General features: G+C 41.1%; 1 protein-coding gene across 1 annotated transcript; it reads left to right on the top strand.

Annotated features, from left to right (window-relative positions):
- The first annotated feature begins 13,406 nt into the window (after positions 1 to 13,406).
- On the top strand, positions 13,407 to 113,869 carry MCUB (mitochondrial calcium uniporter dominant negative subunit beta). Its single transcript, XM_032633416.1, is given in 9 exon segments — positions 13,407 to 13,587; positions 93,012 to 93,087; positions 93,606 to 93,776; positions 98,431 to 98,535; positions 109,335 to 109,495; positions 111,359 to 111,562; positions 112,167 to 112,283; positions 113,653 to 113,690; positions 113,692 to 113,869. Coding segments are annotated over 9 exon segments (1,002 nt in total). The 5' UTR covers positions 13,407 to 13,491; the 3' UTR covers positions 113,726 to 113,869.
- The last annotated feature ends 1,053 nt before the right edge of the window (positions 113,870 to 114,922 follow it).

The following is a 114,922-nucleotide window of genomic DNA, read 5'->3' as shown; positions in this document are numbered from 1 at the left end:
GGGTATGGATACCAGAGGGAATGAGCTGGAAGGATAAGAAGTGGTGGTCAGGATATGGGATGCTTGGAATTGAGATTTGAGGGAAGTTTAATCTGGATGTCTACAAATGAGGAGCAGAGGGATGCCCACCTCGGGTTTGAGATCAGAAACAGCCACCTTGCAAGGCTTTGTCCTCTGAAGACGGCCAGACTTCAGTTAGAGAATGTGAAGACTGACATCAGCAAGAACATCGGCCTGAGGGGATCGATCCTTGTGGGGAGTATACAGGTAACCATCCTCGTCACCTCCTGGGCAGCAAGTCTCTGGCCATTTGTTTTGTGAGGCGGGAAGTTGACGAGAGGAAGGGGCATGCTTACCAGGAGTTCTCTGAGCCCCTTTTCAACTAATTGAAACTGTCATTAAAGTCGGCAGTTTAAGAGTATCCCAGGTGATGTGAAAATCTCCTAATCCCTTACTAGAACCATTGTTTAATAGGAACATACAATTTGGTTTATAGTTTACATACTGCTCTTAAAGAATATATCCATAGCACAAATCAAGAGCATTGATGGAAAAAGAATTCTATTTTTTATTTATACATTAATGTATATTTGTGTGCTAAAACCTGTTTGAAAGCCATTTATAGCTTGAATCTGTTGTAGTCAACCCACGAGGCTATGAAATGCACATATTAGCAAAGTGTTGTTAAGAAAACTATGAGTCCTCTATTCAAAAGTAACTTTTGAAGACACTAAAAATACTTTTAAAGGCCAAAAGACGATGAAAACTAACGAAGCTGAAAACAACACTGAAGATATTATTTAGGTGGAATTGCTAATCACTGAAAGAAGACAGTTTAAGATTTAAAAAAAACAAAACCTTATTCTTTGGCACATGAAACAGAGACCTCCTGAAAAATAAAAATGGTAGGTAGATATTTTATGAATCACTCATCTTTTTTTTTTTTTTTTGCGGTACGCGGGCCTCTCACCGCTGCGGCCTCTCCCGTTGTGGAGCACAGGCTCCGGACGTGCAGGCTCAGCGGCCATGGCTCACGGGCCAGCCGCTCCACGGCATGTGGGATCTTCCCGGGCCGGGGCACGAACCCGTGTCCCCTGCATCGGCAGACGGACTCTCAACCACTGCGCCTCCAGGGAAGCCCAAATCACTCATCTTTTATCTCTAAACTCAGAGATGGAATCTGCATCAACCAAAAACTTGGGTATCCTCTTCCTCCTGCCTTCTTGTAATACCTATGAGCAGCAGAGAAGTTAGCCTCGATTAGGAGACACAGAGGCTGTTAACGCATTGCCTTCTCATGGGTCATGAGCTGATCCAAAAATGAAAGCCCTTTCTTTAGTTCCCATTAGTAAACGATGCACAGTTTTGTAGATTTTCATGTCAATTTGGGGGCCAAAAAGCATTGCTTACCAGTAACCCACTAAATGAGTTGTTACAGATTGCTAAATTGGTAGTCACAAATGAAAATCACTGTTTTAGTAAAGATTACTTGACACTCTACTTCTGTTCTCCTAAGAAACCTGGTTCCTGTGCAAGTTTGTAATTTTGCAAAAACTCCCTGAAGTGCGTGTATACAGATAATTCGGTTGCCACCTCCTCGGGAGCTTCTTGGGTGAAATCTGAAACATGCCTCCACATATGCAGAGGGTAGGGAGAGGCCGAAGAAAGAGGCAGCCACGCCAGATTGGTAGGTGGAAGTTTTAATAAGCAAGGGAACTTACTTACAAGGCTTGTCTCGGGCGGCCACAAAACCAGTAGGACTTCACACCTACCTGCCAGAATCTTAAAAGTTTATATAGAGACCTTAACTGGCTTCAGTCACGTACACAGTCCAGGGAGCCTCAACACTGTATTTGTGTTTCAAGACTGGATCCTTGGAGCAGCTGCTGGGAGCAGGGAAAGCAAGCAGAATACAGCATCCAAGGCTAGGGGAGCAGGTGGGGAGCCTCCAGGTGCCAGGGTCAACTGGCAGTCACGTCTTTTTGATGGCCTCCTCCAGCGACAGGTGCTATGCCACAGACAGTCTGTCAGACAACGGACAGAAACTACCCTACAGCTGGTGATCAGTCAGTTTTTATGAGTGCATCATCACTGCTCAGACATGTTCATGGTTTTAGTCAAGTGACTATTCTTGTTTTTCAGGTACCTATTATTTTCGCTCAATAGCCAATTAATTTGTTGATAATTTGATTAGGGTGTAGTGATGTATATGCTTATTTTTACACTATAATTGTCTAAAACTAGATTCTGAAATATACTTTTTGGTAGACGTAAAATGATTATACTCTCATCGTTAAAACAGAAATATGTATAACCTACCCTTCTACCTTGCTTATACACTCACTTTCTAAAAATATATATATTATTTATTTATTTGGCTGCACCCAGTCTTAGTTGCAGCACGTGGGCTCCTTAGTTGTGGCATGCAAACTCTTAGTTGTGGCATGCATGTGGGATCTAGTTACCCGACAAGGGATCGTACCTGGGCCCCTTGCACTGGGAGCGTGGCGTCTTATCCACTGCACCACCAGGAAGCCCCTCTTCCTTGCTTGTAACACTTTATTGATGATGTGGCTGGTACATGTGTGCTAGTTTAAGTAATTTGTAAATATAATTATTAGGTTCTTTTAAAGTTAATAGGCTATGGCTTTATAATATTAAATCATGGTTAAACCTATTCTCTTTAGAAATAAATAAAAAGCAATTTGTATATGTTTCTCTCAATTCTTTATTACATTGAAATTTGCTTTAGGTCAGGGATTTTACCTTGAGTCTTTTTAGTACTTCTTGTCTCCCAACTCACATATCCCCAAGCTCCTGTCCTTGTATAGCTACGTAATAGAAACACGTTAAGTTAATTTAGTGGAAAACTTATTAGCCTTTCTTACAATGGAGTCATTTCAGAATGACCCTTGGGAAAGCTGTAAAACACTGTACTAGTTTGGAAAGCCTGTCCCATATTTAATGACGTTTTTATGGAATTTTTTCTATATTCCAATTTCTTTCAAATCCTGCTCTTTTGGGACTTAATGTTTTATGACTTGCATAGTAACAATAGGAAAGACCTATTAATATGTGCGTCCTATTGAAACCTGAGTGATTTTACTAGAATGAAGGATACTGTGCCTCTAGACTAACTCTTATTATCAGAAACTGATAGGTAATTATTTGCAGAGTCAAGAATAACAGGGAGACGGAGAGATGAAGGAATAAGATGTTTAAGCAAGAAAGGTCAAAGCTTAAAGCTGAGTTGTTTTTTTTTTTTTTTTTTTTTTTGCGGTACGCGGGCCTCTCACTGTTGTGGCCTCTCCCGTTGCGCAGCACAGGCTCCGGACGCGCAGGCTCAGCGGCCATGGCTCACGGGCCCAGCCGCTCCGCGGCATGTGGGATCTTCTCGGACCGGGGCATGAACCCGTGTCCCCTGCATCGGCAGGCGGACTCTCAACCACTGCACCACCAGGGAAGCCCAAAGCTGAGTTATTTAATTAGGACCCTGAGTACTGTGTCCCCAAGCAAATAAGGGGTCTGAAAAGGTGTTTTTCCCCAAAATCTAGTGAACCTAAGTTGTCTTCATAGAACTTACCACAATCTTTTGAGTGATAGTTTAGGAAGGAATGGGAACCAAAGTGGGATAGAGAATGGGTAGGAACCAGAAGGGTAACTGAAAGTAAAAGAAGATTGATTGTACATCACTATAGGGGCTGCCCTTCTCCATGTCCAGGCTTTGCATGTCCTTCTCCCCTTACTTGGAAACCCGTTCGATCCCTTCCTGGCTTCACTGACTGAACCCCACTCATCCTTAGAACTCAGCCTAAAGATCACCTCTTTCTGGCAGCCTTTCCTGACCACTCCCCCTCCTGTGTGTTTCCATAACACCTTCCACTTTTCTCTGCCATAGCCCTTGTCAGCATTATCATTGACGTTCTCCTTTAACACAGGAACTATGTTCTCTCTTAAACTAAGGCAAGTGCCTCCCACACCCATGCCTGGCACATAATAGACATTCAGCAAATGTTTGTTGATTCAGTTTTAAATGATTCTAAGTTAGAGATAAAATGAGTTGAAGATCTGGAAACAGAAGTAAAGAAACAGTCTCTTTTGGATGAAAGAAGAAACATACTATACCATGCTGGATGGAAATTGAAAGAAAACCAGATGGATGCAATGGGAATAGTGCCAGAAGGTGGATATAAACCCCATGAAAATTCAGGAGTGTAACCACCTCTCAGGTTTCTGGAGCTTCAGGCGTCTGGAGCATGTTGCAAGATAGCCTCCAAAATGAAAGACAAGTCACTCCCCCCAGGTCACCTTCCACAACACCTCGTACAATGCTTGGTGACTTTTTGGGGTCTTAGAAGCTACATATGCCCCATTTCACTGTGCCACTCTGACCCATTTACCAAGTGACTGGTAAGGCTGCCGATTTGCAGTGCAGTCAGAGCAAGAGAAGGTTCTACATCGAGGAAGGCTGTGGTGCAAACCGCTCTGCCCCTAGGGCTCTTTTGACCCAGCAAGTCTAACTGCAGTGTCTGTGGCAAATGCGAATGCCATGCGGGGCTCAACTGGAAATTACAGACCTCTCTAGGGTTCGGGAGCACAGCCATATCTTCTGCAAAAAAAACCTTTTATCTCTTTGAGAACAGCTCCTAGCCTGCTACTGAGCTGTGCACTGCAAGACGTTGGATGCCCGAAGCGAGTAATAAGATTGCACATGCCCAGAAGCAGTCTGTCACTAAATGTGAACAGGATGTAAGGTACCAGCCTCAGCTGTCCTGAAGCAAGCTGCATGAACAGGTGGCTCGGATTCTTACGGCCACTCCTGCTGCTTGGCCACCTTCCCTCAGTTCACATCCATGGCCTCATGGGCTATTTTCCTCTGATCAGTTAAAGAAGGAAGAAAAAGCAGCCTCCTTTTAAGACAAAATTATGGCACCAACTGGACTGCTGTAGGACTAGTCTAGTGGTGAAGGGAAGTCTTTGTGGGCAGAACTTCAAGCCATACGTTTGTCTAGACAATGAGACGCCCAAGAGATATAGGCCTACACAGCTTCATAGGCAAGTAGCTAACGGCTAGTTAAATGACCAGGGACTTGGAAGGAACAGGATTGGAAACTGGTGACAAAGATTTAGAGAACAGGTATTTGAATGGATTTCACAGGGTGACGCTGTGAAGATATTTGTATTCCATGTGAACGTACACCACAGGGCATCTGCAGTGGAAATTGTCCACCTGATTCAGGTGAGCCATCTGTGAACGTCAGCCTCTTTCCTTAGTCACCCCAGTATTTGCTCAATGGCCTGTGTACAGATTTGCTTTACTTGCGAGGATAGAAGCTACGCTTGGGCTAAATACTATGGGCATCCCCTCGCCAAGGCTGAAATGGCTGCACTGCTGTATTCCTAACCTGTCCTCAGCTGAGACCTACTTTGGTTTCTCAATATGACATTATTCCTTGGGGAAACAAGGCACCACATGATAGCAGGTTAATTACATTGGACCCTTCGCCATGGAGCAGTTTGTCCTCAGTGGAATAGACACACAGTCTGGGTATGGATTTTCCTACCCTGCCTGTAGCATTTCTGCCAACACCACCATCTATGGGCTTACAGAATTACCATGGGATTTCCACAATGTTTCTGATCAAGTAACTCATTTCACGGCAAAAGAAGTGTGGCAGTGGGAATTCACTGGTCTTACCACGACCTGTCACCCCCAAAAGCAGCTGGCCTGATAGAAAGGTGAAGACACAGAGTGACTTTTGATGTACTGTCCTACAGGATGCAACATATGCTTTGATTCCGAAACCAGCATTTTTCTCCCATAGCCAGGCCTGAAAATCAAGACGGGATCAGCATTCCATCTTAACCTATTCACAGAATTTTAGGGTCTTACTCCCCAAAGGAGCAAGCTTCCACCGAGGGACACAATATCATTCCTACTGAATTGGAAGTTATGACTACCAGCTGACTGCTTGGGGCTCCTTATGCCAATAAGTCAGAAAGGGATTTATCCTGATTGTGAATAGGAATTAATTTGCTGCCATATAATGGGGTAGGGAGGACTATATCTGGAACCTATAGAAATTTCCAGACTGCCTCTTAATACTTCTACATTCAAAATTAATGGAACACTGGGAATTCCCTGGTGGTCCAGTGGTTAGGAGTCCATGCTTCCACTGCAGGGGGCACGGGTTCGATCCCTGCTTGGGGAACTAAGATCCCACAAGCCGCACCGTGTGGCCATAAATAAATAAATAAATAAAACAAGAAAAGAATGTCAGCTTAAAAAAAAAATTAACAAAATACTACAGTAACCCAGTAAAAGAAGGGGTCACTGATGACATGACTCAAACTCTTCAAAAAATGAAGATTTCTGTCTCCCACTAGGTAAAGAATGCCAACCAACAGCCTGTACCGTGCTAAATAGAAAATGGTAAACGATCTGAGAGGTGCAATGTGAACAAATTTGAGAGGGAAAAGGAAGAACTCGATTCTAGCCCTGTATCTGTCATGTCATATTAGACCACCTCCAGTAGAAAGAAGTGTTTGAGAGCCAAACAGAACACAATTTGAGCTCTAGTCCCTCTGCTAGCTGTGTGACCTGGGCCAAGTCCCTAAACTCTTCTGAGCCTTAACAGTCCCACTAGAGATGATCATTTTTTTTTTAATTTTTAAAAAATATTTATTTATTTAGGCTGTGCTGGGTCTTCGTTGTGGTGCATGGGTTTAGTTGTGGTATGTGGGATCTTAGTTCCCTGACCAGGGATTGAACCTGAGCCCCCGGCATTGGGAGCTTGGAGTCTTAACCACTGGACTACCAGGGAAGTCCCTAGAGATGATAATTCTGTGGTAAGAGTCTTGTGAGACTTATATGGAACAAATGTGTAAAGTTGTACATTAACAACTGACATACAGTAAGTACTCAGTAAATGTAGGTCAACGTCTTGGCAGAATCACAGCCCAGCAGTAATAGAAGCAATGCTCTGCCCATGTTGAGCCTGCTCTCTGCCCTCGTATCACCAGTGTCGGTTTGCCTCGTACCTACCAGTTTCTACCTTCACTGAAATTCTTCCCTGCTTGAGACGAAGGACCAAAAGTTTTAGTGCTGGCTACTGCCACCTTAACTCCCTTTTTCCTAGGATTCATTTGTTAACCACACTTATATTTGCTTCAGCCCACCCAGTACTGCTGGATATACAGAAGCAAGCGGTCTTTTTCCATTACATCCATCTACCACCAGACTTCAAAATGTGATGCTCACCAGAGAGCCAAAATTGTTATGCTAAGTTTTCTTTGATATCAAGTTTTAACTTTCTACCTGATAATCTCTTTATTAGGAGAGACTTATGAATTCTTATGCCTCTGGGCCTTTGAACATGCCGGAGCCTCTGCTAGAAACACATCCTCACCTCTTCATTTGACTAGCTGCCATTCCTCCTCCCGTTATTCATGGGCACTGATGTCAGCCTGACCCTCACCCCGAGCCTACCTGGACCTCCCCGCTAATTGGGACCTTGGGCCCTGGTCTTTTTCCATTTATTCCACTTTAATTTCTTGTTCTGTTAACTTCCCCACTATGTTCCACGTGGGCAAGAAACTCATCTTTTTCATTCATCACTCTATCGTCAGAGCCTTGAACAATATCTGACACACCCTTGTGCACGTATAACCAGAAGTATGTGTGATTTTGTTCTTCTTAACGTGGTTGAAGTTTTAAACTTACAAGTCCTGTTTTATTTTTCATCCTTTCATTCATTCATGAAATATTTAAGAACCTACTTTGTGACAGGCTCTGTTAGGTGATGAGTTTAGAGCAGTGAACAAAACAGACAAGGTCCCTTCCATCATGGAGCTTGCATTCTAGTTGGGGGAGACAGATAAAAAATAAATATAGGTGATGATGAAATGCTAAGAAGAAAAATAAAGCAGAGTGAGGGCTACAGACAATGAGTAGGAGGTAGTGTGGCCAGACTTATCTTTTAGGGCCTCGTGGGCTATGGTGAAGCCTTTGGGTTTCATTCTCAAAGGTGTAATGCCTTCAAAGGGCTTTGAACAGAGGGGTGATGTGAACAGGAGACGGCCAGACAGCCTACTGTAGGAGGCGGAAGAGAACAATTCATGAATAAAGCAGCCCCCAGCATAGTTCAGATGGGACGTGTTTGGATTAAGAGAATGTGAAATTTAGGAATTGACTCTGGCAGCTTGGATCAATTTTTACTTGATCATTCTTTTATGACCCTACTGGTTCCATTTGCTAACACTTCATTTAAGATCTGTTTTATTTACTTTATAAGTAAGATTGGTCTGTGACCTGCTTTTATCGTGTTTACTTGTTTCATTTTGATATCAGCATTATGCTAGTTTTGTTAAATGAATTGGATAGCTTCCCATCTGTTTTGATGCTTTTAACAATTCATATCAGTTAGCTAAAGTTTAGGTATATAAGATAGGTATTATCTATTTTGGAAGTTTTGGTTGAACTGGCCCAGTAAGCTCTGGGCTTGGGACGTTTTTCCAGGTAGATCATTAAACACTGTTTCAATCTATGACTACTGGTCTCTTCAGGTTCTCTTTGTTGAGTCAAGTTTGGTTTGTATAGTTTTAAATTGATTGATATAAGCAATTCCTGGGGGTTAGTTTTTCTATCCTTTCTGTTATGTATATGTATTCCTTCTTTTTTCTTCATCATTCTTGTGTCAGGTTTGTCAGTCTTGGTGCCTTTAAAAAAAAAAAAAACAACTTTTGGTTTTATTGACTCACTATTTTGGGGAGACGTTGCTTTAGAAAAAAGGGTAGAGGAAGTCTGATTCATTTTCTGCTTTTACCACTATCATTTTCTTCCCACTACATCCTTTAGGCTTAGTTTTGCTATTTTTATAGCTTCTTAGATTGTAAGCGTAGTTTACTTTCAGACTTTCTTGTTTTCTAATAAATGCATTTAAGTCCATACATTTTCCCGAGTAGTGAACGTTTTGATATTAAGTGCTCTCATTGCTATACAGTTTTAAAATAGTTCTCAAATTCCACTTATTTCCTACTTAATCCATGAATATTTTTAATAAGTGTGTTATTCAAATTCCAATGGTAGTGATGCTTTACCTTCTAATTTCATGAATAAACTTATATGTTAGGAAGTTAAAAAAATATTTTTGAGATTTCCTCTGAGGCCTGACATACGGTCATTATATTATGAATCTTCCCTACAGAGTTTGAAAATAATATGTATTTCCATTTGGGTACTAAGTTCTTTATGACTCTGTTAAAAATGAAAGCCTAGGAATATTCTTCTCTAGTTACCTCTAGAATTCAATCAGCGTAGGGACCTCCAAGTAGGATACTCGAGGGGACCCCTCAGCCAGTCCACCTCTGCAATCCAGTGCTACTGGCATCTGCGGAGGATATATGAGAAGTTGCTGGATTCAGATGATTTTACAAGTAAGACCAGGTGACATAAATATAAAACTTTTTTCGTAAATAAACTTTCCTTCTACCTTGACTGAATCTAGCCCCGTTGCCAATGGTAGGCAAGTGATACCAATGGTAGATAATCCAGTATCATTACTGGTCAGCCTATCTGTGAAAAACTGCGTTCTCAAATGATAGTTTGAGGACATAAGTGAATAACGTCTGCAAAGGCCAGTTGTATGAAAGTCAATGGGGAAATTTGGGGACCACCTTTATTAGAAGTCAAAGCACAAATCTGGATATTCATGTCCTCATTAAGGATCTGATGCCAGGCTAAAACTAGGGTGAGGCAACTGAGGTACTTGTCTTGGGCACCAAATTTAAAGGGGCACCAAAAAACTCAGTCATTGAGATAATATTTAAATGTAATATTTTTAAAAATCGAAATTAATGCAAAAAATTTATGATGAACAGAGTATCAACATTGAAAATAAAGAAAGGATTTGACCCTGCAATTGATTCACCTCCCTTCACCGCACCCTAATCCCAGCTGTGGCTATGGGAAGGTCAGGTGGTTAAGCGATGTCAGAAGAGACAGGCAATGTAAGGTCAAGGTTATCTTGGGGTCTTGGAGTTGAAAAATCTTGGCATCATAGTTATACAATTCCAGGCTTGAGTTCTGACTATATGACCTTAGATAAGTTACTTACTTAACCTACTAGTTTCTTCATCTGGGATAGGGAGTTAATAACAGTAATTTGTAAGGTTTTGTTTTTTTTTTTAGATGTTGGCGGTAAGAGTTTATTAATTTATTTATTTTTGCTGTGTTGGGTCTTCGTTTCTGTGCGAGGGCTTTCTCTGCTTGTGGCAAGCGGGGGCCACTCTTCATCGCAGTGCACAGGCCTCTCACTATCGCGGCCTCTCTTGTTGCGGAGCACACGCTCCAGACGCGCAGGCTCAGTACTTGTGGCTCACGGGCCTAGTTGCTCCATGGCATGTGGGATCCTCCCAGACCAGGGCTCGAACCCGTGTCCCCTGCATTAGCAGGCAGATTCTCAACCACTGCGCCACCATGGAAGCCCCTGTAAGGTTTTTATAATAACTAAACAAAGTGCTTATGCCTGACCCCCAGAGGCAGATCCAAGTTTCGTGGAGCCTGAGGTTATATATAATTTGGGAGACCGCCGCTCCGCTGTATGTGGGATCTTCCCAGACTGGGGCACGAACCTGCGTCCCCGGCATCGGCAGGCGGACTCTCAACCACTGCGCCACCAGGGAAGCCCACATTGGTTGTTTTAAAGGCCCTTCCTGTACCTGTTTTCCATCTCTTGTGAAACAGGAAGCAGGATCTGTTTTCCATCTCTTGTGAAACAGAGATCTCTGATCCTTGTCCTCCAGCCCTGGCAGGGCTCTTTCTTCTCTGCATATTGTTATCCTTCCCATCTGGAGCCACAGCTCCCGGACTTTTCTTTGGTCGCATTGGTTTTGAGTTGTTCTTGCAATATCTCTTCCTGTCTATTGGCATAGTTTCATCTATTCATTGTTGACGGAGTCTCTAATTTAAAACAGGTCTTGTGCCAGGCACTCTGACAGAGCACCTGCCCCTGCATTTATAATTGAGCTGGAGAGCCAGATATGAATGTAAATAAAAAGTGTGATAAGTTCTACAAAATAGGCAGGCACTAAGTTGTTACGGAATGGTTTGGAGTAATAGTAATAGCATGTATTGATGACTTAGGTGTCAGCGAATTTGATTTAGCTTAAGCTTTCAGGGGTCTTCACTTGTACAAAACCCCAAAAACCCTGTTGGAAAAAGAGTATTAGAGTGATATAGCAGCAGATTCTGTGCTCAAAATGGACATTTTCTCCTCCTCTTCTCCATTTCTCTCCAAATAAAACTTCTTTCTTCGACCCCCTCCCAGCTCTATTGAGGTATAATTAACTGACAAATAAAAAGTGTATATATTGAAATGTACAATGCGATGGTTTGACATATGTATACATCGTGAATGAACACAATCAAGTTGATAAACACATCTATCACCTCATAGAGTTACCTTTTTTTTTTTCGGTGTGGTTAGTCCAGTTAAGATCTACTCTCTTGGCAAATTTCAAGTGTATAATACAGTACTATTAACTATAGCCACCATGCTGTACATTAGGCTGTTAGAACTGATTCATCTTATAACTGAAAGTTTGTACTTTTTGACCAGCATCTCCCCATTTTCCCCACCTTCCTGCCCCTGGAAACCACTGTTCTACTCTCTGGTTCTATGGATTTGACTTTTTTAGCACCCACATATAAGAGAGATCATATAGTATTTCTCTTTCTGACTTATTTCACTTAGCATAATGTCCTTCAGGTTTATCTATATCGTCAAAATGGCAGGATTTCCTTCTATTTTATCGGTGAATAATATCCCATTATATATAAAAACAACATCTATATATCATTTTCTTTGTCCATTCATCCTTTGATGGACACTTGGGTTGTTTCCATATTATGGCTACAGGAGAAAAGGGAACTCTTGTACACTGTTGGTGGGAATGTAAATTGGTGCAGCCATTATGGAAAGCAGTATAATGGTTGCTCAAAAAATTAAAAGAGAACTACCATATAGATCCGGCAATCCTACTACTAGATATGTATCCAAAAGAAATGAAATAAGTATCTCAAAAAGATACCTGCATCCCCATGTTTATTGCAGCTTTATTCACGGTAGACAAATCTCTTTCATTTGGAGCACTAGCAGATAGAAGGAAAGGACTCGGGTAAGGTAAATTACTTCCCATGTGGACTTAATGTTTAATGCGTCACTATCTGTGCAGAGCAACGGTATTTTGAAACACAGATGCTCATTAACACATATGAATCAGCCTTAAGTGGTGACAGAGGTTTTGCTATCATAGAAACTTACATCTTTTTTTCAATAAAGAAAGGAGATCGTCATCAGGTGAGATTTGCCACTTGTTGCACTGTTTGCTAGCTTTGACTCATTAACTCAAGCCTCTTGCAGATTTAGCAAATAACAATATGGGATGCCCAGCTAAATTTAATTACAGATAATAAATAATTTAGTATAAGTATATCCCAAATATTTCATAGAAAAGTATAAGTGTGACCCATGCAATATTTGGGACATACTTATGCTAAAAAATATTATTTTTTGTTTATATGAAAATCAAATTTAACTGGGCATTCTGTATTTTATCTAGCAACTCTGTTGTAAGTAAGCTATTTGAAAGTTGGACTAGGTTGCTCTTAAATGGTTTGTGTTTGTTTTCACAAACAAAAAGTCTCCAAGACAAAACATTAGATTTCCCAGCTGTTGAGAAGACAGTTCCTGTTCCTTAGCTCCTTTAGTTAAAAACGTGCTGCAAAGGAGAAGCCAATTCGACTGTGGGAGAGATCGTCCCAAAGAGCTCTGGGTGGGTCACCGCAAACGTCTGGCAGAAGTAGGTCTGGGGTGACCGTCACAGCGCTCAACAATGAGCAGCGCAGCCCGCAGCCCGCACTGAGCCAACTGAGAGGTGGCGCCTTGGTGGACCTGCTTCCCTCCCTCCTTTCCTCTCAGTCCAGGAGGGAAACTTTCAGAGAGACCCTGCCTCTCTCCAGATGGCCACTCAGGCCCGCGCCTCCCTGCTGGCGGGGTGGAAGGCAGCAGACGGCCCCAAGGGCACTGAGTACCCAGAATTACGAGTTTTGAAATCAACAGCCCGCAAGGTGCGAGGGGCCCGCTCGCTCTCGTTCATTTCAGAAGGGGCTTCCGCTGGAAGAAGCGAGGCCGTCCCAGCGTCCGCGCTGCCCCTGGAAACCCGAGATGCGAAGGGCGGTTCCCCCGCGCTCTCTTTCTCTCCCCCTTCCGTTTTAAAATTTTGGTCGGAGGAAAGAAAACAGTCTGGCGCCCAGTTGCGTGCGAAGACGAGGAGAGAAGAGTGACACACCCTCCCTTTAGCCCGCCCCGCGCTGCGCTGCGCTGGGAGGCGGGGGCCAGGCGAGGCTGCGCTCACCGGGAACGCCCTCTCCCAGTCGTCCCGCTCGGAGGATGGCCCGCTGACTGGGGTGGGAGCGCCGCGCCGGGCGGAATGATGCTTCGGAGGGGCCCCTGGCCCTGGCGCGCGCGTCTGCTGCAGACCCCAGGAACCCATGGCCGAACGCATCCGCGACCACCGATGCCCCAGGTTAAGCCCGAGCCCGGCGGTGGGGGGAAGCTGGGGGGAGGCGGCTGGAAAAGTTTGCGTGGGGCAACTTCCGCGGGAGCGAAAGCCCGGCGGCCGGGACGTTCACTGCGTTTTGCTGGCTCCCCGGTTTCGCGCGCGGGAGGACCCCGACAGGTGGTCGCCCGGGCCGCGGAAGTGGGCCCCGGGGTCCAAAGTCGGGGTCACCCCCAGGGGCCGAGGGAAGGAAAGGCCAGGAAGGAAAGGACGTGCGTCGGCGCATCACCTCGGTTAAGTTGGGGTGCGGGGACCATGGGGCTGCGGCCCGGGGAGCAGCACAGTTACCCCGGCAGGCAGTTTCTCCGCGTCCAAACTACGGTCTTCTGTAAGTTTTCAGAGCCGTTTTGCTGTCGGCTCGATCGTCGGTGCCGAAATGGCCGAAAAGGGCTAAGAAAACGGTAGCGCGAGCAGAGTGAGTGCCCCGAGTGTGCACTGTCGTAGGAGGGTGGAATTTCCATCCTGAAAACCGCGAGCACCTCCCTTTCAAAGAGGGAAGAAAAATTCGCGTTTTGTTCCGAGACTTGAGAGTCGGGGGAATCATAAGTGTGTGTTGGTGAGTAACGGTTGGCCTGACACAGTTGTATTGTGGTCTGTGTAGAGCCGTCGCTTGGGAGGAGGGAGGAGGGAGGAGAGTGGATGTTCACTAAAAAAGACACAGGAAGACGGGGGAAAGTACTGATTGTAACTGGAATTGTGATGGAGCCTGACAGGCGCCCAGGAGCCCTAACTCTGAGCCTGATGAGGAAAGACAGCCTTTAAATGAGAGCCTTCCAGGTGTGCGCGGTTGCGGAGAGCGTGGTTTGCGTTTTAGTTCCCAGCACCGCCTCCCCACCCTCATAAATCATTTTCAGATTGTTAACCGGGAAAAGATTTATTTTTTCTTCCAGTTGTGCACTTTGCAAGAAAAGCAGAAAGTAAGCGATGTCATTCAGTATCTTGTCACTTTCACGTCCTGTTAATTTTTCTCTTTTTTTCCCACTCCAGCTCTCTCAGGGCTTCAGAGTTTGGAATGGTGGAAGAAATGTTTAAGTGCATTTTTAAAATGCCTTCCCTGAATGTTAGAAACGGAATGAGGAAGGGCATTTTGTTCCTTATAACTAGGACAGGGGCAAATTTCTTAAAATGTAAAAGGGTAGACTTAATAGACTAATGGAAGAGAGAGGCTTTTTTCATTTTGTGAAATTTGTGTTTTTATTATAAATGTTGCACTTTACAGTCAAAGATATACTAAACAGTAAGACAACCCAATACAAGGAACCCCCTTCACTGTACACCATATAAACTTAAATGATTGATTCACTTTTCTGTTAAACCTATTTAACATTTTGAGTAGAATGTTTATGGATCCTAAGACTGGCTGCTCTTTCGCAGATTATCAACTCTAAACTCTTCATGTTTCCCACCTGATGCTATCCAGGGTAGTGCCATTGCATGCCCCAGCAGGAATTGGATACTCTTTTAAAAGAGGTCGAAAGTGATACAGTGGAGCTTATTAGGCTTAATCATAGGGGAATCATCTTAAGAAGCCTTATGTTTGACTGTTTCTAATCTGAAGATTTTTGTTTTAGGTCTTGACTGTCCATGCTATTAAGTCAATTTGCTGAACCTTAGAAATAGAAATGTTTCCATCATTTCACTTGTCTGATTAAAGACCCCCAAAGAATAAAGAGAAGCTTTGAGTGTGCTTCTTTATATGCTGTTTGAAATTGTACCATAAAGAAACTGACAGAAATATCCTGGCTGCCTAGGAGTTTTAGCTAGGGCTACTAAACCATTTTCTGCAAGTCAAATTAACTGGTTGTAGGGACATCTTTCATTCTAAGGTCTCACTGTTTTGTGATTGCTCCATTTGATATGAAAAGTCCTGTGGCTAAAGACAGGTGTTATTTCCATACATTTTTGCTGTAAACATTCAGATCCCTAGAGCCTCTGAAAGCAGCAGGAAAAAAAGAAGTGATACATGTGACCTGACAGCTCATAAAATCCTAGCTTGAAAGGACTTGTCATTAATAGTATCTCAAGTAAGCATTCCCAGTTATATTTGGCCTCTTCTGAAAGGAGTGTGCCTTAGAGGAGCATTTAGTGATTTTGAAAAATAGACAGTTTTTATGCTTCACATGGTAGGTGAGTAATCACCAGTGATTTTTTGGGTAGAAAAAAAGTTTGTCAACATGAGTATGTTTAGTATAGCAGAATTGCTTTTTAAAAAAATTTTTTATTTATTATTTTTGGCTGTGTTGGGTCTTCGTTTCTGTGCGAGGGCTTTCTCTAGTTGCGGCGAGCGGGGGCCACTCTTCATCGCGGTGCATGGGCCTCTCACTGTCGCGGCCTCTCTTGTTTCGGAGCACAGACTCCAGACGCGCAGGCTCAGTAGTTGTGGCTCATGGGTCCAGTTGCTCCGCGGCATGTGGGATCTTCCCAGACCAGGGCTCGAACCCGTGTCCCCTGCATCGGCAGGTGGAGTCCCAACCACTGCGCCACCAGGGAAGCCCAGAATTGCTTTTTAAAGGACATAAGTCTGAAGCATAAGTCTTAGTCTGAAGCATAAGAGAGCCAGAGCATGCCATATTACCTTCGGCCAAGGCATGGCCTGTTGTCCACGGTTACGTTCCAGTCACAGCATCTCTGCTTCTTTGCAGCGCTGTGGCTGAGTGGTTGTCCCAGCAATCCACAGCTCCTGCTGGCCTGTCTTGTTCTCCAGGACACAGCTTTGAGTGATCATGGTGCCTGATAAATTATCACTAAACAGAAAGCTCTTGCCTGATTGTGCCTTCCTTAATTTGGTTCTTCTGCTACTTAGTTGGAGAGACTCCCTGATGTGATTTCAAGCCGCCAGTGCAGTATTTGGGTCCCTACATTGGCTAGGTTTAAAATTTTTATAAAATCAGGTGTACTTTGCAGAGAAGTTTAAGTATTGAGTGTGCTTTTTTTTTTTAACTCATAGAAACAAAGCATATACATGTTATAATGCCACCACCAAATGTTAATTTAGAAGTTGTTTTCGTTGTTTTCATCTTTTGAATTTAATAAACATGTCATCCTCGTTTGACACGTTCCTATGATTCTACCTCATGTGTTTGTAACTGGCGCGTTGTGTACTATAATCCTCGTTTCAGAGCTCTCTCCTGAGGACAGTGGTTGATTTGTATGTTGGTGATTATACTTACATTGTAGAAAAGACATGGATGCTTTGGTCTCAAAGTAGTTTAAGACCGGTTTGTCTATTAAATGTTAAACATTACTACCTTCCCGGCACTTAGGTATTAGGGCTGGGTTTTTCATTTGCTTATTTTTGGTTTACTTTACTGTTTATCGCAATTTACCAGTATTCTGTTTTACAGCAAGCTCTAAGCTGGGAAATCATTTTGTGGCTTGGCAGATAAATATTTGTTGAATGAGGTCCCTATGAAACTACGGTAGAAAACCAGAGGCTCAATTTGGTTAATCTAATAGCTTTATAAAACCAGATGTATTTACTTCATAGAATAGAAATGAGCAGCTAATTCAGTTGGTATTAGGCAACTGGGACATCTGAGGGCTAACCCGGCCCTGCTACCACTTAGCTCCTGAACTTAGCCAAGTCATTCAGTCTACTTTGAGCCTGTTTTACTCCCTTTTCAAAACAAGGTTTGTCTAAGTGGTCTCAAAAGCCCTTTCCATCTCTAAAATTGCCATTTTGTTATTTTACCGTGTCAGAATGTTTGTCTTAATGGTTGAAAATCCTCTTTTATGATCTTAGGCAGCCAGTAAAGTGGCAGTTTTAACTAATGATTGTAATAACTTTCCCCTTTAAAAAGAAATTGGAATTTGACATGGGGTGAGCATGGCATGATAGTATTCTCTTAGGAATTAAGAATTGTCTTGCTCTAATACTTAATTCTGTCATTCCATTGATTTCAACTGTGACTTGTTGCTTATTCAAGAGAATCTAGCATTAGAACCCTAAAGCCATTATAGAGTAGACATCTTGGCCTAACGTACAGGCTATAAACCAATAGATAATAAAATAGCATTATCTTAGCTATATTCTAGAAGTATCTAATTTTTGATCCCATTTAACTTACCACAGTATTAATTTTCCTGGTTTTTAAAACAAATACCAGCTCTGTTCTCTGAGCTAGGTATTCAGACTGCGTGGTATGGGATCCCTCACCCAAATGTTTTACTAAACTTTCCTCATTGGCATACCTTTTAAGAAACAGGCCTACGAAACCTGGTAGTCAGTTAAGTGGTACTCTTTACGAGGACCCATGAAAGAAACTGCTGTCTAGTCTTAGTCTTAGAATTGGGTTTCTCCTGAACTGATTTGGGGTTTATTATGGAGTGAGGTATACAGCCATGGGTGTTCTCTCTACGCACTGGCTGCCAGAAAGCTTACGGTCAGATTTTCAACCCACCTTCTAACAAATGTTTGAGACCTTGTGACATGCCTTTTATGTATTTACCATACTTATGGTTTCATCCTCTCTGCCTTCATTTTTCCCTCCATTCATATCCTCACTCATTTTTCTGTGATCTCTTTTAATGGGAAAAAAGTGGTGCATGAATAAGATTTTATTAGATTTCAAAAGTCAGCTCTTTGGTGTTTGAACAAATATGTTCTACGTAGTTAATGGCAGAAGCCTGCTTGGTGCTTCACTCACAGAAAGTGTTCCACACCTACTGACTGCACTGAACTGAGTTGCTCCAAGAATCTACTTTTGATGCTATGGTTCTCCTTTTGTTTCAATTGAGATTTAATTGACAAATACTGTTGTCTCTTAAAGGTGGTGGTTACTCTCCCCTCACCTTTTTTCTTCTTACCACCCTCACCTGTTCTAAATCTTCCTATTTCCTTGCCACCTCCACTTTCCTCACCTGGGTAAAAATCGAGTTTGGGTCAACTACTAAGTCCTGTTAAATCTCTTAATTCTGAGTTTCCTATGTAAATTAACTCATAAATGATGTCATTTGATTTTACATCATTTTAACCTTAGTTTGCGGGAACGGAGAGCATGCAGTCCAGGCTTTTGTTTGGCAGCTCTTTTGAGGATAATTGGAGCTCAGTGTAGGATTCACAATACTGGTGAGAAATGATACGTGAAATCTGCGCTATCAACAAAGTCCATTGAAGAGAAGATCTCTGATTTGAGGGCCAGAAATAGGGAGCAGTGAAAAGAGAGGCGAGAGATGGAGCTAGAGTTGAAATTGTTATAGCCTGTGAGCAGAAACAAGAAGTAACATAAAACATTGAACCTCATATTAAGAAACTGACAGGTACACAGGTTTTATTGTGGCAGACCTAAGGGAGGAAAAAGTCTTCAAGATTGACAAGGGTCACACCATGAATTTGGGTTCTGTCTGCGGGTCTTATGGTATTTACCAGGTTGAGTAGGCGGTTTGGTTTATAAAAGTGCTGTGGACACAGGTGGTAATCCTAAAATATTTAACTCCACTGGGAACTCTCAATTATTTTGTCGTAGGAGTGTTTTTATAATGAATGCATTGCTCAAATCTCATTTCTGGGACCAAAAGATGGATTTGCTTATTTTCAACCTCTTAGGCATAACAATAAATAATAAATGCCCTGAACCTGTTTGGAGGAAAGAAGTTATCATTCTTCTTGATGAATTCTTGTTGTTTTTCTGACCATGTGTGTTGGTGTGTGTGTGTGTGTTCACGTGTGGCTGTCTCTTTTGTTAAATATTCTGTTTTGGTAGATGAGTTTCCCTAGTAGGGGAGTGGGCTGTTTGAAGAGGGGATTTTAAAAGCTGTTGATGAATAACTGCTTTTTCCGCCAGTCATGCAACTGGAATACAAGTGTGCATTTTTTTTAGAGAGACTGACAGTAATGTGGCCATAAACCTGAAAAAACATTTTTTTTAGAAAATGTGTGCAAACAGATCAGCATAGCATTGGCTGTCGAAGCCCTTGCTAGAGGATATATGTTGTGACATTTTATAGTCCGATAACTCATTTCTGCAACTCTGCTTTGGGAATGTTTCAGATAACGCATCGTGAAGCAATTTTTGTTTTTCAGGAGAAAGTATGGTTTCTTTTGACCTTGTAAATACGCTTTTGTGGGTTATTAGCCAAACCAAGGTAAGCCAACTGTAAAACATAAGCAACAGTTGATCCAGAAATCGTGTGGCTTCATCCCTCCAGTCCCACCTGCTACCCCATGCCCTGTGAGGCCTACATCTGGCCACGATGGACTAATACCTCTCCTTGTGGCTTGTCCCTGGTGGCCTTTGTGATGTTCCCTGGGCAGCGTTGCCCCCGCCCCCATCACCCTCCCTCTTCACCTTCCTGAATTCTCATCCCCCAAGGCTGAGTTCCAATACCTACCCACCCCCACCTCACCCCAGTTTTTATGTGGTTTCTGCAGGTGTCTGCCGGCAGAATTAATTTTCACTCCCACGGTAACTGCAGTACTTCATCTTACCCCGTATTGTAGTTAGTTGGGTTCATATGATTTTCCCACCTGGATTCTCTCAGCCCTTTGGTTTTTTGTTTTTTAATTTTTATTTTATATTGGCGTATAGTTGATTAACAATGTTGTGTTAGTCTCAGGTGTACAGCAAAGTGATTCAGTTATGCATATACATGTATCTATTCTTTTTCAAATTCTTTTCCCATTTAGGTTATTACAGAATATTGAGCAGAGTTCCCTGTGCTCTACAGTAGGTCCTTGTTGGTTATCTATTTTAACTATAGCAGTGTACACATGTCAATCCCAGATTTCTCCTTATCTCTGATGGCTTCTGCCCCGTCACAGTAGGTGCATAATGAATGCTTGTTGGGTAGAGGAATGAAGGGATAGATGATAAAGAACTCAATATCATATAGACTCCTTAAGGGTGTATTCTCTTCAGGTCTGAACTTCTCAATTTCCTCTTCCCCACTGACTCTAGCCGGGGGGGGGGGGGGGGGCACCTAAATCATTATTATCCACCTTTTGTGATATGAGGCTTGAATATTGAAGATTTTTTAAAGTTAATCAAAGTAATCTTTGTATGTGTTGTATTTTCTAGTGAAAGAAAGCAGCCTTCAATTATATTTGGTTAATTGTTTTGTTGTAGATATGCTTTCACATCAGGGTTTTTAAAGGACATAATCAACATAGTTTAGTGAAACATAAATTCTGTAAGGACAACCTGGCGTGTAAGTGTTTTCTTGGCTGTTCTGAAAGTGTGGTGGTGATTTAGGATGATTGTTTATATGTGGGGAAGGCAGCGCTTTTCTCCACTGAGGACTTTCCTAAATGGGATTCTCAGAGTGTTAGATCATTGGTACTAAAAGCTCAGTCATGAAAACTTAAATAATTTAGAATGGTAATTTAATTTAATTTATTTATTTATGGCTGCATTGGGTCTTTGTCGCTGCGAGCAGGCCTTCTCCAGTTGCAGCGAGCGGGGGCTACTCTTCGTTGCAGTGCATGGGCTTCTCACTGCGGTGGCTTCTCTTGTTGTGGAGCACGGGCTCTAGGCGCGCGGGCTTCAGTAGTTGTGGCCCGTGAGCTCAGTAGTTGTGGCTCGCGGACGCCAGAGCACAGGCTCAGCAGTTGTAGTGCACGAGCTAGAATGGTAATTTTAAAATCAATTATAAAAATTTTTATTTGTAAGATACAATTTTATATTTTCCTGGGCAAAATATAAAATTAACCTTTTGGAAACCGCCCCCCCCCAAAAAAAAAGGAATATAATTTTTGACATTAAGAAACATGCAGACCTTTACCTATTACAAGGCCCCCGTTACCACTGCAGAAGCGGGGCATATTCCTCTAGAGCATGGAATTGCCATGAGTAAGATTATCATCCATTGGCCTTCCAGAACTTGGTGGCTGGTTAAGGGAGTGCCTTCAGGGTACATAGCAGAATATGTTGAATACTGTTGAATGTTCAAATATTGGATCGGTAAACCTGTATAGTGGTTGCCATTCATCTCTTTTGCTGTACAGCCTAGAATCTGAGGTCTTTGAATAGGGACTTTTGATAAATCCCGAATATTCATGCTACTGTCCCAGCATTTCTAGACTTTGGGGACAGAGGGGGTAAACAGGATGGCAGTGGAGCTTCCAGCTGCTACCTGAGCTTGTGCTGCTGCCACCCTCACGAGCTCTAAGAGCTGGTTCTGGCTTGAGTCCTCAGAATGTTTTAGCTGAAAGTTTGGCTTCTATTTCCCCCATCCTGGTGTTAGGTTCGTCTACTCTGAGATGTAGGTGCCACTTCTTATGCTCTTGGTCTTTCAGAGCCAAGCCCTGGTCTGTCGCATTTTAATTGCTCATGTTTCCCGTGTGTCTAAAGTGGGTTTCGACTCTTATCTCAGCCCTGAGATCTCAGTGGAGGAGTTGTGGTGCTTCATGCTAGATCTGAAAGCTTGCAGAGAAGATCCTTAAAAGTTATGGGGAAGACGAGACACGTGAAAGAGATACATACGTGTTCATTCACCGGCTGGCTCATGAGAGTCAAACATCAGAGACAAATACTAAAAGAATTCAGAGAAGAAACATCATTAGAAATTGAAGAGATGAAAAGAGGTAGGATTTCGACTAAGCTCTGAGAGCAGGGTAAGGAAGGGTTTAGCAGACATATTTGGAGTAGGAAGAATGGGCATAAGCACAGAGGGTGGAATCGGAAAGGAGTTGGGGGTCTAGTAAGCACCCTGATGGGGCAGCAGGAAGTATTCTCTGGGAAGTATGGTCCTTGATTTGACTTGTATTAGAGCTTTAGACACCATATTCAAACCTTATAGGAATTATGTTTATTAAATTAAACTCTGTATCACAAACTGATATCCTGTAGGACATTGATTCCTAGGATGTTAATAGATGTTTCAGAAAAGCAAATTCCCTCTTCTTATAAGTTTGAAGAATTCTGGGTTAAGCCATACCAAGTTAGATGTGTTCCTTCACTACGTACCTTTGCTAATGGGCATTGGGACGATCTGGGAGCAGGAAGGAGGTTGATCACAGATCTCTGTTACTCCACAGCATTCCTAGTAACTTCTCCCAGGAGAGTGGTCTACAGGATACAGTTTGGAGAGCACTGCATTAAAAAATTAGATTGGGGATGGATTATGTTGAAAAACACAAGCGATCCTCTTACTTCCGAGCCTATTTCCTCAGGTGTAACTAATCTTGCCGCTCCAGCTCTAGTGTATTGGACCATTCCTAGATACTACGTTCTTCTGCCTTCTTTGCAGCTAGCGTGTGACCAAGTTCTGGATATCTCATGTGACATAGAAGTGTAATTTCTGTTCACATCCTTAATTAGGAAACTGATTTCTCTCTTCTACCTTTTACTGTCTCCTGTGGGCTGCAATGTAGATGTGGAAGGGGTGAGCCAGCCTGGACCCTGATGCCAGGGCCATAACCCTCTAGCTGATGGTGGGACAACTAGATAGAAGGCACCTGCATCCCTGGATGGCATTAATGTCCTCTTACCCTCAACTGCCTGCCTACCAGAAAAACAAACATCTCTCTTGAGTCCCACGTGCTTCTAGGTCTCTTTGTTACAGCAGCTTAGCTTGTGCCTTATCTTGTCCAGTGGAAGAGCAGCCCAACCAGAAGTCTCTGAATGGAAGGATTAAAGCAGAAGAGCAGGAAAAGAAAAAAAAGGAGAAAAGCCAGAGGCATTATGAGACCGATGCTATTGGAGGCTCACAGAAAGCAGTACTACAAAAGCCCAAAGCATGGTTGCTGATGGTTGAAACCTGAAGTTGAAAAACAACCAATTCGTGGATGGAATATGTTTTATAGAGCATAAATAACAGTTTGCCTTCTGCTGTCTCCACCTGCCATGCCCATGTTCTATTCCTGGTTAAAAGTCTGACCTTGGCTTCACCATTTTCATAAATAAAACCTGTCTTGATTACTAGATGGAAATCATCTTTCCTCCTTTTTTTTTTGAAATTGAGATAGAATTGACATATAACATTACATTAGTTTTAGGTGTATAGTATAATAATTTGATACTTGTATGTGTTATGAAAAGGTCATCACAATAAGTCCAGTTAACATCCATCACCATACATAGTTACAATTTCTTTTCATGTGATAAGAATTTTTAGGATTTACTCTTAGCAACTTTCAAATATACAGTGCAGTATTATTAACTATAGTCCCCATGCTGTGTATTACATCCCCAGGACTTATTTATTTTATAACTACAAGTTTGTACCTTTTGACCTCCTTCATCCATTTCACCCACCCCTCAAGTAGCAGGATTTCCTTCTTTTTATGGCTGAGTAATATTCCATTGTGTATATGTACACCATATTTTCTCTCTCCATTCATCCACTGATGGACACTAAGGTTGTCTTCATGTTTTAGCTATTATAAATGATGCTGCAGTGAACATGGGCGTGCAGATATCTTTTCCAGTTAGTGTTTTCATTTCCACTTCCCAGAAATGGAATTGCTGGATCATATGATAGTTCTATTTTTAATTGTTTGAGGAACCTCCATACTGTTCTCCATAGTGGCTGCACCAATTTACAGTCCCACCAACAGTGCAGGAGGGTTCCCTTTTCCCTACCTCCTCACCATCACTTGTCATTTCTTGTCTTTTTGAATGGAGCCACTCTAACAGGTATGAGGAGATACTTCATTGTGGTTTTGATTTTCATTTCTCTGATGATTAGTGATGTTGAGCACCTTTTCCTGTACATATTGACATTTGTGTATCTTCTTTGGAAAAATGTATACTCAGGCCCTCTGCCCATTTTTTTTTTCCCATCTTTCCTTCCTGTGTCTGCCTAGTTGACTCATTTTACTTCTTGTTTGGTACTTGTACACTCCCTTATATCAGGGCTTCTTGTGTCTGTATCTTACCAGCATGCCTGCTCCCCCATGAATATTCTTTTTCTCTGTACACTAGTAATTGCTGAAGAGTAAGTACCATATCTTTAAAATTTTTGGAGCCATATATATATATTTATATATCTTGGTTTTTCTTATTCTGCTAGTACAGGTGCTTAGTAGTGGTGCTAAACGAATGAGGTATAAGAAGATAGCTGCCATTGTCTTTCTGAGAAATGATGTTGGTCTATACCAGGTGTTGGTAAGCGTTTCCTATAAAGGTCCAGATGGTAAACATTTTAGGCTTTGCAGCCTATGAGCTGTCACAACTCCGCAGTATTGCCGTTGCAGTGCAAAAGCTGCCATGCAGGGCATGGCTGTGTTCCAATAGACTTTATTTACAAAAATGGCAACGGACCAGATCCAGCCCATTTGCCAGCTGTAGTTTGCCAGCCCCTGATCTGTAGACTCTATACCAAGATTTTGGCAGTAGTCATAGAAATGTTATTTTAGAAGATGAATCTGGATTTAGTACTTCGGTGTATGTATAGTGGGATGAGGCAAGTGAGTACATTGATAAGGACCAGTCATGAAGTCATGGTCGCTGTACATGGAGCTGAAATAACAGGAACTGGTACACTGGACAAACAAGAGGAAGAACGTGAAGACGTGTAGGAATTCCAGCAGTTCTCCACTATTAGGCTTACGTCTAACCATGAGGCCACAGCGCCTGGCACGTGAGAGAAGGAAGAGGATGGACGGCTGGGACTGAGATAATGAGCTGCTGTCTGAAATCGGGAAGGGGCAGAGTCCTGTGGTGAGTTCTCATTCCTGTGGGAGAGGTGATGTGATGGGTGAAGAGGTGAAGACTTGGCCGAGTAATCATCAAGAGGCCGTGCGTTGGCCCAGCCATTTATTCCAGTAGGTTATTTCTCTTTGGAATTATTTAACCACGGGCACCATTTGTCTTTCATGTGAACCCAACATTAGAGGTTACAGTCATTATGTATGGTTTTCCTCCATTTCCTTTCCCCAAACCTTTTTTTTTTTAAATGAATTTTCTATTATCTCTGTTGATTAGCATAAGCTGTGCTGCTGAAACAAAAGACTCAACAGTACTTGAACTTCTGTATTCTTTAAGTCAATTTTCGCTCTCTCAGGAAGTGGTTCTGAGGTAGTTTTTTAGGTCAGCAGTAGGTCTGCACCACAGTCATTCAGGGACCCTAAGCTGACCAGTTCCTCTGTCGTCTTCAGTACGTGGCTTCCAAACTCAAAAGAGCCTGGAAGGGTTTTTTAGACTTGGCCTGGAGATGTCGCATAACGCTTATGTTCATGTTGCATTGAATGTTTCATTGAACGGGTCAGATGGCCATATTGAGCTGCAAGGGGGCTGAGAGATACAGTGCTGGCTGGGAGCCACATTCCAGTGAACACTTGGTAACCATGGAAGAAGGGAGATAGGATTTTAGTGGACATTTAGATGTTCTGCATTCCCCTTGACTAGAAACAGGACAGTTTTGCTTTCTGTGAGCACTGAATTTTCAAGGCTCTACTGTGCTTCGTTTGTATGTGTTCTTCAGCAGTAGATATTTACGGGGAAACTATTTCTCCCTGGAAAACTGAAAAAGGAAATGGTGGAAATTCAGCATTTTTAATTTAGGTTAGAACAGGAACATTTGACACTTCGTTGGCTTCATTATAAGCTGCCCTTGGGGCTGTAACTTAATAGGAAAGGGTGTAGTCTCACTTGTACACTCTAAGCTAAGGAAGAGAGAGAAATAAATTCTAATGGTTCAATTAGGATTTGAAGCCAGAATTCAAGTTTGTGCAATGACACCTGATAAGGAGGAAAAGAAGTATACTTGAGAGAAGATGCTGACAGTATAGTCTTAGGGAAGGACTTCCTTTAGAGGAATTGTGGTGATTAGTAGATAAAGGAGCAATAGTGAAAGTTATAAAAGATTGTGCATATCCAGTATATGAATTTAGTGGCATTTCGTAGGCTAGCCTGTTATAAATATGGTCTAAAAAAAGGGAAATCTTAAGTAGATGCTTAGGGTGGTTGAAAGATGCTGATCTTCGAATAAAATGTATCTTAGTATATAACATAATAGTGAGACTAATCTATAGTTCAGGGCATATTCAGAAAGAGATTTATTAGTAGGACCTTGTATATTGTCTCCTCACCACATTATTAATCACATCTTTTTAATCACAGGCTTTTTAATTTTAATTTGTCAGGCTTGGATATCACTATTGATCAGTCTTAAACGTGTAACTTTGGAATATTAGAAATGTTTTCTTTTCTCATTGCTTTTCATGTACTTCATAGTTATTGTTTTATATAATGAAATGGCTAGATTGTTATAGGTTCCTGTGTATTTCTTGAACTTGGACACTGTATTGTCTATGAAACATTAAATGAGGCTTCAATGAAAGAGTTGTCCAAAGGGCTCTGTGTGTGTGTATATATAATATTATGTAATATATATAATATATATATAAATACATATAATTGGAAATATTATCACCAAAATGAACATACTACAATATTTTGAACTGGGCCTGGGCCTGGCCTGGCAGTATCCAAACATAAAAGATCATTCTAGGTCGTATGGAATTATCTTTTACTGGAGGCTTCTTATTCTCATTCCATACTGCAGCAGATTAATCTGGGCTATTGCTTTAAGAATAGTAGGGGGAAAAAACAATTTAGCAGTGCTAGAAGAAGGCAGAGTCTCTCTTGATGGAGGAAAAAAGTATAGGATGAGTAAATCCTGCTTGGCAGTTAGTTGTGTGCAGGGGATCTGGGAGTTTCAGTTTACCCACAAGCCACCTCTGAATGTTGAATTTCCAGAACTCTAGTTTGGCTCCTAACTGATTGAAGGGAGGTGCAGAGTCTTAATCACCGGGAGCCATAGTCTCGTTACATTGCACCAGGCTTGTCAGGCTGCATCGGGGCCTTATGTTTTGTTACTGGGGCAGTGCTTTAGAAGGGACGCTGACAAGCTGGTGGGAGGGAAGTGCATCCAGAAGGCGGTTAAGATGTTGAGGATTTATATCAGAGACGATTTCAGGGAGTGGATATTTTTAATCTGGTGAAAAAGAAGGCAAAGAAGAAGCAAAATCTGTTTTCAAACATCTGAGAAGGTATTATGTGAACGCTTTGTCATTCTGGGTTGCTTCAGAGCAAGGAAATTACCCCTAAGGTTGGGCAGAATAGGAGGGCAGAGTTCAGCTTAGTTTAAGAAACTAGGTATATTCTGCCTGTCCACCAATGCATAGACTGCTTTTTTTCTAAAATTGAGGTATAGTTGATTTACAGTCTTATATTAGTTTCAGGTTTACAACATAGTGATTTGATATTTTTATAGATTATACTCCATTTAAAGTAATTATAAAATATTGGGAATAATAAAATGTATTCCCTGTTCTGTAGTTTACATCTTTGTATCTTGTTTTATTTTTTAAATAATTTATTTATATTTTACTTTTGGCTGTGTTGGGTCTTCGTTGCTGCTTGCGGGCTTTCTCTAGTTGTGGAGAGCGGGGACTACTCTTCGTTGCAGTGCATGGGCTTCTCATTGCGGTGGCTTCTCTTGTTGCGGAGCACGGGCTCTAGGCGAGTGGGCTTCAGTAGTTGCAGCGTGTGGGCTCTAGGGTGTGCGGACTTCAGTAGTTGTAGCACATGGGCTCAGTAGCTGTGGCTCACGGGCTCTAGAGGGCAGGCTCAGTAGTTGTGGCGCATGGGCTTAGTTGCTCCACGGCATGTGGGATCTTCCTGGACCAGGGCTCGAACCTGTGTCCCGTGCATTGACAGGTGGATTCTTAGCCACTGCACCACCAGGAGAGTTCGTGTATCTTATTTTAGACCTACTAGTTTATACCTCTTAATCCCCTTTCCTTATCTTGCCCCTCTCCCAACCCCTCTCCCCACTGATAACCACTAGTTTGTTCTCTGTATCTGCAAGTCTGTTTCAGTTTTGTTATATTCATTTGTTTGTTTTATTTTTTAGATTTCACATATAAGTGAAAAAGTACAGTATTTGTTATTCTCTGTCTGACATAACTTCACTAAGCATAATACCCTCCAGGTCCATCCATCTGTTGCAAGTGAAATTTTTCATTCTTTTTTTATGGCTGAGTAATATTCCATTGTGTATATATATATATATATATATATATATATATATGCCAAATCTTCTTTATCCATTCATCTGTTGATGGACTCTTAGTTTGCTTCCATATCTTGGCAATTGTAAATAATGCTGCATGAACATTGGAGTGCATATGTTTTCGAATTAGTGTTTTCATTTTCTTCTGATTTATACCCAGGATTGGAATTGCTGGGTCATGTGATAGTTCTATTTCTAATTTTATGAAGACCCTCCACACTGTTTTCCATAATGGCCGTACCAATTTACATTCCCACCAGCAGTGTACTAGGGTTTCCCTTTTTCCATATCCTTGCCAACATTTATTATTTGTTATCTTTTTGATGATAGCCATTCTGACAGGCGTGAGATGATAGCTCCTTGTGGTTTTGATTTTCATTTCTGTGATGATTAGTGATGTTGAACATCTTTTCATGTGCCTGTTGGCCATTTGTTTGTCTTCTTTGGAAAAGAAGTCCATTCAGGTCTTCTGCCCATTTTTTAATCAGATTGTTTGTTTTTTTGATATTGAGTTGTATGAGCTCTTCGTATAGTTTGGATATTAACCCCTTATCAGAAATATCATTTTCACATATCTTCTCCCATTCAGTAGGTTGTCTTTTCATTTTGCTGATGGTTTCCTTTGCTCTGCAAAAGCTTTTATGTTTGATTAGGTCCCATTTGTTTATTTTTGCTTTTGTTTCCCTTGCTTGAAGAGACAGATCCAAAAAATATTGGTAAGACTCGTGTCAAAGAATGTGCTGGGTATGTTTTCTTCTGAGAGTTTTATGGTTTCCCATCTTACACTTAGGTCTTTAATCTATTTTGAGTTTATTTTTGTATATGGAATGAGAAAATGTTCTAATTTCGTTCTTTTACATGTTCCACTTTTCTCAGCATCTCTTATTGAAGAGACTGGATAGACTGTCCATAAATACAGGACTCTTAAGTTACTAGAGGAACTCAGGCAGAAGCTAGAGAAGCCCTGGAGAATCCTCTGGTGCTGCGGGAGCCTGCTCAGTGAGGACACCAGGAACAGGAAGCAAACCCCCTTTTCCTCCTTCAGTGTCTCTTCAGCACCCCTACTAACAAGACTTCAGTGCCAACCAGCAAAGGAAAAATATCTGAAGAACCCAGATTCATTTTCACAGAGCAGTGAAAAAGGGTGAATTTGGAGCTTACAGGCAGTAAGTTGATAAGCCTCACAGGAGGGGTGAGGGAACAACTTGGAAGTGGCAGCTGCACTCACAGGTCAGGCCAAGGTGGGATGGGAGACGGAGGCCAGGCTGTGGTTGAGGCACTGGTAAAGGAGTGGTCATTTTGAATACAGCGCTGTAGTCTAGACCAGGGATCGGGGAACTTGCCTGTTCTAGGAACAGAGAATGCAACCCAAATGAGAACAGATAAAGCAGAGAGAGAGATTTAAAAAAAAAAGTGTGAGACCTATAAGTGCATGAGGAAGTTAGACTGAGTAGATAGGATGGTGAGGCGTGATTATCGAGAAGCCAAGAAGTAGGCTTAAGTAGGGGTGGTTGGAACCTGGGCGGGGTCCAGGTCAAAATGGGAGGTCAGCAGAGGTGAACTCTGAGGTTCCTTTCATCTCTATGAGGTCCCTCGGGTGTACAGCCTTTGATATCCATCACAGAGTCAGAAACTGCTGCAGTCTGAGGATTGACAGACCCAAACAGCTAGCTCAGAATTGATCCACCGCTGTACCTCCCTTGCTGACCACCTGTTACCGTCTGCCTTCCCCACCAAGAAACGGCTTTGGATTGTTCACAGTGTATTAACTATTTAGTTGGGGTGGTTTGCGGTTTGGCCTTTTATTTGTATGATATTATCAATCGTTCTGTGAAGGTTTACAGGTGTAGAATGTTTGCTGTGAGGTTTTGCCTGGAAGTGACCCAGGCGTGCTGCTCATAACTGGTGTCCATTTGAGCTTTAAGCACCAGTGCTCTTTTAACAGGCTGTAGCCCTTCTTCACATATGAAAGTCACTTTGTAATGAAGCCAGGCAGTTTCATTTAATTAGTTTATTTAGTGGGATTGTGCCTCCATTTAATTAGTGAAGTTTGAATTTGTGCCAGTGACTAAGTTTTGTAATCGACAGTTGTGATGCCTGCAATTATATGGAAACATCCAAGTCTAACCTCTCTTACAGAGTAATTATATTACCTGAATGTACCTTTGGAACTGAATTAGGGTGAAATACCTTAATATTAATAATTATCCTGCTTACTTAAAGCTATAGGATCTTAGAAGAGGTCTTTGTAGGCACAGCAGTGACCATTAAAACTATTACTATTATAGTTTAGCATGGTAGTGCTCTTGGTTTTGAAACGTTAGAAAACATTAACCCCTTATCAGAAATATCATTTTCACATATCTTCTCCCGTTCAGTAGGTTGTCTTTTCATTTTGCTGATGGTTTCCTTTGCTGTGCAAAAGCTTTTATGTTTGATTAGGTCCCATTTGTTTATTTTTGCTTTTGTTTCCCTTGCTTGAAGAGACAGATCCAAAAAATATTGGTAAGTTTCTTTGGAAACTTCTTTGCACTTAAATATACGGTTATACCAGAATTGGCCATCTTAGTAGGACATGACTTTCATTCAACTGGTCACCTGACCGAGGAGCTTGGAATTGGGTATAGGATTGCCATCTCTGCTGGCTGCCCTGTTGAATAGTGGAGTTATATACACTTGGAGCTCTTGGGTAATGATCATTTTCTACCCCGTGGACCAGGAAGCAGTGCAAATCATTTTGTAGTGATAAAGCAGAATGACGCTGACATGCAGAGAAAAGGAGAAATGAACTATGGATCAAGAGGATTCCCAGTCTGAATATGACCCTCCAGTCCCTAGTTCTAGTCCATTCCCAGCACTAATCCTTCATTTAGGCTCCATGAGAGACACCCCTCTGTCCTTAAACTCCCATTCTTGCTTAAGCTAAGTCAAGTACATGTTTATTCCTTTCATCCAAATGACAAGATATATTTGAAGATCATTCAAACTTATTTTTAAAAAATCTAAAATTTTATAGAGAAATGGGCAAAGGGCATAAGTGATTTTCAGAAAAAGGAAATTTAAAATGCCTAATAAGCATATGAAAAATAGTAAACATCACTGATAGTCAAAAAAACAACAAATAGCAAAGAAAACCAAAGATAATACTCAAAGCATAAAGCATGTCATGATGTGGGAACTGCTCTGGACTGTTAGAGTGTGAAGCCATTGTGTGATGCAGAGTCCCAACAGATGGCTCAGTCAGATAAGGGTGATTAGAGGAGAGTTTATACACAAAGGACTATTCACAGAGTTGTGGGTACAGGGGAGCTGCCAGGGATGGTGCAGTAACCCTGGGCTGGTGGTGGCGAGTTGGGGTGAGATGCACCCAAGGCCACCTCGAGGGGAGTACTGGCCCTGAGTTGAAGGACCCGGCCAGATAGTCACTCAGAAATTATTTTCTTATTGTTCCTTTAAATATTAACATTCATTAAAACTGAAATTACAAAATTTGCAGTCTTACTGGTCCAGTTTAAGATTTCAGGTGCTTTATTAACTCATTTTTAATGAAGAAGCTAATTTTTTCAAAGTCAGGCCTCTAGGTATTGTTTTCCCTCTGACACCAGCGGCAATTGAAGTCAGCACTGCTTTTGTTTGAGTCACACTATATGTGATGCTAGCTCAGACAGAGCAGGGGCTGGACACTGATGTCAGCTCTCTCCCTGTGTTATCTCACAGCCCCCTCACCGAAGTCCTGGGAGACGGGTTCCCAGATTGCCCCCCATCCACTCATCACCTAAGGAAGCAACTAAGGCACAAACTCGGCTGGCCTCTCTCAGGCCTCCATTCCCAACAGCTAGTCTGCTTTATAGTTGCCAGTCTGCTTTACAGTGGCCTTACCTTCTCTCCTACTTTGAAAAAAAATTATAAAATGATATCTTTTCAGGCTTTGAGTATGCAGATTCATTTGAAGAAGAGCTTTTAACCCCACTAGAACTTGATTGTTTCATAGTCTGAAATGGATACTTGAGTTCTGTAAGAGCCATGGGATTAAATTTTAAAGTGTACCACAAAGATGACCTCGCGGTACCAGTTTCATGTGGAAATTTGTTATGATGTAAAAGTATAAGTCTAAAGTTTCCTAAAACCTTTTTAAAATGTTTCTAAATAAGTAAATAAATTGTTGAATAAAGTTCCAAATAACTTTTTCTCCCAAAAAAGCAGTTGGCTTTCAAGAGGGAAAATTAATTAACATGAATTAATTAAAATAGAATTCTTTGCAGAGTCAGTCAGTATCATGTGTGAATTCAGATAGTCCAAGAATATTGGGCAAGGGACTGCAAAAGACAGTTTGGGTCAGCATCATATTTTGTAGCAAGATTATAGCAAAATTATAGTTAAACTAGTACATAGCCATCTCATGTCACCTAAAATCAGTCATTCAATTAATCTCTTTCTCCCCCCCCTTCTTGCTCGCTCTCGCTCTCGCTCGCTTTCTCCCTCTCCCGCTCTCTCTCTCCCTCTCCCCCGCCACAAAGAAAGTAGTCCAGTGTCTTAAATTTTTGACTTAGTCTCTTAAGTGCTCATGAAACAATACATAGTAATGTAGTTCTTGAAATATGAATTTCAAGACAGTTGATGGATGAAAATTTGATAACTCAGTAAGAATAACTTACTACCTAAAAGTTTAAAAGATATTTTCTGTACACATGATCTCAGATCTCATAACTTCTGTACAGCCTTGTCATACAGGTATTACTCTTTTATAAATGGGAACACTGAAACCCAGAAAGGTTAATTAAATTATTCACACAGTCATTGGTGGAGCCGAACTTAAATCCAGGTCCTCTGATGATGAATCCCACATAGACTTTCAGTAAACTACACTGCCCCAGTTTTCTCCTCTCCCTTTTGGGGCACAAAAATAATACCTAGACTTGGGCAAACCCCAGATTACCCCTAAAGAGGAAATTCTCTTAATTCCTGGATGATCAAAATGGGTAAGACAAGTAGCAAGAAAAAGCAGCTTGATGTTTGAAGGTGCCCTGACTTTCATATCCACTTCCATCTTTTTGAATATCCAGGTCCCGCCCATTGGAGTCCCGCCTCCGACCTTCTGTTCTCTTCACCCGCGTTAGCTCTGGGTGGTGGATTGCCACTGATGCTTGATTCCACTGTTTGTGTCGTCATTGATTCTATTATACACTGGGTTGATTTTCCCCATGTTTTGTACTTGTTAATTCGGTTAGCCTAGACGTTCTCTGAGATCAGGGACCGTAGGTGAGACTTCTGTTTTGTACTTTGAAGTGTATAATTCTGGATTAGGAACTCAAGGTGTGGAGATTAATTTCTGCTTTTCCTCCATAGCGTATTTTATTGTGGGGACTCTGATTAAACCTCACATTTAAAGAAAAGCAGGGCCACCATGTAGAGTTGTGCAGGCTTTGTATTACTCAAGGGCACACGTCGAAGTGGGGACATTTTATCATAGACATTGTGGATAGGTCAGTTTATGATGCTTTTCTGATAAATGGCCATAAATGTATGTGAGGAAGGAGGGCTGACTTTTACATTCATTCATAGGCAACTATGAGTCAGTGCCAAAGCCCTGACCACTGCCACGTAGAAGATGTCTATGTATTATAGTCAACTTGAAGTTTACCACACTTATGGTTTCACAACTCTATAAATTTACTGCAAATCATTGATTGTTTCATACTTGAAATTAAGGAATTTTATGGCATATAAATTAAGCCTCAATAAAGCTGTTAAAAATTTAAAAAAACAAAACAAAAACCCCCAAACAAACAAAAAAACTTTATCCAGAGATTGAGTCAAAACAAAAATATTTGAAGTCTGACTGAAAATGACAGTTAGATGGGCGGAGAAATAACCAAATTCCTGTAACAGAACAAAAAACTTTTGAAAATTACTTTCACAACAACCTTGAAACAAAAGTTTATGGAACTCAGCTTATTCCTTTAAAAGACAGAGTTCTAGATTTTAGTAAGAAACAGTGACTAAATGACTAAATTATAAAGCTGTGTTTTAAGTATTGCATCATTATTGAGATCATAATCTTTTTCTAAGACTTAGGCACGTATAAAAACACATATAAGCCTATGCTGGAAGCTTTATAAATGAATTAAATTCAAAAGTATTTATTTCTTTTCTCAGACATTATACGTAGTAATTTTGCTGCCTTGGTTGTACTGGAAAATGGACACAGTAGAAATGAAAACTTCTAAGCTGTTTCAGTTGATATGTTTGAAATAGTTAGAAGCAAAATCCTAAGTGGTTAATGGCTATAATATGATCTAAAATACAGAAACTTTAAAGAGCTACATCCAGTATCTAAGGGACAGATCTGAAAAGGTTAATTTGTTTGTAATGTAAGAAGTTGGTTTTTCAAAACTAAGTTGAGCTGTTACCTTCACCTTAAGGTCCTAGAAGCCAAATCACAACTTTCACCTTAATGCCGCAACTGAAGGGCCAGGTAGGATTGTGATGGAACTGGTAAGACTACATCTTGAAAAATGTATCACCTGTTTCTCATCTTTAAAAATATTCATGCTAACAGGTGACATATCAAAGGGAGGGTGAAATTTTGCAGCTGATAGATGTGTGTTTGTTGTCTCGCTGTTGTGACGCAAACCGTCAGGTAACTTGTTCTGTTTCCTTGGGCAGCAGCCTAGAAATTGCGTGTGACTGCAGTGAGAATGAGCTCAGCATTTGAGTCAGTAAACTCAGTTGTGTCTTACTCCGTGGCAGCTGAACTGACATTTCTGTTTTCTGCTGAGGTTTTGGTAGTTGCCTCTGATGATGAAATCATAACTTTTAGATAGCCAAGTGAAAGAAAATCTTGTTTTACCCTCACCCCCAAATTGAGGATTCCATCTGCTATTTTTATCCCTTAGGAAGGGTTACATTTCCTAGTTCAGGACTAGCAAAAATTCCTTTCCTGACAAACTGCTTCCTTTTCTGTTGGGTGATAAGAGTGAAGTAAGTCAGTCTGACCTTTTTTCCTGCCATGCCTATCGTAGACAAGGGCCAAGTTTTATGCCTCACTGGGATAGCTTTCATTGGCCAAACATCACCAATTCTTGGTTTTATTTTTTAACACCTGTTTTAAATTATGTCTGTCATTTTTGGTAATTCCATATTTTGTGGGAACTGAATGGGGTCATAAATAATGATTGATAAATCAACCTGTAATGTCAGTGCAGTAAGATTTTCATGGAACCTGATAAACTAATTTTGAAATTCGTTTGGAAAAAAATAGAATAGTCAAAATTTTGCAAAAGAAAAATGAGAGGGACTTGTCCTAACAGATGTCATCTAAGACTATCATAATTAAGTGTAGTATCGGTTCAGGAATATCTAAACAGATGAGGGAATAGAAGAATGAGTAAAGAAACAGACTATATACTAATGGGAATTTAGTATATTATAAAAGTAGCATTTCAGACCAGTAAGAAAAGGGTAGATTATTCAGTCAGTGATTTGGGGATAATTGATTATCCATTTGGAGAAATAATGAAGTGTAAGTTTGTACTTAATACATTCACAAGATAGACTTCATATGATTTGAAAAACTCAATATGAGAAACTTTGGAAGTACTAGAAGAAAATCTAGGAGAATATTTAAAATCTTAAAAATGAGATATAAGTGAAAATATTGATAAATGTCATTTTAAACTAATTACACCAAAGTAATAAAATTTGTAATAAGATTTGTGCAGTTATTAGTATATTAGTAAAACTCTTAAACATAATTTTTAAAGGCTGCATAATATTCCATAATGCAGCTGTACCATAACAGTTCTCAGTTGCATTTCAAGTTCTCATATAAAATTCCTGACATCCTTGAGTGAATTTATGTTTTCTAAAAGACGATACTCTGAACTGGTTCAGATAATCCAGGAAAAACATTAAACTAGAAGCACCTCTTGGTCCAGATACTTTCTTTCTTAACATTTCACATTTGACTTTCTGATTAACTTAAAAAGTGCCCTTTTACATTTGTTCTTTTTATTTTTTTAATTTATTTTTTATTTTTTAAAATTATTATTATTATTTTTGGCCACGCTGTGTGGCTTGCAGAATCTTAGTTCCCCAACCAGGGATTGAACCCAGGCCCTGGCAGTAAAAGTGTCAAATCCTAACCACTGGATCCCCAGGGAAGTCCCTGTTCTTTTTAAAAAGTGAATTTTTAAGTTGCATTTTAACATTTTTCTTTTAAAGTTAATTTTTTGTTTTTTTTTTTTGTGGTACGCAGGCCTCTCACTGTTGTGGCCTCTCCTGTTGCAGAGCACAGGCTCCGGACGCGCAGGCTCAGCGGCCACGGCTCACGGGCCCAGCCGCTCCGCGGCATGTGGGATCTTCCCGGACTGAGGCACGAACCCGTGTCCCCTGAATCGGCAGGCAGACTCTCAACCACTGCGCCACCAGGGAAACCCTAAAGTTAGTTAGTTTTTAGACGTATTTTATTCTTAACAATTTATTTGTTCCCGTATTTTATTTATGACTACCTGGTAAACCATTAGGAATCTAACAAGGTATAAACAATCTAGAATTAAAATATTTTCAAATTTAAGTACTGGAATCTTGTTTTCAAGGGCTGTGTTTGGATGAAACCCCAAATACATATTTTTTCAATTTATTTTATTGACGGATAGTTCATTTACAATGTTGTGTTAATTTCTACTGTACAGCAAAGTGATTCAGTTATATATACGTTCTTTTTTTTTTCTTGGCTGTGTTGGGTCTTCGTTGCTCTGCACGGGCTCTCTAGCTGCGGTGAGCAGGGGCTGCTCTTTGTTGCAGTGGGCAGGCTTCTCACTGTGGTGGCTTCTCTTGTTGCAGAGCACAGGCTCTAGGTACGTGGGCTTCAGTAGCTGTGGCTTGTGGTCTCTAGAGCTCAGGCTCAGTAGTTGTGGTGCACGGGCTTATTTGCTCCATGGCATGTGGGATTTTCCCGGACCAGGACTCGAACCCATGTCCCCTGCATTGGCAGGCGGATTCTTAACCACTGCACCACCAGGGAAGTCACTATATATACATTCTTTTTCGTATTCTTTTCCATTGTGGTTTAACACATAATGAATATAGTTTCCTGTGCTATACAGTAGGACTTTGTTGTTTATCCATTCTCTGTATAATAGTTTGCATCTGCTAATCCCAAACTCCCAATGCATCCCTGCCCCTCTCTCTCCCCCTTGGTAACCTCAAGTCTGTTCTCAATGTCTGTGAGTCTGTTTCTGAAACCCCAAATATAAAACATGAAATGGACACCTGTGGTGAATGACGCTGGGGTTCCAGACTCTGCTGTGTCTAGTCTTTCCGTCTGGTCATCCCTCCATGTTTGTGGGGCACCTCTGCAGATTTCTTGAAACATGCTTTGAAAACCATTGATTGACAGTAAGAGTGCCTGGATAAAAAAAGCAGAAAGGTGTAGTGAACAGGCTAACGGACTAGTGAGGTTCCCAGGATTTAAGTGCCAGTCTTCTTTAAAGCGAATATATTGTGCTTTTGGAAGTTATTTTTGTGTAGCCATGTTGGCATTCTTCTAGCAGTCCTCCAAATGACAGCCACTGTTGCTCTCATAAATTTCTTTGGAAGGTGGAGCCTAAAGTATATGGTCTTTTATGGCCACTCCTTTTGCTTCAGGGTGAATTCCATGCCTGGCCCAACAAGTCCTGCCTTGTGTGGGTGAGTAGGGCTGATGTACCAGAGCAGCGGTCCCCAACCTCTTTGGCACCAGGGACTGGTTTCACGGAAGACAGTTTTTCGACGGGCGGGGCGTGGGGGGGCGGTGTTCAGGCGGTAAGGCGAGCGTCGGGCAGCGATGGAGAGCGGCAGATGAAGCTTCGCTCGCCCGCCGCTCACCTGCTCTGCGACCCGGCTCCTAACAGGCTGCAGACTGGTATCGGTCCATGGCCCGGGGGTTGGGGACCCCTGTTCCAGAGAACCCTGTTTGTCAGAAGGCAGGGCGGAGGGCTTTGACTCCTTGGTCTGACTCAGTATCTACATGCTGGCATTTATCTCCCCCGTAGGAGTAACTTTCAAGGCGGTCTGTCTGCAGTCTGTCTTCTTGGTTCTTAGTTATTCTGTAAGAATAACTTTCAAGTACTTGGAGCTTCAGTGTTTTCCCTCTCTCTGCAGACATGGATGCTGTGCTCCACACCTTAGCTTTCACCCCGCTTGCTTTAGTTCAAAGCAATAGAGAGCCTTTCGGTTTAGGCATCTTGGCCAAAGTTCTACAAATAACCTTCATTTCAGTCACTACCTCCTCTTCTGGGATATGGAGACTAAGATGTAGACAGGTTTTCTTTTATGGAATTGTCTTTTCACTGGTGTTGCTTAAGATTAACCTGGTTGAACTTTAATCACATTTCTCATGGTGTCTTTCTTTCTTTCAATTCTGCTGATCAGTAGGTTTTATGAGGGCAGGGATCATGTCCCTTTCATATCCCCAGGGCCTGGAATAGTACCGGGCACCTTGTAGGTGCTCAATACATGTTACTTCCCTGTCTGACTTTTGTCCATCTGCCTGAGCAGGTAGGAATGCTACTATTTCTTTCTTAGACACGGCCTGTATTCAGAGCTGCTTTATCATAAGAATGTTAGGAACATTTTGTGTTTCTTCCCTCTAGTTGATACAGATCCACCAAAATTACCATTGACAATTCATCTGGTGGTAGGCTCCCTACGGTGTTTCTTTTTTATAACTAGGGAGAAGTTCCCTTCAACAAATTCTTATCACTTTTGTTTTTGTCATTTTATGAGAAGGGAATATTCTTTAAAATTTTTCTACTGGAAGGCTGTTAGAATTATGCTAAGAGTAATATCATACGTCTGTTTTCTCTTAATTCTTACAGTAAGTTAGTAACCTTCTGATCCCCAGTTTCTCCACCTTTGGGAATTTTTATGAATTAGGGGTACATTTGGAAGTATTTTGTGAACAGTAAGGTGCTTACGATGTTGTCGTTGCTCTGTACCTGGCTTCCTTTTGCTTTTGTTTGCTTACAGTTTACGTCCTTTCTAATCCAGTTTTAAAATATCGTTTCATTAAAATAGTGAAAACTACATCTAATGCAGTTTCCATCTAATCTAGCTGTTTTATGGAATTTTAAAATTGAACTTTTTTATTGGAAGGGCTGTGAAAGAGAGTAAAGGGCAAAAAACCCACTGAGTTTTTAAAATTTAGTTTTTATTTTTATTGGATTTATATGTGCAATCATTAGGAGTCACATAGTTATACAAGTTGCTGTGAAAACATCATTTCCTAAAAGCAGGCACTTCCTCTTTTTAGCTGACAGGCTTGATTTACCGTCATAGCTCTAAATGATATGCTTATATTGCTGTCCTTTGACATTTCAGTTTTAGGCACTTTCTGTTGACTTCTGCGGAAGATGAGGACTCAGCTGTCTTCACTCTTGCCCCATACTTCTGTCTCCAATTCCCTCTGTAAAGTTTTAATCTTAGCTCAGTGTTCAGGGCTTACTTTTCCTTTTCTGTCCAAGATTTGTCTTGCCCAAAGTTAAAAACTGTTGTTCTGTATCCAGGTGTGCACACACACTTGCACTGAATTTTCTTCCTACTACTCAGTAATTCAGTTTTAGACCTCCCTTTGGTTGGGTAAATCTCCTCTCAATGTGTTGAAAGTCATTAGAAATGCTTTCAATTGTATCTTCCCGAGGAGCTCTTTCAGGAGGCTTCTCCCTGCAGCTGCCCCTTCTGACCCCTCCCTTTGCCATCGTCTTCTGACGTGTTGGTTCCTGATCCCTGGAGAGCTTTCTTGGTTTATTAAGTCAATTTGCTAGAGCAGCTCTTCCAGTGGATTTGGCGGGGGCGGGGGTGCAGGTCGTGGGGGTTTACATACACAAATGATAAATATATATATATGTTTTTTTGTGGTACGCGGGCCTCTCACTGCTCTGGCCTCTCCCGTTGCGGAGCGCAGGCTCCGGACGCGCAGGCTCAGCGGCCATGGCTCACGAGCCCAGCCGCTCCGCGGCATGTGGGATCTTCCCGGACCGGGGCACGAACGCGTGTCCCCTGCATCGGCAGGCAGACTCTCAACCACTGCGCCACCAGGGAAGCCCCACGAATGATAACTATTTTAAAGACTTTACACTGAGTAGTTTGCTTGCATTAGCTGTGTATTGATCTCTGGAAAGAAAAGCATTTTCCTCGGAGTTTTGGAGGCATCTCTCCATTATATTTTAGCTTCCAGTGTTAAATCCAGTGCCACTCTGCTTCTTGGTTCTTCGTATGCAATTTTTTCTTTTTAATTTCTGGAAGCTTACGGGGCCTTTGCCCTACAGAGAAATTTGATGTTCAGAAGTTTCGTAAAGATGGGCCCGAGGCAAATATCTTTATTGTGCTGGCTATCGGTAGGCTGTTTGAATCTGGAGACCACGTCCTTTAGCTTGGGGAATTTTTCTGTTTAATTGGTGAGTTCTCACATTCTCTGATTGCTCCCTTACTTTGTGGTGCAACAAGATGTTCTAGGCTCATTTTGTGTTTGTGCTGCCATAACCTTGGACGTAGCTTTTCCTCCAAAGAATCCAGGTTTCTTTTAGTGCCTAATGGTGATTTAAAAACTAAGATCTGGTGGCTTTGTGTGTTCCTGGCTACCAGTTGTAGCTGTTGCTACCAGCTGAAGACCAAGCTAGTTAGAAAAATAAATAAATATATGTATACTATTCCTGTATAACACAGTATGTATATTTTATGTAACACACACACATATATACCATGAGTTCATATTTGATACCAACAATTCCAATCTAACACCAAAGGTGCATGTCTAACAGTGAGGAACCTTTCTATATTATTTCAATTTTTTCTTTTTTTTTTTTTTTTTTTTTGCGGTACGCGGGCCTCTCACTGTTGTGGCCTCTCCCGTTGCGGAGCACAGGCTCCGGACGCGCAGGCTCAGCGGCCATGGCTCACAGGCCCAGCCGCTCCGCGGCATGTGGGATCTTCCCGGACCGGGGCATGAACCCGTGTCCCCTGCATCGGCAGGCGGACTCTCAACCACTGCGCCACCAGGGAAGCCCTGTATTATTTCAATTTATTTAATTTGGTCAAGCCTTGAATATGCATAAAAGAGAAGTTTTCAAATAAGCATTCCGTGCCACTGCTTAGAAAAGCTACTCCCTAGAGTTCAATATCCACTTATAGTTCTTTTTTAGGTAAAGTTTACATACAATGAAACACACATCCTGTGTGCACAGCTTATGAGTTTTGACAGGACATAGATCTGTGTAACTGTCCCTCTATAAAGCTGTAGAATATTTCCATCACACCAGAAAGTTCCCTTATGCTTTTTTTCCATCAGTCACGGGAAGAATTTAAAAGTAGTAATGTACGTGTGGAGATATTGAAAGTAAGAGAGCCAGGAAAAAACATTAAGATATGTTCTGTGTTATAAATTCAGCCCTTTTTAGGCACTTACTTGGGAGACTCCACTCATGGTTTAGTGTTTTCTTCATTTTTCCAGGCAGCAGAGTAATGTTTCTTTCAGTGCCAAAAGTGCCAGTACTCACTTCAAGGCTAGAGCATGTATGTGTGTGCAAGTATAGACACACACATCTTATTTCATGTCAAATCAACATTTTTCTACATAACTGAGGAAAAACAGGAGCTTTCCCTCAAGACTGGGGACAATGCATAGGGAATCACTAGAGTGTTAAGAACTGCTGTAGTCCTAGGAATTCCCTGGAGGTCCAGTGGTTAGGACTCCATGCTTTCATTGCTGAGGGCCTGGGTTCTATCCCTGGTTGGGGAACTAAGATCCCACAAGCTGTATCAAAAAAAAAGAAGAAGGAAGGAAGGAGGAAAGCAAGAAGGAAAGAGAGGAAGGAAGGGGGAGGGAAGAGAGGGAGAGAGAGAGAGAAAGAAGGAAAAGAAAGAAAGAAAGAAAGAAACAGTGTAGTCCAGTCTTCTGTTGAAAAGCAAACTTGGGGAAAGATACCAAACACTCTTTATTTCCAGTTTTGTCACAATGTTGGGTAAAGCAACTATTGGAACTTGAAGACCCACCTGGTGCAGCCCTGTTGCCTTTCAAGTATATGTAAGATGGAGACTGAATGATTATTTGAGGTCACTTCTGGGCCTTCTGAGAAGTACATGTATCCCATTCCTTTCTGTGTCTGCATGTAATACTGGTCAGATAAAGCATCCAAAGCATGAAATGATGATTGTTAGTAGAATTTATTTAGAACACCAAAGTGAATGTTCTTATTCAGAATGATGGAGAAGATTTATTTGTAAACAGCCCCTATAATTGAGAGAACTTGATTATAAGATTGTCAGTGCAATATACATTATATCTCCTACCTTGGATCTAGTTATAAAGTGAGCTAATGATGCCACATTAGAAGTTTTCGCCATTTTGAATTTTTCTGTAGTCATCACCTTCAGTAATACATGACAGTAAGTATACTTTCTAGATCATTTAGCTCAATTACTCCCTAGCATTTTCTCAGAGAGGTACAGTCAGGGAGGCAGAATTTAAGTTTGTGCAAATTTCCCTGGTGCTGCCAGTCTGCCTTTTGAACGTGTAGCCAGTCCAGGGGTAGTGTCAGCCCTCCAGAAGTACTTGTCAACTTATTGGCAGACACAGTAATTGGCCAGGTGTTGCTCCTCTCACTGGAGCAGAAAAGCCTGGGGGAAGAGGTGTAGCCTTACTTCTTGCATTTACATTTAATGACACCTGCTGCCTTGCAGGCTGCCACTTCTAAATTTGGCAGATCTCTGAGAATTTCTACAACAGGGCGTTTACCATGGTGTACAATCTGTATGGATTTCGGGCGTTCAGTAGATATCTGCCTTAAAAATCACTTCTTAGATTCCCTGCAGGGTGCTGAAAAGTGTGGTTCTGTTGTGAGGGTTACAGTGGGGTCCAGTTTGCATGTATCCTTCAGGAATGTCGCAGCAGACCTATTTGCATGAGATTCCTCAGCTTTCCAGGAGCAGCGTGAGGGGTAGCATGGGGGCATATTTTCAGGGCTAGACACTGGCATTAAAAAGAGGGAGAGAGGAACTTACCTGGCAGTGGTTAAGACTCTGTGCTTCCAATGCAGAAGGTGCGGGTTTGATCCCTGGTCAGGGAACTAAGATCCCACATGCCGTGCAACGTGGCCAAAAAACTAAAACAAGAAAGAAAAAAAAAAAGAGGGCAGGAAAGGCAGCCCCCTGACTAGCCCCCTGGAGAGAACTCCTCACAAACACATGGCAGCTCAGCCTGCAGTTCGGATGGAAGGGGGCGACCACCGGAAGTATCCCAAATTGGGACAGAGGGACAGTGGGGAGGACCTGCTACTGCAGTAACTATGAACGAGGGTCTTCTGGAGTGAGTTTAGATCTCAGGAACATTGGATCACCTTCTCTTTTACTATTGATCTGGGCCCTTGATTTTTCATATTGCCAGTGAGGCCTGATTAAAAAGGATTTGTTCAGGGACTTCCCTGGCGGTCCAGTGGTTAAGACTTCGCCTTCCAATGCAGGAGGTGTGGGTTCGATCCCTGGTCGGGGAGCTAGGATCCCATCATGCCTCGTGACCAAAAAACCAAAACATAAATCAGAAGCAATATTGTAACAAATTCAATAAAGACTTTAAAAATGGTCCACATCAAAAAAATCTCAAAAAAATAAAAGGATTTGTTTAAGAACTTAAAACTAAGACTTCTCTCACTGAATTCCTTTTACTTTTAAAATACATACATGCAGTTTTCTTTCTGCAGTCAAATGGTTTATTTTGTTTTGTTCCCTGAATTGGCATCAAAAGAAATAAATTGTGAACGTATTTCAATAGACCAATCTGTATTCAGCTGTTCAAAATTTAGTCAGTCAGCCATTCTACATCAGCCAAGTGTTGTGTCAGAATAAATAGGGTGGACATTTATCATCTCTGAAGAATGCTTATATTTTAACTTTGGGATGAAAAGGCATTGACTGTCCTTGACATTTAATATGTTAAAAAAAAAAAAAACAAGAAACAACAACCAGCCAGCTATCACTTCATTTGGAGAAAAAAGGTGAAAGTGGAGAAGGTAGAAGGCACTTTTAATGCTGGATATTCAATTAAGCCCTGTGGTCCAAGAATAGAATTGGATATCATGGCTTGCTGTGGAATTTGAAGCCTTAACTAAGTGCTGAGCTTTGCTGAGGATTGAATGTCAAATCAGGTGAAACTCATAATACCTCATTTCCATTCAAGACCCCTTTCCATCCCTCCCAGGGTTGTCTGATCCTCTTGGACCTTTTTTGGCTCCATGTCTTACATGACAGAGTAAGTCTTGGGAGCTATGGAAAACATCAGAGCTACTGGAAACAACTGTGCAGTCTTTTTTTTCTGGAGTTAAGTATTTTTAGCCCCAAAGCACGCGTTTAGAGTATCTAGGGTCTTTATACTGCATTAGTGTTGAGGGAAGGCTGTCTAGAAGGTGCTTGGAGGCAGCTCTACCTTAGAATGTTCTCTGCTGGATCCTCTGAGTGGTCTCTTGGATTCAAAAATCTTGGTTTTATGGGTTCACTGGACTGGTCCAGCCCCAGTGAGAGCTGAGCTGTGCTGGCCAAATTTAGACCTCTTATTAAAACCACGTGAACATGAATTGGTAGTGAGAACTATTGTATGTCAGATGCGGGACAGTGTTTTCCTTGTATTGGGGTACCTTGGAGATGCCAGTCAGTCAGAAGGTTGCTCACTGGACAGAGGCTTAAGGGATGTATTGTCCAGGCTGTGATGAACAACCCATTTCCGCTATAGGAAATGCGGAGTTTTAGTGATTAAATAGCAAAAGTACTTTATCGTGATTCAAGAGTCCTGGGTTCTAGTTCTAGTTCTGCCACTACTTGTATTACCTTAGCAGTCCTTTTACCTCTTGGGGCCCTGGTGCCCTTGTCTGAAAAAGAAGGGATGGAATTAGGTGGCCTAGAGTCCGAGCCTTAGCAACTCAGATGCAGCATTTGCCTTGCCTTACTAGTGTTCAATGCCTGTAATAAATTCCACCTCTCATCCAGACACCAGGAGTAGCCTACATTTTCCTCCTTCTCCTTTTTTGGTGCTATTGTAGTAAAATGGTCGACTCATAGATTCAAAGCTATTTTAAAGATGAGTCCAACACAATCATCCATCTGATGCTTGGGGGAGCCCACACTGATTTAAAGGCTATCAGCTCTTTGGGACTAAAACATTGCATTAGGTATTTAGACATCCCTGGAGCCCTACTAGCTAGTGGTCGGAGCAGGTCTGAGAGGGGGCTGGGAAAACCCCTGATTCCTGAACTTGACTTGGAGAACAGGGTCTACTTAGGATGGGCTAGAATTGAGAGGCCCACGGCCCCTCCATGGGGGATCTTGAGGGGTTTTGAGACATGTTTTTATTATATGTTTTAATCCCATGATACTGTATGAATCTCTCACCTCTGCAAAGGGTTTTCCTGTTAGACTTAAGCTAAAATATATTGAGGGAGTCTCGTTTGCTTCCTAGTGGATGTTCCTTTTCTAACTTGCCTGTTTGCTCTTAGGTCTGCTAATCTGGACTGTTTTGTTAGGAACTTTGAAGGGTTTGAGATGCTAGCCTGCTGGTGTAGTTATGTGATTGATGTGTGTGTGTGTGTGTGTGTGTGTACTGTAGAAAGATGCGGCATCTGGGTCAGGGAATAGAGTTCTTTATTCATACAACCAGATCCACAACCGGGGTACCATCGCAGTATGGGGCCCCTATACCGGGGCCCACAGGCAACACATGAAAGCTCATGGAATTTCTCTATGGATGTGGCAAGTTTCACCCCACTGTGAGAGACAGAGAACAGTGTATTTTCTTCTTTTAGAGACAGTCCCTCCCCTCCCCTCACAAAAGGAGGGAGGAAAACCTTTGCTCCTTTGAGATAAGATGGAAAGTGACCTGGGTTCTGACCCTAACCTTTTAGAATGTACATGCATCTTTATGAGGGCAGGTTAAGCATTCCTGAAGGTTCTTATGACCAGGAGATGTCTCCAAGGCCTGGGCTTCTGTAAATACCTAGAGAGGTAGACGTAGCTCTCTGGAGATAGTTCTCCAGTCTTCCTGGCACTTTGGGAACTCAGCCAATGGGCCTAGTCTGGACTGTCACTATTTGGCTTCTTATGGAGATAAGAAAGTTTTATCATACGTTTCAGATCAGAGCAATTAACTAGACAGATGGCTATAGATCTAATCCTTAGGGTATGTGAAAAGTAAAATGCATATAAGCAATGTGAAAGCAAACATTCGTTATCTTTATATTATATATATTTCCGTGTCTCAAAGGGCTAGGGCTTTTTACAGGAGCACTGAGAAATCCAGGGAAGTTTTATTTCCCCATCTACCAAGGATGCTTACACAATTCTGACATCCTCCCCCTTTTTTTTTTAATAGAAACTTAATAGAGAAGTAAAAGGAGTAATTCAGTTGCTTCTGTATCATATGAGTCAAGATTTCTGGAAATTAGGGCCAAATCTCACTGTGATTCAAATAGAACCCATAGTCAAGGCATGTATTTCTTTTCCTCTGTTAAAAAAAAAAAAAGGCTGACGTTTGAAGGCTATTTCTTTTTATTGGTATTGCTTATGCTGGTGAAAATGAAGCAGATGGCAAACTGGGGCATTTTAAATTCCATCGCTAGCGAAGGCTATAAGAAAATAAAGCTCTCTGATTACGCTACGTTGATCAAGTGATTAAAATGAAAAGGGTCATTTTGTAGCGGAATTCTCCTCATCTTCTGGACTGGACTCATGATGTGAAAATTTTAGAATAAAATGACTGTCATTTAAAAGAGACTGCTTGTTAATTTGTTTTTCTTATTAATTTTGTTGGTCTCATGGTATATTAGTCATTTCAGGCTGTTATAACACAGTACCGCTGGCTGGGTGGTCTAAGCAACAGACATTATTTCTCACAGTCCTGAAGGCTGGGAAGTCCAAGATCAAGGTGCTGGCAGATTTGGTTCTGGTGAGAACCCTTTTCCTGGGTAGCTGACAGCTGTCTTCACGTGGCAGAGAGAGAGAGCGAGCTCTGGTGTCTCTTCCTCTTCTAAAGGCACTGGTGCCGTCATGGAGACTCCACCCTTAAGATCTCATCTAAACCTAATTACCTCCCAAAGGCCCCACCTCCTAATATCATTGCATTTGGGGTTAGGACTTCAACATATGAATTTGGGGCAGGAGGGGGGGACACAAACAATTTGTCCCTAACAGAAGATTTGAGAGTGACTTCCAGTAAAAAATGGCAGGTTCAACAATACATAATGGTTTCCTTCTGAAACCCTAAGAAAGGAAGACTACAGGAATAAAAAAGAGATATAAGCCCACAAGGATGAAGGTGGTTTCTCGTTGCGGAGCACAGGCTCTAGGCACACGGGCTTCAGTAGTCGTGGCGTGCAGGCTCAGTCATTGTGGCTTGCGGGCTCTAGAGTGCAGGCTCAGTGGTTGTGGGTGCATGGGCTTAGCTGCTCTGCGGCATGTGGGATCTTCCCGTACCAGGATTCGAACCTGTGTCCCCTGCATTGGCAGGTGGATTCCCAACCACTGCCACCAGGGAAGTCCCTGTGAAAGACTCTCTTTTTCTTCCAAGGGCACATCTGAGAAGGGTCACTACATGTAGTGCTGAGGGAGAGGACACTCTTGACTAGTGACACCTGTCATTCATATCAGTTCCCAAGCTCAGTGAGCAACAGGTGTCATCACTTATGCACCATCATGTCCACTTAGGCAAGAAAAGGAAGTACCTCCAACATGGTGAGTAGAAACTTATGAAACAGAGGGCATAGACCAAAAGTTTAAGTTCAAAGAGGATACAAGTAAAATGAGGAGTGATAGATGCATGGTGCTTTGGGGTTCTCACTCAGCAAACACTTGATAAAGGAATAAATGACTGAATATTTTGATACTTTTTCCCCTTTAGTGCATATTTCTAAATTACCTTTCTAATTATTTCCTTTCCCAGTAATCAGCTTTGCTTAAATTTTAACTACCTCCTGCTAGAGAATTTTATGTGCTATTTTTACTGCTTTATCTTAGTAGAAGAACAAACTTTAGGTCTTCATTATGTGTACTATCCTGACTACTGTACCTTTTGCTTGTATGAATCTTAAAAGTCTTGCCAGTGAGTTTTTTTTTTTAATTAATTAATTTTTATTTTTGGCTATGTTGGGTCTTCGTTGCCGCGCGCGGGCTTTCTCTAGTTGCAGCGAGCCGGGGCTACACTTCATTGAGGTATGCAGGCTTCTCATTGCGGTGGCTTCTCTTGTTGCGGAGCACAGGCTCTAGGCATGCGGGCTTCAGTAGTTGTGGCACGTGGGCTCAGTAGTTGTGGCTCATGGGCTCTAGAGCACAGGCTCAGTAGTTGTGGCACACAGGCTTAGTTGCTCCGTGCCATGTGGGATCTTCCTGGACCAGGGCTCAAACCTGTGTCCCCTGCATTGGCAGGTGGATTCTTAACCACTGCGCCACCAGGGAAGTCCCTTGCCAGTGAGTTTTGATAGTACCTTACCTCTAGTAGAGGATACACAGTGGGGCTGTATTGTCCATGGTCTGAGCCACTTACTGCCCAGCAGATAACCAACTATGAGGACGTAGCTCAGCTCTGAATCTTGTCTTCCTTCCTTTCACGGAGCTTACTTTGCTTTCATTTGGACTTGACACTAACCTTAAACACGTGTAACTTAGCCTGTTTTGCTGACTTTGGGATTTTCTTGAGGGCGTTGCAGACTTATGTTTTTCATTTAAAATTTCAGTAAAGAAGAAAATGAAAACCTCTGATAATTCCACCACTAAGGAATAACCATACTAATATTTTGCTATTTTCCTTACAGCCTTTCTCTGTACACAGTCATGTTTGTACATAACATGTTCTTAAAAACATGTACTGAAGTCAGAAGTACAAATGGTGTATAATATACTTTATGTGGATTTGTTCTCTTCCAAGAAAGTAAGAACATGTTATAAAATTGCAAACAATACCTCATCTGTTGGACACAATTTGTGATTATGAATTTCTGTGTTTGGAACATGGGGTTTAATTTTGTTCTTTTTTTTTTTTTTTTTAAATATTTATTTATTTATTTATGGCTGTGTTGGGTCTTCGTTTCTGTGTGAGGGCTTTCTCCAGTTGTGGCAAGCGGGGGCCACTCTTCATCGCGGTGCGCGGGCCTCTCACTATTGCGGCCTCTCTTGTTGCGGAGCACAGGCTCCAGACGCGCAGGCTCAGTAGCTGTGGCTCACGGGCCCAGTTGCTCCGCGGCATGTGGGATCTTCCCAGACCGGGCTCGAACCCGTGTCCCCTGCATTGGCAGGCAGATTCTCAACCACTGCGCCACCAGGGAAGCCCTAATTTTGTTCTTTTGATTTGCAACTGAATATATGCGCGTTCAGTTGGCAGAAGCCTAAATATGCACTTTCATGTTAAAAAGTCACCACCCTTTGCACCTGTCTTGATTTCCTTCTTTGTCCCAACCATGGTGTTGTAGTCTCTCTGCTTTGTGATACTAGTGTTAGCATTTTGAGGTACCCATCTCCACTCAGTTTTATAAAATAGTAGTGATATATGCAAATCGTAGTCCAAATTTGCTTCAGCCTTCTGGCACCGATGCTTGCAGAACTGAGCTGCTGTCTGGCATAGGATCATTCTAAGTGCTTATTCCTTAGCTCACGGTTTTTACTGTTGGTGGTTCGGCAAAGGCGAGTTTTTGTTCTCTTTAGTTTATTGCAGAATGTCCAGCGTCTCTGTTTAGCTATCATGTTTGTAACACCCGCCAGTCGATACGGCAACTGAGAAAGGCTCCCCACACATTTCCACGTGTGCCTGGGCTGCCAGGGGGTGGGGGCAACAAACCACAGTTGGTTAGCTGATGCATTAGAGTCCAAATTTGGTGTAAAGGAAGTGAAAATGTATAGTTATGAAAGTGCTGGTTTTGAAATACAATTTTATTTATGAATAAATTCATACTTTTATACAAATGCATTAACATTATATGTAGTTTTGGATCTAACTTCTTTTAGATATCATTATCATGAGTCTTTCCTCGTGTGGTAAATACTTTCTTGAAAACAGTTTTCTTTTTTTAATACATTTATTTATTTTTATTTATTTTTGGCTGCGTTGGATCTTCGTTGCTGGGCACGGGCTTTCTCTAGCTGTGGTGAGCAGGGGCTACTCTTCGTTGCGGTACACGGGCTTCTCATTGTGGTGGCTTCTCTTGTTGCGGAGCTCAGGCTCTAGGAGCACGCGCTCAGTAGTTGTGGCGCACGGACTTAGTTGCTCCACGGCATGTGGGATCTTCCCGGACCAGGGCACGAACCCGTGTCCCCTGCATTGGCAGGCAGATTCTTAACCACTGCGCCACCAGGGAAGCCCTTGAAAACAGTTTTAATGGATGCATAATAATTGTATTTTATAGATTAATAATTTATTTAACGCTTCCATTATTATTGGATACTTGGGTTGCTTCACGTTTTTTTTGTTTTGGTTTGCTGTTGTAAATAATATTGCAGTTAACCTCTGTGGAGATAAAATCTAATTAGATACTTAAGCCCACAATAAGGAATATGCAAAGATTTTATTTTCCTACTTAATCTCTTTTAAAACCTACTTTAGGTAATGATGCTCTCAAAACTATTTGGGGAAGGTGAAAATAAGAGTACCTTCCCTTTATTCCTTGAAAGAGCCTGGGAAGTCTTGTTTCCACATGTAGCTTCTTGGTATTTTATGTCTAGCGGATGCCCCTGGTCCTTGCGCACATCCACTTTGTCGGCCTCTGATTTCGGTTGTGGCTGTGATGGATGGTGTCTTGCAAATTCAGACTCATCTTCCACTGCGGGTGTTCCACCTCAAACTCATGTACACCCTGTCTTTCTGCAAGCGCAGCCTGGAAGGGCAGTGGAGTTAGTGCCCCTCCCCCTCCCCCAGGGGGCAGTCCTCAACCAGGCTGAGTCAACGCTCTGGCTTCCTGTCTTCCAGATCTACAATCCTGGGAGATAGTTAAAATGCTTCTCGTGGGTACTGGCAGAGTTCATCCCCTGTTGTCTCTAGCATTGACCTCGGTAATGCTCGTAGATTTAGCTTTTCTTCCTTCCCTGTCTCATGCCTCCCACCTCTCACTCTTGTTTCATAGGATCACCTCCAAAATAGATTACTGCACCCACATCCTTGTCTTAGGCTCTACTTTCGGAGAAACCCAAACTAAGACTCATATAATAATTAACTTTTTTGGTTACTATATTTCTTATTAAATTAATATATTGCATTTTTACCTAACCAAATGGCAAGTGAGGAAACAGCCCAATAACAAATTATGGTTAGCAAAGATACAGAACACCTACGCCAGAGTCAAGTAGGAACCGTACTAGAAATAAAATATCATATGACCTGACTGAGGGTATGATTTTTCTAGTAAACATCATTAGTCTTTAAATAGTTACATTGTCTAAAGTGTACTTTAAGTAATGGTCTTTTTCCATAGGCTCTTTCTTGTTTATGACTTACATACAGCAAAGAAAATTGTCAACTTAACTATAAGCTTCTTAGAGGATGCGCTTACTACCCTCCCCAAACTGGTGTCTTATATATTATACCAGCCATCCCAGTTGGTTCATTCCATTATTGAATATTGAATCTCTTTCTATGTTGTGCTGTTCTTCAAAAAATTAACAGAGCTTTTCGGTTATCCGTGGAGTTAGTCTGTAATTGTGTTTTGGAGTCATGTTGCTTCTGCCTAGAAATTACAATAATCATAATAGTAGAGTAATAGTAATGTTGGACTCACTGTTAAGGTACTTTACACACCTCAATTTGAACACTTATGCGAACTCGGAGAGGTAGCACTGTGGTCCCCGTTGTGTAGATGGGCACACTTTAGATTTAGAGAAGTTAACGTACCCAGATCACATAGCTGCTGAGCGACCGTTTAGATGCTCATTCCTGTCTGCCTAACTTAACTCTGCCTTTAAATACTTTATCCTTTCTCATCAGATAGTTTCTGAGGCCTTTGGGGACTGACATAATGCCCCTGAGACAGGGGTAGAGGCATTACCTGCCAAGCCTTCTGTTCTTCCACTTTTTGTGCACAGGCCCGGCAGATGCCAGGCAGATGCCTTGATAACCTCTAACACGAGGGTCAATTTAAATTCTGGAACCCCACAGCAGAGGTTTACAGCGACTCCTTCTGGCTCACCAACCCCAATGACGGGACGGGAGTGAGGCCTGCCCTTCTCTCTTACTGATTTCTTTCCTTATTGCATGTTGTGTGCAGGAAACAGTTCATCACTGGACAGTACTAATTCCAAGTCCTTGCATCACAGTTTTACTATTCAGACTCATACCATAGAGGGATTTTAGTTGGTCCCATTCACTGCTATAATTTATTGTACATGTGCCCTAAATAGCTCTTTATGAGGAGACTTCAAGTAACTTATTAGATGTAACAAGAATATGAGGTTAAGGAAAGGACTGTTTGTTGAGAGCCTCCCAAACGCCCGATGTTGTAATCTCACACATGCATACATTAATGTTCAGTTTGTATCATAACTGATTCTATGCACCAATGATTTGATGGCAATAATTTGTATGTTTTTTTCTCTTTGTTATTGATATAAAGAGATAGGCAGTTGATTCAGAATAAAGAGCAATTAACCAAAAATCAGGCCCTCGAATGGGTGCATGGCATAGTGAGTTTAGTTCATTTCTTGTATTTGGTTGTAATAACAATGTTCGTTAGAATATTTATGGCCATGTTTGTACTAGATATGTTTTTCGAGTTGGTTTTAACGTTTTTACCTTACTATGGGAGACTTTTCATATATACAGAATACCATACTTCAAATTGTATGTTGATATAATAAATATTTTTAAACAAGCAAAAAATGGTAAAGAGCATTTATTGTATTAACAACACATTGTCTTTAGGATGCTTGATAAACTTACAGACCCCCTTCCTCTGCTGTTAAGCACCTCCAGGTGGTGAAGAGGCAACTTGATCCCCATTTACAGGTGATGAGACAGGCTCAGAGGGACTAGATAATTTGCTCAAGAAGCCACAGCATCGACATCTTCTAGCTGTAAGTTATAGTAAACCTCGCCAGTTTGGTCGAATTTATTTCTTTGATTTTCCATAACTGGTAATAGAGTGGATTGGTTAGAAAGCAAAAATGGGTTGAAGAGAAAAGATGAAGAGACTAGAACTAAGAGTGGTCTTGGTTCTAAATTTTGCAACTGAAGGCTCAGAGTCTGGGTCGTAGGAAGAGTTTGTATACTCCTTCTCCAACTTTTTCCTACACATTTGAGAGAAGTTAGTGATTACCCTAGTTATTTCTAATATACCATGCAGAAATGTTGCACCATAGATGGAGTGAAGGCTGTCTAACACTTTGAAATGCTTAGAAGAAAAACCATGTGAATCCGAGTTGGCAGTATTGAATTATAATACCCTGAGATAAAGGAACCCAGTGTTCTATAGTAGCTGTACACAGAGGCAAATTTTATCCCTCAAGATTTTATAGAATATACTATAATAAAGTAAGGGACAGAGCACATGAAATAGAGCAGTTTTGGGGGGTTTTTTTTGCACGGGCCTCTCACTCTTGTGGCCTCTCCCGTTGCGGAGCACAGGCTCCGGACGCGCAGGCCCAGCGGCCATGGCTCCCGGGCCCGGCCGCTCCGCGGCATGTGGGATCTTCCCGGACTGGGGCACGAACCCGCGTCCCCTGCATCGGCAGGCGGACTCTCAATGACTGCGCCACCAGGGAAGCCCAATAAAGCAGTGTTATACTTGTTTCTGCTTAATGCCAAGCCACAAAATTATAATGTCACTACCAGAGTTAATACCCAAGAATAATTAAATCGCAATGAAATGACTTTAGTGTACTTGCACCTCTGTAGTTGATCCGTAGAAAACATGCACATCAAACAGTGTGTGGATTTTGTGGCATTATTAATAAGTACATGTTTGTCAGTTACAAAAGGAGTATGTGCTTATTGTAAGCAACTTAAAGAATCCATTCTCCGCATTCCCTCTCCCTTCCCACACCCAGTGGTAACATGTAATAATACGTGTTTGTTTATTTTAAACAAAAAGATGGAATAAGGAATATAAAAGCTAATGTTTCTGAAATTTTGGATGAAATATGTAAAATAGCCAAATTATTTATTGGCAAAGAGTTTTGAATGGATGGAAACTAAAAAGTTAAAACCTATAGGAAAGATCTTAAAGGATCTTCAGGGTTTTGGAAAGTAATTGTGTGACTTCAAGGCTGTTTTATTTTTAATAGAAACGTCAGTATGATTTAAAATCGAGGACCATCTGAGGCATTTAAAAAACCAATTATTTAATTTTGTTAAAATATGCTCTAATTACTTCAAGATTGAATCCTATAGGTGTCTCTGTGGGTGGGCTCAGAGCACCCTAACCCATCATAGATCTATCACACAGTATTAAAACTGTTTATTTACTCATTTGTCTCACAGTGTAGGGATTATATCTTGTTTACTAGTATATTTCCAGGGTACATTATATAGCAGATACAGTTAAGTGCTCACTAAATGGTTTTGGCTGAAAGGGAAAGAGGATGCAGGATGAGATAAAGCACCTCGTCATTCTGAATGGAATACAATTTTTCCAGTGGGTATAGTCAGAAATATCTTCATTTAGGTTATCTGCCCTTGTCATTTCCTTCATGATCTTTCCATAATGCATTGGTCCTCAGTGTTACAGCTCAGAAGGGATTGAGTTTTAATCTTTTCTGTTGTTATTTCAATTACAAATGAGTGTCCTAGATTAGGGTTCTTGTTAGCCAGTGTCCTACATTCTGAGGCAGCACCCCAGCTGTAGTGTAGATGTCTGAGACTCTGCCAATACTGACTTGTCAGCATTGTTTACTCTTAGCACTAGATTCTCTCTTCCTCACTTCCTTCCTAATTTTACAGTTCTCGCCCATTCCAATTTCCTTCTAGAAGTTTCTTACAGAAAATAGATAAAGTTTGAAGATTTTTCTAGCAGAGAAAATTTACAAGAAAAAAGTTTTTATCACATTTTTCTTTTTCTTTTAAAAAGAAACTAGTCTGAAGAAGAATACAAAGGCTTTATAGAAGAGATTTAGTAAATTTAACATTCAGAAATTTAATATTCAGAATCATGGCTCTAGTACATAAATGATTTCATATCAACTGCCACATGGATGAGTAATTATAATTCTGAATACTCAGATTTATGAAAACTCCTTTGAAAGCCAGGGGGGTTTGAAAATAGAAATAATAATAGTAAAGGCAATGTGGCCTGGTGACTTTGAAGTCAGACCAGCCTGCATGTGAACTTGGACCCTGTGATTTGGGCCCTGCAAGCGACTTAACCCTTAGAGTCCCCTTAGGGAAACAGGAAGAAGAACACCTACCTCATGGGGTTTACTTGAGGATTAAATCATGTAACACAGACAAAGTGCTGCTATATAGATTTTCAGTAGATGGTAGCTCCTGTCTCAACAGTAGGGTTACAGTTAAAGCAATACAGCACATTTGTATTGTCCTGTACCTTCCCTATGTTAATTACAATTAATCTTGGTGAAAACAACAGAATCCTACTCTTTCTTAAATGACAAGAAATCTATTGGAAGAACATTTTAGTAGTTTCTCGAAGGAATAGCTGTATACCTGTTTTCTGCAGGGATGGGAACCAGAGCAAGTTCGTGAACTTTACATCGGGGAAGCATCTGTCTCTCCAGGGCACTTCTATATGATGCTCCAACAACCTCTGTCACTTCCTACTTGTTCAGGTTTTCACATTTCCAGGAGAAGGTGGTGGCCTGGCTCAGGTCTGTAACCCTGGTCAGCTAAAAAGGCTAAACAGAGTCTGGCCATTGGAAAATCATTCTAGACAGGCCAGCTGCCCAACTGCCTCTCCTCTGTGTAACATTTGAAGTATTTTTGAATTTTTTTCATTTTAATTTGTAAAACTTAGGCTCTTGAGGTAAGAAGTAAAACCGCGTATGTATTTGTCCAAATTTAAACGAATAAATTTATTCATTTAACAAATTTTTTTGAGTACTTACTATGTGCCAGTCCCTGTGCCTGATTTCACAAATGACTAAGGATTTATTTCTGACTAGCCTAAGACATGCAGTTAGCGGCAGTCTGATTTTTCTGCAGTTTACTTCAGAGACAAAATGAGAGTAACTTTGATCGCCAGTAGGCGCCGGACATAATCTGTTCTTCACTCCCCCCCACCATCCTCTGTCCCCGTTTCCTTGAGAGAACACTACATCTCTTTTTTTAGGAAGTAATGGTTTTATTGATTGACATTTGTGTTTTCTGCATCTATTTTTAGTATATTAATTGTTGTAATTATTTATGAGTTTTCACAAGGACAGAATTTCAAAGATGATGGTAATGTAGAAATCACCTCATCCCGTTCCATCTTTTTCAGATGAATAAACTGAAGTTAGGTGGCTTGTCAGTCATGCATCTTGTCACAGAATCAGGATTGGTGCTCCGGCTGTTACTCATTTCAGTCCAGGCTGTTTCAGAAATCCAGTCTTTCCTCCATGTATGAAAATTTTCGAGTAGTTTGGGATAAAGATATATGGAGCAGAGATGAGAGACCTCTGAAATAGGAAGGTATAGCAGATACTAAGTTTCTCTGGGAAAATGCTTGTACCATACTTACCTATTATCATTAAATACCTCTTTTTTTTTTAAACTAATACAAACTTTGATCTTAATACCTGATATTTTCTTTAAGAAATCATGACTGTAATACATAAGTGACGTTATGTTACTTACCAAACAAATGCCTAGCTACCAGTTCAGCTGTTTAGACTTAATTATGCTCTCAAGGTGGTGTCTGAGTGTTTTGACTAATTTGTTTTCATTTTGTTAAGCTAGATTTGTAATCTAGCTCAAAGAAAGAGCTAGAATTTTAAAAGGCTGGATGCTGTTGTCCACAGCTTTTGGAAGTTAAAGCTGGGTTTTAAGATAAATGGGAGCTGGCAGAAGTGTTAGGAATTTGCTGTTAATTGTTTATGTTTCTAAGAATTCTATTTTAAGGAAGCCTGGATAACATTCTTACTTGCAGGATTGAACTGAATAAGTTGAGGTGTATTTGCTGTGTTTTATTATATTATGATTAAAGCAGGCTCCTTTTTTTTTTCTTTCTTCATCACACAACAGTTTTTTATTTGTGGGTATTTGTTAAACATTGAAGGGGAGAGATGAGAAAAGGAAGAATCGTGGAGGGGCTTCCCTGGTGGCGCAGTGGTTGAGAATCCGCCTGCCGATGCAGGGGACACGGGTTCGTGCCCCGGTCCGGGAAGATCCCACATGCCACGGAGCGGCTGGGCCCGTGAGCCATGGCCGCTGAGCCTGTGCGTCCGGAGCCTGTTCTCCGCAACGGGAGAGGCCACAACAGTGAGAGGCCCGCGTACCACAAAAAAAAAAAGAATCGTGGAGATTAATATGTGAAAAATAATGCTACTATTACATGTTAGAGTAATGGATAAATGATTCCATTATGCGCTTTTGCTAGAGAGATTAGTTTTTGTTTTTTTTTTAAATTTCTAATAAAATTAACATAGCTCAAGATGCACCACAGCTTTCAATTCTAATCTTCTGACCATTATCGTTATTTCTAAATTTAGTTTCTTGAGATTTAAAAAAATTTCCTCAAAAGATACTAAGCTTATCCCCAAGTAGATCTTAATCCTTCAAGTTTTTCTGTGACCAGTAGAAGATGACTGATGTTTACTGGCGTGTAGCTGGAAGCATTTTGGAAGGAATGACAAAAGAAGTTGAATTTTTTATTGAAATATTTAGAGTAACCGACAAAGCCTAAGGGTACGCAGGAAGAATTAAATTCATCTCAGTAATTATTTGAGTATAAGGTAGGTGCTGCATGATTTAGGGGAGTTAAAGGGCCCGGGCTTTGCCTCCTCAAATGGAATCCATGAAGTAATTTAGGAAGCAAATAACCTTTGATGAGGTTCGGGATACATGACCCCAGAATATGGCTCCTTGACAAGAGAACACGCGTCAAGATCCCTGTTCTCTTGAAGCTTTAGTGGGGAGAGGCGAGTGAAAAGTGAACACGTAACTGATTCGATTGCAGGTCAAGATAAGAATTGGGAAGAAGATAAAACAGGGCGAGGTGAGGGACAGGGAGTCCCGCAGCGGGAACAGCATTGGACGGGGCGATGGGAGCTCCACTTGAGGCAGCATTTGAGTGAGAGCTGAATGATAGGGGTCAGTGGTACACAGACTGAATGGAAGGGTGTTCCAGGCAGAGGAAGTGGCAAGCGCAAAGTCCCAGAGCAAGAATGAAATGGATGAATTTCAGGAACAGAGAGGAGGCCAGTAGCCTAGAGAGGACGTAGCGAAGGGAGGAGAAATAGAGGGGGACAGAGAGGTAGACAGAAGCCAGACAGTGGAGGAGTTCAAATTTTATTCTAAGTGCAGTTGGTGGGCTACTGAGTTTTTAGCAAGGGAGTAACAAGATTTAATTGATGCTTTTAGAAGATCATTTTGGCTCTCGTATGGAGGGTAGATTGAAGAGGGCAAGAATAGAAGCTGGGAAACCAGTGAAGAGGTACTTAGAGGAGCTCTGGAGAGGTGCTGGTGGCTTGGAGAAGGTTGGCAACAGTGGAAATAGGAAGAGTTTGATCAATTTGGAGTTCGTTTTGGAAGTAGAGCGGATAGCACTTGCTGAGGGATTGTATGTGTGAAAAGAAAGGGCAGTGAAGAAGGACTCCTTGGTTCTGAGCAGCTGAGTAGATGGTGGTAGCCTTTACTGAGATGGGGAGAGTCAGCAGTGGCTGATGTAGGAGAGAAAACTTAGCCTTTCTGCTTAGTTGGGGTTTTCTTGAGGGAGAGGACCAGAAAGGTTAGGACCCTGGGCATAGGTCCTGCAGCTAGAACCAGGACTCAAATTCAAACAGTCTGGCTTTGACCCTTGCACCCTTGTTTGGCTTCATGTTTGGCTAGAGTTTTAAGGATAGAGGCGAGGAGGGGAGGGCACTTAAGGCAGAGGAGACTGTGGGCAACAAAGTGTGAAGCCTTGGAGCAGCAATTTGGGACTTGTTGATGGAGAAGAGTTCTTTGTGGGTCCTGGCTGGTAGGGTCTCAGAGAAACCTACATCTAGCTTCCTTCTTGATCTCCCTAAGTTAAAATTCAGTCCATCCTCGGAACTTCCCTGGCGGTCCAGTGGTAAAGACTTCGCCTTCCAATGCAGGGGGTGTGGGTTCTATCCCTGGTCAGGGAGCTAAGATCCCATATGCCTCATGGCCGAAAAACCAAAACATAAAACAGAAGCAATATTGTAGCAAGTTCAATAAAGACGTTAAAAATGGTCCACATCAAAAGAAAAAAATTCTTAAAATTCAGTCCATCTTCTTGAGAACTTTTAAGAGCTGAAGCTAGAGCATTTCTCCAGGCTAGATGGTTTACTGGAAATCTGATTTGGGAAACGTGGCTTCTTTTTTCTTTTTCTTTTATCGGATTAAAAAAGAATCCTCTAAAATTCTTCTGAAGGGTTATTTTCGCTGCAAAAGTCCTCTTTTTCCCTTGAATTACATGAACTGCCTTCCCTGGACTCTCACGTTACCATGAGCTGACTTGTCATTTGAAGAGTTCCTGAGCTTTGCCATTTCACAGATTTCAGAGCGTTTAGAATTCCCTTTCATTTCTTTATGTAATAGTTTGCTCTCATCTTCATCTTTTCTGCCTAAACAGCAATCTCCGGGTGAGGTCAGTGACGTCACAGATGTGACCAAGCTCGGGTAATTTGCCATGGAGGATATTCTTTCAGAGGAAGCAAGTTGCATAAATAATTTCTGCTCAGGAAACAACTGGGTACCCATCCAGTCTCTATAGTTCTGTTTAGTGTAGTATTTAACGCCCGCCACACACAATTGAGCAGCTGACTTGTAGCTTTCGATGATGAAGAACACATTTCTAGTTTATGAGTATTACCCAATCTCTTACGCTTTGGGACTTAGGAATTTGTTTTTCAGCTATCACACTTGCTTTTTTGTTTTTGTTTTTTCCCCCCAACATTGGATAACTAGATAGGAATGTGAAACTCCTCCAATTCACTAGAGGTCTTTTTAACTCTGAAAATAAGTTACATAATAGAATGAAGCTGAGTGCCTGTGGCTTGTTTTACTAAATAACAGTGAGAAATATTGAACCTCACAATATATGCTAACATGCTTTTCCTTAAAAAAAAAAAAAAGCAGGATGAAGTAGATGAGAAAAAAGAGGAAGTATGGTGTCAGTTATCAATTTATTATCCCTCAGCTTCAAATCTCCCCTTCTTTGCTCTGTGATATTGGAATTGGACCCTGTAAACCTTTCCCTTTTGCCAGCCGGTGCAGTGTTAGGCTTTGCCAGTAGAGGGACTGGAGAGACACTGCAAGGTGCATGGTCAGGCCACTCAAGATGGCTGTTCTCTTGCTCTCTGTACTGGCCCTGCTCAACCAGTGCCTGTTTCACCTACACCCTACTCACATGACTGACCTTCCTACATACTGGCTTCAGCCCCAGCTAGCGATTGTTCTTATCAAAGGGGTGGTGAGGAACGTGCCCCTTTGCTAGTTTCCCTGCTAACCGATGAGCCAACCTGACACCAGTTCCCCCTATCACTGGCAATCTCCCCTCCCCTGGGAGTGAAGACTGCCACCGTGTCCTGCCCACTGTAGGCCACACACAGTGGGGTGTTGCTCCAGGACCTTGCTTCAGACGTGTAAGCTCTCCCATCCATTAAACCATTGATGTCTCTGTCGCTGACTCTGGGCTCTTTCTTCGGTCTTAAAGCTGAGCCTTGTAGATCTGCAGGGTACAGCCCAATACAAGGTGAGAGTAGCAGGAAGTACAGCTGACCCTTGAACAACTGGGGTTTGAACTGTGTGGGTCCAATTATATGGGGATGCTTTTCAATAGTAAGTACTACAGTGCTATATGATCTGCAATTGTTAGAACGCATGGATGCGGAGGACCTGAGGATGGTGTGGAAGGCTGACTGTAAGTTATGTGTGGATTTTCCTCTGTGCAGAGGGGTCCCCTAACCCACATGCGTTGTTCAGAGGTCAACTGTGCTTCTCTTCCCAGGTCTGAATTTCCGTTCTTTAGTGCAAGAGCTCAGGGGTCCTCACAGACCAATCTAAGCAACACCATGGAGCCTTTGTCTCCTCACCTGCCAGCTGTTTCTTCAGCAGCTTCAGCTGTATCCGAGGCTGCATTCTTCCCACTGAGAGAGCTGGTCTTGACAAACGGCAGGCCCCTTGCACAGCCCAGCTCTGGCTGGTGCTCTCCTGGAAGTTTCTGTGCCACCAGCAGCTGCATGTTTCTCACGTAGCCAATAGCCACAGCCTCTTCGAAGGTGTCTGAATCTCAGCCTTGGGGAAAGAAGCCTCTCCTGAGTCCTCCACTCTTCATCAGCCTAGATGAGTGTTATTAGAGCCCACTAGGATGCAGACGATGAACTCAAAGCAGTACTTCCCTCCATTATTGGAGTTTATAGCAGAGGTCAGCACTCTTTTTTGGTAAAAGGCCAAATAGTAAATATTTCAGACTTTGTGGGCCACATATGGCGTCTGTTGCACATTCTTATTCATTTTTTTAAAACAACCTTTAAAAAAAAAAAAAAGGGCTCAGGGGCCATAGTTTGCTGACCCCTAAATTTAGAGGATGAATAGATTCTCACTTTTTTTAACTAGATAAGTTTAACCTAAAAAGACCTAAAACAGTGAGAATTTTAGATTTATCATAGACTTGCATAACAATTCACCCCAAAACTAAGTAGCTTAAAATGAAAATAATTTGTTAACTTCCCTGGTTTCTGTGTGGCAGGAATTGAGGAGCAGTTTGGACGGGCAGTTCTAGCTCAGTGTCTCCCGTGAGGTTGCAGGTCTGCTGGAGCTGCCGTCACCTGAAGGCTCACGTGTCTGGCCGTTGGCTGGAGGCCTCAGTTCCTTTTCACATTGGCCTCTCCGCTGGGTTTCTTGGACATTCTCATCGTGTGCTGCTGGCTTCCCCCAGAGAGAGTGATCCAAGAGACTAGGCAGAGGCTACAGTGCCTTCTATGCGTCAGAATTCACACACCATCACTTCTGTGGTATTGTGTTGGCCACTCAGGTCAGCCCTAATTCAGTGGAGGGCATTACACAAGGGTGTGAATGCTAGGTTGTAGGGATTTGGGGGGACCGTTTTGGAAGCTGGCTACCACAAGACTTTTACATGTAATTGTTTTTAAGTGTATTCAGTAATGCTTACTAAGTTAATGGTGTTGACAAGTAGAGAATCTTGCAAACCCAACTCTATTTAGCAATTCAATTAATGAAATAATGTATAATTAACACACAATTACATATAAACAGCAGCTTCTAAAATGCTTAATTTTGATAGACTTATGCACAGTAAAAATGCTCTCTACTATCCATTTAATCAAATTCCTCTTAACCAAATCCCACTTATACTTATTCCTTCCATCTGTAAAACATACAGGCATGCTTAATTCTTAAGGCTGTTCCCGTCAATTGAATTACTGACGTACCAAGAATTAACTGTTGGTTCCCAAGCATGTTTATTAGTTGTATTTGTTATTGTAATTATGTACTTTAAATGTATGTAAACCAAAGAAATATGACTATAAGAGTTATGTCTATGAAAATTAAGTGAAATACTTTGGACAATTTGATGAATATGAGTTACTCAAATCTGTTGTTGAGTTAGACGTTGGCAAGCCAACAGTGAAAGCCTAGGAACAAAAATCATGAAAATCTAGAAAAACTCTGAACTCAGATTGCTTCTGAGGGGTCTTAAAGGTCTTTCTCTAAAGAAACAGAAACTGGAGGTGTCAGATGGTATCTAATGGATATGGTTTTTGCAGAATACAATCAATGGATTCCCTCTCAAAGGAAAGAATTTAACCTTACAACAAAATCTTGGCAAATGATTGAACACTTATTTGGCTTGGGTTAAAATTAAAATGTTTAAGGTATGTTTGTATTATTTAACATCTTTCCTCTCTACCAACTAACTACTACTTGTGATTTCACTCAATAAGAGGAACAACACCCCAGCCCCCCCATCTTAAACTAGAAAGGACTCTGGAAATGTGTAGTCTAGAGACTTATAACTTATGTTTTAGAGAGACCTACGGGCTTGGAAAATATCTCTGGGGCTACATATTACGGGAGGCAAAAGTGGTGGGATGGGTTAGGGAGAGTCACAGGGTCGTCCGGTCACTGGGGCTGTGGTCTTCCAGAGCAGTTTCTCATGTGTCTAGTTTATATATTCCTCCCGGGTAGAAATAGATTTGGACGTTCAAGGGTTTCACATTTTTTTTTTTTTTTTTTTTAAACATCTTTATGTTATGTTTTTTTTTTTTTATTTTTTAAACATCTTTATGGGGTATAATTGCTTTACAATGGTGTGTTAGTTTCTGATTTACAACAAAGTGAATCAGCTATACATATACATATGTTCCCATATGTCTTCCCTCTTGCGTCTCCCTCCCTCCCACTCTCCCCATCCCACCCTTCCAGGCTGTCACAAAGCACCGAGCTAATATCCCTGTGCCTTGCGGCTGCTTCCCCCCAGCTATCTACCTTACTATGTTTGTTAGTGTGTATATGTCCATGACTCTCTCTCGCCCTGTCAAAACTCACCCTTCCCCCTCCCCATATCCTTAAGTCCGTTCTCCAGTAGGTCTGCGTCTTTATTCCTATCTTACCCCTAGGTTCTTCATGACATTTTTTTCCCTTAAATTCCATATATATGTGTTAGCATACGGTATTTGTCTTTTTCTTTCTGACTTACTTCACTCTGTATGACAGATTCTAGGTCTATCCATCTCATTACAAATAGCTCAATTTCATTTCTTTTTAAGGCTGAGTAATATTCCATTGTGTATATGTGCCACATCTTCTTTATCCATTCATCCGATGATGGGCGCTTAGGTTGTTTCCATGTCCTGGCTATTGTAAATAGAGCTGCAATGAACATTTTGGTACATGACTCTCTTTGAATTTTGGTTTTCTCAGGGTATATGCCAAGTAGTGGGATTGCTGGGTCATATGGTAATTCTATTTGTAGTTTTTTAAGGAACCTCCATACTGTTCTCCACAGTGGCTGAACCAATTCACATTCCCACCAGCAGTGCAAGAGTGTCCCCTTTTCTCCACACCCTCTCCAGCATTTATTGTTTCTTGATTTTTTGATGATGGCCATTCTGACTGGTGTGAGATGATATCTCATTGTAGTTTTGATTTGCATTTCTCTAATGATTAATGATGTTGAGCATTCTTTCATGTGTTTGTTGGCATTCTGTATATCTTCTTTGGAGAAATGTCTATTTAGGTCTTCTGCCCATTTTTGGATGGGGTTGTTTGTATTTTTGTTATTGAGCTGCATGAGCTGCTTGTAAATTTTGGAGGTTAATCCTTTGTCAGTTGCTTCATTTGCAAATGTTTTCTCCCATTCTGAGGGTTGTCTTTTGGTCTTGGTTATGGTTTCCTTTGCTGTGCAAAAGCTTTGAAGTTTCATTAGGTCCCATTTGTTTATTTTTGTTTTTATTTCCATTACTCTAGGAGGTGGGTCAGAAAGGATCTTGCTGTGATTTATGTCATAGAGTGTTCTTCCTATGTTTTCTTCTAAGAGTTTGATAGTTTCTGGCCTTACATTTAGGTCTTTAATCCATTTTGAGCTTATTTTTGTGTATGGTGTTAGGGAGTGATCTAATTTCATACTTTTACATGTACCTGTCCAGTTTTCCCAGCACCATTTATTGAAGAGGCTGTCCTTTCTCCACTGTACATTCCTGCCTCCTTTATCAAAGATAAGGTGTCCATATGTGCGTGGGTTTATCTCTGGGCTTTCTATCCTGTTCCACTGATCTATCTTTCTGTTTTTGTGCCAGTACCATACTGTCTTGATTACTGTTGCTTTGTAATATAGTCTGAAGTCAGGGAGCCTTATTCCTCCAGCTCCTTTTTTCATTCTAAAGATTGCTTTGGCTATTCGGGGTCTTTTGTGTTTCCATACAAATTGCGAAATTTTTTGTTCTAGTTCTGTGAAAAATGCCAGTGGTAGTTTGATAGGGATTGCATTGAATCTGTAGATTGCTTTGGGTAGTAGAGTCATTTTCACAATGTTGATTCTTCCCATCCAAGAACATGGTATATCTCTCCATCTATTTGTATCATCTTTAATTTCTTTCATCAGTGTCTTATAATTTTCTGCATACAGGTCTTTCGTCTCCTTAGGTAGGTTTATTCCTAGATATTTTATTCTTTTTGTTGCAATGGTAAATGGGAGTGTTTTCTTGATTTCACTTTCAGATTTTTCATCATTAGTATATAGGAATGCCAGAGATTTCTGTGCATTAATTTTGTATCCTGCTACTTTACCAAATTCATTGATTAGCTCTAGTAGTTTTCTGGTAGCATCTTTAGGATTCTCTATGTATAGTATCATGTCATCTGCAAACAGTGACAGCTTTACTTCTTCTTTTCCGATTTGGATTCCTTTTATTTCCTTTTCTTCTCTGATTGCTGTGGCTAAAACTTCCAAAACTATGTTGAATAAGAGTGGTGAGAGTGGGCAACCTTGTCTTGTTCCTGATCTTAGTGGAAATGCTTTCAGTTTTTCACCATTGAGGATGATGTTTGCTGTGGGCTTGTCATATATGGCTTTTATTATGTTTAGGAAAGTTCCCTCTATGCCTACTTTCTGGAGGGTTTTTATCATAAATGGGTGTTGAATTTTGTCGAAAGCTTTCTCTGCATCTATTGAGGTGATCATATGGTTTTTCTCCTTCAATTTGTTAATATAGTTTATCACATTGATAGATTTGCGTATATTGAAGAATCCTTGCATTCCTGGAATAAACCCCACTTGATCATGGTGTATGACCCTTTTAATGTGCTGTTGGATTCTGTTTGCTAGTATTTTGTTGAGGATTTTTGCATCTATGTTCATCAGTGATATTGGCCTGTAGTTTTCTTTCTTTGTGACATCCTTGTCTGGTTTTGGTATCAAGGTGATGGTGGCTTCGTAGAAGGAATTTGGGAGTGTTCCTCCCTCTGCTATATTTTGGAAGAGTTTGAGAAGGATAGGTGTTAGCTCTTCTCTAAACGTTTGATAGAATTCACCTGTGAAGCCATCTGGTCCTGGGCTTTTGTTTGTTGGAAGGTTTTTAATCACAGTTTCAATTTCAGTGCTTGTGATTGGTCTGTTCATATTTTCTATTTCTTCCTGATTCAGTCTTGGCAGGTTGTGCATTTCTAAGAATTTGTCCATTTCTTCCAGATTGTCCATTTTATTGGCATAGAGTTGCTTGTAGTAATCTCTCATGATTTTTTTTATTTCTGCAGTGTCAGTTGTTACTTCTCCTTTTTCATTTCTAATTCTATTGATTTGAGTCTTCTCCCTTTTTTTCTTGATGAGTCTGGCTAGTGGTTTATCTATTTTGTTTATCTTCTCAAAGAACCAGCTTTTAGTTTTATTGATCTTTGCTATTGTTTCCTTCATTTCTTTTTCATTTATTTCTGATCTGATTTTTATGATTTCTTTCCTTCTGCTAGCTTTGGGGTTTTTTTGTTCTTCTTTCTCTAATTGCTTGAGGTGCAAGGTTAGGTTGTTTATTCGAGATGTTTCCTGCTTCTTAAGGTGGGCTTGTATTGCTATAAACTTCCCCCTTAGAACTGCTTTTGCTGCATCCCATAGGTTTTGGGTCGTTGTGTCTCCATTGTCATTTGTTTCTAGGTATTTTTTTTTTTTTTTTTTTTTTTTTTTAAATTTATTTATTCATTTATTTTATTTTTGGCTGTGTTGGGTCTTCGTTTCTGTGCGAGGGCTTTCTCTAGTTGTGGCAAGCGGGGGCCACTCTTCATCGCGGTGCGCGGGCCTCTCACTGTCGCGGCCTCTCTTGCTGCGGAGCACAGGCTCCAGACGCGCAGAGCTCAGTATTTGTAGCTCACGGGCCCAGCTGCTCCGTGGCACGTGGGATCTTCCCAGACCAGGGCTTGAACCCGTGTCCCCTGCATTGGCAGGCAGACTCTCAACCACTGCGCCACCAGGGAAGCCCCTAGGTATTTTTTTATTTCCTCTTTGATTTCTTCAGTGATCACTTCATTATTAAGTAGTGTATTGTTTAGCCTCCATGTGTTTGTATTTTTTACAGATCTTTTCCTGTAATTGATATCTAGTCTCATGGCGTTGTGGTCGGAAAAGATACTTGATACAATTTCAGTTTTCTTAAATTTACCAAGGCTTGATTTGTGACCCAAGATATGATCTATCCTGGAGAATGTTCCATGAGCACTTGAGAAAAATGTGTATTCTGTTGTTTTTGGATGGAGTGTCCTATAAATATCAATTAAGTCCATCTTGTTTAATGTATCATTTAAAGCTTGTGTTTCCTTATTTATTTTCATTTTGGATGATCTGTCCATGGGTGAAAGTGGGGTGTTAAAGTCCCCTACTATGAATGTGTTACTGTTGATCTCCCCTTTTATGGTTGTTAGTATTTGCCTTATGTATTGAGGTGCTCCTATGTTGGGTGCATAAATATTTACAATTGTTATATCTTCTTCTTGGATCGATCCCTTGATCATTATGTAGTGTCCTTCTTTGTCCCTTTTAATAGTCCTTATTTTAAAGTCTATTTTGTCTGATATGAGAATTGCTACTCCAGCTTTCTTTTGGTTTCCATTTGCATGGAATATCTTTTTCCATCCCCTTACTTTCAGTCTGTATGTGTCTCTAGTTCTGAAGTGGGTCTCTTGTAGACAGCATATATAAGGGTCTTGTTTTTGTATCCATTCAGCCAATCTGTGTCTTTCGGTGGGAGCATTTAGTCCATTTACATTTAAGGTAATTATCGATATGTATGTTCCTATTTCCATTTTATATATTGTTTTGGGTTCGCTACTATAGGTCATTTCCTTCTCTTGTGTTTCGTGTCTAGAGAAGTTCCTTTAGCATTTGTTGTAAAGCTGGTTTGGTGGTGCTGAACTCTCTCAGCTTTTGCTTGTCTGTAAAGGTTTTAATTTCTCCATCAAATGTGAATGAGATCCTTGCTGGGTAGAGTAGTCTTGGTTTCAGGCTATTCTCCTTCATCACTTTCAGTATGTCCTGCCACTCCCTTCTGGCTTGTAGGGTTTCTGCTGAGAGATCCGCTGTTAACCTTATGGGCATTCCCTTGTGTGTTATTTGTTGTTTTTCCCTTGCTGCTTTTAATATGCTTTCTTTGTATTTAATTTTTGACAGTTTGATTAATATGTGTCTTGGCGTGTTTCTCCTTGTATTTATCCTGTATGGGACCCTCTGTGCTTCCTGGACTTGATTAACTATTTCCTTTCCCATATTAGGGAAGTTTTCAACTATAATCTCTTCAAATATTTTCTCAGTCCCTTTCTTTCTTTCTTCTTCTTCTGGAACCCCTATAATTCGAATGTTGGTGCGTTTCATGTTGTCCCAGAGGTCTCTGAGACTGTCCTCAGTTCTTTTCATTCTTTTTTCTTTATTCTGCTCTGCAGTAGTTATTTCCACTACTTTATCTTCCAGGTCACTTATCCGTTCTTCTGCCTCAGTTATTCTGCTATTGATCCTATCTAGAGTGATTTTAATTTCATTTATTGCATTGTTCATCGTTGCTTGTTTCATCTTTAGTTCTTGTAGGTCCTTGTTAACTGTTTCTTGCATTTTGTCCATTCTACTTCCAAGATTTCGGATCATCCTTACTATCATTATTCTGAATTCTTTTTCAGGTAGATTGCCTATTTCCTCTTCATTTGTTAGGTCTGGTGGGTTTTTATCTTGCTCCTTCATCTGCTGTGTGTTTTTCTGTCTTCTCATTTTGCTTATCTTACTGTGTTTGGGGTCTCCTTTTTGCAGGCTGCAGGTTCGTAGTTCCCGTTGTTTTTGATGTCTGTCTCCAGTGGCTAAGGTTGTTTCAGTGGGTTGTGTAGGCTTCCTGGTGGAGGGGACTAGTGCCTGTGTTGTGCTGGATGAGGCTGGATCTTGTCTCTCTAGTGGGCAGGTTCACGTCTGGTGGTGTGTTTTGGGGTGTCTGTGGCCTTATTATGATTTTAGGCAGCCTCTCTGCTAATGGGTGGGGTTGTGTTCCTGTTTTGCTAGTTGTTTGGCATAGGTTGTCCAGCACTGTGGCTTGCTGGTCGTTGAGTGAAGCTGGGTGCTGGTGTTAAGATGGAGGTCTCTGGGAGATTTCCGCTGTTTAATATTATGTGGAGCTGGGAGGTCTCTTGTTGACCAGTGACCTGAAGTTGGCTCTCCTACCTCAGAGGCAGAGCCCTGACTCCTGGCTGGAGCACCAAGAGCCTTTCATCCACACGGCTCAGAATAAAAGGGAGAAAAAGTAGAGAGAATTAGTAGAAGTATGAGGAAAGAAAGAAGGAAAGGAGGAAAGGAAGGAAGGAAGAAAGAAGCAAAGAAGGAAAGAAAGGAGGGAGGGAGGGAGGGAGGGAGGAAGGAAGGAAGGAGGGAAAGAAGGAAAAAAAGACAGAAAGAAAGATGATACAGTAAAAATAAAATAAAGTATAATATAGTTATTGAATTTAAAAATATTTAGAAAAAAAAAGGGACGGATAGAACCTTAGGACAAATGTTGGAAGCAAAGAGAAAATCTTTGCTTATACAGAGAAAATCTTACACAGAAGCATACACATACACCTTCACAAAAAGAGGTAAAGGGGGAAAAATCATAAATCCTGCTCCCTGAGACCACCTCCTCAATTTGGGGTGATTCGTTGTCTAAAGGAGGGAGGGAAGGAAGGAAAGAAAGAAAGAACGAAGGTAAAGTATAATAAAGTTATTACAATTAAACTTAATTATTAAGAAAAAGAATTTTTAAAAAAAAGTCATGGACGGATAGAGCCCTAGGACAAATGGTGGAAGCTAGAGTATACAGACTAGATGTCACACAGGAGCATACACGTACACCTTCACAAAAAGAGGAAAAGGGAAAAAAAATCATAGATTTCGCTCCTAAATTCCACCTCTTCAATTTGGGATCATTCCTTGTCTATTCAGGTATTCCACAGATGCAGGGTATATCAAGTTGATTATGGAGCTTTAATCCGCTGCTTCTGTGGCTGCTGGGAGAGATTTCCCTTTCTCTTCTTTGTTTTCACAGCTCACAGGAGCTCAGCTTTGGATTTGGCCCTGCCTCTGCGTGTAGGTCGCTGGAGGGCGTCTGTTTTTTCGCTCAGACAGGACGGGGTTAAAGGAGCCGCTGATTCGGGGCCTCCGGCTCACTCAGGCCGGGGGTTGGGGGATGGGGGAAGGAGGGGCACTGCGTGCGGGGCCGGCCTGCGGCGGCAGAGGCAGCGTGACGTTGCGGCAGAGGCCGGCGTGACGTTGCACCAGCCTGAGGCCCGCCGTGCGCTGTCCCGGGGAAGTTGTCCCTGGATCCCGGGAACCTGGCAGTGGCGGGCTGCACAGGCTCCGCGGAAGAGGGGTGTGGAGAGTGACCTGTGCTCGCACACAGGCCCCTTGGTGGCGGCAGCAGCAGCCTTAGCGTCTCCCGCCCGTCTCTGGGGTCCGCGGTTTTAGCCGCGGCTCGCGCCCGTCTCTGGGGTTTGCGCTTTCAGCCGCGGCTCGCGCCCGTCTCGGGGGCTCGCGCCCTCAGCCGCGGCTCGCGCCCGTCTCTGGGGTTTGCGCTTTCAGCCGCGGCTCGCGCCCGTCTCGGGGGCTCGCGCCCTCAGCCGCGGCTCGCGCCCGTCTCTGGGGTTCGCGCTTTTAGCCGCGGCTCGCGCCCGTCTCTGGAGTTCCTTTAAGCAGCGCTCTTAAACCCCTCTCCTCGCGCACCAGGAGACAAAGAGGGAAGAAAAAGTCTCTTGCCTCTTCGGCAGGTGCAGGCTTTTCCCCGAACTCCCTCCCGGCTAGTCGTGGTGCACTAACCCCTTCAGGCTATGTTCAAGCCGCCAACCCCAGTCCTCTCCCTGAGCTCCGTCCAAAACCAAAACCCTAGCCTCAGCTCGCAGCCCCGCCCGCCCCGGTGGGTGAGCAGCAAGCCTCTCGGGTTGGTGAGTGCTGGTCGGCACCTATCTTCTGTGCAGGAATCTCCCCGCTTTGCCCTCCGCACCCGTCGCTGTGCACTACTCCGCGGTCCCGATACTCCCCCCTCTGCCTCCCGCAGTCTCCGCCCGCGGAGGGGCTTCCTAGTGTGTGGAAACTTTTCCTCCTTCACAGCTCCCTCCCACTGGTGCAGGTGCCGTCCTTATTCTTTTGTCTCTGTTTTTTCTTTTGCCCTACCCAGTTACGTGGGGAGTTTCTTGCCTTTTGGGAGGTCTGAGGTCTTCTGCCAGCCTTCAGTAGGAGTTCTGTAGGAGTTGTTCCACGTGTGGATGTATTTCTGGTGTATCCGTGGGGAGGAAGGCGATCTCCGCGTCTTACTCTTCCGCCATCTTCAAGGTCCCCCAAGGGTTTCACATTTTAAAAAAAAATCTGAAACCACTTCTCTGTTTAACTTATTAATTATACCCTTGAACAGGTCTTGGAAGAAGTTTTGGGATTTGCCCAAGAGAACAGAGCTAGAGTGAATCAGTGAAAGAACCAATCAGATAAAAGCCTTCGTGAGCTGATGCCTCTACGTTACTTTCCTGCTTCACTACACTCTGTCTCCGTAATAGATTAAGCAGTTTCTGAGATAATTCTTTTTTTTTTTTTTTTGCCATTCTTTCCTTTACAAGCCTCTTAACCTTATATTGCATTTAAATAAACTTTAACTGCGTCTTGCTAAATTCAAAATGTAAGAAATCTAAGTCTAACGAGCTTTTATATACTGAAATAGTGAACCTCTGTTGTTAAAAATGATGCTGTTTTGACCTATGACGGATCAAGAGGAAACTCAATTCTATTTTATTAAATACTTTATTTCATCTTTTCCTGCATCAAACCTATCAGTTCTCTGTTCTCCATTCCCTCACTGTGTGAGTACCTGCTTCCCATGTTAGGTACCTTCTCCCAGGCCTTTCCTCCTTTACACTTATATCTGTCTTCTAGGCCTAGCATATTCAATGAATGGTTTTTCTCCTCTGAAAGACTGTTGCACATGTAATCTGCCCCATGCCCCTTAGCAACCAGTTACACACTGTTTTTTCCTTCTGAGGTTATGTTTTCTTCACAGCCAGAGGGCTGGCTTCTTGAGGGCACAGACAGTGTTCTGTCCCTCCTGTGGTCCTAAACTGGTACTCACTCTGCCATTATGTGTTGGGCTAACTGTCATTGGATGGCATATTATGGTTTCACTGAACCACCTTAAAAAATAATCATCTTTTCTAGATTTAATTAGATTTGTGTGTCGGTTTCCTTTCTGTTTCCTTTCTTTCCTAAAATAAATTACTAGATGCCAGTAGACCTAAAAGAGCATCTTGCCATAAGATGTGTTCTGCTGTATAGTTATTTTCAGGGGTGACTCACTAAGTAGTGATGATATTTTTAGTTGCTTTTCATTTTTGATCCCCTTGGAGTCTTCTGTCATTGCCAGTTTCTGTTTCAGCACCATCTTGATAGGTGTCAGGGTGTGGTGGCCAAGTGAATGTCAGGCCCTGAGGCTGATACTCCAAACTAATGATGGAGGCAGTAAGATGTGAGGTTAGAAAGCAGAGCTGTAAGAGGCAGACATAAAATAGAAATGCATACATTGTATTTTAGGAAGGAGTCCAAAATGAAATATATAATTATAAATTCATAGCATTAGAAATGACAGAAGCAAAGAAATACCTGTTAAAGTTTAAATCATCCTGGCTTTCAGTTGAAGTCTTTTGTTTTGCATTTATTTGAATAGAACATAATATTTTACAAGAAATTTTTAAAAGAAACTGTAACTATGTCATTAAATACACCTGCAGTGGAATAGATTGAAAGCATCTTGTGTGTTGGTTTGCAGGACTTGAGTGGAGTTGCCAGCAGTGCTACCCCATGGGGCCCCCAGCCTTCTATCATTTCAGACACCCAGGCATCAAAGCCAGGAAGACGACTTGATTAGCTCCATCTGGCTAAACCTCTCAAGTCTTGATTCTCTTCCTTTGAGAGAATTCTTGACAATAATTAGCCTAGATAAGGAGCAAAAAATTGGTAAATGTCCTTATCTGAAAGGCACCTCCCATGTAAAGCTTTTCTTCCTAAATGATTTCTTTCTCTGGGGCTCTATTATACTTTATTTGTTCTCTCCATTACTATACTTACTCTCATTATTCCTGTACTAAATCTGTTATTGTAAAGACTTATCACAAAGGAGAATTTAAATCTCAGTTCAGGAGTCCAGTTCAGATTTAGCTGAGAATCTTGAACAATAACATGCATGTAGGAAGTGCATCAATTAAATGCATTTTCACAGAGTGATCATACCTATGCTATTAAAACCAGATCAAGAAACAGAATATTACCAGCACCCTAGAAGCCCCCTTATGCTCCCTGTTAGTCACTGCATAAACCCTGAATTATAACCACCATCCTGCCTTCTAACCCCATAGATTACTTTTCCCTGTTTTTGAAATTTATATAAACGGAATCTTAGAGCGTATACTCTTTTGTACCGTTTTGCTTAGAATATTTGTGAGATTCATCCATGTTGTTGCATTGCTATAATATTCCATCTGATGAATATACCTCCATTTTTTCATTGTACTGATGATGGAGATTTCTGTAGTTTCCAGTGTTTGCTTATTATAGAGAGCGCTTCTATGAATGTTCTTACGTTTGTCTTTTGAGCACATGTGCGATTATTTCTCTTGGTTTGTATCTAGGAGTGGAATTGCTGGGTCATTAGGTCTGTATGTATTTGGAGATACTGCCAGTTTTCAAAGTTGTAGTTTACACACTCAGCAGCAGTGTTTGAGAATTCCAGTTTGAACACAGATTTAGCCTCAGTCAGATTCCTGGCATGGGAATCTGATTGGCCCGACTTGGAGCAGATGTCTATTCAGCTGTGATGAAGGGACTGGGGCTCACATATTACAGACCTGGTTTGGGGCATCCTATCATTGCTACACTCTAGGTAGAATGAGAGGCAGTTTTCAGAAAATGGGAGATTGTATGAGCTAGGTAGATATCCTAAAAGATTTCATCATGTATACAAATTAAATGCATGAAGAGAGGCTCTGAATTGGGGATACATATAGCTTTGAATCATCAGGAAAATATTGTAGTTGAAGCCATGTGACTAGGCGAGACTCCCCAAAGAGAATTCATAGAGTGAGGTGAGAGAGGGCAGCATATAGTGGAACTCTGGGAAGCACCAGCATTTAAAGGATGACAAGACAAAGACGCTCTAAAGGAGGCTGGCTGAGAGGATGTGACCGGAGATCCGAGGGAACATGGTATCATGGAAGCCAAAAAAGAGAATGTTTCAAGGAGTGATCAAGAGTGACGATTGCTTCTGTGAAGTCAGTGACTAAGGAGTTTTCATTTGCTTCAGAGACAAGGAGAGCAGTAGCCTTCTGTAATAATTTCAGTGAAACGATGAAACAAAAGCCAGGTTGCAGTCGGTAGAGAATGAGTGAAAGCTGAAGAAGTGTAAGACAGCAGATGTGACCAACCCTTTCGACTCACTCAGCTAAGAAGGGAAAAGGCGGATGGAGATGGAGGGAAGACAGTCAGTCAGAAGGTAGGAGAGGCTTGAGCAGGCTTACCTGCTGATGATCTAATTGGGAAAAGTGAGGTCTCTAGTGTAGCAGGAAGGGATGGAATCCCAAGCTCAGGGGAAATGTGTTAGCCTTAGGGGGACACAGAAAGACTTCATGCCTGTAACACTAAGAAGGCAGGGAAGGCTGGCTGGATTGAAGGAGTTTGGTCACTTGGCACATAGCAGATACTCAGTAAATGTTTGTTGAATTAACTGTTGACTGGAAGCCTCCATACTTTCAGACATTGTGTACTGCGGTTTCATTTATCAGTTTCCTAAACATGCAGATCTCCGGTGCAAAGAGGTCTGCTGCACAGCTTCTGTCACTCCTGGGAGCAGGCACTTCCACGTCTCCCACAGCAGAGTGTGTGATAGACTGGAATTCTGTGCTTGCTAAAGAAATCCTGATATGTTCCCTTTATATAGCGCCCGTTTGTTTCCCATTATGGAACTATCACTTTTGTCATAGAGAGACCTTCAAGTACTTTTGCAATATATGAAGTTGTGACTATAAACAAATATGTGTGTATAGGTACACGATCTACTGATATCTATGGGGTACAACTGAACAATCCCTGAAAAGAAGCAATAATAATGGAGTTTACACTTGTGGCTGTGGAAAGGGCAAATTGTAGCACCACATTATTGTTGAAAGCCTCATACTGAGACTAGTGTCACATGGAGTGCTTTTGTAGTAATTAAAGTCCTTCTAAAAATGCTTATATTTGGAAGTACTCTGATTTTGTTTTTCTGTATCAGTGTATCACGGTTGCCTTTCAGCTAAGAAATTTAAATATAAACTGCTACTCCCTGATTTATATTCATTATGCAAATTAGACTAGTTCCTGCTGTTGTCCATTATACATCAGTATCTCTTCTTCACCCCACGTCAAAAAGTTGTTTCCTTTTATCATAAATGGGTGTTGAATTTTGTCAAAGGCTTTTTCTGCATCTGTTGGGATGATCATATGGTTTTTATCCTTCAGTTTGTTAATATGGTATATCACATTGATTTGCGTATTGAAGAATCAACATTGTGACAATGACTATACTACCCAAAGCAATCTACAGATTCAATGCAATCCCTATCACACAACCAATGGCGTTTTTCACAGAACTAGAAAAAAAGATTTCACAATTTGTATGGAAACAAAAAAGACCCCGAATAGCCAAAGCAATCTTGAGAAAGAAAAACGGAGCGGGAGGAATCAGGCTCCCTGACTTCAGACTATACTACAAAGCTACAGTAATCAAGACAGTATGGTACTGGCACAAAAACAAAAATATACATCAATGGAACAGGATAGAAAGCCCAGAGATAAACCCATACACATATGGTCACCTTATCTTTGATAAAGGAGGCAAGAATGTACAATGGAGAAAAGGCAGCCTCTTCAATAAGTGGTGCTGGGAAAACTGGACAGCTACATGTAAAAGTATGAAATTAGAACACTCCCTAACACCGTACACAAAAATAAACTCAAAATGGATTAAAAACCTAAATTTAAGGTCAGGCACTATAAAACTCTTAGAGGAAAACATAGGCAGAACACTCTATGACATACATCACAGCAAGATCCTTTTTGACCCATCTCCTAGAGAAATGGAAATAAAAACAAAAATAAACAAATGGGACCTAATGAAACTTCAAAGCTTTTGCACAGCAAAGGAAACCATAAACAAGATGAAAAGACAACCCTCAGAATGGGATAAAATATTTATAAATGAATCAACTGACAAAAGGATTAATCCCCCAAATATACAAGCAGCTCATGCAGCTCAACATCAAAAAACAAAAAGAAGCAACCCAATCCAAAAATGGGCAGAGGACCTAAATTGACATTTCTCCAAAGAAGATATACAGATTGCCAACAAACATATGAAAGGATGCTCAACATCACTAATTATTAGAGAACTGCAAATCAAAACTACAATGTGGTATCACCCCACACCGGTCAGAATGGCCATCATTAAAAAATCTACAAACAATAAATGCTGGAGAGGGTGTGGAGAAAAGGGAACCCTCTTGCACTGTTGGTGGGAATGTAAATTGATACAGACACTATGGAGAACAGTATGAAGGTTCCTTAAAAAACTAAAAATAGAACTACCATATGACCCAGCAATCCCACTACTGGGCATATAGCCTGAGAAAACCATAATTCAAAAAGAGTCATGTACCACAATGTTCATTGCAGCGCTATTTACAATAGCCAGGAGATGGAAGCAACCTAAGTGTCCATCGATAGATGAATGGATAAATAAGATGTGGCACATATATACAATGGAATATTACTCAGCCATAAAAAGAAACAAAATTGAGTTATTTGTGGTGAGGTGGATGGACCTAGAGTCTGTCATACAGAGTGAAGGGAGTCAGAAAGAGAAAAACAAATACCGTATGCTAACACATATATGTGGGATCTAAAAAAAAAATGGTTCTGAAGAACCTAGGGTGCAGGACAGGAATAAAGACGCAGATGTAGAGAATGGACTTGAGGATATGGGGAGGGGGAAGGGTAAGCTGGGAAGAAGTGAGAGAGTGGCATGGGCATATATACACTACCAAATGTAAAACAGATAGCTAGTGGGAAGCAGCTGCATAGCACAGGGAGGTCAGCTCAGTGCTTTGTGTCCACTTAGAGGGGTGGGATAGGGAAGGTGGGAGAGAGACGCAAGAGGGAGGCGATATGGGGATATACGTATACATATAGCTGATTCACTTTGTTATACAGCAGCAACTAACGCAACATTGTAAAGCAGTTATGCTCCAATACAGATGTTATAAATAAATAAATAAATAAAATGTGTTGGTTGCTCTTAAAAAAAAAGTTGTTTCCTCTTCTAAGTCAGGCTGCTGCATCTTTTTCCTTTTCAAATGAGCTAGACTTCTTTTTAGGCCATATTTTCTATTTCTTGATACTTGACATTTTCTTAATGCATCTAGAATATAAGGTTGGAGCACAAGAAAACTTCTATTGCTACCTTAAAGAGATGAAAACAGTAAATTTTTTTTTTTTTTTTAACTGAAAGGTTGGAGCACAAGAAGCTGCTATTGCTACTTTAAAGGGATGAAAACAGTGAATTTCTTTTTTTTTTCTTTTTGCAGTACGCAGGCCTCTCACTGTTGCGGCCTCTCCCGTTGCGGAGCACAGGCTCCGGACGCGCAGGCTCAGCGGCCATGGCTCACGCGCACGGCCGCTCCGCAGCACGTGGGATCTTCCCGGACCGGGGCACGAACCCTTGTCCCCTGCATCGGCAGGCGGACTCTCAACCACTGCGCCGCCAGGGAAGCCCAGTGAATTTTTTTTAAACTGATTTTTTCCTTTAGTCACACTCCCCGGTGTATTTTTAGTGAAATGGCATGTAGTAGAGTTACTGTGATATACTCTCTACTAAAATAATTGATTGTTAACATCCAAGAGAAGCAGTATTACTCAAATTTGACTGTATAGGTCAGTTTACTTTACAAGTAACTGATGCTGTCCTGGAAATGTGAGCCCCTGACTGGGTTAGTACAATAGCTGATAGACTTCTCAAGATGGGTCATAAGCAGGATGTAAATTGAAAGGAGGAGCTGGGTTTGGGTTGAGTCAGCCTTGAAATTAGTTCTGCTCGTGTGGTGGGTTTGTGTAAGATTTTCAGAATGGTCTTTTAATAATATCCTTCTGAGAAAGGGTTGTAGGATAAATATGATAATTTCTCCTTTAAGCTTTACTGACGTATGTCAGAAGGATGCCAATTCCCTAAGTAATCATAGTTTCCCAGTGGCATGCAAAAAATGTTTGACCCCTTGTTAATAGGTCACTTCTCTCTATAAATGGTAATCTTGGTGTTTGTCTAAACCTATTGTTTTTTGCACTGTTTTATTTTGAAACAGTTGCAAACTTGTAGAAAAGTTGTATGAATGCTTTGTTTCTGAACAATTTGACAGTAAAGTTGTTGACATGATGCCGTTCCCTCTCAAGCGCAAGAACATTCTCCAACTTAACCATAAAAGGCCATCACAATCAGAAAACTAACATTACCACTATCTTAATTCTTAGACCGCGTGCAAATTTTGCCAGTTTTCCCAATAATGTTCTCTATTGCAAAAAGTTCAGAATCACAGCTGTATTTAGTTGTCTTATCTCCAATCTGGAACTGTATCACATTCTTTCCTTGACTTTCAACGATTTTGACTCTTTCGAAGATTACAGTTACTTTGTAGAATGTCTCTGTTTGGGTTTGTCAGGTGTTCCCTTGGGGTTTGATTCAGGTTATACATCTTTGTCAGGAATACCACAGAAGTGTTGCATGTATTCTTTCTCACTGCATGATGTCAGTTTTCCCCATGACTGATAGTGTGCACTTTGATCACTTGATTGAGGTGGTGTCTGCCGGACTTCTTCCCTTTGCAGTTACCGTTTTTCCTTGGGTGTTAATGCTTTTGTGTGGAGGCATATTAGAACCTTGTAAACATCTTGTTCCTTATCAAACTTTAAATTCATTTATTTACTTAATTATATCAGAGTGGGCTCATGGTTTCCTATTTTCTTCAATGGATTATAATCTGTTACTATCAGTATTTGTTTTTAATGCCCAAATCGTTCCAGATTTGATCATTGAGACTCCCTTCAAGCTGACTGGTATGTCCTTTTGCTATGTCTCCCATCATTCATTGAGCACTTCCTTGCTTTCCAAGCTCATCTTGTCCTTTCCATGGCCCAGCCCTGGAATTAGCCATTTCTTCAAGGAGCTCTGGTTTCCTTTGGATAAGAATTGTATTTAGAACCCAAGAACTGGATGCCACATATGCTCATTATTGGGAGTTACTGTTCACAGTCCCCTTCAAACATCTCTTTATATATTTTTATTTATATAAAAATATAAATATATAAAAGTTAAATCTTTTTCATTTATATACACATGTACATTCAATCTTTTTTGAAGTACTATATTTATTTTGTTGGTTTTATTTATTTATATTTTTACATATTAAAAACTATGAATTCATACCAATACTTCCAATTTCATTCCAGTACTACAGGGTTCATTCCAGTTTTCTCACTTTCCATAGTGTAGCTCCCTTCTTTGACAGAATAAATCTGGCTTCCATTATTCTTGATATTTTTGCTTATTTGGTAAGTTTTCCAGTATGTGACAGCCTCTCATCTCTGCCACTAGTCCTTTCCTGCATAGATGCCCTCCTCACCGATTTGGGCTCCAACACCTGCTTCTGAGCCTACCTTCCATGTGGATGCCCTCTTCACTCCCATTCAGGTTCTGCTACCCCCCCACTAATCCCCCTTACACTATGTGGACAGCCTCCTTGCCATGCTTAGGTTCTGACACACCCCTGCCAGCTGCCCCTCTACGTGGACGCCCTCTAGCCACGCTTGGATTCAGACTCCCCACTTCGGGCCACTCCTCTCCCCATGAGGACCCTTCTCAGAATGAATCTTTAAATTAAATAGAATAAATCCCAAGCAGGAAAATGAAATTAGCTCTGTACCTGACACACTTTGGGGAAACTGTAGAACCCCAGAAGTAGAAAGATGGAAGAAAATCTTTCAGAAAGTCTTAAATTTACAGAAGATGTGATAATAGAGGGCAGAAGGCAAAGGAATGTCTTCAAAGTTCTGAGGGGAAGTAACAACTTGGAACTTTATATCCAGTAAACTGTTATTTTCAACAGCATTAAGTTTAAAAGATTCTTACTGAAAGTTCTTCTCAGGAAGCATGAAATTGAACACATCAACAAACAGGATGTAAGAAGAAATGGAGAGCAAAATAGTTGGAAAACTTACAGATGAATCTAAGAAACAATCACTATATAAAACAACATAAGATGCTAATTTGGGGGTTCTAAAAAAATAAGGTCAAAATAATTCATTCTTAATTGTGATTGATACTGTCTAAGATCCTGTTGTTGTTCAGCTGTAGGGTAGAGAGATTAACTTTACACACTAAGCCAAGTAAGAATGTCTCAGAATATAAACGGCAAACACTAAAAGGATAGAAGAAAAAAACAAAACCCATATACTTCCAAACCAATAAAGAGAGATAAAGGAGTCTAAAGAAACAGTTAAATTATTAGGAGATAAGAAAGAAGAAGGAAGCAAAAGAAAATCAGGGTAAACAGAAAGCACAAAATAAGGTGACAGATATCCAAATTTATCTGAACTACAATAAATGTAAACAGATTAAACTCAATAGGAAAAGGACAGAAATTGAATTTATAACATAGACTAAGGGTTTACTACTCATACATAGGCTCTCAGTGAATGCACTAATCAAAGTTCTAGTGAGCAAAATTTAACATGGAAGGTATAAGAATGCAGAAGAAATGTTGAACAAGGAAATGGGTAAAATACAAGCATAAAAAAAGAATGAAATTCCGTCATTTTAAACCATATTTTATGTACCACCTACAGTGGAGTTCTGTGGAATGTTTGAAGCAAGCAGATAAACTCCTTGGTTACATAATTGTTTTGCTTTGAAGCTTATCCTTGGGTTCATTAGTTTTCCACCCTGTGGTGCATCATGATTTTTTGTAGAACCTCACACTGAGCTCCAAGCTTTCATGATTTCTTTTTGCTTCTCTGGACAAAAACAAAAATCAGACTCCTATATAGCAAGTCTCTTTTGATGTTCTCTTCTGACTTGTCTCTAGATTTATATTTTAAATCTGCCCAACAAAAATTGCATTTTGTAGCACACACTAGGCAGTTGTCTTAATTAATACTCTAGTCTCTTTCAGGTACTACATGAATCATCACTGTTAAAATAAATTTTTCTTTTTGATCTGAGCAGACCGAGAAGAGTAGTTAATATGCAACATGATTGAAACAAAAGAAACAGGAATAACAGCATATAGCACTTGGCTAGCAACCAATAATAACTTTCACTTACTGACTGTAGATTCTCAGCCAGGCCACATTTTTTTTTTTTTTTTTTGCGGTACGCAGGCCTCTCACTGTTGTGGCCTCTCCCGTTGCAGAGCACAGGCTCCAGATGCGCAGGCTCAGCGGCCATGGCTCACGGGCCTAGCCGCTCTGAGGCATTTGGGATCTTCCCGGACCGGGGCACGAACCCGTGTCCCCTGCATCGGCAGGCGGACTCTCAACCACTGCGCCACCAGGGAAGCCCAAGGCCACATTTATATCCCTCTAACCACTTGGCATTTAAGCCAGTGATCCTTCGTTCTCTGGACTGACCTCAGCAGGACCCCTGAAATTACATTCGTGTGTGTGTGTGTGTGTGTGTGTGTGTGTATGTGTATATATATGTATATGTATCCCTCCCTCCCTCCCTTTGCTTCTTCTTTCCTCCTTTCTTCATTCAACAAAGAAATGCTTTTGAGAGCAAAATTCTAAAGAAGGATTACAACCCAGAGAGAAGATACTAGACTAATTTGCTTGTCCTACTCTAGTCTGTTACAAAACATATTGAAATAGTAGAGTATACTGACTGAAACATAAATTATTTACAATTAATAAATTGGTTTCAACATCATTGCATGAATGCAGTTTCTTAAGATTTGTTTGTAATAGAAGTACCTAGTATTTTATCCTTCTGGTTCAGATCGCTTATACCTGGGAGCCTTCTTTACATGGGTTTCAACAGTGTGGAGCTGGTTTTAACAGGTGTTTCTATCTTCCCAGGATCCCCTCTTTACTCTTCATCTGGAAATAGAGCCCATTGCTCCCCACAGGTGTGGGCACAGTATGTGATAACCTGAGCCAGGTTCCCTTTTCCCACAGGGTGACTGTACAGCAAAGCAGTTTAAAGAGTTGGGGCTCCTAACAGCTTGACAGTGTGCTCACTTATCAGCTGTGTGACTTTAGACAGAGTACTTAATCTCCCTGTGTTCAGTATTCTGATAATTGAAAGATGGGAAATAACCTGCACACAAATGTTCATAGAAGCTTTATTCATAATTGCCAAATTCATAACTGGAAGCATTCAAGTTAAGTTAGTCAATAGATAAATTGTGGTACATCCAGACAAAGGAATATTAAAGCACTAAAAAGAAATGAGCAATATAGACAATAATGTGTTATTATCACTGAACTTGCTAGGAGACTAGATCTTAATTATTCCCACCACAAAAAAGAAATGATACTTATGTGATGTGATAGAGATGCTAACTATCGCTACAGTGGCAATCATATTACAGTGTATAAATGCATCAAATCAACATGCTGTACACTTAAATTTACAGAATGTTGTATGTCAAATATATTTAAATAAAAAATTATAAAGAACAAAGAAATGAGCCATCAAGCTATGAAAGGATGTGGAACAATCTTAAATGCGTATTACTAAGTGGAAGGAGCCAATCTGAAAAGGCTACATACTATATGATTCCAACTACGTGACATTCTCGAAAAGGCAAAACTATGGAGACAGTAAAAGGATCTGTGGTGGCCAGGGGTTAGAGAGGAGCAAGGGATGAGATGAATAGGCAGAGCAGAGGATTTTTAGGGCAGCGAAGCTACTCCCTGTGATACTACGATGGTGGATGTGTCAAAACCCATAAAATGTACAACACCAAGAGTGAACCCTAATATAAACTACGAACTTTGGGTGATAAAGGTGTTCAATATAGGTTCATGGATTGTAACAGATGTACCACTCTGGTGCTGGATGAAAGGCCAGGAGTATATGAGAACTCTGTACTCTCTGCTCAATTTTACTGTTCTAAGACTGAGCTAAAAAAAAAAAAGTGGGGGAGAGGCATGCTGGATTAGTCCCACAGGCTCTCGTTTACTAGCTCCAGTTCTCCAGTGACTTCCTATTATATCAATGTTCAGTTAAGTGGTAAGTGAGCAATAAATACATTTGAATGGAAAAAGGATGGGAAGTAATAGTGTGTAGCTCATGCGGTTTCTATAAAGATTAAGTAAGATACTGCATGTAAAACATTTAGTTATGCAAAACAGGGGAGAAGAGCATCGTAAACACAGAACAGCGTGTTATGCCCCTGAGATTTGAGAAACTTGTCATGTTCTAGGAATCGAGGGATGACAGTAGGATCAGAGAAAGGAAAGCAAGGAAGAAGGGGGGAATGAGATGAGATTGGCAAGACAAGCAGTGTCTAGGTCATGTAGCATCTCATTGGCCGTGATAAGCTTTTATTCTGTTGAAGTGTGAAGGGGAATCCATTGAAGAATTTTAAGCAGAGGAATGTGGTGATACTATTTACATCTTAAGAAGATCACTTTTGATGCGTTGAGGAGGGTAGCATGGAGGAGAGCAAGGGTAGAAGCAAATGAACAAGTTTGGAAACTGCTGCAGTAGATAATGGTGGCCTGGACTGGAGCATTAACAATAAAAATGGAGAGAAATGGATGAACTATGTAGGTAGAATGGATGGGTGGCTGGAATTGATGGACTCAAGAATGACTCCTGGCTTTGACTTCAACAGCCAGGGAGGTGATGTGTCAGTTATTACAGGGAAAGATGAGCCAGAGGAAGGGGTTTCAGGGGGAAATCAAGAGTTTTGTTCCGGATAAATTCACTTTCAGATGTATGTGATTATGTGAGGGGAGGTGTTAGTCAAGTATTGGATGTCCTAGTCTGGACCTCAGGAGGGGTCTGGCTACGTGGTTGCGGGGCTGGAGATAGAAGCCTCTTGGTAGTGTGTTGGGGTTTTTTTTTATTATTATTATTGAGGTATAGTTGTTGTACAATATTATATAAGTTTCAGGTGTACAACATAGTGATTCAAAATTTTTAAAGGTTATACTCTGGTTATAGTTATTATCAAATATTGGCTATATTCCCTGTGCTGTACAACACATCTTTGTAACTTATTTTATACATAACAGTTTGTACATCTTAAGATAGGTTGTTACCCCTGTCTTGCCTGCCCCACCCCCGTTGGTATTTTGACTGAATGGGAACCTTAAACTTGTACAGTGCTGTAAGTCTCAATAAAACTGGAAGAAAAACAGTTTTTTAAAGAGTGAATGGGAGTTGAAGATGAACCAGTGTAAACAAAATGAAAAGTTTGGCCAAGGAGGACATACAAATGGGCCAGAAGCTGGAGGGATATGTGGTTATTAGAAGGTTTGGAACTTTTTAAAGACGAGAGATATTATAGCATATTTGCTGATTGTATTGAACCTGTAGAGTGTGAGAGGCAGTGATTAAGAGGGAGTTAGGATTCTGAGAAAGCTTTGCCAGGTATAAGATGGAGAACACCTGAGGAGGGATTGACCTTTGAAAATGAAGGTCACTTGACTGCAGTAGGAGGGAAGGAAGCAATGGTGGGAACAGACGGAGTTCTGTAGGTTTTATGGTGGGAAGATGAGAGCACTAAGTGTAAGAGTTGGCCACACAGGGTGGGTACACTGGGCAGGGCTTTCCAGGCAGGGATGGGAATAAGTGTGAAGGCAAGGAAGCATGAACAGTGTGCCATATTCGAGAAAGGGCAATATGCTCTGCATATCTGAAATAGAGGGTTGGGAGGGGGCCGGTGCTGGTCAGGATAAGGGGAGGCGGGATAAGCGGACAAGAATCAGCTCGTGGAAAGCTTTCTTTGGAGTTGTTTCCCTTTGCAGTAGAGAACAAATAGAGGTTTTTAAATCTAGAAATAGTTTGACTTTATGTAATTTTAGAAAATTGGAGTAGATCTTAATCTGGAACAGATTGGTGGGAGAGGCCAGTTAGGAAGCTGTTACAGTGATCTGGGTGAGATGATGAAGATCTAAACTAGAGCAGTGGAGGTGGGGACAGACGCGAGAGGATGGGTTTGAGAGCGCTGTAAGAAGTAGAACTAGGGCTGCCCTGGTGGCGCAGTGGTTGAGAGTCCACCTGCCGATGCAGGGGACACGGGTTCGTGCCCCGGTCCGGGAAGATCCCACATGCCGCGGAGCGGCTGGGCCCATGAGCCATGGCCGCTGAGCCTGCACATCCGGAGCCTGTGCTCCGTAACGGGAGAGGCCACAACAGTGAGAGGCCTGCGTACCGCAAAAAAAAAAAAAGAACCAGTAGGCCCTAGTGACAGTTCAGTTGTAACTACTGGTCTACCAGCTATTTTATGGAATATTAGTTGCTTAGGATAACTCTAGTTATCTGCACCTCTAATCTAATGACTAGTAATTAGTGGTGTGAGTCCATCAAGGAGAAGATCAGGTCCATGGAGGAGCAAGATAGCTTTGTTCGGGAGGTGCTGAGCTTGAGGTGCCTGCGGGCTGTCCCGGTGAAGATGTCTGGTAAGCCTGTCTGAGGATGAGCCTCCAGGGGGAAGTTTGTTGCTCCAGGGATGCTCAACCGGGTCTGTTATTGTTTGATTCGGAATCTTATGAAGATTTGCCTCTTTGGGTTCAGATTAATAATTTGGGTGTTCCACTGAGTAAAACAGGAAAGAAAGAAAATGTTCCCCCCAAAGTTTGATAATACATTATCAGGATCCTAAAACTATTACTACTTTATGATCCAGTCATTCTGGAATCTACCCTAAAGAAAAAAAAATGCAAACAAAGAACTTCCCTGGTGGTGCAGTAGTTAAGAATCCACCTGCCAATACAGGGGACACGGGTTCGAGCCCTGGTCCGGGAAGATCCCACATGCCACAGAGCAACTAAGCCTGTGCGCCACAACAACTGAGCCTGTGCTCTAGAGTCCACAAGCCACAGCTACTGAGCACACGTGCCACAACTACTGAAGCCCATGCGCCTAGAGCCCATGCTCTGCAACAAGAGAAGCCACCGCAATGAGAAGCCTGCACGCTGCAACGAAGAGTAGCCCCCTCTCGCTGCAACTAGAGAAAGCCTGCACACAGCAACGAAGACCCGATGCATCCAAAAATAAAAATAAATAAATAAATTTATATTAAAAAATGCAAACAGATTTACGTGCAAAGATGTTTTGAATCGGTTTAGTTGTAATGGTGAAAGCGAAATACAATATACCTAGAAAATAAACTAGAAGGTATACGTCAGTGTTAACTGATAATTCTAGATGATGGCCTTATTGATGACTTTTATTTTCTTCTTTTTGTGAGTCTGTGATTTATAGATTTTTCTAAAATGAGCATGCATTCCTCTCTGACACAGAAAAAAAATTCGTAGAAATGGTATATAAAATGGAAATGTCCAACAATAGGTATATAAATAATAAATTCTGTTACATCTGTAGGATAAGTGGCTATGGAGCAGTTTAAATTATTTTGTTTATGAAAGTTTTTAATGAAGTAAGAAAATGCTTATAAAACATTAATGATCAGCCCTCAACTCTGTGATTATATGAGCAGATATATCTGTGGAAAGGCTGGCATAAGTCAGGGGTTGGTGGAATTGTGGGTGCTCATTTTCTCTATTTTCCAAGTTTCCACAATGAGCTTTTATTACACTTCTTTTCATCTTTTTGAAAAATTTTCTGGTTTCTATAGGGTTTTCTGCTTCTTTTTTCTACTTTCCTTGAAAAAGCTTGTTCTATCCTTTTTCCTTTTCTACCACTGTAGAAACTGTACTTTGAATGGTTTCCTTTAAGTGTTTAATATACACATACTCAATTATAACTTTCCTAACAAAGTCTTAGGTTTCTCACCATCTTTGCCCTCCTCTGAACGTGACGAGGGTCTTCACAGGTTCTAAGAATCCACTGACTAGAGCATATGCCAAATCTTGTTTAGCTTTCCACTCATTTTAACACAAAACATGGTTTAAAATTTCTTACAGTAAGTAGTTTATTTACCAACATATTTTACGGCTTTGGCTTCGTAAGGGCTTCCATAACAAGAGTTCCTCAGATTCAGTAGCTTAAACAACAGATTGACTTTCTCACAATTCTGGAAGCCAGAAGTCCGAGGTAAAGGTGTTGGCAGGGTTGGTTTCTTCTGAGGCCTCTCTCCTTGGCTTGTGGACGGCTGCCTTCTCATTGTGTCCTCACAGGGTTTTCCTCTGTGTGTGCACGTGTCTGTGTCCAAATCTCCTCTTTTTATAAGGACACCAGTCACATTGGATTAGCGCCCACACTCATGACCTCATGTTAACTTAATTACCTCTTTAAAATACAGTCACATTCTGAGGTCTTGGGGATTAGGACTCTGACATATGAATTTGATGGGGAGTTGGGGACACAACTCAGCCTGTAACTGTGTTCTCCTGCATCTGGGTTTAGTTCCCTTCTCTCTAGGAGGTTCCTTAGCAAAGATGTGTGGGAAAGAAACTATGATCTCTGTACATCTGAAAATCTCTTCATTTCCTTCAACCTTAAGTAATGTTCCTAAATATAATGTTTTAGATTGATAGTTATTTTCCCTTAGCACCTTGAAGATATTCATACATTCATTTACCATGTATTTATTGAGCCCCTATAGTATGTCAGGTACTATACTATTCCAGGTGCTGGAACTACAGTAGTCAGACAGAGAGTATGCTCTCTAGAGGGACAAAATGAAATAGCGTTTGTACAGTTGTATGAAGATAAGTTTTCATTTCTCTTGGGTAAACAGCTAGGAGTGGTATTGCTGTGTCACACGGAAGTGTGTGTTTAACTTTATAAGAAACTGCTAAAGGTTTTCCAGAATGGTTGTACCGTTTTACATTCTTGCCAGCAGTGTATGAGATTGATTGCTTTTTAAAGGTTTAAAGTTTCTGTATCTTTCTGTGTTGTACCTGGGTGAAATATTGTCTAATTCACTAGTTTTCTTTTCTATTGACTTTATCTAGTCTAGAATTTATTTAGTTCATTAAAGCTGGGTTTTTTACATGTATATAGATTTTCTCCATTTTTGCCTTAGAAATCCCTAATTAGTTGATCCAAGTTACTAATTTTTGTTTTATTTCTACCAGTTTAGTATCATAATTTCTTATTGATTTTCTGGAGGCTAATTCTCCTTTTTATCTCTTTGAAGACTCTAAATATAACTTGTGTTAAAGTCAGTTTTGGACGACTCTCTTATTTTTATTTTCCCTAAGTGGAATTAAGGGAAATCGTCTAAATAAATTTGTTGGTTCCTTCTTAGCATTTAATTTCTCATATAGTAAAATTCTGGATTACAGACTCTAAGTAGGAGTTTATTTTTCATTCTGTACTCACCCCTTTCTGGCTAGTCATTTTATATTGCCTCCAACCGGGCTTTTGTGGCCAGAGCTCAGAATTGGTTCCTGAAGTGCCACCTTAAGGTCCCTGTCCGGGGAGGTTGCTGTGATATTGGTGATATCACAGATCAAGTCATCAAACCACTGGAAAGCTTGGCTTGATCTTGCCATGGGCTACTTTAGTCTGTCCTACCCAAAAAGAGTCAAACTCTTAGTTACTTCTTCTGTACTGGACTATTAACAGATAATTTTTGGGAAAAGGTAAAAATACGACTCTCATACAGTTATAAGAATGAACACGCATCAAAGAATTTATTTTATGATATGAAGGAAACCAGGCAGATGTAATATCCAGTTAAAAGGAAAAATCAAAAGAGCACAAATTTATATGGAGAAAAGAATGTTAAGATGAATGCAAGTAGAGATAAAACCAGTGTTTGGGTTAGTGTGGGGTGTCAATTACATCACTGCCAGATTGGACAAAAGTGACATACCTGTCAATTACCTACAGCTCACACGTAGTTCCAAAATGGCTTCAAACCAGTGAACAGGACTAGAATGTGATAACTTGAAAAAGTGTGCTGTGCACTGTGTACAACAGTCAAGACATGGAAGCAGCCTGAGTGTCCGTCGACAGAGGAATGGATAAAGGTGTGGTACATATATACGGTGGAATATTACTCAGACATTTCTCCAAAGAAGATATACAGATGGCCAAGAGGCACATGAAAAGATGCTTAACATCACTAATTATTAGAAAAATGCAAGTCAAAACTACAGTGAGATATCACCTCACACCAGTCAGAATGGCCATCATCAAAAAAGCTGCAAACAATAAATGCTGGAGAGGGCATGGGGAAAACGGAACCCTCCTACACTGTTGGTAGGAATGTAAATTGGTACAGCCACTATGGAGAACAGTATGGAGGTTCCTTAAAAAACTAAAAATAGAGCCAGCATATGATCCAGCAATCCCGGTCTTGGGTATACGTCCAGAGGAAGACATGGTTCGGAGGGATACGTGCACCTCAATGTTCATTGCCACTGTTTACGACAGCCAAGACATGGAAGCAACCTGAATGTCCACTGACAGATAAGTAGGTACATATATACGATGAAATATTACTCAGCCATTAAAAAGAATGAAATAATGCCATTTGCAGCAAAATGGATGGACCTGGAGATTATCATACTAAGTGAAGTAAGTCAGACAGAGAAAGACAAACACCGTATGATATCACTTATATGTGGAATGAACATTCTTTCCTTTCACTTTCCTTTCTGCCAAACTCGTCCCCTTCTTTTTCTCACAACCCGTTTCTTCCCGAACCCTCTGCCTGTCAAAGATCATGGCAGCTGGTATGTCTTGAAGCTGGAATTCCAGCTTGGTTCTGATAGCAAAGCCTGTGCCCTTCGCACTCAACCATCATGACTCTGCAGGAAGGCTTAGGAACTGGCCTTTGAGCTGGGCCTGGAGGGAATGACAGGGTTTGTTAAGCAGAAGTGGATAAAGAAGGCGACACTTTAGTACATCGGTGGCACACAGCTCGTCTGCCTGGGGCCTAAGCTCCTGCCGTAAGAGAACAGTAAGTGGTGGAGCTGTGGAGGGGAGGTGGCCTATACTGCTCATGTGAGGCGCGTAGACCCTAGCTTATACTTGCTTGACGCTTTGTTTGTTTAATTTTTATATCTGCTCTGCAAGATAGATGTTGTTTTCCCCACCTAACCCTTCAGACAACAAAAGCACAGTCCTGTGACTTACCTGTGATCTCCAGCTATTAAGTGGCTAAACTGAGTTTGGAACTCCGGGGTCACTGTTCTTTCTACTTTATACAACCTGTTGAAGTCCCTGGGGTTTTAAGCAGGGTGTGAAGTGATTAGAATTGTATTTAGGAAAAAGGTGTGATAAAAGAGAAGCCTGAGTCACCTTTTGACCTGATACTGAATATCATTTGAAGGCAGTAACCCTTGTCCCAGCAGTAAAATTTAGAGTTCAAAGTGATTCCATGCAGAAGATTAGAAATAGTGCCCTGAAGGCCTCAGAGGGTCTGCTAGAACCCAGCTACTCAAAAGGGTGACCTTCACACCTGTAACTTCAGTATAACCCTGGGGCTTATTAAAAATGCAAATTCTCATACCCCTACCTCAGACTTACTAGATCAAAAATCTAGTAAAGGTGGAGTCCAGGAAGCTGTGTTTTTAACAAGCCCTGTCTATTTAGCAGTGGACAGTATTGTAGTAGCCAGGTGATTCTTAGGTATGCAAAAGCTTGAGAAAGCTTTAATATTCTTCCCTGGCCACTCTGCCTTCTTTCAACATTTCCTGATTGTCAAGTGGTTGCCTCTAAAATGATAATAGTAGTAGAGAAACTTCATCAGCACATTAAATGGTAAGTACTTTGTGAGCAGGAATTATCATCTTTGGCATCTAGGAATTTGACTTATAAACTGTCTTTAGCATTATATAAACTCTAGCATAAATTTTAACTTGTGTAAAGGTGGCAGTATATGGAAAAAAGTTTGGAAGGATACACACCAAACCACTGTTAAAGAAGAAGTTATTCATGACACTTGTTAAGGAATGTAAGGTAGACTTTATTCTGGGGGACTGCTACAGTGGGGTTTTGTAATAGGGGAGAGAGATGGGGCTCATCCCTTTCACAACTGGGAACAGTGGGGATTTATATCCAATGAGCAGAGTTGGAGGGGCAGTGGATGGGAATACTAAGAGGATGGAGTAATCCTTTGCTCACCTGACCTAGCAGGATTCTTGTTGAAGACAGACTAGGGTGATCAGATAATACCTGGGGAATAGTGGAGGATGAGGAATTTGATCAGACACTGAGGGTTGGGGAGTTCTGGCTAAACTAACTCAACAACATTCTTGCTAAAGCTGGCCTCCTGGAGGACATGCAAAAGGATGGGGCTTAGTCAGGCTTAGAGGACACTGATTAAAGTTTGGTTGAGGAGGGAGTCTTTGTCACCACTGCCATGATTAATACAGGGCCTCTCTGATGGAGCAGTGGTTAAGAATCCGCCTGCCAGTGCAGGAGACATGGGTTTGAGCCCTGGTCCGGGAAGATCCCACATGCCATGGAGCAACTTAAGCCCGTGCGCCACAACTACTGAGCCTGCGCTCTAGAGCCTGCGAGCCACAACTTCTGAGCCTGTGCGCCTAGAGCCTGTGCTCCGCAACAAGAAGCCCGCGCACCGCAACGAAGAGTAGCCCCTGCTCGCCACAACTAGACAAAGCCCGTGCGCAGCAACAAAGACCCAACACAGCCCCCCCCCAAAAATTAATTAATTTTAAAAAACCCACCAATACAAACCCTAAAAATACATCCCATAGTAAGGTAGCCATTCAGATGTTCTAGACCCAGCAGTGCCATCCAGTAGAACTTTCTGTGATGATGGAAATGATCTATTTCTGTGCTGTCCAATACGGTAGCTACTAGACCCAGAGCTATAGAGCAGTTGAAATGTGGCAAAGGTGACTGACTGTGAGAAACTGAATTTTTAGTGTTATTTAATTTTAATTGATTTAACTTTAAATGGCTGCATGTGACTAGTGGCTCCCATATGGGACAACACAGTCAGAAAGGTCTAGTGAGCTTCTCTAAGGGCTTACCTGGGTATGTGTGGGACGCTGAAGTTTTCGTCATGCTTGCCATACAACGTTAAAACAGTCTTCAAAGTACAGACACTTATTTCAGCTTTCCCACTTTTCCTAAAAGAAAAAAAAATCATTTTTTTCTTACAGGTTTTGTGTGTGAAACTGTGTGGAAATCTGAAATTGTATCAGTCAAATCTTTATGGTACAGTGGTGCCATCTGACGGTAAGTTTTCTTATCACTTCTTTGATTCCCCATGCTAATTTATTTCCAGTCTTCCAAATAAAGTGAGAAGTGTGAGTTTTGAGCAAAACAGACTTTTCTTGTATTGCCCCTCCCACCCCACCTCGGAGTTCAGTTCCTTCCTTTTCTGCTCCCATAAGATCTCTGATGTCTTTTGGCAAACTCCCACTCCAACAATCAAAGGAATTACAGATGACTTAGAAGCAGTTTCTGCCCTCAATAAATTTTTACCTGGGAAGACTCTAAGCAGATAATTATAATAAAGTGTGATACATGCTTAATAAAATGTTATAGAATGGTGGGGAATATGTAAACTAGTATAATGAAGGCACTGTGGGCGTGATGTAAATGATTATAGGCATTCAGAGGGTTATGAATTCTATATTTAGGCATCCCTTGTAGAATTTTTGTAGTTAATAATCTTTTAATAATAATTTTAACAGTTATTTTTAAAGGAAATGTTATCCATCCTCTATTACCATCTTTTTTTTTCTTAACAGAAATCACAATTAATTATAAACATGGCCTTCCCTTGATAACACTTACTTTGCCGTCCAGAAAAGAGCGCTGTCAGTTTGTAGTCAAACCAATGTTATCAACGGTTGGTTCATTCCTTCAGGACCTACAAAATGAAGATAAAGGTATCAAAACGGCTGCCATCTTCACAGCAGGTATATATATGTTTTCTTCAACTTTGTTTTTTTCTCTTCTTCTGAACCTTTGTTTTGGTTCTTTACTTTTCTAGAAACTTGATTCTTTAATTCAGTATATAATAAATGGTTGGCAGTTCCTGAGTCCTTCACTTTTGAACATCAGTAATATAAAAAAAAATTAACCCTATTGAATAAAAAAGAAATGGAATAAGTTTATGCATGTTTTGGTTACTTATTTCATAAACTTAGCCCCCAGATTTTTCTCTGAGAAAATTTTAATGACACAGTCATTAGTGTCTAATTTTCTGTAAGAAATTTGAATAATTAGAAAATGAAATGCAGGTTCAATGATTGAAATAGCCAGTGAATAACTAAAATACACAAATAGTTCATTAACCTTTGTTATAAAGCAGTTATAGTCTAGTGTGTTTTTTGACGAATTATTAGTTCTCAGGAAGGGGTGTGTGTGTGTGTGTGTGTGTGTGTGTGTGTGTGTGTGTGTGTGTGTGTGTGTGTGTGTGTATATAGTTTAATACCAGCAGAGGTGGTTAATCGCATAGACATTTAAAATTTAGGATATAGCTTTTATGTTTTCATGGTCTGAGGACATAAAAGGACGTCCTCCTGCCCCTAAAAGAGAATAAAGAATTCTTTACCCCAGTCCAGTATACAGAGGCTACTATAAATATAAATAAGTGAATAAATTTGCACTGTTATTTTATTGTAGTATTACATACTTAGAATAAACTTATTTAAAAGTTAATGATTAATATTGCAGTTTTGAAAAGGAAATTAACATTCTTCTTCCCTGTCCAAGTTCAGAACCAATTCAGAGGTAGACATGGAAGTTGGAAAAATAGAGATTAAACAATTTATTTACTCAACAAATATTGAGCACCTAACAAATGTTGACGTGAAACAAAGAGACTGCCAGATATTTCTCCAGCAAAGATGGATTTATTGCAGATCAGCAGAGAATTGCAATTCAGGGTCTGCAACCATGGTGAGCCACATGTGAGGACTTGCAGGACAAGGGAAGGAGACCGCTTTTATAGAGGAAAAGGAAGTGAGTAGGGCTATAGTAAACAAACAGTCCGTGGCTTTTCATTGGCTGAGTCCTTGCTGGGAAAGAAGAGGAGTCTTTCTTCTTCCGGTTGGGCTCTGCTGTCCTCACAGGGTGTGAGAGCCCCCCCTTCTGGTCTCTGGACTCTATTTAATTGAGGTTTCTGTGTATTAATTTTTTTGCACTAACATATGCCAGGCACTGTTCTAGATGCTAGAGATAGAGCAAAGAACAACAGAGATTAAAACTCCTGTTCTTAGGGAGCTTACATTTTAAGAGGAGAAAGAAACAAGGTAAAGAAATAAAATATATAATATGTTACAATAATTAGTGTTACAGTCAAAAATAAAGCAGAGGGGCTTCCCTGGTGGCGCAGCGGTTGAGAGTCCGCCTGCCGATGCAGGGGACGCGGGTTCGTTCCCCGGTCCGGGAGGATCCCACGTGCCGCGGAGCGGCTGGGCCCGTGAGCCATGGCTGCTGGGCCTGCGCGTCCGGAGCCTGTGCTCCGCAGCGGGAGAGGCCACAACAGTGAGAGGCCCGCATACCGCAAAAAAAATAAAAATAAAAAAAAAAAAAAAAAAAAAAAATAAAGCAGAGTGATGGGGGGTGGGAGTTGTGTGTGTTGGTGGGAGGTGCTCACTCAGGTCACATTTGGGTGAAGACCGGGAAGAGGTGAGAGAAGATGTAGATGGAGACCCGGAAGAGATGAGAGAAGTTGTAGATGGGGAGAGAGCTCTCCAGGCAGAGGCCCTGAGGTGGGAGCTAACTCCACCCTCAACTGAAAAGGGAGGGAGCTGGGTCCAAGTAGGAGGGGAAGGGCAGGTTAGGGAAAGCCTTGTTGTAGGTTATTGTAAGGACTTTGGATTTAACCGGAAGGGGAGTTTCTTCCTGCTAAAGCCAGGATCAGAGAAAGAAGGTTTTAGTCCCGTGACCACAGTGGCCTAATACTTCATCCCTGACTGGACCGACATTCCCGCCCCCCAGTCACAGGAACACCGAAACCCCTGGGCCTTCCCTGCAGGTCAGGGCCTGCCTTCCTCAGAGCAGGGAAGTGCAAACCCAGAACTCAGAAGGGCACTGAGCACAGTGCTTGCCTGAAATTAGGTAAAAACATTGATGTGTACCCTGCTTGTTTCTAAAAAAATAATTTGAGTAGCTTTGAAACATAAAACACAGAGAAAAACCCTAGAAATCATAAGAGTAAAGGGGCTCTTTGGACTGAGTGAAAGCACTGTGTTGGGGTTCATATCAGTACTTGCCCAAGAATAGGTGAAAAATTCATCACTGTGTCGTTACCTCCTTAAAAGTGTTTCACATCAATCTCTTGCTGTTCCTATAATAGCATAAAGGATAATGTGGTACTTCAACTGAGAAATCATACTCAGTTGATTTCTTTTTATAATAATATTTTAAGGAGCAGGTGTGAAGTCATTTAAATGTAAATTTTTAAATGACACTTGCAAAGTCAGATACAAGGATTTGGTGTGTTGCTGATCTTTTTAAAAAGAGGCTCTGTGGGTGGAATTTGCCTGCATTTAATTTGGGCTTGAAAAGAGTGTTCTAAGCTTGTCACAGTTTTGCCCACAGTGTGGGCTGAGTTATTTGGCAATTCCTGGGAAGATGATCTCACCCCAGCTGATGAACAGGAACCCAAACAGCCAAATTCTAGGAACAGCCCCAGGTGCAGACTTGACTTGCTGCCTTCTGAACAAAAGAACTGCTGAGGGGTAAGATAGGAATAAAGACGCAGACCTACTGGAGAACGGACTTAAGGATATGGGGAGGGGGAAGGGTGAGTTTTGACAGGGCGAGAGAGAGTCATGGACATATACACACTAACAAACGTAGTAAGGTAGATAGCTGGGGGGAAGCAGCCGCAAGGCACAGGGATATTAGCTCGGTGCTTTGTGACAGCCTGGAAGGGTGGGATGGGGAGAGTGGGAGGGAGGGAGACGCAAGAGGGAAGACATATGGGAACATATGTATATGTATAGCTGATTCACTTTGTTGTAAAGCAGAAACTAACACACCATTGTAAAGCAATTATACCCCAATAAAGATGTTTAAAAAAAAAAAAAAAAAAAAAAAAAAAAAGAACTGCTGAGAGCCAGACAGGAGGCAGGCAAGCAGGTTCTCCCTGATTTTACTAGCAGTATTACTGTTGTCATGCATATCCGGTTGAATGCAGCCAAGCGATGCCAGGCCAGGCGAAAATATACATCCTGGACTCTGTATCACGTAATTATATGTAGACCGTTCCGAAAGAATGCTAGAAACCCCTACCAGCGCCAGTTTTTTGCTTACTGTTCAGTGAGTTTGAATCTTAACACCTGGGTTACATGAAAGTTCAAAAATATAACAGCAAAAGCTAGGCTATATAAGAGGCTGTGCAAAGCACGCTGACTCTGACATTCTCCTAGAGATTTTTTTTCTGAACTGTTCCTGGGATATTTGAAATCACTGTTAGAATCTCTCCACCTCTAGGAAATACACCGCACAAGTGCAGATTTACTCCTTCGGTTCAGCTATGTTTGTCGCTCTCCCTGCCACCCCCAGCCACTTGCAGTTTTGCCTCTTGTGGTCTTAGCTCGGCTAGAAAGGGAGGGAGCCCTGTGTGGCGGTGGTTGTGGTGCTACCAAGTTTCAGTCAACGCACATCACTCCCCCTTAGCGGCTAAAAGTAAGAGAGAGGCGGGCTTCCACAAACGTTCCTGCCCGCATGCCTCCACAGAGCGCTTAGGCACGTTTGGCTGCAAGCCGCCGAAATGGGCTCTGACTAAGCAGGGGTGTGTGTCAGCAGGCTCTCTGACTGGAACTGAAAGAAAGCCAGGCCCAGAAGAGGGCAGGAGGGTTTCCCTGGCGGCGCAGCGGTTAGGAATCCGCCTGCCAGTGCAGGGGACGTGGGTTCGAGCCCCGGTCCGGGAAGATCCCACATGGAGCAACTAAGCCCGTGCGCCACAACTACTGAGCCCGCACTCTAGAGCCCGTGAGCCACAACTACTGAGCCCACGTGCCACAACTACTGAAGCCCGTGCTCCTAGAGCCCGTGCTCCACAACAAGAGAAGCCACGACGATGAGAAGCCCACGCACCGCAACGAAGAGTAGCCCCCGCTCGCCGCAACTAGAGAAAGCCCGCGCACAGCAACGAAGACACAACGCAGCCAAAAATAAATAAATTTAAAAAAATTAAAAGAAGAGGGTAGGAGCTGAAGAAGGACGTGAGTAGAGAGGTTAGGCTGGGAACGGCCTGATGGGCTTTGCTGCCGACACCCTCAGCCCCTCCGCCGCCACCTGCACTGCTCTGGCCTTGCATGACCGTCCGCAGGTACAGTCCCACGAGGGACGTCAGCCTGGGTCCCAGCGCCGCCGACAGAGTGGGAGACGGGGTGCCTGCCTGCTCTTCTTGGTCCACTGTAATGAGCAGTAGAGCAGCAAGAGAGGATTCCCTCCCGGTGGGAACAGTATCGGGTATGGGAAAGCCCCCGCCCCCACCAGAATAGACAGATGTCCACTACTGTATTGTAGAGACCTGGATTAGCAAGTGTTTTTCCATATGTTGAAACATGGTTCTTACTGTTGTAAAACAAGGACTGATTTTTGCATTTTCAGATGGCAGTGAAATTGCAGCTTCAACCTTGATGGAAATCTTGCTAATGAATGATTTTAGACTTGTCATTAATAAAAGCACATACGATGTACAGTGCCCTAAGAAAGGTAAGAAACACAGCTATGCAAGTATCTTAACACTTCCCTTTCACTGTGGACCTTTTTCAGGGAGCAGCCTTATCCTAAGAATTTGTTTTAGTTAACCAAATGACCAAGAAGGCTTTGGAGAGCCAATGTTTAAGCTTTTCTAGCAAGGGTAGAAATGATTGGTAGAAGTCATCTGTCAGAGCTTTTAGGCTCATATACTCTTTTTAGACTTTTAAGGCTTCATTTTAGGATCTTGAATGCTTAATCTGACATTATTGGGTTAAGAAGAACTGGACCTGAAAATCAGGAACTCAAGCGTATACCGTTGTACAGGTTTTCACTTTTTTTTTTTTTTTAAGTAGGTTTTCTTTTTTCTAGGCCAGTTTCAGGTTCACAGCGTGGTGGAGCAGAGAGCAGAGAGTTCCCGTGAGCTCCACCCCTTCCCCACAGTCTCCCCCGCTATCAAGCGCTGGAGTGGAACATTTTCTGTTGTCTGGGCCAAAACGTTTGTTCAGTTTTTTCCGTTCGATGGCTCTAGTAGCACTTAGCTGTCTTTCATTCATTCAAAACAATTTTGTTAGATTGTATTGTGACAGCTGTCATATCAGCATGCATTTAAAAAAAGACTTATCGAAATTGGTGAATTTGGGCTTCCCTGGTGGTGCCGTGGTTGAGGGTCCGCCTGCCGATGCAGGGGACGCGGGTTCATGCCCCGGTCCGGGAAGATCCCACGTGCCGTGGAGCGGCTGGGCCCGTGAGCCATGGCCGCTGAGCCTGTGCGTCCGGAGCCTGTGCTCCGCCACGGGAGAGGCCACAACAGTGAGAGGCCCGCGTACCGCAAAAAAAAAAAAAAATTGGTGAGTTTTTGTGTAGCCATTTTAATATGGAAGATGGAAGGAAAAAAGCAACATTTTCAGCATATTATGCTTTATTATTTCAAGAAAGGTAAAAACACAACTGAAACGCAAAAAAAGGTTTGTGCAGTGTATGGAGAAGTGCTGTGACTGATCGAACATGTGAAAAGTGGTTTGTGAAGTTTCGTGCTGGAGATTTCTCTCTGGACAATGCTCCACGGTTGGGTAGACCAGTAGAAGGTGATAGCTATCAAATTGAAGCAATAATTGAGAACAGTCAACGTTATACCACTCGGGAGATAGCCGACATACTCAAAATATCCAAATCAAGTGTTTAAAATAATCTGCACCATCTTGGTTACGTTAATCGCTTTCACGTTTGGGTTCCACATAAGTTAAGCGAAAAAAACCTTCTTGACCGTATTTCCACATGTGATTCTCTACGGAAACGTAATGAAAACGTTCCATTTTTATCTTTTTTTTTGAATTTTTGAATTTTATTTTATTTTTTTATACAGCAGGTTCTTATTAGTTATCCATTTTATACATATTAGTGTATATATGTCAATCCCAATCTCCCAATTCATCCCACCACCACCATCCCCCGCCCGGCCGCTTCCCCCCTTGGTGTCCATACGTTTGTTCTCTACATCTGTGTCTCAATTTCTGCCCTGAAAACCGGTTCATCTGTACCATTTTTCTAGATTCCACATATATGCATTAATATACGATATTTGTTTTTCTCTTTCTGACTTACTTCACTCTGTATGATGGTCTCTAGATTCATCCACATCTCTACAAATGACCCAATATCGTTCCCTTTTATGGTAATATTCTATGGTATATATGTACCACATCTTCTTTATCCATTCGTCTGTTGATGGGCATTTAGGTTGCTTCCATGACCTGGCTATTGTAAATAGTGAACATTGGGGTGCATGTATCTTTTTGAATTATGGTTTTCTCTGGGTATATGCCCAGTAGGGGGATTGCTGGGTCATATGGTAATTCTATTTTTAGTTTTTTAAGGAACCTCCATACTGTTCTCCATAGTGGCTGTATCAATTTACATTCCCACCAACAGTGCAAGAGGGTTCTCTTTTCTCCACACTCTCTCCAGCATTTGTTGTTTGTAGATTTTCTGATGATGCCCATTCTACCTGGTGTGAGGTGATACCTCACTGTAGTTTTGATTTGCATTTCTCTAATAATTAGTGATGTTGAGCAGCTTTTCATGTGCCTCTTGGTCATCTGTATGTCTTCTTTGGAGAAATGTCTCTTTAGGTCTTCTGCCCATTTTTGGATTGGGTTGTTTGTTTTTTTAATATTGAGCTGCATGAGCTGTTTATATATTTTGGAGATTAATCCTTTGCTGTTGATTCATTTGCAAATATTTTCTCCCATTCTGTGGGTTGCCTTTTCGTCTTGTTTGTAGTTTCCTTTGCTTTGCAAAAGCTTCTAAGTTTAATTAGGTCCCATTTGTTTATTTTTGTTTTTATTTCTATTACTCTAGGAGGTGGATCAAAAAAGATCTTGCTGTGATTTATGTCAGAGTGTTCTTCCTATGTTTTCCTCTGAGAGTTTTATAGTGTCCTGTCTTACATGTAGGTCTCTAATCCATTTTGAGTTTATTTTTGTGTATGGTGTTAGGGAGGGTTCTAATTTTATTCTTTTACATGTAGCTATCCAATAAGCACGACTTATCGAAGAGACTGTCTTTCCTCCATTGTATATTCTTGCCTCCTTTGTCATAGATTAGTTGACCATAGGTGCGTGAGTTTATCTCTGGGCTTTCTATCTTGTTCCATTGATCTGTATTTCTGTTTTTCTGCCAGTACCACATTGTCTTGATTACTGTAGCTTTGTAGTATAGACTGAAGTCAGGAACTCTGATTCCTCCAGCTCCGTTTTTTCCCTCAAGACTGCTTTGGCTATTCGGGGTCTTTTGTGTCTCCATAGAAATTTTAAGATTTTTTGTTCTAGTGCTGTAAAAAAATGCCATTGGTAATTTGATAGCGATTGTATCGAATCTGTAGATTGCTTTGGGTAGTATAGTCATTTTCACAATGTTGATTCTTCCAGTACAAGAACATGGTATATCTCTCCATCTGTTGGTATCATCTTTAATTTCTTTCATCAGTGTCTTATAGTTTTCTGCCTAGAGGTCTTTTGTCTCCCTAGGTAGGTTTATTCCTAGGTATTTTATTCTTTTTGTTGCAGTGGTAAATGGGAGTGTTTCCATAATTTCTCTTTCAGATTTTTCATCATTAGTGTATAGGAATGCAAGAGATTTCTGTGCATTAATTTTATATCCTGCAACTTTACCAGATTCATTGATTAGCTCTAGTAGTTTTCTGGTGGCATCTTTAGGATTCTCTATTTATAGTACAGTGTCATCTGCAGACAGTGACAGTTTTACTTCTTCTTTTCCAATTTGTATTCCTTTTATTTCTTTTTCTTCTCTGATTGCCATGGCTAGGACTTCCAAAACTATGTTGAATACTAGTGGTGAGAGTGGACATCCTTGTCTTGTTCCTGATCTTAGAGGAAATGCTTTCAGTTTTTCACCATTGAGAATGATGTTTGCTGTGGGTTTGTCATATATGGCCTTTATTATGTTGAGGTAGGTTCCCTCTCTGCCCACTTTCTGAAGAGTTTTTATCATAAATGGGTGTTGAATTGTGTCGAAAGCTTTTTCTGCATCTGTTGAGATGATCGTATGGTTTTTATTCTTCAATTTGTTAATATGGTGTATCACATTGATTGATTTGCATATAATGAAGAATCCTTGCATCCCTGGGATAAATCCCACTTGATCATGGTGTGTGATCCTTTTAATGTGTTGTTGGATTCTGTTTGCTACTATTTTGTTGAGGATTCTTGCATCTATATTCATCAGTGATATTGGTCTGTAATTATGTTTTTTTGTAGTATCTTTGTTTGGTTTTGGTATCAGGGTGATGGTGGTCTCATAGAATGCGTTTGAGAGTGTTCCTTCCTCTGGAATTTTTTGGAAGAGTTTGAGAAGGATGGGTGTTAGCTCTTCTCTAAATGTTTGATAGAATTCACCTGTGAAGCCATCTGGTCCTGGACTTTTGTTTGCTGGAAGACTTTTAATCACAGTTTCAATTTCATTACTTGTGATTGGTCTGTTCTTATTTTCTATTTCTTCCTGGTTCATTCTTGGAAGGTTATACCTTTCTAAGAATTTGTCCATTTCTTCCAGATTGTCCATTTTATTGGCATAGAGTTGCTTGTAGTAGTCTCTTAGGATTCTTTGTATTTCTGTGGTGTCTGTTGTAACTTCTTTTTCATTTCTAATTTTATTGATTTGAGTCCTCTCCCTCTTTTTCTTGATGAGTCTGGCTAAAGGTTTATCAATTTTGTTTATCTTCTCAAAGAACCAGCTTTCAGTTTTATTGATCTTTGCTATTGTCTTCTTTGTTTCTATTTCATTTATTTCTGCTCTGATCTTTATGATTTCTTTCCTTCTGCTAACTTTGGGTTTTGTTTGTTCTTCTTTCTCTAGTTCCTTTAGGTCTAAAGTTAGGTTGTTTATTTGAGATGTTTGTTGTTTCTTGAGGTAGGATTGTACTGCTATAAACTTCCCTCTTAATACTGCTTTTGCTGCATCCCACAGGTTTTGGATCATCATGTTTTCATTGTCATTTGTCTCTAGGTATTTTTTGATTTCCTTTTTGATTTATTCAGTGATTTCTTGGTTATTTAGTAACGTATTGTTTAGCCTCCATGTGTTTGTGCTTTTACGTTTTTTTCCCTGTAATTGATTTCTAATCTCATAGTGTTGTGGTCAGAAAAGATGCCTGATACGATTTCAGTTTTCTTAAATTTACTGAGGCTTGATTTGTGACCCAAGGTGTGATCTGTCCTGGAGAATGTTCCATGTGCACTTGAGAAGAAAGTGTAATCTGCTGTTTCTGGATGGAATGTCCTATAAATCTCAAATCTATCTGGTCTGTTGTGTCATTTAAAGCTTGTGTTTCCTTATTAATTTTCTGTTTGGATGATCTGTCCATTGGTGTAAGTGAGGTGTTAAAGTCCCCCACTATTTTTGTGTTACTTTCTATATCCTCTTTTATAGCTGTTAGCAGTTACCTTATGTATTGAGCTGCTCCTATGTTGGGTGCGTATATATTTACAGTTGGTATATCTTCTTCTTGGATTGATCCCTTGATCATTATGTAGTGGCCTTCCTTGTCTCTTGTAACATTCCTTATTTTAAAGTCCATTTTATCTGATATGAGTATTGCTACTCCAGCTTTCTTAAGATTTCCATTTGCATGGAATATCTTTTTCCATCCCCTCACTTTCAGTCTGTATGTGTCCCTCGGTCTGAAGTGGGTCTGTTGTAGACAGCCTATGTATGGGTCTTGATTTTGTATCCATTCAGTGAGCCTGTGTCTTTTGGTTGGAGCATTTAAACCCCTTCATGTTTTAGGTAATTATTGATATGTATGTTCCTATGACCATTTTCTTAATTGTTTTGGGTTTGTCTTGTAGGTCCTTCTCTTGTGTTTCCCACTTAGAGAAATTCCTTTAGCATTTGTTGTAGTGCTGGTTTGGTGGTGCTGAATTCTCTTAGCTTTTGCTTGTCTGTAAAGCTTTTGATTTCTCCCTTGAATCTGAATGAGATCCTTGCTGGGTAGAGTAATCTTGGTTGTAGGTTCTCCCCTTTCATCACTTTAAATATGTCATGCCACTCCCTTCTGGCTTGTAGAGTTTCTGCTGAGAAATCAGCTGTTGACCTTTTAGGAGTTCTGTTGTATGTTGTCTTTTTTCCCTTGCTGCTTTCAAGATTTTTTTTTTTTTGTCTTTAATTTTGGCAATTTGATTACTGTGTGTCTCGGCATGTTTCTCCTTGGGTTTATCCTGTATGGGACTCACTGCACTTCCTGGACTTGGGTGGCTATTTCCTTTCCCATGTTAGGGCAGTTTTCAACTATAATCTCTTCAAGTATTTTCTCGGGTCATTTCTCTCTCTCTCCTCCTTCTGGGACCTCTATAATTTGCATGTTGTTGCGTTCAGTGCTGTCCCAGAGTTCTCTTAGGCTGTCTTCATTTCTTTTCATTCTTTTTTCTTTATTCTGTTCTGCAGCCGTGGACTCCAAGAGTGGAGTCTTTGTTTTCCACAGTCCTGTCAAAGTCCTGCAATCAAATCCTGCTAGCCTTCAAAGTCTGATTCTCTAGGAATCCTCCTACCACTGCCTGACCCCCAGGTTGGGAAGCCTGACGTGGGGCTCAGAACCTTCACTCCAGTGGGTGGACTTCTGTGGTATAAGTGTTCTCCAGTCTGTGAGTCACCCACCCAGCAGTTACGGGATTTGATTTGATTGTGATTGCACCTCTCCTCCTGTCTCATTGTGGCTTCTACTTCGTCTTTGGATGTGAGTATCACCATGATCAGCCTCACTGATTCTTTCCCCCTCTGTGTCTAGTTTACTGGTGAGCCTGTCAAAGGCATTCTTCCTTTCTATTAAAGTGTTTTTGATTTCTGGAAATTCTTTTTGATTCTTTGTTACAATGTTCACCTCTCTGTTTACATTACTCATCTGTTCTTGCATGTTGTCAACTCTTTCCATCACAGCCCTTACCATTTTAATCATATTTGTCTTAATTTCCTGGTCTGAAAATTCCAAAATCTCTGCCATATCAGATTCTGATTCTGATGCTTGCTTTGTTTCTTTAGATTGTTTTTTTCTTGCTTGTAACTTTTTGTTGAAAGCTAGACATGATATTATTAAAAATAGAAACTGAAGCAAGTAGGTCTTTAGTGTGAGGTTTTATGTGTATCTGACCAGGAGCTCAGCTGTTTACTGTTTGCTATAGCTGTAGATATCAGAGGCTTCGGTTTTTTTCTAGTGTCCCTGTTTCTCTACCCTGTTGTATTTGAGTTTCCCTAGAAATTCTTTCTTGAATAGAGTCTGTGTCTTGCACAGAACTGGAGCCCTGTTGATGTGGTGTTAAGGTGTTGGGGGGGGAGAAGCATTCTGTAATTTTATGATTAAATCTCAAGGTTTTTATTGGGCCAGGATTACTGTGCTGTAACCTTCAGAAGAGTTTCTTAGCCATTTTTTCCCTCCCCTATATGAGACAGGAAGGCTAGAGGGGCCTGGAGTTGGCTAATTGCCCTTTCTCCAGGCCAGACTAGGTTCTGGTAAAGTACAGTTGACCCTTGAACAACATAGGTTTGAACTGCATGGGTCCACTTTACATGCACATCTGTTTCAATAAACACTGTAGTACTAAGTGGTCCACAGTTGTTTTAGTCCATGGAATCATGGATACACAGGGCCAACTATAAAGTTACACGTGGATTTTTGACGGCATGTGGGGTTGGTGCCCCTATCCCCCATATTGTTTGAGGGTCAACTGTAATCTCCTTGGCATGGAGAAAGTAACGCTCAGGACGGTTTCAAAATGGTTACTTTTCTCCTTTCTCTGCTGGAAGCAGGGAGGTATTTTTCTCTGATCTCTGACCTTCACTGTGAGAACCTGGTGGGTCTCCTGGAGGTAAAACTCATGAATGTGTGACTGTTTTTATTTCTCAAACTAGTCAGCACTGAGCCTTCAGCAATTCAACCATTATAGTTTAGTGTTCCTATCAGTATTGGCTCCAGAGATTTCTGCTCTCAGTAAGCTGTGGTTGTGGACTATCGGGATTAGGATAAGGTAATACTGAGTCTATGCCTTCATAAATAGATGGTGAGATAAATAAATCAGTAAATAAGGGAAGGTTCATGTTTTTAGTTGTAATGCCAAGTTCTGACTGGTAAATATTTTGAGGGCTGTTGTAGTTGAAAAATCATTATATTGCAGCCAAATTCAGACAAGAATCATCAGTAGATGCCATGGGGATGGGGAGAGGTGGGGGGAGGTGATTTAGATACAGAAAATAAAACAGAGAAGAACTACGAAAACAACTAAAAAAAGTTAATAAAATGGCAATAAGTACATACCTATCAGTAATTACTTTAAATGTCAATGGACTAAATGCTCCACTCAAAAGACATAGGGGCAGCTGATTGGATAAAAAAACAAGAACCTTCTGTATGCTGCCTACAAGAGACTCACTTCAGAGCTAAAGACATACACAAACTGAAAACGAGCGGATGGAAAAAGATACTTCATGCAAATGGAAACTGGGCGGAAGACCTGAATAGACATTTTTCCAAAGAAGACATACAGATAGCTAACAGACCCGTGAAAATATGTTCAGCATCGCTAATTATTAGAGAAATGCAAATCAAAACAATGAGATATCACCTCACAACTGTTAGAGTGGCTATCATCGAAATGTCTACAAATAACAAATGCTGGAGAGGATGTGGAGAAAAGGAAACCCTTGTACACTGTTGGTGGGAATGTAAATCAGTGCAGCCAGTATGGAAAACAGTGTGGAGGTTCCTCAGAAAAACTAGAAATAGGACTACCATATGATCCAGCAATTCCACTCCTGGTATGCATATAGAAAAAAATGAAAACACTAATTTGAAAAGATACATGCACCCCAGTGTTCATAGCAACACTCTTTACGGTAGTTAACCCAAGTGTCCATCGACAGACGATTGGCTTAAGAAGATGTGGTATGTACACACACACACACACACACACACACACACACACACACGAATATTACTCAGCCATAAAAAAGAATGAAATTCTGCCATTTGCAGCAAGCTGGATGGACCTAGAAAATATTATGCTTAGTCAGACAAAAACAAATACTGTATGATATCACTTATATGTAGAATCTAAAAAATAAAATGAATGTATATAGCAAAACAGAAACAGACTCAGAGGTATAGAAAACAAGCTAGTGGTTAGCAGCTGGGGAGAGGCAAGATAGGGGTAGGGGATTAAGAGATACAAACTATAAAATAACAACAAGGAGATATTATACAGCACAGGAAATTATAGCCATTATTTTGTAATAACCTAATGGAGTGTAATATGTAAAAATACTCAATTACTATGCTGTACACCTGAAACTAATATAATATTGTAAGTCAACTATACTTCAACAAAAGAAAAAATAAGGAAATACTAACAAAAAATGGGAGTAAGTCACAAGGACACAGGAGCCAGCTTAAGGGCCTCCTGCTAACCATATCTGGTACAATTTGAAGATCATTGGCTCCCATGTCCTTATGACTTGCCCCCATTTTTATTTTAAGCATTTTCTTACTTTCTGGTATAACTAGACGATCCAGGCTGATCTCGTGCTCCAGCACTGATATCAGCAGTTACTCTGAAGATCCCTTGAGGAAAAAAATTTTTTTTTAATTTTCAAACACAAATTAAGTATAGAGAAATTAAAACAAATCCATCATTTCAACAATTATGAACATTCTTCTAGATTCTTTTTAAAAATCAGGACAGTATTTAACTCCAAAGACAGAAGGATGGAAGAAATTGAGAAAAATGAAAATCCATGTTGAGATAGAAATTTCATGTCCAGTGAGTTCCCAACACTCTGCAAGGTCTTCTACTTCCCATTTAGCATTTGAGGGAATAAACGGAGATAAACATTTTCAGGGCACCTCATTGTTCTACTTCATCTTCCTCTTCTGGACAAGCGCCAGTTAACAGACCCAAATGGCCTGGTCACATTAAGCAACTTCCATTCCCACCTTTTGTAAATTTCCACTTCCCTGACTCTGCTTAAGCCCCTTGATGTTCTCCTCACTCCCTGAAAACGCCCCTCCACCTCTGCACAAATAGAAGCTGAGTTCAGTTCATGCCAGATCCCCTTCCCTAGTACAACAGTTACTGAGTAAAATCTATCCTTACCACTTGAACTAGTGTCTGGCTTTGTTTATCTTTGTTACGTTCCACAGCTTTGGACAAAATCATGCCCCATTTCTGCCGTTTTTCTGTATGTAGACCATTTATGTACCCATCCATTTTTTCCATCACAGCAAAAGGGCTCTGACTGTTCTGCAAATCTCAAAAGGCTAAAAGGGAACTTCTCGTTTCTACCTCTTTGTGGAGTTTTAGCCTAGAATGTGGAAGGGATTAAAGACCACAGTAAAGTCTTGAAGAAGTGGGTGGAGATAGAGGAAAATTGACTTCAGTCCATAACAGACTGGTTAAGTGCTGTCACAGACTGGAAAACCGCTGGGATGATACTGACGCTAGGATCATAAATCTCCCGTAGCTACAGTTGCTTCTGCTGTCCGGCAGGAAGGTCTGTCTTCTCTCCCCTCACTTTGTCCCCCTATCTCAAATCCTCTTACAGTGGTGGGGAACAGTTATAACCCTCAGAAAGGCATCACTATAGCACAGTTTTATGTAGATCTATAGATCCACTGAAGTGGTAGTATGAGAGAAATTCAGAATCAAAAGAACTCTGTTAAAAGCTCAGAAACTGATTCCCTTTCCTCAGTGTGAACCTCCCTTCAGATCTATACCTTGTTGAAAAGAACTTACACTTGGATGACTTTTCAAATGTATATTAGACTTCTGTTTACATGTTTGTACACCAGTTTCCCTCCCCAGGGGATCCTTAAATGATTTTGGATAGATAGTTGAGGGTGAAGAAGGATCTTAGGTTAACTCAGGTATAAAAGTGAACCTGTAACTAATGTGTTACAAACTCAGGTGAGGTATTCACCTGGGTTCTGGTAGATGGATACTTCCTTTTCCTGTATTATTCTTCCTTTTTTTAAAAAAGAAAGAGCACTAGTCATATTACAAAAGAAAAAAGACAAAAACATAATGAATTTTAAACCTACTGTCTGGTTATTTATTATTCCAGAGAGAGATGAATGGAATCACCTGAGACGAATAAAGGCCGGTACCAAATGCCCCCCCCCCCCCGCCGAGGAGTGGGGAGCGTCCAAGTGGCCAGCCGGGGGAACTCAGATTTGGTTCCCTAGACTTACAAACCCTGGAGGAAAAGATGTGTTAACTGCCTTATGTTTCCCTTGTGTCTTCTTTTCTCAGAAAAACTGAGTAGTGAGCACACTACTGAGATGGAAAACATGAAATCCTTGGTTCACAGACTGTTCACAGCCTTGCATTTAGAAGAGTTTCAGAAAAAGAGAGAGCACCATCTGCTGGAGAAAATTGACCACCTGAAGGGACAGCTGCAGCCCCTCGAACAGGTTCGGAAGCATCACCTGTTGAGTCTGTTTGTAAATAATACCCAATATTTATTGGCATTATTGCTCCATTGGAGTGTTTTTCTGAATGCTTTATATAGGCTTATTTTCTCCTTTAATCCTCACAATGAGCCTCTGAGTTTGGTATTGTTACCGTCCTCATTCTTCAGATGAGGAAACTGAGGCAGCAAAGGTATATAAGCTAATACGTATTAGAGCCAGAACTTGAACTCTGGTGGTGTGACTCCAGGCTGCTGTCTTAAACTCTGTGCCGTGCGTCCTTTCCATGGATTGGCCATAGTATCTTGGTAACTGAGTATAAGATGAGCTGGGATGCACTAGCTGGAGCACTACCACTGTTTGTCTTTCAGAGAATAGGCCCACGGCTCCCACTCTGCTTAACAGAATTGCAGCTGGAAAGTTAGCAGTGGCTTCCTAACATCTGAAGTTAATCAGTGGTGGAGGAAAAAAAAAAAAACTTTTCTGGGGAGGAGGGGCAGGAGTCTGTTTTAATTTAAGTGAAAAATGCATTTTTTAAAACTCTGATCCCACTTGTGATTTTTAAAAATGGGTAGGTGTATGTGTATCTTTGTGTATGAATAAAAAGTTTCTAGAGGTAGAAGAAACTTTTTTTGTTGTTTTATGAAAGTATAGTTGTGTTAAATTCTGTACAGCAGTGATTTAGTTATACATACATATACACACATTCTTTTTAATATTCTTTTCCATTATGGTTTATCACAGGGTATTGAATATAGATCCCTGTGCTATATACAGTAGGACCTTGTTGTTAAGAGAAACTTTTTTTGCGGAGGGCTGTGTCGGGTCTTCCTTGAGGCACGCGGGCTTCAGAGCACTTGGGCTCTGTAGTTGTGGCGTGCATGCTCTCTAGTTGAGGTGGGTTCAGTAGCTGGTGGTGCACGGGCTTAGCTGCCCCGCAGCATGTGGGATCTAAATTCCCCGACGCGGGATCAAACCTGCATCCCCTGCATTGGAAGGCTAATTCTTTACCCCTGGACCTCCAGGGAAGTCCCTAAAAGAAACTTTTGATAGTGATTACCTCTAAGAATACTTAGGGGATGCCAGAGAGAGGGATTTTTTTATTTGTTGGATGGTACGTTTTAATTTTTTCTTTACTTTTTAAAAAGTTGGTGATATTTACTTGTGTTAAGATTTAAAAACCTAAAAAGGTGGCCAATGGAAAGTTTTCCTCCTACTGTCCTCCCAGTACCATATCCCTGAACCTGTGAATCATTTCAGATTTTCTTTATCTATGTGCAAACATACGCAAATATATTATTGTTCCCTTTTCCAGGAAACAGTATATGCTGTTATACACTTTTCTCACCTTTTTTCACTAACAGCAGATCCTGGAAAGATCTCCGTATTGGTACATAGAGAGCCTCCTCACCATAGCTGCATGATACCTTGATGAAAAATTGGATAATTTATGGTCTTTTAAGAATGAACCTATGATGAATCACATGTGCAAGTGTACCTGTAGGATGAGTTCCCAGAAGTGAAATTGCAGAGTCAAAGAAAATAGACATGTAATTTTTAGTTAGGTTTCAGAGGATGACTTCTGAATTTTTCATTGTATACCCTTCTATACTATTTAAAATTTTTTCCATGGGCAGGTATTGCCTTTATAATTTTAAGAATGGTTTATTAATGGACTGATTTGGAAATAAGTGATCACTCATGAATGTATATGTTTTATACATTCTATTTTTTCATAAATCAGACCTCTTTAAAATAATACAGATGTGCATTACTTTACTTTTCTTCCTTTTCTGCTTTTCTTTTTTTTTTTTTTTAAGTTGGTGTAGTGTAAACTGAACTAACAGTCACTTTTTTTCCCCTCAGATGAAAGCGAGAATTGAAGCTCACTCAGAAGTCAAAACCAACGGACTTCTGTGGGCTGGATTAGCACTGCTGTCCATTCAGGGCGGGGCAATGGCCTGGCTCACTTGGTGGGTGTACTCCTGGGATATCATGGAGCCAGTTACATACTTCATCACATTTTCAAATTCCATGGTCTTTTTTGCATACTTTTTAGTCACTCGACAGGTGAGTAGTTAAGAAAATGGTAAGTTATAACATCTTTTATAAATAATTTCTTATCCCAGTAATGAGCAATAAAACCTTTTTAGTTGTTGAATTACTGCTATCTGGGTTTTTATCAGCTGTTAAATTTTGTTGTTTTCCAGAGGATGGAGATTTGTATATACCATAGAGAAACTGTGTATAACCTCTATAGAGAAATAAATAGTACAACTTAACGAATTCCTCCGTTGAGATAAACACATCAAATTTGTGTACTCTGTATCCTGTTTATAAATAAAATTGAATTTGTATTGCAAACCACCCAGTAACTTTAGCTTATCTCGTGATTATTTTGCCAAAAATCTGCATTTTCCTTTTTCTCTTTTCTTTCCCTGTATGTGTGATTTCTCTGCCCAGCTTGCTTGCTTTTGAAAGGAGCAGCTGATCTCAAATGAGACTAAATGTGTTACTTGTGTTGCCTTATGCTTGCTCTGATGGCCACGGCACATATTTTACTCATCTGCCTTCCTTTGCTTTGTTGTTGCTGAGGCACATTTCCTGCAGAGGTATTACGTTCATTTAAAGCATGTTCGGTTCTGGTTTTTTGTCTTTTTTTTTTTTTTTTTAGGATTATACTTACTCAGCTGTTAAGAGTAGGCAGTTTCTTCACTTCTTCCACAAGAAATCAAAGCAACAGCATTTTGATGTGGTGCAGTACAACAAGTTAAAAGAAGATCTTGCTAAGGTACCTTATTGCAAATACCACATCTTATAGCTGGTCTTGTCTGGGAGCCAGAATCCAGTGTCAGGGAAATACAGTCGGTGGCTCATCCTCGTGGGTTAAATCGTGGTCCTGCACAGGCTTCTCTGCATCGTGGTTTTGTTCAGTGAAATAGCTGACATGTCCTGATACTAATTCCCTACAGTTTTATTCTTGTCATCTGTATTCTACGTTGGCATAGCTTTACATGTATATGGAAAATGTCTTAAGTGACTTTGAGACAGTAAAATAACAGTATTCAATAGCAGTCTATCTCCAAGTGAATATGTGTTTTTAAAGAACAAAGTCTAATATCAAGCTCAATTGCAGATTCTGTAACTATGGAGAACTAAAAGAAAGGAGAATTCTAGGAAGATGAGCACTCTGATAAACGATTTTATTAAGCTCTCGAAAGGTTTTTTACAAGTTTCTTCTCCTTAAAAACAGAATCAATATGCTATTCCTCCTTTCATCATTTCCTTCTTTCAGATGCGAAAACAGAGGTTATACACGGTTAGAAAGTGGGGGAAGCAAGGTATGAAGCTCAGTTTGGATCCTGTGCTCTGGGGCACTTCCATATAATCTGTTTCCTAGGCAGCTTTTACCTCTGGCCTCCCGGTGGGCTCATTAGCTTTTTAAATTTTTCTTAGTAATTTTATAAGAAAAAAGTTTTGGTAGAAATACCTTCTACTGCTCAATGCATGGTCATTTAATAGCCAGTAATCATCCTATCTTTTGTTACCCGTAACTTCTAAACTACCCATCCCTGAAATTTAAAAAAAGGAAGGATGTAACAAGAATTTGTAGTCCAAAACTTGGAGATAAAGAGCCTTTAAAAAATATGTTTAAATTCCATATAATCATTACTTAGGGAAAATATAATGATCTTTTTTTTTTTTTAATTTAGTGGATATTTTGCATTTAAATGATCCAATCCGTGAAGGCTAAGGAATGTTCTTTCAACTAGTTTATAGCACTGGGCATTGAAGATTTAGAGTAGCAAACTGTAAAGTTTTTTTTTTTTTTTTTTTTTAAGGTAATAAAGTTGAGGGAAAAAAGGGAAACTGATAGGTCAGAGTAGTGGGTTTTTTTGTTTGGTTTTTTATAAACGGCAAAAACCACTGTAAAGGGGGAAACTAACATTACAAGAGCTGTAAGGATGAACTAGAAACTCTAAACTCATCTTTTACAAAAGGATCCACATAAATTGAAATATTGTAGGCAGTTTCCACTCATAGTTTAGATCTATATATTGACCTAAGGAGACGTTAAAGGTATAGAATTCCTTGTGAACAGTAATCTGATACGTTTGTGGTCTTCTCTGATCAGTGCCTCTTCTTCTTCCCATGGACAGGCTACTGAAGCCCTGAGACAGGTGTGCCACTCTATCTGCGATGCAAGTAGAGGAATTCGATGAAAAGAAGTAATCTTACATTTTTAAATGTCAGTGAATTTTTCCATTATGTGTTCATTTTGCAACTTAGCAACTGGAACTTTTGTCCCATAGTTCATTTGAATTTGACTGTTTCAATCTCTTGTTAATAAAAAAAAATGCTTGCAAAACACAGGTATTCTTTGATGTTCTCATTTGAGATTTTCAGTTTGTGGATTCTCATGGTTTGTTGAGGTTTACTGCTGGAAGGAGCTTGGATGCGTCCGTCAGAATCAAAGCTGCTGCTATTACAGTTCAGCATTTAAGAAGCTTTGTCAGCCTGTCCTGTGTCATTCCCGTGCGGGAGGTGAAACGGTCAGTGTTCTTGGCTTCACTTTGATTCTTAGGCTTCATTTAGAATCATCTGGTCATTAATTGCTTTTTAAATTCACAGTAGTTGCAAGATTTTTATCATTAAATGTACTTAAAATTATTATAAAATGTCATTTGAAATGTTTCATCGTAGCTAATATTTACTTACTGTTTATCATTTGTCGTCACGTACTGTTCTAGGCACTTCACATATATATTATTTGTAATCCTATAATCCTAGGAGGTAGCTGTTTTTAATCCCAATTTAATAATAAGGAAACAGGTTCAGAGAGGTTTATTTGCCCAAGTGCACACAGCTAGAAAAGATTTTTTTTAATTAATTATTTTTGGCTGCGTTGGGTCTTCGTCGCTGTGCGCGGGCTTCCTCTAGTTGGGGTGAGCGGGGGCTACTCTTCATTGCGGTGCGCGGGCTTCTCGTTGTGGTGGCTTCCCTTGTTGCGGAGCATGGGCTCTAAGTGCACAGGCTTCAGTAGTTGTGGCTCACAGGCTCTAGAGCGCAGCAGGCTCAGTAGTTGTGGTGCACGGGCTTAGTTGCTCCGTGGCATGTGGGATCTTCCCCGGACCAGGGATCGAACCTGTGTCCCCTGCATTGGCAGGCGGACTCCCAACCACTGCGCCACCAGGGAAGTCCCTAGAAAAGATTTAAGCATCTACTCATAGTAGATCATAAATCTTTATAAATGTACAACTAATGGTATTTAATCCAACATCCAGGATGTCACCTTTTACATGTTTGACTATGGAACAGAAAGGGTAATGATGACACCCTGATATTAAGAGATTTGCTTAAAAAAATACCAGTGTTTTCAGGTTATATCTTTCAACCTAATCAGATTCAAACTTCCTACACCTTAAGTAG

Source organism: Phocoena sinus, chromosome 5, assembly GCF_008692025.1.
Source record: "Phocoena sinus isolate mPhoSin1 chromosome 5, mPhoSin1.pri, whole genome shotgun sequence".
NCBI classification, from domain to species: Eukaryota; Metazoa; Chordata; class Mammalia; order Artiodactyla; family Phocoenidae; genus Phocoena; species Phocoena sinus.
The sequence above is the reverse complement of the archived record's forward strand: the minus strand, read 5'-3'. Positions and strand labels throughout refer to the sequence as shown.